Source organism: Lampris incognitus, chromosome 21, assembly GCF_029633865.1.
Source record: "Lampris incognitus isolate fLamInc1 chromosome 21, fLamInc1.hap2, whole genome shotgun sequence".
NCBI lineage: Eukaryota > Metazoa > Chordata > Actinopteri > Lampriformes > Lampridae > Lampris > Lampris incognitus.
Window position 1 is genome coordinate 24376026 of NC_079231.1, and position 144179 is coordinate 24520204.

A 144179-nucleotide genomic window follows, 5' to 3' on the forward strand; every position below is an offset into this window, starting at 1 on the left:
GTAGATGGAGACAGCAGAGAGGGTGTAGATGAAGACAGCAGGAGTTGTTTTCCGGTGTAGATGGAGACGGCAGGAGTTGTTTTCTGGTGTAGATGAAGATGGCAGGAGTTGTTTTCTGGTGTAGATGGAGACGGCAGGAGTTGTTTTCTGGTGTAGATGGAGACGGCAGGAGTTGTTTTCTGGTGTAGATGAAGATGGCAGGAGTTGTTTTCTGGTGTAGATGGAGACGGCAGGAGTTGTTTTTCTGGTGTAGATGGAGACAGCAGAGGGTGTAGATGAAGACGGCAGGAGTTGTTTTCCGGTGTAGATGGAGACAGCAGGAGTTTTCTGGTGTAGATGGAGACAGCAGAGGGTTTAGATGAAGACGGCAGGAGTTGTTTTCTGGTGTAGATGAAGACAGCAGAAGTGGAGACGGCAGGAGTTGTTTTCTGGTGTAGATTGAGACAGCAGAGGGTGTAGATGAAGACAGCAGAAGTTGTTTTCTGGTGTAGGTGAAGACGGCAGAAGTTGTTTTCTGGTGTAGATGGAGACAGCAGAGAGGGTGTAGATGAAGACAGCAGAAGTTGTTTTCTGGTGTAGATGGAGACAGCAGAGGGTGTAGATAAAGACAGCAGAAGTTGTTTTCTGGTGTAGATGGAGACAGCAGAGGGTGTAGATAAAGCACCACAAGGCGACATCACTAACCGCTCGGCTAAAGGGTCAGATCCGTTAGCTAACGGCTAACGTGTCTTATTAGTAGTTTACAGTAGCTAGCCAACATAGCATGCCCGCTGCGGGCGAGCAGACATCAGTTCCCCGACCCGTCCGGCGGCGCTGCACGGCGACGCTGGTGGGATGTTGCGAAATCGTGAGCTGCTCGGACAGAGGAGAGCCTCCGGCGGGATCCATCATGGGCTGTGACTAGTAGCCTGGCCGGGAGCAGGAGAGAAGGCCTGAGGCCTAGTTTATACAACTTAGCCATGACATCCTTACAAGCGGCCCGTTGTTCCAGGACGTCGGGAGAAAAGTCATCATACAGATGGATGTTGTGCCCGCGGTCTTGCGACCACCCCCTGCGCTCACGAGTCTCGCAGATCACGAGCTCCTTTACCCGGAAACGGTGAAAACGGATCACGGCCGCCCTTGGCGCTGGTTTAGCAGTGAGTGAATGGCGAGTGCGGTCCAGTTCGGGTGGTGATTCCAGCAGCTCCGAGCCCAGGACTTCAACCAGCAGGTCGGAGAAAAAGGTCGTTGGACGGTGGCCCTCGGTTGACTCAAGTTGGCCGATAATTCTAATGTGATTTCTGCGGCTGCGACCCTCCAGGTCCGCAGCCTTAGCCCTTAGCTTAGCGTAGTCCTTTTGAATGCGCTGGTTAGTCACCTCGGCGTGGGCTTCGAGAGATAGCAACCTCTGCCCATGCTCCGATACAGTGACCTGGATATTGTCCAGCTTGGTGTCCAGGCTTGCAATGGCCTGTTTGAGCTCTTGAGTTGTGAGGTCGGCCTGGAGATCGCCTAGCATGCTAGCTACGGTAGAGAGAGAGGTCGGCGGGTGCCTCGTGTTTCCTAGCCTCGTTCTGTCTCGCCGCATGTCTCGTGGCCTTACCGGCAGTGGACATGATATGATCAGAAAGTATTTCACTGTGTTCAAAAATCACGAAGTGCGCTTTTTCAGCGATAAAAATGGGCAAATAATAAAAGTATTGCTGAAGGTTGTGGGAGGTTGGGACGACACGTCTAGTCAATCTGAGCGTTCCGCCGGAAGTCCAGGAGTGGTTTTCTGGTGTAGATGAAGATGGCAGGAGTTGTTTTCTGGTGTAGATGAAGACAGCAGGAGTTGTTTTCTGGTGTAGATGAAGACAGCAGGAGTAGTTTTCTGGTGTAGATGAAGACAGCAGAGGGTGTAGATGAAGACAGCAGAGTTGTTTTCTGGTGTAGATGAAGACGGCAGGAGTTGTTTTCTGGTGTAGATGGAGACGGCAGGAGTTGTTTTTCTGGTGTAGATGAAGACGGCAGGAGTTGTTTTCTGGTGTAGATGAAGACGGCAGGAGTTGTTTTCTGGTGTAGATGGAGACGGCAGGAGTTGTTTTTCTGGTGTAGATGGAGACAGCAGAGGGTGTAGATGAAGACAGCAGGAGTTGTTTTCTGGTGTAGATGAAGACAGCAGGAGTTGTTTTCTGGTGTAGATGAAGACAGCAGAGGGTGTAGATGAAGACAGCAGAGTTGTTTTCTGGTGTAGATGAAGACGGCAGGAGTTGTTTTCTGGTGTAGATGGAGACGGCAGGAGTTGTTTTCTGGTGTTGTAGGAGACGGCAGGAGTTGTTTTTCTGGTGTAGATGGAGACAGCAGAGGGTGTAGATTAAGACAGCAGGAGTTGTTTTCTGGTGTAGATGAAGACAGCAGAGGGTGTAGATGAAGACGGCAGGAGTTGTTTTCTGGTGTAGATGAAGACAGCAGAAGTGGAGACGGCAGGAGTTGTTTTCTGGTGTAGATGGAGACAGCAGAGGGTGTAGATGAAGACAGCAGAAGTTGTTTTCTGGTGTAGGTGAAGACGGCAGAAGTTGTTTTCTGGTGTAGATGGAGACAGCAGAGAGGGTGTAGATGAAGACAGCAGGAGTTGTTTTCTGGTGTAGATGGAGACGGCAGGAGTTGTTTTCTGGTGTAGATGAAGATGGCAGGAGTTGTTTTCTGGTGTGGATGGAGACGGCAGGAGTTGTTTTTCTGGTGTAGATGGAGACAGCAGAGGGTGTAGATGAAGACGGCAGGAGTTGTTTTCCGGTGTAGATGGAGACAGCAGGAGTTGTTTTCTGGTGTAGATGGAGACAGCAGAGGGTTTAGATGAAGACGGGAGGAGTTGCTTTCTGGTGTAGATGAAGACAGCAGAAGTGGAGACGGCAGGAGTTGTTTTCTGGTGTAGATGGAGACAGCAGAGGGTGTAGATGAAGACAGCAGAAGTTGTTTTCTGGTGTAGATGGAGACAGCAGAGAGGGTGTAGATGAAGACAGCAGAAGTTGTTTTCTGGTGTAGATGGAGACAGCAGAGGGTGTAGGTGAAGACGGCAGGAGTTGTTTTCTGGTGTAGATGGAGACAGCAGAGGGTGTAGATAAAGACAGCAGAAGTTGTTTTCTGGTGTAGATGGAGACAGCAGAGGGTGTAGATAAAGACAGCAGAAGTTGTTTTCTGGTGTAGATGGAGACAGCAGAGGGTGTAGATAAAGACAGCAGAAGTTGTTTTCTGGTGTAGGTGAAGACGGCAGAAGTTTTTTTCTGGTGTAGATGGAGACAGCAGAGAGGGTGTAGATGAAGACAGCAGGAGTTGTTTTCTGGTGTAGATGGAGACGGCAGGAGTTGTTTTCTGGTGTAGATGAAGATGGCAGGAGTTGTTTTCTGGTGTAGATGGAGACGGCAGGAGTTGTTTTTCTGGTGTAGATGGAGACAGCAGAGGGTGTAGATGAAGACGGCAGGAGTTGTTTTCCGGTGTAGATGGAGACAGCAGGAGTTGTTTTCTGGTGTAGATGGAGACAGCAAAGGGTTTAGATGAAGACGGCAGGAGTTGTTTTCTGGTGTAGATGAAGACAGCAGAAGTGGAGACGGCAGGAGTTGTTTTCTGGTGTAGATGGAGACAGCAGAGGGTGTAGATGAAGACAGCAGAAGTTGTTTTCTGGTGTAGGTGAAGACGGCAGAAGTTGTTTTCTGGTGTAGATGGAGACAGCAAAGAGGGTGTAGATGAAGACAGCAGAAGTTGTTTTCTGGTGTAGATGGAGACAGCAGAGGGTGTAGGTGAAGACGGCAGGAGTTGTTTTCTGGTGTAGATGGAGACAGCAGAGGGTGTAGATAAAGACAGCAGAAGTTGTTTTCTGGTGTAGATGGAGACAGCAGAGGGTGTAGATAAAGACAGCAGAAGTTGTTTTCTGGTGTAGATGGAGACAGCAGAGGGTGTAGATAAAGACAGCAGAAGTTGTTTTCTGGTGTAGATGAAGATGGCAGGAGTTGTTTTGTGGTGTAGATGGAGACAGCAGAGGGTGTAGATGGAGACAGCAGAAGTTGTTTCTGGTGTAGGTGAAGACGGCAGGAGTTGTTTTCTGGTGTAGATGGAGACAGCAGAGAGGGTGTAGATGAAGACAGCAGGAGTTGTTTTCTGGTGTAGATGGAGACGGCAGGAGTTGTTTTCTGGTGTAGATGAAGATGGCAGGAGTTGTTTTCTGGTGTAGATGGAGACGGCAGGAGTTGTTTTCTGGTGTAGATGGAGACGGCAGGAGTTGTTTTCTGGTGTAGATGAAGATGGCAGGAGTTGTTTTCTGGTGTAGATGGAGACGGCAGGAGTTGTTTTTCTGGTGTAGATGGAGACAGCAGAGGGTGTAGATGAAGACGGTAGGAGTTGTTTTCCGGTGTAGATGGAGACAGCAGGAGTTTTCTGGTGTAGATGGAGACAGCAGAGGGTTTAGATGAAGACGGCAGGAGTTGTTTTCTGGTGTAGATGAAGACAGCAGAAGTGGAGACGGCAGGAGTTGTTTTCTGGTGTAGATTGAGACAGCAGAGGGTGTAGATGAAGACAGCAGAAGTTGTTTTCTGGTGTAGGTGAAGACAGCAGAAGTTGTTTTCTGGTGTAGATGGAGACAGCAGAGAGGGTGTAGATGAAGACAGCAGAAGTTGTTTTCTGGTGTAGATGGAGACAGCAGAGGGTGTAGATAAAGACAGCAGAAGTTGTTTTCTGGTGTAGATGGAGACAGCAGAGGGTGTAGATAAAGCACCACAAGGCGACATCACTAACCGCTCGGCTAAAGGGTCAGATCCGTTAGCTAACGGCTAACGTGTCTTATTAGTAGTCTACAGTAGCTAGCCAACATAGCATGCCCGCTGCGGGCGAGCAGACATCAGTTCCCCGACCCGTCCGGCGGCGCTGCACGGCGACGCTGGTGGGATGTTGCGAAATCGTGAGCTGCTCGGACAGAGGAGAGCCTCCGGCGGGATCCATCATGGGCTGTGACTAGTAGCCTGGCCGGGAGCAGGAGAGAAGGCCTGAGGCCTAGTTTATACAACTTAGCCATGACATCCTTACAAGCGGCCCGTTGTTCCAGGACGTCGGGAGAAAAGTCATCATACAGATGGATGTTGTGCCCGCGGTCTTGCGACCACCCCCTGCGCTCACGAGTCTCGCAGATCACGAGCTCCTTTACCCGGAAACGGTGAAAACGGATCACGGCCGCCCTTGGCGCTGGTTTAGCAGTGAGTGAATGGCGAGTGCGGTCCAGTTCGGGTGGTGATTCCAGCAGCTCCGAGCCCAGGACTTCAACCAGCAGGTCGGAGAAAAAGGTCGTTGGACGGTGGCCCTCGGTTGACTCAAGTTGGCCGATAATTCTAATGTGATTTCTGCGGCTGCGACCCTCCAGGTCCGCAGCCTTAGCCCTTAGCTTAGCGTAGTCCTTTTGAATGCGCTGGTTAGTCACCTCGGCGTGGGCTTCGAGAGATAGCAACCTCTGCCCATGCTCCGATACAGTGACCTGGATATTGTCCAGCTTGGTGTCCAGGCTTGCAATGGCCTGTTTGAGCTCTTGAGTTGTGAGGTCGGCCTGGAGATCGCCTAGCATGCTAGCTACGGTAGAGAGAGAGGTCGGCGGGTGCCTCGTGTTTCCTAGCCTCGTTCTGTCTCGCCGCATGTCTCGTGGCCTTACCGGCAGTGGACATGATATGATCAGAAAGTATTTCACTGTGTTCAAAAATCACGAAGTGCGCTTTTTCAGCGATAAAAATGGGCAAATAATAAAAGTATTGCTGAAAGGTTGTGGGAGGTTGGGACGACACGTCTAGTCAATCTGAGCGTTCCGCCGGAAGTCCAGGAGTGGTTTTCTGGTGTAGATGAAGATGGCAGGAGTTGTTTTCTGGTGTAGATGAAGACAGCAGGAGTTGTTTTCTGGTGTAGATGAAGACAGCAGGAGTTGTTTTCTGGTGTAGATGAAGACAGCAGAGGGTGTAGATGAAGACAGCAGAGTTGTTTTCTGGTGTAGATGAAGACGGCAGGAGTTGTTTTCTGGTGTAGATGGAGACGGCAGGAGTTGTTTTTCTGGTGTAGATGAAGACGGCAGGAGTTGTTTTCTGGTGTAGATGAAGACGGCAGGAGTTGTTTTCTGGTGTAGATGGAGACGGCAGGAGTTGTTTTTCTGGTGTAGATGGAGACAGCAGAGGGTGTAGATGAAGACAGCAGGAGTTGTTTTCTGGTGTAGATGGAGACAGCAGGAGTTGTTTTCTGGTGTAGATGAAGACAGCAGAGGGTGTAGATGAAGACAGCAGAGTTGTTTTCTGGTGTAGATGAAGACGGCAGGAGTTGTTTTCTGGTGTAGATGGAGACGGCAGGAGTTGTTTTCCGGTGTAGATGGAGACAGCAGGAGTTTTCTGGTGTAGATGGAGACAGCAGAGGGTTTAGATGAAGACGGCAGGAGTTGTTTTCTGGTGTAGATGAAGACAGCAGAAGTGGAGACGGCAGGAGTTGTTTTCTGGTGTAGATTGAGACAGCAGAGGGTGTAGATGAAGACAGCAGAAGTTGTTTTCTGGTGTAGGTGAAGACAGCAGAAGTTGTTTTCTGGTGTAGATGGAGACAGCAGAGAGGGTGTAGATGAAGACAGCAGAAGTTGTTTTCTGGTGTAGATGGAGACAGCAGAGGGTGTAGATAAAGACAGCAGAAGTTGTTTTCTGGTGTAGATGGAGACAGCAGAGGGTGTAGATAAAGCACCACAAGGCGACATCACTAACCGCTCGGCTAAAGGGTCAGATCCGTTAGCTAACGGCTAACGTGTCTTATTAGTAGTCTACAGTAGCTAGCCAACATAGCATGCCCGCTGCGGGCGAGCAGACATCAGTTCCCCGACCCGTCCGGCGGCGCTGCACGGCGACGCTGGTGGGATGTTGCGAAATCGTGAGCTGCTCGGACAGAGGAGAGCCTCCGGCGGGATCCATCATGGGCTGTGACTAGTAGCCTGGCCGGGAGCAGGAGAGAAGGCCTGAGGCCTAGTTTATACAACTTAGCCATGACATCCTTACAAGCGGCCCGTTGTTCCAGGACGTCGGGAGAAAAGTCATCATACAGATGGATGTTGTGCCCGCGGTCTTGCGACCACCCCCTGCGCTCACGAGTCTCGCAGATCACGAGCTCCTTTACCCGGAAACGGTGAAAACGGATCACGGCCGCCCTTGGCGCTGGTTTAGCAGTGAGTGAATGGCGAGTGCGGTCCAGTTCGGGTGGTGATTCCAGCAGCTCCGAGCCCAGGACTTCAACCAGCAGGTCGGAGAGAAAGGTCGTTGGACGGTGGCCCTCGGTTGACTCAAGTTGGCCGATAATTCTAATGTGATTTCTGCGGCTGCGACCCTCCAGGTCCGCAGCCTTAGCCCTTAGCTTAGCGTAGTCCTTTTGAATGCGCTGGTTAGTCACCTCGGCGTGGGCTTCGAGAGATAGCAACCTCTGCCCATGCTCCGATACAGTGACCTGGATATTGTCCAGCTTGGTGTCCAGGCTTGCAATGGCCTGTTTGAGCTCTTGAGTTGTGAGGTCGGCCTGGAGATCGCCTAGCATGCTAGCTACGGTAGAGAGAGAGGTCGGCGGGTGCCTCGTGTTTCCTAGCCTCGTTCTGTCTCGCCGCATGTCTCGTGGCCTTACCGGCAGTGGACATGATATGATCAGAAAGTATTTCACTGTGTTCAAAAATCACGAAGTGCGCTTTTTCAGCGATAAAAATGGGCAAATAATAAAAGTATTGCTGAAAGGTTGTGGGAGGTTGGGACGACACGTCTAGTCAATCTGAGCGTTCCGCCGGAAGTCCAGGAGTGGTTTTCTGGTGTAGATGAAGATGGCAGGAGTTGTTTTCTGGTGTAGATGAAGACAGCAGGAGTTGTTTTCTGGTGTAGATGAAGACAGCAGGAGTTGTTTTCTGGTGTAGATGAAGACAGCAGAGGGTGTAGATGAAGACAGCAGAGTTGTTTTCTGGTGTAGATGAAGACGGCAGGAGTTGTTTTCTGGTGTAGATGGAGACGGCAGGAGTTGTTTTTCTGGTGTAGATGAAGACGGCAGGAGTTGTTTTCTGGTGTAGATGGAGACGGCAGGAGTTGTTTTTCTGGTGTAGATGAAGACGGCAGGAGTTGTTTTCTGGTGTAGATGAAGACGGCAGGAGTTGTTTTCTGGTGTAGATGGAGACGGCAGGAGTTGTTTTTCTGGTGTAGATGGAGACAGCAGAGGGTGTAGATGAAGACAGCAGGAGTTGTTTTCTGGTGTAGATGGAGACAGCAGGAGTTGTTTTCTGGTGTAGATGAAGACAGCAGAGGGTGTAGATGAAGACAGCAGAGTTGTTTTCTGGTGTAGATGAAGACGGCAGGAGTTGTTTTCTGGTGTAGATGGAGACGGCAGGAGTTGTTTTCCGGTGTAGATGGAGACAGCAGGAGTTTTCTGGTGTAGATGGAGACAGCAGAGGGTTTAGATGAAGACGGCAGGAGTTGTTTTCTGGTGTAGATGAAGACAGCAGAAGTGGAGACGGCAGGAGTTGTTTTCTGGTGTAGATTGAGACAGCAGAGGGTGTAGATGAAGACAGCAGAAGTTGTTTTCTGGTGTAGGTGAAGACAGCAGAAGTTGTTTTCTGGTGTAGATGGAGACAGCAGAGAGGGTGTAGATGAAGACAGCAGAAGTTGTTTTCTGGTGTAGATGGAGACAGCAGAGGGTGTAGATAAAGACAGCAGAAGTTGTTTTCTGGTGTAGATGGAGACAGCAGAGGGTGTAGATAAAGCACCACAAGGCGACATCACTAACCGCTCGGCTAAAGGGTCAGATCCGTTAGCTAACGGCTAACGTGTCTTATTAGTAGTCTACAGTAGCTAGCCAACATAGCATGCCCGCTGCGGGCGAGCAGACATCAGTTCCCCGACCCGTCCGGCGGCGCTGCACGGCGACGCTGGTGGGATGTTGCGAAATCGTGAGCTGCTCGGACAGAGGAGAGCCTCCGGCGGGATCCATCATGGGCTGTGACTAGTAGCCTGGCCGGGAGCAGGAGAGAAGGCCTGAGGCCTAGTTTATACAACTTAGCCATGACATCCTTACAAGCGGCCCGTTGTTCCAGGACGTCGGGAGAAAAGTCATCATACAGATGGATGTTGTGCCCGCGGTCTTGCGACCACCCCCTGCGCTCACGAGTCTCGCAGATCACGAGCTCCTTTACCCGGAAACGGTGAAAACGGATCACGGCCGCCCTTGGCGCTGGTTTAGCAGTGAGTGAATGGCGAGTGCGGTCCAGTTCGGGTGGTGATTCCAGCAGCTCCGAGCCCAGGACTTCAACCAGCAGGTCGGAGAGAAAGGTCGTTGGACGGTGGCCCTCGGTTGACTCAAGTTGGCCGATAATTCTAATGTGATTTCTGCGGCTGCGACCCTCCAGGTCCGCAGCCTTAGCCCTTAGCTTAGCGTAGTCCTTTTGAATGCGCTGGTTAGTCACCTCGGCGTGGGCTTCGAGAGATAGCAACCTCTGCCCATGCTCCGATACAGTGACCTGGATATTGTCCAGCTTGGTGTCCAGGCTTGCAATGGCCTGTTTGAGCTCTTGAGTTGTGAGGTCGGCCTGGAGATCGCCTAGCATGCTAGCTACGGTAGAGAGAGAGGTCGGCGGGTGCCTCGTGTTTCCTAGCCTCGTTCTGTCTCGCCGCATGTCTCGTGGCCTTACCGGCAGTGGACATGATATGATCAGAAAGTATTTCACTGTGTTCAAAAATCACGAAGTGCGCTTTTTCAGCGATAAAAATGGGCAAATAATAAAAGTATTGCTGAAAGGTTGTGGGAGGTTGGGACGACACGTCTAGTCAATCTGAGCGTTCCGCCGGAAGTCCAGGAGTGGTTTTCTGGTGTAGATGAAGATGGCAGGAGTTGTTTTCTGGTGTAGATGAAGACAGCAGGAGTTGTTTTCTGGTGTAGATGAAGACAGCAGGAGTTGTTTTCTGGTGTAGATGAAGACAGCAGAGGGTGTAGATGAAGACAGCAGAGTTGTTTTCTGGTGTAGATGAAGACGGCAGGAGTTGTTTTCTGGTGTAGATGGAGACGGCAGGAGTTGTTTTTCTGGTGTAGATGAAGACGGCAGGAGTTGTTTTCTGGTGTAGATGGAGACGGCAGGAGTTGTTTTTCTGGTGTAGATGGAGACAGCAGAGGGTGTAGATGAAGACAGCAGGAGTTGTTTTCTGGTGTAGATGGAGACAGCAGGAGTTGTTTTCTGGTGTAGATGAAGACAGCAGAGGGTGTAGATGAAGACAGCAGAGTTGTTTTCTGGTGTAGATGAAGACGGCAGGAGTTGTTTTCTGGTGTAGATGGAGACGGCAGGAGTTGTTTTCTGGTGTAGTAGGAGACGGCAGGAGTTGTTTTTCTGGTGTAGATGGAGACAGCAGAGGGTGTAGATTAAGACAGCAGGAGTTGTTTTCTGGTGTAGATGAAGACAGCAGAGGGTGTAGATGAAGACGGCAGGAGTTGTTTTCTGGTGTAGATGAAGACAGCAGAAGTGGAGACGGCAGGAGTTGTTTTCTGGTGTAGATGGAGACAGCAGAGGGTGTAGATGAAGACAGCAGAAGTGGTTTTCTGGTGTAGATGAAGATGGCAGGAGTTGTTTTCTGGTGTAGATGAAGACAGCAGGAGTTGTTTTCTGGTGTAGATGAAGACAGCAGGAGTTGTTTTCTGGTGTAGATGAAGACAGCAGAGGGTGTAGATGAAGACAGCAGAGTTGTTTTCTGGTGTAGATGAAGACGGCAGGAGTTGTTTTCTGGTGTAGATGGAGACGGCAGGAGTTGTTTTTCTGGTGTAGATGGAGACAGCAGAGGGTGTAGATGAAGACAGCAGGAGTTGTTTTCTGGTGTAGATGAAGACGGCAGGAGTTGTTTTCTGGTGTAGATGAAGACAGCAGAAGTGGAGACGGCAGGAGTTGTTTTCTGGTGTAGATGGAGACAGCAGAGGGTGTAGATGAAGACAGCAGAAGTTGTTTTCTGGTGTAGGTGAAGACGGCAGAAGTTGTTTTCTGGTGTAGATGGAGACAGCAGAGAGGGTGTAGATGAAGACAGCAGGAGTTGTTTTCTGGTGTAGATGGAGACAGCAGAGAGGGTGTAGATGAAGACAGCAGGAGTTGTTTTCTGGTGTAGATGGAGACGGCAGGAGTTGTTTTCTGGTGTAGATGAAGATGGCAGGAGTTGTTTTCTGGTGTAGATGGAGACGGCAGGAGTTGTTTTTCTGGTGTAGATGGAGACAGCAGAGGGTGTAGATGAAGACGGCAGGAGTTGTTTTCCGGTGTAGATGGAGACAGCAGGAGTTGTTTTCTGGTGTAGATGGAGACAGCAGAGGGTTTAGATGAAGACGGGAGGAGTTGCTTTCTGGTGTAGATGAAGACAGCAGAAGTGGAGACGGCAGGAGTTGTTTTCTGGTGTAGATGGAGACAGCAGAGGGTTTAGATGAAGACGGGAGGAGTTGCTTTCTGGTGTAGATGAAGACAGCAGAAGTGGAGACGGCAGGAGTTGTTTTCTGGTGTAGATGGAGACAGCAGAGGGTGTAGATGAAGACAGCAGAAGTTGTTTTCTGGTGTAGGTGAAGACGGCAGAAGTTGTTTTCTGGTGTAGATGGAGACAGCAGAGAGGGTGTAGATGAAGACAGCAGAAGTTGTTTTCTGGTGTAGATGGAGACAGCAGAGGGTGTAGGTGAAGACGGCAGGAGTTGTTTTCTGGTGTAGATGGAGACAGCAGAGGGTGTAGATAAAGACAGCAGAAGTTGTTTTCTGGTGTAGATGGAGACAGCAGAGGGTGTAGATAAAGACAGCAGAAGTTGTTTTCTGGTGTAGATGAAGATGGCAGGAGTTGTTTTGTGGTGTAGATGGAGACAGCAGAGGGTGTAGATGAAGACAGCAGAAGTTGTTTTCTGGTGTAGGTGAAGACGGCAGGAGTTGTTTTCTGGTGTAGATGGAGACAGCAGAGAGGGTGTAGATGAAGACAGCAGGAGTTGTTTTCTGGTGTAGATGGAGACGGCAGGAGTTGTTTTCTGGTGTAGATGAAGATGGCAGGAGTTGTTTTCTGGTGTAGATGGAGACGGCAGGAGTTGTTTTCTGGTGTAGATGGAGACGGCAGGAGTTGTTTTTCTGGTGTAGATGGAGACAGCAGAGGGTGTAGATGAAGACGGCAGGAGTTGTGTTCCGGTGTAGATGGAGACAGCAGGAGTTGTTTTCTGGTGTAGATGGAGACAGCAGAGGGTTTAGATGAAGACGGCAGGAGTTGTTTTCTGGTGTAGATGAAGACAGCAGAAGTGGAGACGGCAGGAGTTGTTTTCTGGTGTAGATGGAGACAGCAGAGGGTGTAGATGAAGACAGCAGAAGTTGTTTTCTGGTGTAGGTGAAGACGGCAGAAGTTGTTTTCTGGTGTAGATGGAGACAGCATAGGGTGTAGGTGAAGACGGCAGGAGTTGTTTTCTGGTGTAGATGGAGACAGCAGAGGGTGTAGATGAAGACGGCAGGAGTTGTTTTCTGGTGTAGATGGAGACAGCAGATGGTGTAGATAAAGACAGCAGAAGTTGTTTTCCAGTGTAGGTGAAGATGGCAGGAGTTGTTTTGTGGTGTAGATAAAGACAGCAGAAGTTGTTTTCCGGTGTAGGTGAAGACGGCAGGAGTTGTTTTCTGGTGTAGATGGAGACAGCAGAGAGGGTGTAGATGAAGACAGCAGAGTTGTTTTCTGGTGTAGATGAAGACGGCAGGAGTTGTTTTCTGGTGTCGATGGAGACAGCAGAGGGTGTAGATGAAGACAGCAGGAGTTGTTTTCTGGTGTAGATGAAGACAGCAGGAGTTGTTTTCTGGTGTAGATGAAGACAGCAGAGGGTGTAGATGAAGACAGCAGAGTTGTTTTCTGGTGTAGATGAAGACGGCAGGAGTTGTTTTCTGGTGTAGATGAAGACGGCAGGAGTTGTTTTCTGGTGTAGATGGAGACGGCAGGAGTTGTTTTCTGGTGTAGATGAAGACGGCAGGAGTTGTTTTCTGGTTTAGATGGAGACGGCAGGAGTTGTTTTTCTGGTGTAGATGGAGACAGCAGAGGGTGTAGATGAAGACAGCAGGAGTTGTTTTCTGGTGTAGATGAAGACAGCAGGAGTTGTTTTCTGGTGTAGATGAAGACAGCAGAGGGTGTAGATGAAGACAGCAGAGTTGTTTTCTGGTGTAGATGAAGACGGCAGGAGTTGTTTTCTGGTGTAGATGGAGACGGCAGGAGTTGTTTTCTGGTGTAGATGGAGACGGCAGGAGTTGTTTTCTGGTGTAGTAGGAGACGGCAGGAGTTGTTTTTCTGGTGTAGATGGAGACAGCAGAGGGTGTAGATTAAGACAGCAGGAGTTGTTTTCTGGTGTAGATGAAGACAGCAGAGGGTGTAGATGAAGACGGCAGGAGTTGTTTTCTGGTGTAGATGAAGACAGCAGAGGGTGTAGATGAAGACGGCAGGAGTTGTTTTCTGGTGTAGATGAAGACAGCAGAGGGTGTAGATGAAGACGGCAGGAGTTGTTTTCTGGTGTAGATGAAGACAGCAGAAGTGGAGACGGCAGGAGTTGTTTTCTGGTGTAGATGGAGACAGCAGAGGGTGTAGATGAAGACAGCAGAAGTGGTTTTCTGGTGTAGATGAAGATGGCAGGAGTTGTTTTCTGGTGTAGATGAAGACAGCAGGAGTTGTTTTCTGGTGTAGATGAAGACAGCAGGAGTTGTTTTCTGGTGTAGATGAAGACAGCAGAGGGTGTAGATGAAGACAGCAGAGTTGTTTTCTGGTGTAGATGAAGACGGCAGGAGTTGTTTTCTGGTGTAGATGGAGACGGCAGGAGTTGTTTTTCTGGTGTAGATGAAGACGGCAGGAGTTGTTTTCTGGTGTAGATGAAGACGGCAGGAGTTGTTTTCTGGTGTAGATGGAGACGGCAGGAGTTGTTTTTCTGGTGTAGATGGAGACAGCAGAGGGTGTAGATGAAGACAGCAGGAGTTGTTTTCTGGTGTAGATGAAGACAGCAGGAGTTGTTTTCTGGTGTAGATGAAGACAGCAGAGGGTGTAGATGAAGATAGCAGAGTTGTTTTCTGGTGTAGATGAAGACGGCAGGAGTTGTTTTCTGGTGTAGATGGAGACGGCAGGAGTTGTTTTCTGGTGTAGTAGGAGACGGCAGGAGTTGTTTTTCTGGTGTAGATGGAGACAGCAGAGGGTGTAGATTAAGACAGCAGGAGTTGTTTTCTGGTGTAGATGAAGACAGCAGAGGGTGTAGATGAAGACGGCAGGAGTTGTTTTCTGGTGTAGATGAAGACAGCAGAAGTGGAGACGGCAGGAGTTGTTTTCTGGTGTAGATGGAGACAGCAGAGGGTGTAGATGAAGACAGCAGAAGTTGTTTTCTGGTGTAGGTGAAGACGGCAGAAGTTGTTTTCTGGTGTAGATGGAGACAGCAGAGAGGGTGTAGATGAAGACAGCAGGAGTTGTTTTCTGGTGTAGATGGAGACAGCAGAGAGGGTGTAGATGAAGACAGCAGGAGTTGTTTTCTGGTGTAGATGGAGACGGCAGGAGTTGTTTTCTGGTGTAGATGAAGATGGCAGGAGTTGTTTTCTGGTGTAGATGGAGACGGCAGGAGTTGTTTTTCTGGTGTAGATGGAGACAGCAGAGGGTGTAGATGAAGACGGCAGGAGTTGTTTTCCGGTGTAGATGGAGACAGCAGGAGTTGTTTTCTGGTGTAGATGGAGACAGCAGAGGGTTTAGATGAAGATGGCAGGAGTTGTTTTCTGGTGTAGATGGAGACGGCAGGAGTTGTTTTTCTGGTGTAGATGGAGACAGCAGAGGGTGTAGATGAAGATGGCAGGAGTTGTTTTCTGGTGTAGATGGAGACGGCAGGAGTTGTTTTTCTGGTGTAGATGGAGACAGCAGAGGGTGTAGATGGAGACAGCAGGAGTTGTTTTCTGGTGTAGATGGAGACAGCAGAGGGTTTAGATGAAGACGGGAGGAGTTGCTTTCTGGTGTAGATGAAGACAGCAGAAGTGGAGACGGCAGGAGTTGTTTTCTGGTGTAGATGGAGACAGCAGAGGGTTTAGATCAGCGGTCGGGAACCTATGGCTCGCGAGCCATATATGGCTCTTCCGGTGACGGCATATGGCTCCCAGACAATTTTGAGTTGAAAATTTTTTTTTTTTCAAAAAAATCAGTTTGGAACTGATTTTAAAATACTTGTGATATTTCTTAATAATACTGTGTCATTTTAAAGTAAACAGAAATTAGTTTTGAAGATAAATTTCACGGGTCACCCGTGGGTCGGGTCGGGAACCAATGGCTCGCGAGCATGTCCGGGTCATTGTAAAGGTGAAGAAATCAATTTTATCAGATAGCCAACTAGTTTATCCGCTTCAACCCTTGTAACGGAAAAGATGGCGAAAAGAAAAAAAGACGATGATTACCGTGCATTCCAGGCTGCGTGGACAGAGGAATTTGCATTTGTGGAGAGAGCAGGATCTGCGGTATGTCTAATATGCAATGATAAAATTGCATCGATGAAACGGTCAAATATAAAGCGGCACTTCGATACGCACCATGCTTCATTTGCATCGAAATCTCCAGCGGGGGACAGCAGGAAAAGGGCATGCGAGGAGCTACAGCGGAGAGTGCAGACGAGTCAGCAGCAACTACGTGTGTGGACCAAGCAAGGTGACGGGAATTCCGCTAGCTTTGCGGGGGCTTTGGCAATAGTAAGGAATGGAAAGTCATTCACAGATGGCGAGTATGCCAAAACATTCATGCTTGATGTGGCCAATGAACTGTTTGATGACTTCCCAAATAAAGACAAGATAATCAAACGAATAAAAGACATGCCCCTGTCAGCAAGAACTGTGCACGATCGTAGCATCATGATGGCTAATCAAGTCGAGGAAACACAAATTAAGGACATAAACGCCGGGACATACTTTTCTCTCGCGTTAGATGAGTCAACAGACGTTAGCCATCTATCTCAGTGCAGTATCATTGCCAGGTATGCTGCAGGTAACACACTGCGTGAGGAAAGCTTGGCTGTTTTGCCAATGAAAGGGACAACAAGAGGAGAGGATTTATTCATGTCTTTCATGGAGTTTGCTAAAGAAAAAAAACTACCGATGGATAAACTTATTTCTGTCTGTACTGATGGCGCACCCTGTATGTTGGGGAAGAACAAAGGATTTGTAGCGCTTCTCCGTGAACATGAAAAGAGAGCCATCCTAAGTTTTCATTGCATCCTGCACCAGGAGGCGCTTTGCGCTCAGACGTGTGGCCAGGAGCTTGGCGAGGTGATGTCTCTGGTCATTCGAGTGGTCAACTTTATTGTTGCCCGAGCTTTAAATGATCGCCAGTTTAAAGCTCTGTTAGAAGAAGTTGGGAATCATTATCCCGGTCTGCTTTTACACAGCAACGTGCGTTGGTTGTCAAGGGGGAAGGTGCTCAGCCGTTTTGCAGCTTGCCTGAGTGAAATCCGGACTTTTCTTGAAATGAAAGGCGTCAAGCATCCTGAGCTAGACAACACTGACTGGCTCCTGCAGTTTCACTATCTCGTGGACATAACTGGCCATCTGAACCAGCTCAATGTGAAAATGCAAGGTATTGGAAATACAATCTCATCCCTTCAACAAGCAGTGTTTGCATTTGAAAGCAAGCTGGAAGTCTTTCTCAGGGACATTGAAACAGGTCGTCTTCTGCACTTTGAAAGACTGCAACAATTTAGAGATGCATGCTTAGCAAGTGACTCCACTCAACATCTGGATCTCCAGCAGCTAGCTGGCTTTACGTTCAATCTCCTGCAGTCATTCAAAGCACGTTTTGGAGAATTTCGTGCGCGCACTGGTCTTTTCAAGTTCATCACTCATCCACATGAGTGTGCAGTGGACAAAATCGACCTGACATGCATCCCCGGGGTCTCTATCGGAGACTTTGAGCTGGAAGTTGCTGACCTGAAGGCATCAGACATGTGGATGAGTAAGTTCAAGTCACTTAATGGAGAGTTGGAAAGTCTTGCGCGACAGCGAGCAGAGCTGGCGAGGGAACACAAGTGGACAGAAATTAAAAATCGTCAACCTGAAGACCAGCTGATTCTTAAAACTTGGAACGAGCTTCCTGTGACATACCACACAATGCAGCGTGTGAGTATTGCCGTATTGACCATGTTTGGCTCTACATATGCATGTGAACAGTCTTTCTCGCATATGAGGAACATTAAGACCAACCTACGCTCACGTTTAACTGATGGAAGCCTCAACGCCTGCATGAAGCTCAACCTCACCACGTATGAACCAGACTACAAGGCCATCAGCAAAACCATGCAGCACCAGAAGTCGCATTAAAAGTAAGACATATTTAATTTATTATACGTTAAAAATACTATATGGCTCTCAATGAAATATATTTAGAAATATTTGGCTTTTATGGCTCTCCCAGTCAAAAAGGTTCCCGACCCCTGGTTTAGATGAAGACGGGAGGAGTTGCTTTCTGGTGTAGATGAAGACAGCAGAAGTGGAGACGGCAGGAGTTGTTTTCTGGTGTAGATGGAGACAGCAGAGGGTGTAGATGAAGACAGCAGAAGTTGTTTTCTGGTGTAGGTGAAGACGGCAGAAGTTGTTTTCTGGTGTAGATGGAGACAGCAGAGAGGGTGTAGATGAAGACAGCAGAAGTTGTTTTCTGGTGTAGATGGAGACAGCAGAGGGTGTAGGTGAAGACGGCAGGAGTTGTTTTCTGGTGTAGATGGAGACAGCAGAGGGTGTAGATAAAGACAGCAGAAGTTGTTTTCTGGTGTAGATGGAGACAGCAGAGGGTGTAGATAAAGACAGCAGAAGTTGTTTTCTGGTGTAGATGAAGATGGCAGGAGTTGTTTTGTGGTGTAGATGGAGACAGCAGAGGGTGTAGATGAAGACAGCAGAAGTTGTTTTCTGGTGTAGGTGAAGACGGCAGGAGTTGTTTTCTGGTGTAGATGGAGACAGCAGAGAGGGTGTAGATGAAGACAGCAGGAGTTGTTTTCTGGTGTAGATGGAGACGGCAGGAGTTGTTTTCTGGTGTAGATGAAGATGGCAGGAGTTGTTTTCTGGTGTAGATGGAGACGGCAGGAGTTGTTTTTCTGGTGTAGATGGAGACAGCAGAGGGTGTAGATGAAGACGGCAGGAGTTGTGTTCCGGTGTAGATGGAGACAGCAGGAGTTGTTTTCTGGTGTAGATGGAGACAGCAGAGGGTTTAGATGAAGACGGCAGGAGTTGTTTTCTGGTGTAGATGAAGACGGCAGGAGTGGAGACGGCAGGAGTTGTTTTCTGGTGTAGATGAAGACAGCAGAGGGTGTAGATGAAGACGGCAGGAGTTGTTTTCTGGTGTAGATGAAGACAGCAGAAGTGGAGACGGCAGGAGTTGTTTTCTGGTGTAGATGGAGACAGCAGAGGGTGTAGATGAAGACAGCAGAAGTTGTTTTCTGGTGTAGGTGAAGACGGCAGAAGTTGTTTTCTGGTGTAGATGGAGACAGCATAGGGTGTAGGTGAAGACGGCAGGAGTTGTTTTCTGGTGTAGATGGAGACAGCAGAGGGTGTAGATGAAGACGGCAGGAGTTGTTTTCTGGTGTAGATGGAGACAGCAGATGGTGTAGATAAAGACAGCAGAAGTTGTTTTCCAGTGTAGGTGAAGATGGCAGGAGTTGTTTTGTGGTCTAGATGGAGACAGCAGAGGGTGTAGATAAAGACAGCAGAAGTTGTTTTCCGGTGTAGGTGAAGACGGCAGGAGTTGTTTTCTGGTGTAGATGGAGACAGCAGAGAGGGTGTAGATGAAGACAGCAGAGTTGTTTTCTGGTGTAGATGAAGACGGCAGGAGTTGTTTTCTGGTGTCGATGGAGACAGCAGAGGGTGTAGATGAAGACAGCAGGAGTTGTTTTCTGGTGTAGATGAAGACAGCAGGAGTTGTTTTCTGGTGTAGATGAAGACAGCAGAGGGTGTAGATGAAGACAGCAGAGTTGTTTTCTGGTGTAGATGAAGACGGCAGGAGTTGTTTTCTGGTGTAGATGAAGACGGCAGGAGTTGTTTTCTGGTGTAGATGGAGACGGCAGGAGTTGTTTTCTGGTGTAGATGAAGACGGCAGGAGTTGTTTTCTGGTTTAGATGGAGACGGCAGGAGTTGTTTTTCTGGTGTAGATGGAGACAGCAGAGGGTGTAGATGAAGACAGCAGGAGTTGTTTTCTGGTGTAGATGAAGACAGCAGGAGTTGTTTTCTGGTGTAGATGAAGACAGCAGAGGGTGTAGATGAAGACAGCAGAGTTGTTTTCTGGTGTAGATGAAGACGGCAGGAGTTGTTTTCTGGTGTAGATGGAGACGGCAGGAGTTGTTTTCTGGTGTAGATGGAGACGGCAGGAGTTGTTTTCTGGTGTAGTAGGAGACGGCAGGAGTTGTTTTTCTGGTGTAGATGGAGACAGCAGAGGGTGTAGATTAAGACAGCAGGAGTTGTTTTCTGGTGTAGATGAAGACAGCAGAGGGTGTAGATGAAGACGGCAGGAGTTGTTTTCTGGTGTAGATGAAGACAGCAGAGGGTGTAGATGAAGACGGCAGGAGTTGTTTTCTGGTGTAGATGAAGACAGCAGAAGTGGAGACGGCAGGAGTTGTTTTCTGGTGTAGATGGAGACAGCAGAGGGTGTAGATGAAGACAGCAGAAGTTGTTTTCTGGTGTAGGTGAAGACGGCAGAAGTTGTTTTCTGGTGTAGATGGAGACAGCAGAGAGGGTGTAGATGAAGACAGCAGGAGTTGTTTTTCTGGTGTAGATGAAGACGGCAGGAGTTGTTTTCTGGTGTAGATGAAGACGGCAGGAGTTGTTTTCTGGTGTAGATGGAGACGGCAGGAGTTGTTTTTCTGGTGTAGATGGAGACAGCAGAGGGTGTAGATGAAGACGGCAGGAGTTGTTTTCCGGTGTAGATGGAGACAGCAGGAGTTGTTTTCTGGTGTAGATGGAGACAGCAGAGGGTTTAGATGAAGACGGGAGGAGTTGCTTTCTGGTGTAGATGAAGACAGCAGAAGTGGAGACGGCAGGAGTTGTTTTCTGGTGTAGATGGAGACAGCAGAGGGTGTAGATGAAGACAGCAGAAGTTGTTTTCTGGTGTAGGTGAAGACGGCAGAAGTTGTTTTCTGGTGTAGATGGAGACAGCAGAGAGGGTGTAGATGAAGACAGCAGAAGTTGTTTTCTGGTGTAGATGGAGACAGCAGAGGGTGTAGGTGAAGACGGCAGGAGTTGTTTTCTGGTGTAGATGGAGACAGCAGAGGGTGTAGATAAAGACAGCAGAAGTTGTTTTCTGGTGTAGATGGAGACAGCAGAGGGTGTAGATAAAGACAGCAGAAGTTGTTTTCTGGTGTAGATGAAGATGGCAGGAGTTGTTTTGTGGTGTAGATGAAGACAGCAGAAGTTGCTTTCTGGTGTAGGTGAAGACGGCAGGAGTTGTTTTCTGGTGTAGATGGAGACAGCAGAGAGGGTGTAGATGAAGACAGCAGGAGTTGTTTTCTGGTGTAGATGGAGACGGCAGGAGTTGTTTTCTGGTGTAGATGAAGATGGCAGGAGTTGTTTTCTGGTGTAGATGGAGACGGCAGGAGTTGTTTTCTGGTGTAGATGGAGACGGCAGGAGTTGTTTTTCTGGTGTAGATGGAGACAGCAGAGGGTGTAGATGAAGACGGCAGGAGTTGTGTTCCGGTGTAGATGGAGACAGCAGGAGTTGTTTTCTGGTGTAGATGGAGACAGCAGAGGGTTTAGATGAAGACGGCAGGAGTTGTTTTCTGGTGTAGATGAAGACAGCAGAAGTGGAGACGGCAGGAGTTGTTTTCTGGTGTAGATGGAGACAGCAGAGGGTGTAGATGAAGACAGCAGAAGTTGTTTTCTGGTGTAGGTGAAGACGGCAGAAGTTGTTTTCTGGTGTAGATGGAGACAGCATAGGGTGTAGGTGAAGACGGCAGGAGTTGTTTTCTGGTGTAGATGGAGACAGCAGAGGGTGTAGATGAAGACGGCAGGAGTTGTTTTCTGGTGTAGATGGAGACAGCAGATGGTGTAGATAAAGACAGCAGAAGTTGTTTTCTGGTGTAGATGGAGACAGCAGAGGGTGTAGATAAAGACAGCAGAAGTTGTTTTCTGGTGTAGATGGAGACAGCAGAGGGTGTAGATAAAGACAGCAGAAGTTGTTTTCCAGTGTAGGTGAAGATGGCAGGAGTTGTTTTGTGGTGTAGATGGAGACAGCAGAGGGTGTAGATAAAGACAGCAGAAGTTGTTTTCCGGTGTAGGTGAAGACGGCAGGAGTTGTTTTCTGGTGTAGATGGAGACAGCAGAGAGGGTGTAGATGAAGACAGCAGAGTTGTTTTCTGGTGTAGATGAAGACGGCAGGAGTTGTTTTCTGGTGTCGATGGAGACGGCAGGAGTTGTTTTCTGGTGTAGATGAAGACAGCAGAGTTGTTTTCTGGTGTAGATGAAGACGGCAGGAGTTGTTTTCTGGTGTAGATGGAGACGGCAGGAGTTGTTTTCTGGTGTAGATGGAGACGGCAGGAGTTGTTTTTCTGGTGTAGATGGAGACAGCAGAGGGTGTAGATGAAGACAGCAGGAGTTGTTTTCTGGTGTAGATGAAGACAGCAGGAGTTGTTTTCTGGTTTAGATGGAGACGGCAGGAGTTGTTTTTCTGGTGTAGATGGAGACAGCAGAGGGTGTAGATGAAGACAGCAGGAGTTGTTTTCTGGTGTAGATGAAGACAGCAGGAGTTGTTTTCTGGTGTAGATGAAGACAGCAGAGGGTGTAGATGAAGACAGCAGAGTTGTTTTCTGGTGTAGATGAAGACGGCAGGAGTTGTTTTCTGGTGTAGATGGAGACGGCAGGAGTTGTTTTCTGGTGTAGATGGAGACGGCAGGAGTTGTTTTCTGGTGTAGTAGGAGACGGCAGGAGTTGTTTTTCTGGTGTAGATGGAGACAGCAGAGGGTGTAGATTAAGACAGCAGGAGTTGTTTTCTGGTGTAGATGAAGACAGCAGAGGGTGTAGATGAAGACGGCAGGAGTTGTTTTCTGGTGTAGATGAAGACAGCAGAGGGTGTAGATGAAGACGGCAGGAGTTGTTTTCTGGTGTAGATGAAGACAGCAGAAGTGGAGACGGCAGGAGTTGTTTTCTGGTGTAGATGGAGACAGCAGAGGGTGTAGATGAAGACAGCAGAAGTTGTTTTCTGGTGTAGGTGAAGACGGCAGAAGTTGTTTTCTGGTGTAGATGGAGACAGCAGAGAGGGTGTAGATGAAGACAGCAGGAGTTGTTTTTCTGGTGTAGATGAAGACGGCAGGAGTTGTTTTCTGGTGTAGATGAAGACGGCAGGAGTTGTTTTCTGGTGTAGATGGAGACGGCAGGAGTTGTTTTTCTGGTGTAGATGGAGACAGCAGAGGGTGTAGATGAAGACAGCAGGAGTTGTTTTCTGGTGTAGATGAAGACAGCAGGAGTTGTTTTCTGGTGTAGATGAAGACAGCAGAGGGTGTAGATGAAGACAGCAGGAGTTGTTTTCCGGTGTAGATGGAGACAGCAGAGGGTGTAGATGAAGACAGCAGGAGTTGTTTTCCGGTGTAGATGGAGACGGCAGGAGTTGTTTTCTGGTGTAGATGAAGACAGCAGAGGGTGTAGATGAAGACAGCAGGAGTTGTTTTCTGGTGTAGATGAAGACAGCAGAAGTGGAGACGGCAGGAGTTGTTTTCTGGTGTAGATGGAGACAGCAGAGGGTGTAGATGAAGACAGCAGAAGTTGTTTTCTGGTGTAGGTGAAGACGGCAGAAGTTTTTTTCTGGTGTAGATGGAGACAGCAAAGAGGGTGTAGATGAAGACAGCAGAAGTTGTTTTCTGGTGTAGATGGAGACAGCAGAGGGTGTAGGTGAAGACGGCAGGAGTTGTTTTCTGGTGTAGATGGAGACAGCAGAGGGTGTAGATAAAGACAGCAGAAGTTGTTTTCTGGTGTAGATGGAGACAGCAGAGGGTGTAGATAAAGACAGCAGAAGTTGTTTTCTGGTGTAGATGGAGACAGCAGAGGGTGTAGATAAAGACAGCAGAAGTTGTTTTCTGGTGTAGATGAAGATGGCAGGAGTTGTTTTGTGGTGTAGATGAAGACAGCAGGAGTTGTTTTCTGGTGTAGATGGAGACAGCAGAGAGGGTGTAGATGAAGACAGCAGGAGTTGTTTTCTGGTGTAGATGGAGACAGCAGAGAGGGTGTAGATGAAGACAGCAGGAGTTGTTTTCTGGTGTAGATGGAGACGGCAGGAGTTGTTTTCTGGTGTAGATGAAGATGGCAGGAGTTGTTTTCTGGTGTAGATGGAGACGGCAGGAGTTGTTTTTCTGGTGTAGATGGAGACAGCAGAGGGTGTAGATGAAGACGGCAGGAGTTGTTTTCCGGTGTAGATGGAGACAGCAGGAGTTGTTTTCTGGTGTAGATGGAGACAGCAGAGGGTTTAGATGAAGACGGCAGGAGTTGTTTTCTGGTGTAGATGGAGACAGCAGAGGGTGTAGATGAAGACAGCAGAAGTTGTTTTCTGGTGTAGGTGAAGACAGCAGGAGTTGTTTTCTGGTGTAGATGGAGACAGCAGAGGGTTTAGATGAAGACGGCAGGAGTTGTTTTCTGGTGTAGATGAAGACAGCAGAAGTGGAGACGGCAGGAGTTGTTTTCTGGTGTAGATGGAGACAGCAGAGGGTGTAGATGAAGACAGCAGAAGTTGTTTTCTGGTGTAGGTGAAGACGGCAGAAGTTGTTTTCTGGTGTAGATGGAGACAGCAGAGAGGGTGTAGATGAAGACAGCAGAAGTTGTTTTCTGGTGTAGATGGAGACAGCATAGGGTGTAGGTGAAGACGGCAGGAGTTGTTTTCTGGTGTAGATGGAGACAGCAGAGGGTGTAGATAAAGACAGCAGAAGTTGTTTTCTGGTGTAGATGGAGACAGCAGAGGGTGTAGATAAAGACAGCAGAAGTTGTTTTCTGGTGTAGATGGAGACAGCAGAGGGTGTAGATAAAGACAGCAGAAGTTGTTTTCTGGTGTAGATGAAGATGGCAGGAGTTGTTTTGTGGTGTAGATGGAGACAGCAGAGGGTGTAGATAAAGACAGCAGAAGTTGTTTTCCGGTGTAGGTGAAGACGGCAGGAGTTGTTTTCTGGTGTAGATGGAGACAGCAGAGGGTGTAGATGAAGACAGCAGAAGTTGTTTTCTGGTGTAGGGGAAGATGGCAGAAGTTGTTTTCTGGTGTAGATGAAGACAGCAGAAGTTGTTTTCTGGTGTAGATGGAGACAGCAGAAGGTGTAGATGAAGACAGCAGAAGTTGTTTTCTGGTGTACATGGAGACAGCAGAGGGTGTAGATGAAGACAGCAGAAGTTGTTTTCTGGTGTAGATGGAGACAGCAGAGGGTGTAGATGAAGACAGCAGAAGTTGTTTTCTGGTGTAGATGGAGACAGCAGAGGGTGTAGATGAAGACAGCAGAAGTTGTTTTCTGGTGTAGATGAAGACAGCAGAAGTTGTTTTCTGGTGTAGATGGAGACAGCAGAAGTTGTTTTCTGGTGTAGATGGAGACAGCAGAAGTTGTTTTCTGGTGTAGATGGAGACAGCAGAAGGTGTAGATGAAGACAGCAGAAGTTGTTTTCTGGTGTACATGGAGACAGACGTACTGATAAAAGTGATCGCATTCAGCGTAGCCATTGTGCTTATTTTTCTTAGTGACAGACAGTTGACTTCATGTTCATGAACAAAATAATACATTTTAATTGTTGAGTTGTGACTTTCACGTGTTTTATTGTTACTGTTTGTTGACATGGAATGTAATGTACTAGAGGCCACGCCCGCTGTGGCCACGTGACCACGCCCACCCCCAACGTGGCCAGGGATGGCTATAGCAGACGATAGCCCACCATGATCAAATGGCCACCATATTTGTGATGTGATTATTCCCCAACCTCACCAGCGGCCCCCTGTCTGTCAGGAAGTTTTTAATCCACGGGCAGATGGGGGCTGGTACAGTGAGCTGGGTGAGTTTGGAGTGGAGGATATCTGGGACGATGGTGTTGGAACGCTGAGCTGAAGTCTACAAACAGGACCCTTGCGTATGTCCCTTGGGAGTCGAGGTGTTGGAAGATGTAGTGCAATCACATGTTGACTGTATCGTCCACTGACCTGTTCGCTCGGTAGGCAAACTGTAGGGGGTCGAGCAGGGAGCCTGTGATTTCCTTCCGGTGGGCCAACACCAATCTCTCGAAGGATTTCATATCCACAGACATTAGGGCAATGGGTCTGTAGTCATTTAATCCTGTGATACGGGGGTTTTTGGGGAGTGGGCAGGAGGGGACGTCACACAGCTCCAAGGATCTGTTGACGATCAGTGTGAAAATGGGGGCCAGCTAGTCAGCACAAACTTTAAGACAGGAGGGTGACACACCATCCGGGCCCAGTGCCTTCCTGGTGTTCTGTCTCTGGAAGAGCTGGCACACGTCCTCAACACACATCCTGAGTGTGGGTGGGGGTTCTGTAGGGAGGGGAGAGTGGCTGGAGAGAGAGGCTAGGGGGGTGTGAAAGTTTGCTTTTCAAACCTGCAGTAAAACCTATTTAGGCCTATTTAGGAAGGTGGTCTCCTGTAGTTGGTAGCAGTTGGGTTGAAGTTTCTGTGTTTGTGTGTAGTGCCCTTTTTACCCCCAAACACAGCATTTTGTGTTTCTGCCAACTTTTGTCTCATCTGTCCACAGAGAGTTGTCCCAGAAGCATTGTGGAACATTCTGGTGATCTGGCAAACTTTAGACGTGCTACAATGTTGTTGTCTGTCAAGGATGTGCGATAGGGAGGAATGCTGGTTTGAACAGGGAGTCAAAGAGGTCATCTATGTGAAGAGGGGACCATCCCTGAACCGGGGGGGGGGGTAAGAGTCCATCTGTCGCTATCTTACAATGCTGAGATTACAAACATTCCCCAATCCTGTGCAAACAGTACACATGGCCATTGAAACTGATCATGGGTATTTGCATATGAAACTGATCGCTGGTTTGGGTTGTTATGCCACTGTATTGTTTATAAGGGTGGAGGTACTTGCAGTAACGTGAGACTGAAGAGGTCACTTAGATGAGCGATGGAACGTACCTGTCAATAAACGTTGTGTCCAGATGAACTGATTCAACCTTTCTGGGATTTTCTTGCCTGGATTACTGAGCACGTATAAAGACATGCAATGTTGGGGAGGGGGGGGTGTTGTTTGTTTTTTGGCAGCGCAGTGGTTTTCTCGGTGGTGTTCTCCTATGAACACCAATTGTTGTTCTTTTTTCCTAGCGCAGTGATCAAAGATGTAGCCTGAGGTAATGATCAAGGGTGTAGCAAGTTACACATTGAGGAAATAGATCACAAACAATGTCATATTCTTTTGACTATGTTACAATCTTGGATTTACCAAGAAAGTCTTCATTGGAACGTTGATAATTGCCAAACCACATGTGATAAACACGTTTTTTTTATTTTTTTTTTACTGGGTGTTGTTTCATTTGAAACATGTATGGGAAATGGTGAAGATGTATGTCTATGAGCCAGGAAACCTATGCTTGGAGCCGTGGGCAACCGCAGTGTAGCGCCAGGGACCAGCTCCAGTTCATCATCCCATTACTTTGCTCAGGGGTATAAACCCTAACATGCATGTCTTTTGATAGTGAGAGGTAACCGGAGCAGCTGCGGGAAACCCACGCAGAAACGGGGAGAACATGCACACTACACACAGAAAGCACCGGGGGTTCGAACCCAGGCCCTTCTTGCTGTGAGGCAACAGCACTAACCACTGGGCCGCCGTGGATAAATCATTTGGTACTACTAACCGTTTGTAAACGTGAATAGGCCTTTTTTTTCGCGGATTTAGAAATCAGGTAGTATAAATGGATCATTTCTTTGGAGTCGAGTCTACATTATCCCACCATCCATCAACTTCTTCGACGGATGGTTGGATGAACGCCGCATGGAGATAAACTCTGGGGCTCACGTGTCGCGGTTTCCTGGTCTCGCGAGACTTAGCTGTCTCCTCTCGCGTTTGAATGAAGGTAACCGCCATCTTGCTCGCCGTAGTCACCCTGAGCGCTGGCGTAACTCGCTCAAACACGCTGCAAAGTTTCAACTAATTCCGCCACGGAAAGCTGACGTTATTATCGTCGTATTGTCCGAAAATGGCCAACAGGAATTTGAAACCGGTGAACATGCACAGCCATACGTCCCCTCAACCGGCGAAACGGGGCACCGACTCCCCGGCCACGGACCAGTTAAGACCGGACAAAGAAGGCCCAACACCTCCCCCTCAGCACGCCGCCGCCAGTCCAGCAGAGGGACCCGGGGACAGAGGTGGGCAGAGTTCGCTGGAGATGACGCTGGATCTGAGGAGCTTTCGGAGGCCGGGGGAGAAGACGTTCACCCAGCGTTGCCGCCTCTTCGTCGGGAATCTGCCGACCGATATCTCGGAGGAGGGTTTCAAGAAGCTGTTCGCCAAGTACGGGGAGGCCAGCGAGGTGTTCATCAACCGAGACCGGGGATTCGGCTTCATTCGCCTGGTCAGTTAAGTTCACATGCGTCGGTATCGCTGACATATGGCTTGCACTGCTAACCACGGTGTGGTTTTGTGTTGGTGAGGATCTTTGAAGTTGTGTTTTATTTCTGTTCAGTGTTGGATAACGTCGAGGATAAGTGATGATTACTTTCGCTGCCGAGTCTTCCTATCGGCGTATCCGCCACTCGTTTGCAAAACATGAGCTTGTGGTGCATTTGTACACGTATTCCTCTCTTCGCTTGAGCTACTAGTAGGTTTTCATAAGCCCAAATAGCTGACTTTTCCCAAAATGTTGCCCTTTTGGTAGCTTGTTGTTGTTGTTGTTGTTGATAGGACAGCGAGTAAGCCAAACGCTGGCGTCTAGAGCAGTGTTTCTCAACCGGGGGTCCGCGGACCCCTAGTGGTCCGTGGTGTAATTGCAAGGGGTCCGTGAAAATAAAATATCTTTAAAAAAAAGATCCTATGACATTTATAGAAATAGGATTATTTTACTCAAATGTGACTGAGACCTTTATCTACCTAAACTATAAAGGGTAACAGGACTTTTTTCTCTAATTACATCTGTTTCACAAGTGTAATTTATTGTATTTTAATAAGAGATCTCGCTCCCGTTTGCATTGTTAAAAGTTACTGCATAAGAATTCTGTTTTGTTAACTATATCTAAGTTACAACTGAAAGCTCTTATTTTTGCCCCAAAGAGTGAATAAATGCTATAATGCAATTTAAAATGCAGTTTCTACTGTTTCTATCAAATTGAAACCCCCCTCCCCCAAGATCAGGTGGAGGGGTCCTCAGGGTAGATCAAAAATACGCAGGGGGGTCCAGGACCCCAAAAAGGTTGAGAACCACGGGTCTAGATGGTAACCCCAGACTTGCGAAACTCGCTAACGCGCAACGCGAAGTCGGAGTGGATTAAAAAAATCCCGCGAGAGTTTCACAAACCTGGGGTTACCGTCCAGACACCGCCGTAGCGATGGGAATACCGTCTCCTTCCAGTGGCTGTTTAATGATCCTACACGGCTTCAATACCACCTTCTTAATTAGCAAATTGCCAGCGATTTTTTTTTTGGTTGGTGTGCACTTACGTCACTTCGTCTTACGCTTTTCGGTACCGAAATGATTTGTAATTTAAAGTAATCGGATTCTGGGCTATTCCATACACCCCGCTGTTGGACCTGCAGTTCTGTTCTGGTTGTGAAGGTTGTGAGGAGGCCCTGACGATATGAAATTTGCATTTTGTAAATACGATATCCTTCACAAGTGTTGGGTCAAGTTGTTGAAATTCATCCAAATGCTTTTGCGTTCTTTGTACGTCACCATGTCATTCATTTATCTGCAGCCATAGTGGTGTGTCTGTCTCTTGTTGGACCCTTCCTCTCGTGCCTCTTTTAGTATGCACGTTAGAATGGTGCCTTGCATACCCGATGCACTCTGTGCATAACTGTAGTCTTGTGAACACAAACTGTTAATGCCAGGGGTGCACACACAAAACAAAAGAATTAAAAAAATATATGGAAAAATAATGTTCTTCAAAGTAAAGTGTTGTCAGTCTATAAGAAATTTGCATAACTGTAGTCCACTGACTTCCGGTTTGTACTGCAGCGGTCATACCAGTTTCCTGTTTGTTGGCGCGTGCTATTGACAATGGCGTATGGATACGTTTATTGACAGATATGTTTAATCATTCATGAATGTCAGACCAGTCATTGAACAGCGACATTATTAAGCCCTCCTTCAGGCATGATTTGGCTACGTTGAGCATGGTTATCCAGCAGTGCTGGAAATTCAGAGGTGAACCAGGTCTGTTACCATTCCACACCAAACCCTGCTCTAATGGAAATGGCGTTGGAATGGTTTCTCTCTGTGCTTCGAACCATTCAGCCTTGCTGTGGAAAACCACAATTTGTCACAGAAAGTTGAATCAGTTCATCTGGACACAACGTTTATTGAGAGGAACGTTTCAACACTCATCTAAGTGACCTCTGCAGTCTCAGACTGCAGGTATCCCCACCCTTAGAAACAATACAGTGGCATAACGACCGAAAACGATTGGTTTCATATGCAAACTGCCATGCCCATTAACTAGAGTTATTATTGATCATGTGTACTATGCACAGAGGATTGGGGAATAGTTGCAATCACAGCATTGTAAGATGGTGACAGTACTCTTAGATCCCACCTCGGTTCAGGGATGATTGTTCCCTCTTCACATAGATGACCTCTTTTACCCCTTTTACACCAAAATTAGCGTGTATAAGTGGGTTTTTTAAACGTGGGTAAACCCGCTAAAAATAGGCAATTGACTCCTTTCACAGTTCCAGCAAGTTTGCCTTTTTTTTTAATGTAGCGTCATCTGTGATGTCATGACGTTCGTGATGTCACGAACGCGCCGGAAAACGGAAGTGAACCGTGTGAAAGCAGCATGGAAGCCAGAGAGTCGGTGGCTAACGTTACTTTTTATGGGGAGTTCCGGCAAGATGGCGGAGGGAGCGGACGCGGCATAAACAGCTCACGTAACAAACCCTGAAACTGACAAACTTGGACAAAAAACTCACAGGAAACTTTCTCTGTTTGTGTTCGAATCTGTCGGAGTCGCTCTTAGAACTGAGTAGGTCATTTCGGTCACTTTCTAAAGCACACTCTAAACTAAAAATGGCTAAAGCTAACGCGAAGCTAAAGGCTCTCCAAATGCATGACTACTGCGGTCCAGAGAACATGGAGACAAACACCAAAGGCACAAAAAACACCCTTACACCTCCTGCTGAGCCGCCAGGTCCTCAGGAAAACACCCTTACACCTCCTGCTAAGCAGCCAGGTCCTCAGGAAAAACACCCTTACACCTCCTGCTAAGCTGCCAGGTCCTCAGGAAAAAAACAAAAAGTAAACGAGGCCACAACTGCTGGAGCCCATGCCGAGGATACCTCGAATGCTGCTATCTTAGCTGCCATCGGTACTCTCCCCAACATGATGGAGGATTTCAAGTAGGGATGAACCGAAATGAAAATTCTTGGCCGAAACCGAAAACCAAAAATGAGGAAACCAAGGCTGAAAACCGAAACACCGAAAGAAATGATTGTCAATTATTAGAACCATTGCATTTATGGCTATGACTGTGTACTAACCTCACTAAAATCAAGGCATTGCAATTCAAAGAATAAATCAGTTACAAAAGTATGACAATATTTATTTAGCACTGACATTACAACAATGCACAATATAAATTAAAATTAAAAACAAAATGTTTAACTTGACCCCACTCATGTATACATTGAATAATAATGTACAGGCCTATAACTGACTGGCCTGCTGAAAGATTGTAAAATTAAATATGTTCTCTCATAAAAACACAAAGTGCATTTAAGTCAAGTGCCTTTTACATTTTTCTCTGTAGGAGTACTACAACAAAGTGCATTCAGAACAAGTGCAACTGCTGAAAGATACAACAATATTTTCTCTGTAGGCCTACAACATAACAGTGTATCAAAGCAAAGATTGCCATAGCCTGTAGGCCTTAAACAACAACAAATTCACCAAGAATTGTGGATGTGCAAAGTGGAAAACAAATATTTTAACAATAGACACACGTCCATTCTACTTCTTGAGGTAAAGTGGCAGGTTTTTCTTGATGAAGAGTAGCTTCTCTGCTTTATCACAGTGAAGTCTGTTCCTCTTCTCATCGAGAACATGAACTGCAGCGCTGAACAGTCTCTCGCTGTCAGTGCTTGTGCACAGAGCAGACAAGTACTTGCATGCCATCTTTGCCAGGTCAGGAAAGAGGCCATGGTTATTTCTCCAGTAGGCAAGAGGGTTATCACTTCTGGAGATGGGGACTTCAGACAGATAACCATCCAACTGTTGAGCGGTTGAGCTTGTTGTCAGCCTGATATTTGAGAAAGATAAAGGGCCAGTGCATAAACATTTTTATCAAATAAAATAAAAACTGTCTAGCAGAAAAATAAAATCATCTGACAGTCACATATAGTAAGTCAGAACAGAATAGCCTACCTATTATTTGGGGCACTCTCTTGCAGGATCTCATTGAACATATCAGATAAGGAAGGTGCATGCCCCTCATCTGGTGCAGAGAGACGAGTCCTTTTTTCTGCGCTCTGCTCTCCTCCCGCGCTGTGCGCTGGTCCGTCTCCAAGCGGGTTGTCCGCATCCATCGCAGCCTGGATCATTTCACATGCGCGCTGCTTTAATCCCACATCCAAGTAATGATCCTTATAACGCGGATCAAGTACAGTCGCGATGAAGTGCAGAGGATCCGAATAGATCTCAGTGAAACGTGTGTTGACAGACTCTAAGAGTGTGCTTTTCATTGTTTTCACTCCGTGGTCCGTCTCAACCTCTTTGCTTAGAAGACGCGTTAGTGCCGCAATTAACGGAATAACGTCTGCTACAGATACGTCAGCGGAGCTGATCTCTTTAGTTAACTGCTCAAAGGGGGCAAGAAGAGAGAGAATGTTCTCTATTAAGACCCACTGGTGGGAAGTGAATGTCGCGGGGAGCTCGTGGTCTGCGCTGTATGCAGCCAAGACTCACTTTTGCGCAAAGAGGCTTTCCAGCATGTAAAAAGTGCTGTTCCAGCGTGTACTCACGTCTTGTTGAAACCGTTTTATTGGTGTTCCAAACTGATCTTGCATAGACTGTAAGCGGGAATAGGCCAGCTGAGAATGTTTAAAGTGGCCAACAATTCTTCTGCCTATAGCCAATACGTCTTTTACGCTGCGCTGAGACAACACTCCCTCATTCACAGCCAGATGTAGTGTGTGGGCCATGCACCGTATTCCTTTCAGCTGGCTGTCTTCTATCACTTTTGCCACATTTCTTGCATTGTCACTGACTATGGCATGCACTTTAGATCGGTCGATATGCCAGGTGTCGAACATATTGGCGAATGCAGCAGAAATGGCTGCTGCTGTATGTGACCCTCTAAACTCTTGTGAATGGAGCAGAATCTTTTGCAGCTTGAAATCTGTATCGATCCACTGTGCGGTTAGACTGAGCATACTGGTGAGGCTGACGTCTGAGCTCCATGTCGGTCGTGAAACTGATAGCTGTAATATCTGATGCTATAAGCTCATGGACATGAGTTGCAACAACATTAAACAGCTCAGGTAAACACACGTCTGAGAAATGCCGTCTGCTTGGCATGGCATAACGGGGCTCAATGTGATCAATCAGCCTACGAAATCCCACATCTTCTACGACAGAGAACGGCTGATCATCTAAGGCAATAAACTCCATAATTTTGTTGTGTTATGCCCTTTGCGTTAGCACCATCACTGGAAAACTTTCTTGCCTTTTCAAATAAGTCCGCTACAGACGGAGTGGGCGTGCTCGGATTGACTTTTCTTTTCTGCGCCGCATTCTTCTCATATTCAGAATGGCAATCGGGATGTTTGGATTTCAGGTGATAAATTAAACCCGACGTGGAGAAACTCTTTGCAGACACACCCCCCTCTTGAAATTTCAGCATTGCATGTTTTGCAAATCGCTATCCGTGGGTCTTTCTCCGAGATATTGAAATACGTCCACACCGCAGACATGTTGGCTCTTATCCAGATAACCGTGTGCTGGCTGCGCTTTTTGCTTGCATCATCACAATTCTGTTTTGGCCGTGTTCTTTTGGTCATTTAGGTCTTTCGGCCGAAAACCGAAAATGCACTTTTGGGCCATTTTCGGTCGAAAATTTTCGGTGGCCGAATTTTCGGTGCATCCCTAATTTCAAGACGGAGTTGAAACAAAACACACTGACCATTGCTAACATCACAAAAGCGGTCGAGTTTAACTCGGCCGAAATCAAGGTTAAAAACAGAGTTGGATGAAGAAATAAAACAACTTCGTGTGAAGAACACAGAGGTGGACAAGAGAGCTACAGAGGTGGGAAAGAGAGCTGCTGAACTGGAGCGCTACAAGAGAAGATGGAACTTAAGACTTAGAGGCCTGAAAGAAGAATAGGAGGAGAATACACGACAGCTCGTCGCTGAAATCATCGGGGAGATTGTTCCACACTGGAAGGAGGAGATGGATCTCATCCTGGACTCTGTGCACCGTCTGGGGCCGAACAACAACAGCCGCCCTCATCAGATCATCGTGTCCAGTTCACTGGACGGCTCTACAGGGATGAACTCTGGTGAACCACCAAACATCACCCAGTCTGCAAGAATCTCAACGTCCGCTTCGCAGAAGATCTCACCAAAGAAGACAGGGAGGCACGGCAAGCTGTTTGGCCGAAAGTTGAGCAAGCAAGGAGGGCAGGTCTGAAGACTGTTTTCCGTGGCCCATATGCGTTCATTAACGGACAGAGTCACACCATAGACCTAAACAACCTGGAATGTTGATTCCTAAAACAAGTGAGTTATAAATACACTGCTCAAAAAAATAAAGGGAACACATAAGCAATGCAATGTAGCTCCAAGTCAATCACACTTTTGAGATATCAACCTGTCCAGTTAGGAAGCAACACTGATTTGTGACTCAATTTCACCTGTTGGTAAATTGTCTAATTTCCACCAGGTGGAAATTAGACAATTTGCAAGACAACCCCTATAAAAGGAATGGATTTGCAGGTGGTGGCCACAGACCATTTGCCTGTCCTCATCTTTTCTGGCCGATCTTTGGTTAGTTTTTCATTTTGCTAGTGCCCTCACCACTAGAGGTGGCATGAGGCAGTATCTGCAACCTACAGAAGTTGCTCAGGTAGTGCAGCTCATCCAGGATGGCACATCAATGCATGCTGTGGCAAGAAGATTTGATGTGTCTCCCAGCACAGTGTCCAGAGCATGGAGGAGGTACCAGGAGACAGGCCAGGACACCAGGAGACGTGGAGGGGGCCGCAGGAGGACAACAACCCCGCAGCAGGACCGCTATCTGGTCCTTTGTGCAAGGAGGAACAGGAGGAGCACTGCCGGAGCCCTACAAAACGACCTTCAACAGGCCACTAATGTGCAGGTTTCTGCTCAAACAGTGAGAAACAGAATGCATGAGGATGGTATGAGGGCCCGACGTCCACAATTGGGGCCTGTGCTCACAGCCCAACGCCGTGCAGCCCGATTGACCTTTGCCAGAGAACATCTTGGTTGGCAGATTCGCCATTGGCGCCCTGTGCTCTTCACAGATGAGAGCAGGTTCACACTGAACACATGTGACAGACGTGAGAGAGTCTGGAGACGCTGTGGAGAACGTTCTGCTGCCTGCAACATCCTCCAGCATGACCGGTTTGGCGGTGGGTCAGTGATGGTCTGGGGAGGCATATCCTTGGAGGGCCGCACAGACCTCTACGTGCTAGCCAGAGGTACCATGACTGCCATTAGGTACCGGGATGAGATCCTCAGACCCATTGTCAGACCATATGCTGGTGCAGTGGGCCCTGGGTTCCTGCTCATGCATGACAATGCTCGTCCTCATGTGGCCAGAGTGTGTCAGCAGTTCCTGTATGTCGAGGGCATTGATGCTATGGACTGGCCTGCACGTTCCCCAGACCTGAATCCAATCGAGCACCTCTGGGACATCATGTCTCGTACCATCCGCCAACGCGATGTCGCACCACAGACTGTCCAGGAGTTGACCGATGCCCTGATCCAGGTCTGGGAGGAGATCCCTCAGGAGACCATCCGTCGTCTCATCAGGAGCATGCCCAGGCGTTGTAGGGAGTGCATACAGGCACGTGGAGGCCACACACTCTACTGAGCCTCATTTTGAATCGTCTTGAAGAATTTCCACAGAAGTTGGATCAGCCTATGTTCTCATTTTCCACTTTGATTTCGAGTATGATTCTGAATCCAGACCTTAATGGGCTAATGATTTTGATTTCCATTGATCATTCTTAGGTTATTTTGCTCTAAACACATTCCTCTGTCTAATAAATAAAGATTTTCAGCTGAAATATTTCATTCATCGAGGTCTATATTGTGTTTTTAGGTGTTCCCTTTATTTTTTTGAGCAGTATAGAAAAAATGCTTAGGGTTTTGTTACACAAAGTTCAGTAACTACTAGCAGATAAAACATTTTTCTTGTTCTTTAGCAGTTCAGTTAATTATCTCTGTGTTTTTTGTGTTCTATGTTTAGTCTAAAAAATGATATATCTCTCATTTCTTTTAATGCAAGGGGTCTAAGAGACATGACAAAAAGGAAAAGCTTCTACTTATTCTGTAAAGGGAAAAATGCAAATGTTTTTCTACAAGAAACTCACTCCAAGATTGAGGATACTTTATTTTGGTCTAAACAATAGGGAGATGATGCTTTTTTCAGCCATGGCACTTCAAGATCAGCAGGGGTCGCCATCCTCCTAAAACACTTCAGAGGTCAGGTTATAGCCCACAAGGCAGATGAACATGGCCACTGGTTGATTCTTACCCTAAACATAGATGAATTGAAATTCATCCTGATTAATGTTTATGGCTACAACAATAGCACAGAAAACAGAAGACTATTTGAACAAATAAACTTACAATTAGACAACTTAAAATGATCATACTCAACTGATAATATTATAGTTGGAGGGGATCTGAATTTAGTCCAGGATGATTTCTTTGATAAATATCCTCTTAGACATTCTGCAAGTCACCCTGATTCCATATTTACTAACTTTTGCAATGAACGAAATCTGATTGATGTATGGCGATATTTAAATCCAGGAATATTTAAATACTCATGGTTCAGCCCAAATTCAAATTTAAAATCTAGAATTGACTATTGGTTAATTGCAAGCCACTTGCTGTGCTATGATATCAACTCTGATATCTCGGCTGCTCCACTTACGGATCACAGCATTATTTCTCTACATGTTAAACCTAAAAACAGGAGTACTTATTCTCACAAATATTGGAAATGTAACTCCAGTCTAAATAAAAATTCTGATTACTGTAGAAAAATTAAACTATTAATTCAAGAGATCATAAACTCTGAAGAACTAACAACGCCTGTCAAGAAATGGGAGTTCCTAAAATATAAAATACGCCAACTCACCATCTCATTCAGTAAAAAAATTAAAAAAGATCTTGAAAGAAAAGCACTAGATATAATTAAACAGCTTAATGTTTACTGCAATAAACCTAATCCCACTGAAGACGAGAAACAGAAAATGTTAAACCTTCAACCCAATTTGGATGAAATCTACACTCAGAAAGCAAAAGGAGCCTTTATTAGGTCTAGAGCTAAATGGATAGAGGAGGGTGAAAAAAACTCAGCATATTTCTGTAACCTTGAAAAAAGAAGGCAGGAAAAAAATAACATTAAATCCTTGATAATTGATGATATAGAAACCACAGATGAAAAATTAATCTCCTCGGAAATCCTTAAGTTCTATAGCCAACTTTACAGCTCTAAATTTTCTAATGAGGATTGTCATGCATTCTTAAAGGATATAGCAAGTTATATTCCCAAAATTGAAGATGGTTTTAAACAAACTTGCGATCATCAAATAACAATTGCAGACCTTGATGCCGTTATTAGTCGCTTGTCTCTAAGTAAAGCCCCTGGGTCAGACGGCCTCACAGGTGACTTCTACAGACATTTCTGGGAAGATATTAGAGAACTACTACATCAAGTTTTCATGGAAATATTTGAAACTTGCACACTTCCGCCTACAATGAAACAAGGGATTATCATTTCAATTCCAAAACATGGAAAAGACCCCAGAATTATAGATAATAGAAGGCCCATCACTCTTAGAAACTCAGACTACAAACTCCTATCCTACATTTTCACTACTCGTCTTCAAACAGGGATTTCGAATCTTATTGCAGAAACACAATCAGGTTTTCTAAAAGGAAGATCAATCCACAACAATATAAGGCTGGTAATGGACATTATTAAAGATGATGGGTTTCCCCTCTTTTTAGATTTTTATAAAACGTTTGACTCTGTGGAGCATCCATTTATCATCTTGGTACTTGAACATTTTGGATTTTGAGTTAATTTTAGAAATTTTGTCAGTGGACTGTATCAGAATATTACCAGCTGTGTCATACTACCTGCTGCCACCACCCCCAGTTTTAAGGTTAATGTAGGGATTCCTCAGGGTTGTCCGGTTGCTCCATATTTATTCATACTAGTTACAGAAATGTTAGCAATTTACCTCAAAAATTGTGATGACATTAAACAACTAAATGTACTAGGTACAGATATTATCATCAGCCAACTAGCAGATGGCACGACAATTTTCTTAAAAGATAGACACCAAATTCCAACAACTATTGAAAAAGTTGAAAAATTCTCTAAAGCTTCAGGATTAACACTAAATTTTTTTAAAAAAAAGTGAGCTATTGGCTGTACATGACACCCCACTAAAAGAAATCTGTAATATTCCTATTAAATCAGAAATCGAATACCTGGGAATTTTCCTTTCAAAAGACCAAAAACGAAGTCAGTCTTTGAATGTAGAAAATAAGTTAAAGGAATGTAAATCAAAGCTAAACATTTGGCTCCAAAGAGACCTATCAATTCTTGGCAGAATTTATTTAACTAAGATAGAATGCTTATCAAGGTGTATTTACTCAGCCTATTCTCACGCCATTCCAGAAAAATTAATCAAATCAATCAATCAGATTAATCTAAATTTCATTTGGCGAACAGACAACACTATATAAAGAAAAGCCATGTGGTTAAAGAAGTAAAGGATGGAGGACTAAAAGTTGTTGATTTTGATTGCCTTAATGGAACTTTAAAAATAAATTGGCTAAAATCTTGGATCAAACATAGTAACTCCTTCTGGTACTGTATTCCAAATCACTTATTCAATAAAATTGGAGGATTGAAATTTATACTCAGATCTGACTATAATATTGATAAACTTCCTGTTTCATTATCAGAGTTCCACAAACAGATACTATTGTATTGGAGAATGTTATATGTACATAACTTTTCACCCCACACCACTGTACTTTGGAATAATAGATATATATTGTATCGGAACAAGTCTTTATTCTTTAAAGATTGGTATGAGGAAAATATATGGACAATACTTGATCTAATGGATCCTAGTGGTAATTTATTCAATTATGAACAATTCCAGACAAAACATACTTTCAAGACTTCCAAATCAGACTTTACTAAATTACATAAAGCACTCCCCAAAGAATTTGTATCTCTGATAACAAATATAATGACTCACCAACCTATACAGCCACGATTGGCCCCACTGTCAATTCAAGGGTTTTTAATCTTGGACAAAAAATGTGATAATCATTTTATTAGAAACTGTCTCACTGAAAACTTATTCCCTGAAAGACAAAACAAAAATGACATTTTACACAAATTTGATAAAAATTCAATTATTAAATTGAGAACAATGAATCTAACATTTCCTATCCCCCCCCCCCCAAAAGCGAAGGAAACACACTTCAAAATTATGAATAACATATATCCCTCCAAAGAACTACTTAGATGACGGTTTGGTTTTGACGATAATATATGTTAATTTTGTGAAAATGACATAGAAGCTAGGGACCATGTATTTTTCTCATGTGGTGTGGTACTTGTGTTCTGGCTTGACGTTCACAAATGGATAAAGCAAAGGATTTTGTCCTTTCCAACTTCGATTTCTAGAGACAATATAACATTTGGTATGATTTTGCAAAACAAAAACGATGAACTCTGTTGTAATGCAATCCTCTGCTTAGCCAAATTCTTTATTCATAAAAGTAGATACTTAAAGTCGTCCCCCAAATTTGTTGTTTTTTAAATGAATTTAGATTATACTTGAAATCTTTAAAACTAATGACCGATACAAAAGCTCTACAGATTTATGAGGTGTTAAGACATTTTCCCACTGAATTAGAAGACTGATATCCTTATTAATTCCCCCTTGTATGATGGACTATGTTTTATTATTTTAGTGTATGTCATGTATTTAATTTGTTATTGTTTGTACCCTTATTTTCGTAATACATTACCGTATATTTGTCATATGACATTTAATCTCTATGCACTTCCTGATATACTGTAGTATAGAAATGTTTACATACTGTTGGATATCTCTATCTACTTTTGGATGGAATGTATATTTGCCATGTTTGTTTTGTAATGAACTTTTTTCAAGAATCTGTACACGAACATGAACAATGTTCAATAAACAAACAAACAAAAAAACGTTACTTTTTATGTGTTGTACTTCAGTCTCTCTTTCAAACCATACAAACTCAACGCAGACTGAACGATGTTCGAGCGCTGCTTGAGCAAAGACGGTTGGATTTTCTGGCTGAGATTGCAGAGTCGCGAGGACGTTACCGACGCGATGGTGGCGCACGCGGACAATGGCGCTACGTCATCGCGCAAATTAGCGTGTCCACCCAGGTGTCACGTTTACGTCAGTGCCGATAAATACCTGTGACTACTGCAGAGTCATTTGACCCGGGAGTGAATGCCGATTGTACCCTTTTACACTGACCACCAAAGGCGGGTGTTAGCAGGTTTTTTGGCCGGTGTGAAAGAGGCTTTTGACTCCCTGTTCAAACCAGCGTTCCTCCCTATCAAGGATGTGCACATCCTCACCCCTGAAAGAGTGGCCACCGTCTGTAGATGGGTGGAGTCCTTGCCTGACGTGATTTGCATATGAAACCGATCGTTTGCAGTCATTATGCTACTGTGTTGTTTGTCTAGATGAACTGATTCAACTTCCGTGATTTTCTTAGCTGGATTATTGAGCATGCACAAAGACATCACAATTTGTCTTTTCTTCGTTGACGTCAACCGGAAGTAATTTTAAGAAATGTTACTAAGAACATTTGAGAGCAAATGTGAAATCTGCAGTAAAACTTTGTTGAACTGAGGAAGAGGAGGAAGGGGCCTGGCAGGTCTTCCGTTGGAGGTTGGTGAGTCTTTGCAGGGAGCCCCAGATGGCCTGGCTGTTGTTGGAAAAGGCCCTCTCCAGCCGTCCGCCTCTTGTAGCAAACCTTGTTGAGCTGGCACTGTGCAGAGCAGTATTTCTTTGTCTTCAGACCTGTAGGCATGGGGTTTTGTAGATCTGAGCAGCCTAAGCTCCTTGATGAATGGTGGCTTGTCTGTGTTATACTTCACAATAGTCTTTAGGGGTGCGCATGTCTTCACTGAAGGACATGTACGATGTTACAGTATCAATATCTTCGTCTACACTGCTAAACCAACCCTCAGTAACCTCCCAATCCATGGAGCCTAAACAATCCTTCTGTTTTTCATCATCTTCAGGCCACCACCCACGGGGTGAGAGTCATATGGGTTTAGACAGTTTATGTTTGTACATAGGTACAATCATGATCATGATGTGGTCAGTTTCCAAAAGTAGTTTAAACACGAGTACTTTTTAAGTTTATGTTTTAAACAATTGAGGTTACTGCAATGTTTGTGTTGGGTGTGCTGTGATTTGAATAAAGAAAAACGTGTATCTGCACCTTTATTCCTGTTTACAATCATTTACCTATGTTGAGAAATTACCAGTGTGTATGGGAGCTGACAAAAAAGGTTGTGCTTAAAGTGTGTTATTGCGGTACTAAAAGGCACGTGAAAAAATGTTGGGTGCACCTAAATTATGTGCTGGCAACCAATGTAAAAAGTCAGTCTGGAGCCCTGGTCCAGTGTGTTTTATTTACAGTGTAGAAGAAAAAAATGATAGAAAATTTTTCAAAAATCTGGACAAAGTCTTGCTACATTGCATTCAAGAAGCTGGAAAGATTTTGACCGTAAAGCCTGGATGGGGTGTTTTCATTATTCTACAGAAGAAATTGGGGTCCAGTGGTGAAGGAGGGGTACTGTACTGTCCTGTCTAAATCTTTTCTTTGACCTTCTGTCTCCCAGGAAACGCGAACATTGGCAGAGATCGCCAAAGCCGAGTTAGATGGGACTGTTTTGAAAAATCGACCAATAAGGATCCGCTTTGCTACTCACGGCGCTGCACTCACAGTGCGCAACTTGTCCCCTGTGGTTACCAATGAGCTTCTGGAACAGGTAGAGTAAACAAGAGTTAAGTGTGTGTTTAGAGTACCCCCTCCCCTTTTTGAGAAAAAAAAAGAAGATGTAAGCTACATAAAAGGACCGTGCATGTTGCACACACTGCCTTTTGTGTAGTTTGTTTGACTAGGGCAAGAAATTGTGCTCTCGAGCGTACTAAAGGAAGAGGCATTCACACTAAATATCACATACCCAAACTTTTTCCTTAAAAATCCCACATTAGGGCATCCAGGTGGCAGTCTATTCCATTGCCTACCAACATGGGGATCGCCAGTTCAAATCCCTGTGTTACCTCCGGCTTGGTGGAGTGTCCCTACAGACACAATTGGCCGTGTCTGCGGGTGGGAAGCCAGATGTGGGTATGTGTCCTGGTCGCGGCACTAGTGCCTCTGGTCAGTCGGGATGCCTGTTCAGAGGGGAGGGGGAACTGGGGGGAATAGTGTGATCCTCCCATGCGCTACGTCCCCCTAGTGAAACTCCTCACTGTCAGGTGAAAAGAAGCGGCTGGCAACTCCACACGTATCGGAGGAGGCATGTGGTAGTCTGCGGTCCTCCTGGGATCGGCAGACGGGGTGGAGCAGCAACCGGGATGGCTCGGTAGAGTGGGGTAATTGGCCAAGTACAATTGGGGAGAAAAGGGGGATAAAATATGAAAAAAAAGAAATTCCACATTGGGTGGTTGGTGGGCTCACCATTCTCGTGTACTTGACAGAAATTTTCTCAAAGCGAAATCCATGTTACACGAAGACGTGTTGTGATGACTTGTTATGAAACATAGCTGTTACAGGGAGCAGCTCTGTAATTTGAATCGCACTCTGACCAGTCAGATGTAATTGCAATCAAATGTGATATTGCTATATATCGAATTTGATATAGCAGGAAAGTCCGCAGAAAAGAGTTTTAGTTTGAAAGCCAACGTGGCTAATGTGAGCTATACTGGCTAACTAACGTTAGCTCATGTCCTCGAGTAACACTGGATAGAAACTGTTTAATACATTATTTGCCGTTCTAACTGTGATGTGTCAGTCTAGATAAAGCTAATGTGCAGGGCCTGCCTATCCGGTGTCTACCTGAGCAACCATGTGCCATGAGTGTGTAGGTTTTCATCCAACCGGTTGCATCACGAGGTGATTTCACTGGTTAGTCTGTCCTCTTTGGTTGGAGGTGTGCTAATCAGTTAAACCACCTGGTTTCTGGCTGTACCACAACAGTGGTACAGCCAGACACTCACGGTTGTCCGTGAGTGACTGAGTGCCTCAGAGATTGATGGCAATTCACCATTGGTTGGACGGCCGAGTTGGAGTTTCCCTATTGGCTGTTGCCATTTCAAAATGAATCGGCGCAAACAGTTTTCTACTGCCTCATCAGCTGTTCATGGAACCAATGGCAGCCATACCAAAATGTACCCTGGCTCTGCCAAATGACAGAAGCTAAGCAGGTGTGGGCTGGCTAGTACTCGGATGGGAGACCTCCCAGGAAAAACTTGAGTTGCTGCCGGAAGTGGGTCAGTAAGGGGCAATCTTCCCTTAGGTCCTAATAAAAACAATGAATATCAAATCCCAGTGCAGTGATGGGGACACTGTGCTGTAGGAGATGCCGTCCTTCGGATGAGGTGTTAAACTTAGGTCCTGACTCAATGTGGTCATTAAAGATCCCATGGCACTTATCACAAAGAGTAGGGGGTCCCCCGGTGTCCTGGCAAAATTCTCCATCTTACCACCTAATCAGGGCCCCCCCCCCCCCCCCCCATGTAACTGTCTCAATGGTTCCTCCCTCTCCACCTCAAGCTGATGTGTGGTGAGCGTTCTGATGCAAAATGACTGCCGTGCATCACCCAGGTGGTGCTGCACATTGGTGGTGGTTGAGGTGAGTTACCCCCTGATGAAACTCAGAGTTTCATCACCAGCCAGTCAGACTAGCTTGGTCTAGTCAGAAAGGCACGAACTGATGAAGCCTCTTGGATGAGAGGCGAAACGTCTTCACGGATATATACCAAGTCCAGTTGCACTTGATTCAATTCCTTTGGATAACCATGACCTGGATGAATGAGAACATTCACAGACTTTATTTACTGAGCAGCAGCCATTTCATTCACTACCATGACTGAGTTAATGGGGAGATGAAACTAATAAAATCACAATTGAATGTTCATTCTACTATTGATGAATTTCAGTCGAACTTAGTGAAAGTAAGCCATTCTTTATTTTCTTGGGGTTCACAAACCTCATTATGCCAGGCTACACAGTTTCATGTCTTCGAGATTTCTAGATTTAAGTCACGTTTTTCAGCATTTTACTTAGCTGCTATAATGTAAGACTACTGAGTTCAATAACGTTCATTGACCGTCACTAATTACCTCATTATTAAATTTTATTCTCCAGGCATTTTGTCAGTTTGGGCCGGTGGAGCGCGCTGTTGTTGTGGTGGATGACCGTGGTCGCCCAACAGGAAAAGGCTTTGTGGAGTTTGCTAACAAACCAGCTGCACGCAAAGCACTAGACCGCTGTGCTGAAGGGGCTTTACTGCTTACCACGTAAGAGGCAGGGGTTTATGGGTGTGCTTTCTGGGGGAGGGGTCACATTGTTTGTTTGTTTTGTTTTGTTTTTTATTTTGTATTTATAATCAGCTTGCTCATTGTTGGTTATTGCTGATATCATTTGTGCAAACCTTGGTGCAACTCATGAAGGTTAAGGGTTGAGTGATATAATTTGGCAGCACAGTGGCGCAGTGGTTGGCGCTTGTCACTTCACATCAAGAAGGTCCTGGGTTTGTTTTTTTTTTCTCCAAAACAAAAACGGCCAGTTTTGGGATGTGTCATTTTCAGCACTTGTACAAATGGGGCAAAAAAAATGCTAGTTTTGGAGCGAAGTTTAATTTTAAGCACTTAAAAAACGTTAAATAAAACAAATCAAGGTACTTGAGTACAGTAAAGCATAGTAACATTACACAGATTCGCATCGAATGTCTTTAAGGAGCCTTTTCAGAACTTCTAAAACTTCACAGGAGTAGATAGGTGAAGGTAAGGTGGAGCAGGGCTAACTTTTCTTCAGAGGAGCCGAGAATGTCCATGGAGAAGATGAAGCACGTCGACATGATCAGGACCTGGGCTCTGACCGTGATGGTGCTGATTTTTCTGGAGTACTGAAGGACTTGCCAGCTTGAAAAGTGTTGGATAGCGAATCTCGTTTGTTTTTCACTATGACAGGGGGTTGTCTTTCTCAGGGATGGGATGTTCCCCAAAATACAGCAGTACCTAATTTTTGGCCAATTACCCGACTCTTCCAAGCCGTCCCGATCGCTGCCCTGATCCGGGGAGGGCTGCCGACTACCACATGCCTCCTCCGATACATGTGGAGTCACCAGCCGCTTCTTTTCGACTGAAAGTGAGGAGTTTCGCCAGGGGGATGTAGCATGTGGGAGGATCTCACTGCCCCCCCCCCCAAACAGGCGCCCCAACCGACCAGAGGAGGCGCTAGTGCAGCGACCAGGACACATCCAGCTTCTCACCCACAGATACGGCCAATTGTGTCCGTAGGGATGCCACACCAAGCCGGAGGTAACACGGGGATTCGAACCGGCAACCCCCATGTTGGTAGGCAACGGAATAGACCGCTACGCTATGTCTGGCCAGTGAAGGTAAATTGGAATGGATGAGATTCCTTAAGAGCCTTTTGAAAAATATTGGATGAGATTCCTTATGAGCCTTTTGAAAAATATTGGATGAGATTCTGGGTGAGAGACTATACCTTAGAGAGAGAGAGAGAGAGAGAGAGACTACATTACCCCTCCCCTAAACCTACAGCTTGTTCAAGTCCAATACAGTCAGGGCAATGGCCAGCAAAAAATTGTTCATTTGTTGTTGTCTTTTTTTTTTATGTACTATTTTCTCCAGTTTGTCCCCTTTTTACCCACCCCAATACAGTAGCTATTACAATCCGGATATGTGCTTCCTCCAAGACACACACCACGTTGCTGACTGACAGGCTGGAGGTTGTAGGGGCAGGTTTGGGAGGGGAGAGGGAGCTAGGGAAGGGTTTTGTTTTGTGTGGTCTTACAACAGAATGTTCTAGATAAATAACAAAATAGATAGATAACAATGTTGAAATTAAGAAGTTTGGACTTGAACTTTTTACAACTGAAATTAAATTTTTTGTTATTACAAAGTAAAGTACCGAAAAAAGTTATCGTTGGGTACCGAATTCCAGATACTGGTATTGGTTCAAATATGAACGGTACCCGACCTTGATGCTAAAAGACACATTTATGTTCCAGCATTCTTTGCAACATGCAGAGTTTTGCATTCCTCTTAGTTTATTAGGTTTGTTTGTGTTTTTTATTAAGTTTTTTTTGGGGAGGCCAAGGTCCTTCTTGAACATCCCTTAAGTGCTGCCTGGCAAGGATAGAGTGCAATGGGTGGGGTTGTGCCACTGAGGTCTGTCAGTTCAGCAAACCTAATTTCTTTAACCATATTTGCTTTATTGTCCTGAAGCACGAGTGTCACATGGTTTTTGCTCTTGTTCCAGTCGACAAGCGTACCCAGCAATCTCTGATATGTTCAACAAGCGGACCCAGCTTCCTCTCTGATATGTTCAACAAGTGTACCTAGCAACCTCTCTCTGATATGTTCAACAAGCGTACCCAGCATCCTCTCTGATATGTTCAACGAGTGTACCTAGCAACCTCTCTCTGATATGTTCAACAAGTGTACCCAGCAACCTCTCTTGATATGTTCAACAAGTGTACCTAGCAACCTCTCTCTGATATGTTCAACAAGCGTACCCAGCAACCTCTCTTGATATGTTCAACAAGTGTACCTAGCAACCTCTCTCTGATATGTTCAACAAGCGTACCCAGCAACCTCTCTCTGATATGTTCAACAAGCGTACCCAGCATCCTCTCTAATATGTTCAACAAGCGTACCCAGCAACCTCTCTCTGATATGTTCAACAAGCGTACCCAGCAACCTCTCTCTATGTTCAACAAGCGTACCTAGCATCCTCTCTCTATGTTCAACAAGTGTACCTAGCATCCTCTCTCTATGTTCAACAAGTGTACCTAGCATCCTCTCTCTGATATGTTCAACAAGCGTACCCAGCAACCTCTCTGATATGTTCAACAAGCGTACCCAGCAACCTCTCTCTGATATGTTCAACAAGTGTACCCAGCAACCTCTCTGATATGTTCAACAAGTGTACCCAGCAACCTCTCTGATATGTTCAACAAGTGTACCTAGCATCCTCCCTCTGATATGTTCAACAAGTGTACCCAGCAACCTCTCTGATATGTTCAACAAGTGTACCCAGCAACCTCTCTCTATGTTCAACAAGTGTACCTAGCATCCTCTCTCTGATATGTTCAACAAGCGTACCCAGCAACCTCTCTCTATGTTCAACAAGTGTACCTAGCATCCTCTCTTGATATGTTCAACAAGTGTACCCAGCATCCTCTCTCTGATATGTTCAACAAGCGTACCCAGCAACCTCTCTGATATGTTCAACAAGCGTACCCAGCAACCTCTCTGATATGTTCAACAAGCGTACCCAGCAACCTCTCTGATATGTTCAACAAGCGTACCCAGCAACCTCTCTCTGATATGTTCAACAAGTGTACCCAGCAACCTCTCTGATATGTTCAACAAGTGTACCCAGCAACCTCTCTGATATGTTCAACAAGCGTACCCAGCAACCTCTCTCTGATATGTTCAACAAGTGTACCCAGCAACCTCTCTGATATGTTCAACAAGCGTACCCAGCAACCTCTCTGATATGTTCAACAAGTGTACCCAGCAACCTCTCTGATTGGTTCAACAAGTGTACCCAGCAACCTCTCTGATATGTTCAACAAGTGTACCCAGCAACCTCTCTCTGATATGTTCAACAAGCGTACCCAGCAACCTCTCTGATATGTTCAACAAGTGTACCCAGCAACCTCTCTCTGATATGTTCAACAAGTGTACCTAGCAACCTCTCTCTGATATGTTCAACAAGTGTACCTAGCAACCTCTCTGATATGTTCAACAAGTGTACCTAGCAACCTCTCTCTGATATATTCAACAAGCGTACCCAGCAACCTCTCTCTGATATGTTCAACAAGCGTACCCAGCAACCTCTCTCTGATATGTTCAACAAGCGTACCCAGCATCCTCTCTGATATGTTCAACAAGTGTACCTAGCAACCTCTCTCTGATATGTTCAACAAGCGTACCCAGCATCCTCTCTGATATGTTCAACAAGCGTACCCAGCAACCTCTCTCTATGTTCAACAAGCGTACCCAGCAACCTCTCTCTGATATGTTCAACAAGCGTACCCAGCATCCTCTCTGATATGTTCAACAAGCGTACCCAGCAACCTCTCTCTATGTTCAACAAGCGTACCCAGCATCCTCTCTCTGATATGTTCAACAAGTGTACCCAGCAACCTCTCTGATATGTTCAACAAGCGTACCCAGCAACCTCTCTCTATGTTCAACAAGTGTACCTAGCATCCTCTCTCTATGTTCAACAAGCGTACCCAGCAACCTCTCTGATATGTTCAACAAGCGTACCCAGCAACCTCTCTGATATGTTCAACAAGTGTACCCAGCAACCTCTCTGATTGGTTCAACAAGTGTACCCAGCAACCTCTCTGATATGTTCAACAAGTGTACCCAGCAACCTCTCTCTGATATGTTCAACAAGCGTACCCAGCAACCTCTCTGATATGTTCAACAAGTGTACCCAGCAACCTCTCTCTGATATGTTCAACAAGTGTACCTAGCAACCTCTCTCTGATATGTTCAACAAGTGTACCTAGCAACCTCTCTGATATGTTCAACAAGTGTACCTAGCAACCTCTCTCTGATATATTCAACAAGCGTACCCAGCAACCTCTCTCTGATATGTTCAACAAGCGTACCCAGCAACCTCTCTCTGATATGTTCAACAAGCGTACCCAGCATCCTCTCTGATATGTTCAACAAGTGTACCTAGCAACCTCTCTCTGATATGTTCAACAAGCGTACCCAGCATCCTCTCTGATATGTTCAACAAGCGTACCCAGCAACCTCTCTCTATGTTCAACAAGCGTACCCAGCAACCTCTCTCTGATATGTTCAACAAGCGTACCCAGCATCCTCTCTGATATGTTCAACAAGCGTACCCAGCAACCTCTCTCTATGTTCAACAAGCGTACCCAGCATCCTCTCTCTGATATGTTCAACAAGCGTACCCAGCAACCTCTCTCTGATATGTTCAACAAGTGTACCTAGCATCCTCTCTCTGATATGTTCAACAAGCGTACCCAGCAACCTCTCTCTATGTTCAACAAGTGTACCTAGCAACCTCTCTCTGATATGTTCAACAAGCGTACCCAGCAACCTCTCTGATATGTTCAACAAGCGTACCCAGCAACCTCTCTGATATGTTCAACAAGCGTACCCAGCAACCTCTCTCTATGTTCAACAAGTGTACCCAGCAACCTCTCTGATATGTTCAACAAGCGTACCCAGCAACCTCTCTCTATGTTCAACAAGTGTACCCAGCAACCTCTCTGATATGTTCAACAAGCGTACCCAGCAACCTCTCTCTATGTTCAACAAGTGTACCCAGCAACCTCTCTGATATGTTCAGCAAGCGTACCCAGCATCCTCTCTCTATGTTCAACAAGCGTACCCAGCAACCTCTCTGATATGTTCAGCAAGCATACCCAGCATCCTCTCTCTATGTTCAACAAGCGTACCCAGCAACCTCTCTGATATGTTCAGCAAGCGTACCCAGCAACCTCTCTGATATGTTCAGCAAGCGTACCCAGCATCCTCTCTCTATGTTCAACAAGCGTACCCAGCAACCTCTCTGATATGTTCAGCAAGCGTACCCAGCAACCTCTCTGATATGTTCAGCAAGCGTACCCAGCATCCTCTCTCTATGTTCAACAAGTGTACCCAGCATCCTCTCTGATATGTTCAACAAGCGTACCCAGCAACCTCTCTGATATGTTCAGCAAGCGTACCCAGCATCCTCTCTCTATGTTCAACAAGCGTACCCAGCAACCTCTCTGATATGTTCAACAAGTGTACCCAGCAACCTCTCTGATATGTTCAACAAGTGTACCCAGCAACCTCTCTGATATGTTCAGCAAGCGTACCCAGCAACCTCTCTCTATGTTCAACAAGCGTACCCAGCAACCTCTCTCTGATATGTTCAACAAGCGTACCCAGCATCCTCTCTGATATGTTCAACAAGCGTACCCAGCATCCTCTCTGATATGTTCAACAAGCGTACCCAGCATCCTCTCTGATATATTCAACAAGCGTACCCAGCAACCTCTCTGATATGTTCAGCAAGCGTACCCAGCAACCTCTCTGATATGTTCAACAAGCGTACCCAGCATCCTCTCTCTATGTTCAACAAGTGTACCCAGCAACCTCTCTGATATGTTCAGCAAGCGTACCCAGCAACCTCTCTCTGATATGTTCAACAAGCGTACCCAGCAACCTCTCTCTGATATGTTCAACAAGCGTACCCAGCAACCTCTCTCTGATATGTTCAACAAGCGTACCCAGCATCCTCTCTGATATGTTCAACAAGCGTACCCAGCATCCTCTCTCTATGTTCAACAAGTGTACCCAGCAACCTCTCTCTATGTTCAACAAGCGTACCCAGCAACGACTCTCTGATATGTTCAACAAGCGTACCCAGCATCCTCTCTCTATGTTCAACAAGTGTACCCAGCAACCTCTCTGATATGTTCAACAAGCGTACCCAGCATCCTCTCTGATATGTTCAACAAGCGTACCCAGCAACCTCTCTCTGATATGTTCAACAAGCGTACCCAGCAACCTCTCTCTGATATGTTCAACAAGTGTACCCAGCAACCTCTCTCTATGTTCAACAAGCGTACCCAGCAACCTCTCTCTATGTTCAACAAGTGTACCCAGCAACCTCTCTGATATGTTCAACAAGCGTACCCAGCAACCTCTCTGATATGTTCAACAAGTGTACCCAGCAACCTCTCTCTATGTTCAACAAGCGTACCCAGCAACCTCTCTCTATGTTCAACAAGTGTACCCAGCAACCTCTCTGATATGTTCAACAAGTGTACCCAGCAACGACTCTCTGATATGTTCAACAAGCGTACCCAGCAACCTCTCTCTATGTTCAACAAGCGTACCCAGCAACGACTCTCTGATATGTTCAACAAGCGTACCCAGCATCCTCTCTCTATGTTCAACAAGTGTACCCAGCAACCTCTCTGATATGTTCAACAAGCGTACCCAGCATCCTCTCTCTATGTTCAACAAGTGTACCCAGCAACCTCTCTCTATGTTCAACAAGCGTACCCAGCAACGACTCTCTGATATGTTCAACAAGCGTACCCAGCATCCTCTCTCTATGTTCAACAAGCGTACCCAGCAACCTCTCTGATATGTTCAACAAGCGTACCCAGCATCCTCTCTGATATGTTCAACAAGTGTACCCAGCATCCTCTCTCTGATATGTTCAACAAGCGTACCCAGCAACCTCTCTCTGATATGTTCAACAAGCGTACCCAGCAACCTCTCTGATATGTTCAACAAGCGTACCCAGCATCCTCTCTGATATGTTCAACAAGCGTACCCAGCAACCTCTCTCTGATATGTTCAACAAGCGTACCCAGCAACCTCTCTCTGATATGTTCAACAAGTGTACCCAGCAACCTCTCTCTATGTTCAACAAGCGTACCCAGCAACCTCTCTCTATGTTCAACAAGTGTACCCAGCAACCTCTCTGATATGTTCAACAAGCGTACCCAGCAACCTCTCTGATATGTTCAACAAGTGTACCCAGCAACCTCTCTCTATGTTCAACAAGCGTACCCAGCAACCTCTCTCTATGTTCAACAAGTGTACCCAGCAACGACTCTCTGATATGTTCAACAAGCGTACCCAGCAACCTCTCTCTGATATGTTCAACAAGCGTACCCAGCAACCTCTCTCTGATATGTTCAACAAGTGTACCCAGCAACCTCTCTCTATGTTCAACAAGCGTACCCAGCAACCTCTCTCTATGTTCAACAAGTGTACCCAGCAACCTCTCTGATATGTTCAACAAGCGTACCCAGCAACCTCTCTGATATGTTCAACAAGTGTACCCAGCAACCTCTCTCTATGTTCAACAAGCGTACCCAGCAACCTCTCTCTATGTTCAACAAGTGTACCCAGCATCCTCTCTCTATGTTCAACAAGTGTACCCAGCAACCTCTCTCTGATATGTTCAACAAGCGTACCCAGCAACCTCTCTGATATGTTCAACAAGCGTACCCAGCAACCTCTCTCTGATATGTTCAACAAGTGTACCCAGCAACGACTCTCTGATATGTTCAACAAGCGTACCCAGCAACCTCTCTCTATGTTCAACAAGCGTACCCAGCAACGACTCTCTGATATGTTCAACAAGCGTACCCAGCATCCTCTCTCTATGTTCAACAAGTGTACCCAGCAACCTCTCTGATATGTTCAACAAGCGTACCCAGCATCCTCTCTGATATGTTCAACAAGCGTACCCAGCATCCTCTCTGATATGTTCAACAAGCGTACCCAGCAACCTCTCTCTGATATGTTCAACAAGCGTACCCAGCAACCTCTCTCTGATATGTTCAACAAGCGTACCCAGCAACCTCTCTCTGATATGTTCAACAAGTGTACCCAGCAACCTCTCTCTATGTTCAACAAGCGTACCCAGCAACCTCTCTCTATGTTCAACAAGCGTACCCAGCAACCTCTCTCTATGTTCAACAAGTGTACCCAGCAACCTCTCTGATATGTTCAACAAGCGTACCCAGCAACCTCTCTGATATGTTCAACAAGTGTACCCAGCAACCTCTCTCTATGTTCAACAAGCGTACCCAGCAACCTCTCTCTATGTTCAACAAGTGTACCCAGCATCCTCTCTCTATGTTCAACAAGTGTACCCAGCAACCTCTCTCTGATATGTTCAACAAGCGTACCCAGCAACCTCTCTGATATGTTCAACAAGCGTACCCAGCAACCTCTCTCTGATATGTTCAACAAGCGTACCCAGCAACCTCTCTGATATGTTCAACAAGTGTACCCAGCATCCTCTCTGATATGTTCAACAAGCGTACCCAGCATCCTCTCTGATATGTTCAACAAGTGTACCCAGCAACCTCTCTCTATGTTCAACAAGTGTACCCAGCATCCTCCCTGATATGTTTAACAAGCGTACCCAGCAACCTCTCTCTATGTTCAACAAGCGTACCCAGCAACCTCTCTGATATGTTCAACAAGCGTACCCAGCAACCTCTCTCTGATATGTTCAACAAGCGTACCCAGCAACCTCTCTGATATGTTCAACAAGTGTACCCAGCATCCTCTCTGATATGTTCAACAAGCGTACCCAGCATCCTCTCTGATATGTTCAACAAGTGTACCCAGCAACCTCTCTCTATGTTCAACAAGTGTACCCAGCATCCTCCCTGATATGTTTAACAAGCGTACCCAGCATCCTCTCTCTATGTTCAACAAGCGTACCCAGCAACCTCTCTCTATGTTCAACAAGTGTACCCAGCATTCTCTGATATGTTCATGACTTTAAAACGAATGCATCGCCTTTGTGTTGAAAAACACCTGCTCTCTCATTCATCTAGCATCAGGAACAATTTGTTGTCATTTCTAGGGTTGTGTATCGGTGAGAATGTGGCGATACGATACGTATCACAATACAGGGTTACGAGTCGATATATGGCGATGTACTGCGATACTGTAAGAAAGGCGATGTGTTGCCATTTCATAGGCCTGTGTTCTTTGTGCTTATGCTTCTTCCTTTTTCCGTTTACATTGTTCTGGAAGAGTCAGATGGCTGAAGATAGAGTACAACACTGTTATCTAGCGGTTGTGGGGTTACACGCAACACATGTTTGTCACAAACCTTTACATGTAAACAATAAAACATCGATACAGTGGTTTTGAGAATCGATACAGTGTCACTAAAGATAATGGCACGATACTCCAGTGTATTGATATTTTCTTGCATTGCACCCCTAGTCATTTCTATCATGTGCTTGCTACACAAAAGAAATGACATTTCACTTCACCCAGCCCACAGCAGTGCAACACAAAAGATAAGAACACATCCAAAATTCCCAAAAACGACACCACCAAAAACCTACAAAAACACAGAGATCAAAGGGAGGGGGGGGATTGTGGAAGTGGCATACAAGACTGATAAGGGACTCAGTTGTCCCAGACCAGCATTCGGTGGTGAAAGAGGGGATTCTCTGATTAGATCAGGCCCTTTATCTTATCTATTACCTCTCTGTGGATATTTTCACCATTTGAGCCATGATGCTTCCCGCTTTTCAGTGTGGATATTGGTTCAGTTACAGCCATGAGCCCTTTAAGCATCAGGCACAACTGTAAAAAAACTGGCTGTCAGCAACTGTCATCTCTGAATTAGGCCGTTGTGTTGTCTCAGAAACACTTTCTGTATCGCTGAGATGTTAGATTTGTAGTATTTCGTATCGCTGCTTGTCCCACATGGACAGTTATGTTACTTGTGCTGCACACCACCTTCCCTGCTGATGGCTGGGTGAAGTTGTCCCAAATTATGCTTTTAGGTTTTCTGTACTGCTGTCTGCAGTGAAAGAGGGTTTTAGCAAATAGTTACATGAAATATGGAAATGTCGACAAGTACAGCCTGATGTATGTACTATGTATACTTTAGTCCTAACTGCTGGGGAATTACATAACAAAGTGCATATCACAAGTGAAGAATAACGATAGTATTATTTTAAGTCTACATTTAAAAGAGGTGTTTTGGTCTGGTTTGTAGTTCTGTCCTAGTGTGCGCTTGAGCATTTTTCAATCCATATTGCATGTTTTTTTGGGGGGGGGGGTTCTCCCCGCTTTTCTCCCCAGTTGTACTTGGCCAATTACCTCACTCTTCCGGGCCGTCCCGGTCACTGCTCCACCCCCTCTGCCGATCTGGGGAGGGCTGCAGACTACCACATACCTCCTCCGATACATGTGGAGTTGCCAGCCACTTCTTTTCACCTGACAGTGAGGAGTTTCACCAGGGGGACGTAGCGCATGGGAGGATCACGCTATTCCCCCCAGTCCCCTCCCCCTGAACAGGCGCCCTGACCGACCAGAGGAGGCGCTAGTGCAGCGACCAGGACACATACCCACATCCGGCTTCCCGCCCGCAGACACGGCCAGTTGTGTCTCTAGGGACACCCAACCAAGCCGGAGGTAACACGGGGATTCGAACCGGCGATCCCCCTGTTGGTAGGCAACGGAATAGACCGCCACGCTACCCGGACACCCCATACTGCATGTTTTAATCCGTGCCATTTTAATTTCCTTTTTTTGTCATTTTAATTTCATTTTCAAAAAATTATGCTGAGCTTGAATTTATCTGTAGACCTGAAGAAGTTATAATTTTTACAAATAACATTTATAATTCAACAATTTTTTTTTTCATGTGTGAAAGCGAAGGTGCATATGGGGTGCTCAGCCTACAGGAAATCGCTGTACAAAGTGATCACCGAATCAGTGAGCATGCGACAGCAAAATAAAGATGAGTTGTGTCCTACTGTCAGAATAGATTTCGTTGGTGCCATGCTGTTAAAAGTGAAGGAATTTAATAACTTTTGAGTAACGTATTTTTGAATAAAATTGTCTTGCAATCGCCTGTCCATTACTGAAGTGATAATGATGTAAATTAGGTGTTTGAATGATCTCACACATGTTCACATGACCGGTGGGAGTGACCCAAATAGGTTTTTATTTATTTATTTATTTGCATGCATGTCACAGATCTGGTTTAAAAAAAAAGATCTGAATGAATAAAAAATATCTTATATTTTTAAACCAAATTTGGGCCGCTTTAACAATCCTATCTATAGGGTACCCGCAGACCCCAGAGGTGTACTTTTTGTCATATCTCATAGGTGCTTTATTATACCATTCCGATTTTCATGACTTCTGTCAATCAATTTGTTCCTAATGACATTATATAATTGTTTTCTGTTTTAATTAATTCACTTTAGAAATACTAATGTATTGGGGTCCTGTTGGACTCCAGTCAGAGACACCCAGTTCCACCTATTGGGTTTCTTTTTTTTTTGGTCCCCCTCCAGTGTGCAGGAGCATTGGTCACTGATGACCACAGGAGCTGTGGTCACCAGCGGCCCACTTAAATAACAGAGGACACGGCACTTCACTGTTTCAACGTTTTATTATTCAGACAACACCCCGTTCAGTGTGTCTAGTAACCTTTTGCTTGCAGTTTCAAAAAGTGGGTTATAAGAGAGTCTATAAATCGAAAGATTGAACGGAAATCTAAAGGCCGTTGTCAGGTTTTTCTAACCTCAATTTCCACCTTAGCTTCAATAGATGTTTTTTTATATTGATATTTTCATGCTGTGTAAAAGTTTTATGTAGCTGTTTCTAATCATGCCTTATTTGGTTTTATCACAGGGTTAGTATTTTCTATGTTAATATGCTTATCAATAAGCTGCTTTTGAATAAATTAATTGCTACAATTTCAGTTATTGAAATTTAATCATAGCTTTTCACTAATATAGTACTGCTACTACTACTATTACTACTACTACTACTACTTTGGGCTGCTTCCGTTAGGAGTCACCACAGCAGATCATCCATTTTCACTAATATAGTAATTATCTGTATTAATAATGAAAAACTAATACATGTTTGAGACTGACTATGCTCTTTCTGTTGCTCTCTCTGCAGTACCCCTCGTCCAGCTATTGTGGAGCCCACAGAGCAGCTAGATGAAGAAGATGGACTTCCAGAGAAACTTTTGTCAAAAACTCCACAGTACCACAAGTATGTAGTGTGTCAAAGGATGGGAATTCTAAAAATTATCTTAAAAATAGATTTAAAAAACGTTTAGCTTGTGTCGTTTCCAGAAACAATTTCCATCAAGCTTTCAGTTAAAATTTTGTTTGTGGAGGTCACAACATTTTTGTTTCTCCACTTAAGATGGAGAAACATCCTCAGTATAACATGCATGTAAAGCGACAGGAGACACACATAGATGTCTTATTGTTGACGCCATTTAGTCTCTGCTGCCCAGTGCAGCCAGAGATTCTGGTGTGGAACAAACCACAGTGAGTTGTATTCTCATTCAGATTCAAATGCCTTCATTTCAAACATGCAAAATAAAAGTGATCAAAATAAAACTAGAAGAATTCAACAAAAATTCTCAATATTCAACAAAAATCAAAATCCAAAAATTTACATGTTTGAAAAGGAGCAGGAGGAGGTTACTAGTTGTAATTTCCTGCCCCCTCTCTAATGCTCAATTAATAAACCAAAATACTGAACTTATTTTTAACGCATCATTCTCGATATCTATCTCACAACAACACAATGAAAAAATAATAAAAGCAATAAAAATAAAAAAAAGTAGAACAAAGAAAACAATAACAATTATTGCCAAGAAACAACAATAACAGCATCCAGCATGGGTGTCGCGGTCATGAGAGGGGCAAAACCTCCTCCTCATCCCTGTACCTCTTTAAAATATTTGTTTTGTGCCTCTTTTTGAATTGATTTAAACTTGTGCTTTCCTTGAGTTCTTCGTCTAGACCATTCCACAAACTTACCCCATAATTTGAAATACGCATACTTTTGTGAGTGGTACAAACAAAAATCAAATGAAATCTGATGTACATTATGAAAATGTGGTTTCACCTTGTACATTTTCATTGTCAATCAAATTAAAACATTTGTTTTGCAATATTTATTCTGAGTGGAGACATTTTCAAACATGCACTCTGTTTTTTAAATATAGAGAACATAAGAATTAGTTGAGCATTATTTTGTATATTTCATTTTTATATATATATGTATATTTATACATATATATATATATAAGACAGATAGGGAAAAAAACTTTAATTCATAACAGTACAAGGCCGATGAGTGCGTGACACATGAAACAGGCTTGCACTGCTATGAATTAAAGTTTTCTTCCTACATCTATCTAAATATTCCGCTCCTCATTTGTTGAGCACTTTTATCAACACCACTGATGGTTTTCGAAAAAAAAAAAACAACAACAACCACTATATAAATATATAATAGATAATTAGCTGAGGGTTAAAACCTACATTCCTAAGAAACATATTTTGAAACTTTTATATCACTGCTGTATTTCAGACAATAGCTCATCCACAAATACACAAATCATGCTTTTATAGTGCTTATTTTCATGTTGACTGTCAAGTATGACCTAACTGGGAATAAAAGTTAAGGCGCATAACCATTTCATGTCTTCACCAGACTAGCCAAATGCAGAAGAAGGCAACTGTCAGGAACAAGCAAAGAGGTTATGGCCAGCAGACATGGCAGACAAAATATGAATACGTTACTACAATATCTTGCGCACTTTTAATACATTTACCAAGAGTGCCTACTTTATTTTTTAAGGAAAAACAAGTTTTCCAAGATTTTAGTTTCAACGTATACATTCCTAGACTGAAAAAAAAAAAAAACAACTTCCAGTGAGGAAAAAAAATTACCTTTATATTGATTTTAAAGAAAAAAAATAGTAATGTATTTTTTTGAAAAGGGTTTTTCATTTCAGGAATAATCCACTCTCATGTTTGTTAAAGGAATTTGAAGCATAATCCACAACAATGAACCACCCAGTGCCTCTGTGGGGTTGATCGGAGTTAATTATCCCACTTGTACCAATTACCAAAGAATTAGAATAAAAGCATTCACTTATTTTTGTTGAATGTTTTGTACTCAGAATTAAAAGGTTCTGAAGCTAAAATTTTGAGTGTTCACTGGGTGTGCTACTAATTCAGCATGCTGTGGTTATGTATGAATTTAGAACAGTTTTAAACACATTTCCTCCAGCCAATCAGAAACCAGTATTCTCTGCGACCATGGTATAATTGGGGCTAGTTAATACCTGAAGAGATACGGAGTGAATAATTCTGACAATGGAACATTTCTTTATGCTAGAGAGAGAGAGCAAACACCACGCTTCGCTCAACCGGGGACCTTTGAGTTTGAATACTCATCTCGCTGGAAGGCTTTGGATGAAATGGAGAAGCAGCAGAGAGAGCAGGTTGACAGGAACATCAGAGAGGCCAGGGAGAAACTGGAAGCTGAGATGGAGGCGGCCAAACATGAACACCAACTCATGTTAATGAGACAAGGTAAAGCAAATGCACAGAGCAAAAATTTCAAGAACAATTTTTTCTTTTTGCCCCCATTTTTCATGAGCTGAGGTCTCTTTCTAAAAAGGGCAGCATGCGTCCGGGTAGTGTAGTGGTCTATTCAGTTGCCTACCAACACGGGTATTGCCAGTTCGAATCCCCTTGTTACCTCTGGCTTGGTCAGGTGTCCCTACAGACACAATTGGCCATGTCTGCGGGTGGGAAGCCGGATGTGGGTATGTGTCCTGGTTGCTGCACTAGCGCCTCCTCTGGTCGGTCAGGGCGCCTGTTCAGGGAGGAGGGGGAACTGGGGGGAATAGGTTGTTTGCATATGACGTCACAAACTACAGATGGAGGGCAGGAAGTGATTTTCTACATAGGAAACATTATCACAAACTTTTGGAATACCCATGTTTGGCGCCATTAACTGAGAAACCACAAGGAGTTTTTATTGAGTAGCAAAAGTTGTTGTTCATGAGGGGGGAAGAAATGCAAGAAATTGACCGAAAACACCTGAAAAAATGGCTTGCGAACTGTCGTCTACGATCGGGGGGAGCGGAGTCGGATAACGCGCGTGTGCAGTGACCACTTCGTCAGAACAATCACTCTTCATAACATAAGGATCATGAAAAACATAACTTACTTTCTGTTTATACCTTTCTCTCATAATATTGTCTAAACTAGCACAGTTCGGGCTAAACTCGCTCCATCTTGTCCGTTCTGCTTTTCACTTCCTGCCCTCCATCTGAATCTCGCGCGTCATCAGAAGCACGTGACTGCAAACAAGCTATAGCGTGACTTCCCAAGCTGTACATCCCCCTGGTGAAACTCCTCACTGTCAGGTGGAAAGAAGCGGCTGGCGACTCCACATGTACTGGAGGAGGCATGTGGTAGTTTGCAGCCCTCCCTGGATCGGCAGAGGGGGTGGGGCAGCGGTCAGGATGGCTCGGAAGAGTGGGGAAATTGTCCGGATACAATATGGGAGAAAAACGGGGGGGGGGGCGCACAGTGGCCCAGTGGTTAGCACTGTTGCCTCACAGCAAGAAGGTCTAAGATTGAACCCCAGGCCATCCCAGGTCCTTTCTGTGTGGAGTTTGCATGTTCTCCCTGTGTCTATGTTGGTTTCCTCTGGATGCTCCGATTTCCTCCCATTATCAAAGACATGCATGTTAAGTTAATACTTGGACCAAGGCAGTGGAAAGAAGAACTGGAGTTGGTCCCCAGGCGCTGCAGTTGCTCACTGCTCCTATACTATAGGATGGGTTAAATGCAGAGAACAAATTCATTGTAAGAATAAAATGACAAAATAAAGTGGCTTTCTTTCTTTCTAAATGATCCCAGATTTTTTCTATGCGCTCCATGAGCTTGCTTCTCAGATTGTGCACACAAATGTGTATATATTTCATCATATTTCATCTGTTGCCAATATCATACCAATCTGACAGGTGTGACATAAACATGCTAATTAACCAGCATGGTCATTACCATGATCATCATCATGATCATGATGATTAGCATGATCATTACACAGGTGTTGCTTATGATGGGGAGAATAAAGGCACCCTAAAATGTGCCGTTTTTGCTGCACAACATCATGCCAGAGATGCCATAAATGTTGAGAGATTGTGCAATTGGCGTGCTGATTGCAGGAAAGTCCACTAGATGTGTTAGCACAATATTGAATATCTGTTTTTCTACCATACGCCGCCTCCAGAGTCGTATCAAAGGTTTTGACAGTACGGCCAACCGGCCTCACAACTGTAGACCACATGTGACCACACCAGCCCAGGGCTGCTACATCCGCCCAAGGATCCTCCCCTGATTGAGGCTAGGCCTCCTCATTTTGCGTATTTCCAGGCCATCTGGAAGTTTGGTATAGCTGATTTTTATGAGTTAGGTCTTAAGTGCCATCCTGTTACTTTTAGTAATTTTATTTCCTTTGATGTTTTAAGGTTCTCAATCACCGGTGCTTGCTGCTTACTCTGCATCTTAATTTATAGGACCCCTAAATCAGTTTTATTACATTACAGTCATTTAGCCAACGCTTTTATCCAAAGCGACTTACAATAAGTGCATCATTTAACGTAGGAAATCAGAAGAACTACTAGTCATCAGAGGTCATAAGTGCATCTTCTCTCTAAACAAGCATCTAAGAGCAAAACCAGTGCTAAAGTAAAAGCGCAAGAAAGAGATTTTATTTCTGAGTTTTATCCATTGTCATGCCTAGCTATGACAGGGTGCTGGTTCTTGGTGATTTTAATATTCATGTATGTTGTAGGGATTGCATGACGAAAGATTTTTTAAAGTCGGATGTCATGTGATGAAAGTCGAGTCGACCTTGACTAATTGCTGATGATGTCATGAATAAAACCACTGGAGACGGGACTGCTTTGCAACAAGTGACAATCTGCATTAGCAAAACGTAACGCATGTACTGACAACAGACAGCTCATACACATCATTTACACAGAACAGAAACAAGTAGAAACAACAACAGGTTGCAACTCAGCTGCATCAATCTATGCAACAATAATTTAGTATATGTGCTACAATTCCCATTTAAGTGCGAAAAAGAAAAATTGAAATTTCAGGTAAAACACTAGAGGGAGAAAACAAAACTCAAGGCAAGATCTAGCCTGTCACTGTCATAGTCCTGCTCAGTGAGTTTTTGCTTTTCGATCCTGGCTGTCGTCTAGTCGCCTGGCCAGATGCACTTCAAAAGCAGCTCAACCATCAGCATACAAAATGCTGTCTGAGAAGTCTTGTCGTTGAAGACACGCAGGTCCAGGATTGGTCTCACTACCTCCAGATTTCTTGGGTGTGCACTCCTGGCTCGGGAAGTGTGCATCAAGGAATGGCGGCGACAGCCAAATCAAAGTGAAATGAAAGTGTATTAGCTTTAGAAGAAGCTAACAGACTGCTGTAGCTTCATTATCTTTTCCAGACACCAATGGACCCTTCTGGCTGAGGCTAGCTGTATAGCCTTGTTAGCCGCCAATGAGTTAGCAATATAGCAGCTAAAATCACAAATGGCACTGATAAGCCACAATAGCGGCGTTCGATTCTTGTGAATGAGGAGTAGAGGCTGGGAAAGAGCAGGCAACGGCCACCGCTTGCCCCAGTTTGCTTCACCTAGGGAGGAAGGGGACATGTCCCCTCCGGCCCAAGTGGAGTGCCTCTAATGCTAACTGTAGTAGCATCTTAGACGAGCAAAACGCGGTTAGCCACATTAGCATCCCAGGTAACTAATGGTGCCAACATGCCGGAATTAACCGCATTAGCTTCTTGTGAATTTGGAAAAGACGCCAGGGAAGAGCGAGCATCGTCTACCCCCTGCCCCTTATTTGCCTCACCTGGGGAGGAAGGGGAGACATCTCCTCTGGCCCATGTGGTGTGCTTCTGAAGGCCATAGTGCTAACATCTGAAACAACCTGAGTATGCTTGTGTAGTTCTTGAGATGCTCTTTTTGGGGGGGGGGTGTACGGGTAGGGTGGGATGATGCCTTTTATAACGGTATAGGTCTTGGGACACACAAGATGTGTTCGAGGCCTACCACTAGGCTGAGCATGGAGGTGTTGATGAAGTCGTCCAGGGTAGCAGAGGAGGGTGGAGCTGGTGGAAGCAAGAGTTCCCATCCTCTCAGTGGCTGAGGTGATCGGGCTGATTCTTACAGCACTTAGTATTCCTAGGCGGTCTCCCATCCAAGTACTAAACAGGCCCGAACCTGCTTAGCTTCGGAGATCGGGCATCCTCAGGGTGGTATGGCCGTAAGCCGACAGATCGTCAAGATGTCGTCCTCCTCATTATCCTCATCCCATAGTTGGGAGCAGGTCACTGCCTCTCGGCACGCTGGCACCTGGCCGGTGTGGGAGAGGTGGACAGACTCCCCAACCTTTCCTGGCTCTTGCGTTCCTCCTGGGGGAGGGCAGGGCAGGTCTTGAAAGCTTTGCGGTTCTGCCAGCCAAGGCAAACAAAGTAGGACTTGTGGCCAAGCAGGGGCAACATAGTAGCAGTAAAAAATGGAAGAATTCTTCATAATATTGCATCACCAGAGGGGGACAAAAAACTTGCAGACAAGATCCACAGCTCAGGTGTCTAAGTGAAAAAGGGAAACGGTCCACGGTGGTGTAGCGGTCTAAGCATCGGCTTTATATCAATGCAGTTGCCCACTGGGGACTGGGGTTCGCGCCCCGGTCTCGTCAGATCCGACTATGGCCGGACTCGATGAAGCAGCAATCATTGGCAACGCTGTCTTCAGGAGGGGGGCGGAGTTGGCTTGTGTTCATCACGTGAATGCGTCTGTGTGTGTCGGAAAAAACAGTGGTTCGGCCTGGAGTCGCCGTGTCACGAAAGTGGTGAGGTGGTCTCCTTCAAGACTGCCGGCCAGAGAGATGCAGTTGGTGAAGGCATGCAGTACGAGGGTGGGTGTTTGAATTAAAATAGGGATCGATTGGCCAATAAATTGGGAGAAATCAGAAATAAATTTATAAAAAAAAAAAAGGGAAACGAGCTGTGTAGATGCAGGGGCTTTATAGCGGTTGGGTGCTATGTGGCTCCATACCACCCAATTGGGTGGTGAGTACAAAGCTGTTTCTCATGTGCTGAGGCGGAGCCTCAATGGGGTAAACCAGTAGTGAAGCCCATTACAGGGTGGAGCATGTACGACATAAAAGTGTAGAACTCTTTGTGCTTTGCCCTCTGTTCTCCTTCCATTCCCCTGTTTATCTTCTCAATTGCTTTTTCTAGATCTGATGAGACGCCAGGAGGAGTTGAGAAGATTGGAGGAGCTTCGCAACCAGGAGTTGCAGAAACGCAAGCAGATAGAAATGAGGTGTGTTTTTTGTTCAGTTCTTGGTTTAAAACCTGTGACAGAATGACTAAATGTCATTGGAGTTAGCCCACTTTGGACGTAAACTCACAAAGTCTCCCTAAAATCTTGCTGTGAAGCTATAGACAATTGTGTTTTGAGCAGAATCCAGTTATCAACAGCTTGTGCAACAGCAACAACCAGTCTTACCCTATTTCAAATTTGTCATTTTAAGAGGCGTGTAATTAAAAAAAGAAATTCTCTTGGAGCACACAGTATTGACCTTATAATGTAGTCCATGCAGAGCTGTAAAATAACTGCTTGTAGAGATCACGTTTAGAATATTTTCCAAAACACTTGGTATGCCAGCTCTACAATGACAACACTGGAATCACGGGAATCAATTAAAGCTACAATCTGAAAGATTAACATGCAAGCAAAGGTTTGCATTAATACTTTCGACCACTTCCTCATCCAAGACACCAGTGAGACACCAAATCTTGAACTCTTTTATTAAGTTATAATTGATCAACTCCTCTGGGGAAATTAGTCTTCTACATTTGACCTGTCCTAAGTAATTTAGAGCAGAGGGCAACTACAGTGCAGCACCTGTGGACAAATTCCCGAGCTCTGAGGCCAGTGCTTTTGTAAAGTACAATGGCGGGAGTTTCTCATTCCTAATACTGTGAGGAAACTGGAGCATCCAGAGGAAACCGATGCAAACATGGGAAGAACATAGAAGCCCCACACTAGAGCTGTCAAACATGGGAAGAACATAAAACTCCGCACTAGAGCTGTCAAACGTGGGAAGAATATAAAGCTCTGCACTAGGGCTGTCAAACATGGGAAGAACATAAAGCTCTGCACTAGAGCTGTCAAACATGGGAAGAACATAAAACTCTGTACTAGAGCTGTCAAACATGGGAAGAACATAAAACTCTGTACTAGAGCTGTCAAACATGGGAAGAACATAAAACTCTGCACTAGAGCTGTCAAACGTGGGAAGAACATAAAGCTCTGCACTAGAGCTGTCAAACATGGGAAGAACATAAAACTCTGTACTAGAGCTGTCAAACATGGGAAGAACATAAAACTCTGCACTAGAGCTGTCAAACATGGGAAGAACATAAAACTCCACACTAGAGCTGTCAATGAATATTCCAAATTCCAATATATAACCAAATTTTAAAAATAAAAGACAGTCAAGTGTGAAAATTAATATTTGTTTGTGGGAAAACAGCAGCATTATAGCAGCTCTGCCTCGCGAATTCTCACGAGGGCCTTGGCCGCTGCACTGAATATGCTGCACGACAGACAGGAGTCACACAACATCTCTCTCATTGGTTGGAAACAAAATTGAAAATGAAATGCAAGCTGAAACGAATGAATAGTTCAACAACAGCCATGTGGTAAATATGGCAGAGTTCACAACCCAACTCAGCCGCAGGGATTGATTTTCTCTCCAAACAATCTGAAGCATCGTCAAGAATGGAAGTAGCCTGCTTTTCCAGGTCCCCCCCCCCCTTTCTCCCTAATTGTATCTGGCGAATTACCCCACTCTTCCGAGCTGTCCTGGTCACTGCTCCACCCCCTCTGCCGATCCGGGGAGGGCTGCAGACTACCACATGCCTCCTCCCATACATGTGGAGTCGCCAGCCGCTTCTTTTCACCTGACAGTGAGGAGTTTCACCAGGGGGACGTAGCGCGTGGGAGGATCACGCTGTCCCCCCAGTCCCCCCCCCCCCGAACAAGCGTCCCTGACCGACCAGAGGAGGCGCTAGTGTGGCAACCAGGACACACACCCACATCCGGCTTCCCACCCGCAGACACGGCCAACCGTGTCTGTAGGGACCCCCAACCAAGCCGGAGGTAACACGGGGATTTGAACCAGTGATCTCCATGTTGGTAGGCAATGGAATAGACTGCCACGCTACCCGGACGATGCTTTTCCATTTTTAATAGTATTGTAAATTATCCCTCAGGGTAAAACTTCTTTGTCACATTTCTTGGAATTTTGTACCTTAATTTTATTTAAACAAAACCATTACGAAAGTGTAGGAGGCTGCTGTACTGACTGAATGGCTACTGTACTGACTGAGTACATATTGAATAGTGAATACAGAAGCTTCTTGCACTGCTGGTGCCCAGTGGTTTATTATTTCCAGTTTCATGTAAAGGAAAATGTAATTGTTGTTCCATGTTTTATCACAGCACAGTTGCTCAGAGCGTCGAATGTCTGTTTTACTTTCATTTACTTCAAACATTGAGTACAAGCAGCCTGTATTTGGGACAAGAGTTGGCACCTTTAATCCCTTTCGCACAAAACTCTTGCCCAGCAAAGATGGAAAAATGCAATCAAATTGTTTATTTAAACCAGTATGAATACCTAATCTACAAAAATTAGGCTATCGAGTTAACGAATTATTCATCTTGCCTCGGAGGGACAGTGTGTTCTCATTTCTCACTCTAGCACCAACCATGATGCAGAGAGAGAGAGAGAGGTCTGTGGTCTTTAAATGAAGTGTTACAGTACAGGACATTATTGTATTTGTTTATTGTGTATGTAATGTGTAAGTATGTAGATCTTTTAAGACATGTTTACGTTGACTAAATATTTCTATACAAGTACTTATGTCTCTCGTTGTATTGGTTTGCCCTCTTACGGACATAATGGACAAAAATATATTTGAATGGGTTCGAACATACGTGTTTTTTTAGAAGGAATAATTGAACGTCATTTTTGGCCAGTTTTGACAGCCCTACTCCACACAGAAATGACCCGGACTGGAACTTAAACACAGAACTACTTTCTGTTGAGGTGACAGTGCAAACCACTGCTTCACTGTGCTGCCATAGTGGCTCATCTTAATGGCTCCTGTCAAGTAACCATGGAGGCTTGTCCCAGGAAAATGATTTAGGATGGGTTTTTTTTCCATTTCTGTCATAGCAGCCACATGCAGAGCAGTACAACAGGTAACAGCAAAGCAAGACACAAAGCTGTGGCTAACAGGCAGGTATGGCTCGTTGAAGACTCCACAGCACCAGCAGCTAAAACCCATGTTGAACCATGTCTTTTCTCTGGTGATGGGGAAGATGCTGACATAGCACTGGAAACATTTCATTTCAAAGGGACCTCTGAGATTGAGTGGTCAAACACCAGTGCAGTAACTAGTATCACCACACGCAAACCTATAACCTCCCGAGGATGTTTAGAAAACCTGTAGTTATTAATCACACCTTTAGGTGTCGTGCACACTCCAGACTTGCTTTTCGGTCTTTTACTCATTTTCCTTTTCTGTCTGTAGGCATGAGGAGGAGAGGAGGAGGAGAGAGGAGGAGATGAGACACAGAGAACAGGAAGACATACGACGCCAGCAGGATAACTTCAAACCAAACTATGCGGATGGTGTGAGTACTGCTGGCATACACACATTCTACTCTCCTACTGTTAAAAAATAAGTTAAATTTAGATTGGGATGGGGGGAATAGTAATTTGCCCACACTCGCCTTGCATCACTTTTTCCATAATATTTACATATTTCTATTTAAAGTAAGCAAGGGGTAGGCTTGCAATAACTTGCTCCCAGGAATGCCTTTTTTTTTTTAAAGTGGCTCCATCGATCTAATGCACACGATACAACCGAATTTACATTCAAAATGTCAGTTTATTTACTGAGATTTACTGGGAATTTGTCCTCAGCAAGTAAGTGCAGATTGGGCTCAAAAACACACAAAATTCAGTCTATTGCACATACAATGTACTACTGTGTCTCCTGTTTGTCATTGTACTGCATACAGTTGATGTTTTAGTATTCTCCTAATACACAATTGATCACCAATTTAATTTTTACCTTTTGTAGTGTTTGAGAAGTTGGTAGTCAAATCAGTATGGTTTTTAGCTGCATGGAATGTTGGAAACACTTACATCCGTGCCTCAGCTGTATTTTCCGAAGGAAATGCTTATGGGGAAGAGGGATATTGAATTCCAGTCAGCACTGCGGGGATTACATTAAGAAAAATTCTTAGTACGTCATCTGTGATCACAGTAAATCAGAGTAAAGAGGAATGGTTTGCGGTTTCCCTGGCTTACTACATCATTTGCAAAATAAGTTTTTTTTTTATTTGTTGTTTAGGAATTTCTGCCAAATCGAGTAATTTAATAAAAAATAATAAATTAAAAAAACAAAAACTCATGGAAAAAAATTAAACATAGGGGTGGGAAATTTTTTTATTCTAAGATGCAATACAATTTCCGTCGATGCAAAAATTCCATGATCCAATTCTGATAAATCTGTTTTCACCTCTAAAGACTTCCCAGAATAGTCCTTATTATGGGCATATGACTCAATCAGTCTATTAAATTGCCAAACGTTTTTATCTTAGATACATTTGGCCTTAGTATGATGACGGTTTAAATTTTAGATTTAAGAGCTAGTAAACCAATTGGAAACTTGAGTAGATGGTGCCAACAATTACAGGTGTGCCGTGTTTACTGTCAAATTCAGTCTCCAGTTCGGGAAAATGGACAGATCCCAACTAGCATCCTTCTCTTGGAAAATCCACTGCATAGGCACATTTTGGATTTTAAAAAGTAGCACCAGCTCAACTCCATGCAAGTAGCATTACCCACCAAACATTGCCCTCCCCCTGTTAGTTGAACTACAACTCATAAAGCCACTCTATTCTCGGCAGCTACCTCCGCTGGTTCTCCAGCTTAGTACACATAGCTCTGCTGAAAAAATTATAACTGACAGAAATACAGTGCCTTGCAAAAGTATTCGCCCCCCTTGACAGTCATCCCTAATTAATGGATTATAAAAGATACCCATCTGTTCCTGAACAATATTATTTTGTGAACCCATAAGCTCTAACAGCATGTTCCCACAGCCATAAATTATGCTTTCCTGCCTTTTTTTTTAAAATAAATTAAAAACTAAAGTAATAGTGCTTGCATAAGTATTCAACCCCCACATATCAATACTTTGTAGAGTACCCAAGTGCAACTGGACTTGGTATATATCCGTGAAGACGTTTCGCCTCTCATTCAAGAGGCTTCCTCAGTTCGTGCCTTTCTGACTAGACCAAGCTAGTCTGACTGGCTGGTGATGAGACTCAGAATTTATCCTCTTGGAGTCGTTGTCAGAGCTATAGATGTCTATGGCTCTTTGTGTCCCGATGTTTACCAGTTTCCATCGCTAACAGAGCCATTGATATGAGTGGCTCTTTTGTGTACCGATGTTTGGCCACGCCCGACGTTATCGGAGCTATTGATATGCGTGGCTCTCCTGTGCTCCGATGTCCAGACGCACCCGTCGCCATTGGAGCTATTGATTTGCATTTGTTTAGCAGCGACGGTCGTTGTAAACCTACACACACAGACCAATATCTACTTTTCGACTCACACCCACCCTCTGGAACACAAACTGAGTGTCATCAGAACTTCGCAACACAGAGCTGACAATGTGCACAGCAGCACTCAGGCCCAACAAGAAGAACACAAACACCTGAGGGGAGCTTTAAAAACCTGCGACTACCCCAGTTGGACCTTTGTGAAAACTGCAACACGTTCCAGAAAGACCAACCAGGCGAGCGACGAGGAGAAAAGGAACAGAAGGAATAGCACAGTCATCCCGTATGTTTCTGGGGTCTCCGAGAAACTCAGGAGAATTTTCAACAAACACCGCATCCCGGTATACTTCAAACCCAGCAACACACTCCGACAAAAACTGGTTCATCCCAAAGACTGTGTACCACACACCCAAAAAAGCAATCTGGTGTATGCTGTACAATGCAATGAGGATTGCAGTGACCTCTACATAGGAGAAACCAAACAACCATTACACAAACGGATGGCCCAACACAGAAGGCCAAACTCCTCAGGACAAGACTCAGCAGTCTATTTACACCTAAAGGAGAAGACACACTCCTTTGAGGACAACAACATACACATTTTGGACAGAGAAGATAGATGGTTTGAAAGAGGGGTGAAGGAAGCCATCTATGCGAAACTGGGAAAACCATCCCTCTGCGACACCACCTATCTCCCACTTACAATGCTGTCCTTTCATCTCTACTCAGGAGACTCAAGAAGCTTAGCCTCCAAGAACAACAGTCGGTCACTAACGGCTCCAACCACTCTCATGACCACTGAATAATGAAGTCGAAACTAACACCCCCAACGACCGTCGCTGCTAAACAAATGCAAATCAATAGCTCCGATGGCAACGGGTGCGTCTGGACATCGGAGCACAGGAGAGCCACGCATACCAATAGCTCCGATAATGACGGGCGCGGCCAAACATCGGTACACAAAAGAGCCACTCGTATCTATGGCTCTGTTAGCGACGGGTGTTGGTAAACATCGGGACAAAAAGAGCCAAGGACATCTATAGCTCTGACAACGACTCCCAAGAGGATAAATTCTGAGTCTCGTCACCAGCCAGTCAGACTAGCTTGGTCTAGTTAGAAAGGTACGAACTGAGGAAACCTCTTGGATGAGAGGCGAAACGTCTTCACGGATATATACCAAGTCCAGTTGCACTTGATTCAACTCCTTTGGATAACCATGACCTGGATGAATGAGAACATTCACAGACACTTTGTAGAGTACCCTTTTGCTGCAATAAAAAGTCAAGTCAATTTTATTTGTATAGCCCAATATCACAAATTTGCCTCAGGGGGCTTTACAGCAACACAACATCCTGTATGTACAAGCTTTGCACATTCTTCTGGAGTAATTTTTGCCAATTCCTCTTGGCAGAATTTGTACAGGTCTTGCAGATTGGTGGGATGGTGCCTCTGGACTGCAATTTTCAGTCTGTGCCACAGATTTTCAATGGGGTTGAGGTCTGCACTTCGACTTGGCCACTCCAAAACGTTCACCTTTTTGTTGCTGAGCCATGCCATTGTTACTTTAGCCTTGTGCTTAGGATCATTGTCCTGCTGGAAGGTGAACCTTCTCCCAAGCTTCAGTTTTATGGCAGATTGCAACAGGTTTACTTCTAATAATTTCCATCCATTTTTCCCTCAACCCAGTGTCTGCAGATGAAAAGCAACCCCATAGCATTATGCTGCTGCCGCCATGCTTCACTGTAGGGAGGGTGTTTTTTAGGGTATAAGCAGTGTTAGGTTTGCGCCACACCTAATGCTTTTGTTTTGGTGAAGAAGCTCAACTTTCATCTCATCTGACCACAAAACCTTTACCCACATCCTAACTGGGTCGCTCTCATTTACTACTACTGTTACCGTTAGGGGTCGCCACAGCAGATCATCCATTTCCATCTGGATCTCTCTCATGCTTGGTAGCAAACTCCAAGTGTGCTTTTAGATGAATAGTTTTGAGCAACGGCTTCTTTCTTGCCACCCTCCCATACAGGCCAGATTTATGGAGAGCCGTGATATGGTCGACTCATGCACACTTACTCCAGTTTCAGCCACTGACCTCTGGAGCTCCTTCGAAGTGACTGCAGGATCATCTGTGGGTTTCCTCACCAGCCCACGTCTTGCTCGGACACTGAGCTTTGAGGGCTGGCCCGTCCTACAAAGCGTCTGGGTGGTGTGATACAGCTTCCACTTCCTGACAATGGATCCAACAGTGTTCTGTGGGACATCCAAACACGTGGATATTGTTTTGTGTCCCTTCCCACCTTCTGCATCTTAATCACTTTGTCTCTTACTTCAGTATTCTGCTCCTTTGTCTTCATGTTCTGATGGAGTTCACACCCGGCTAATGAACTTTACACAGAGTGCTTTTTATACCCATAAACCAGACCCTTACTTTAATATCTTAGACACACTAATTATGTCCAGTTGCGTTAACCTGGGTTTGTTTGAGGAATAATTTGTCATTTGGAGCTTTCAGAGCACAAGGGGTTGAATACTTATGCAAGCAGTATATTTTAGTTTTTAATTTATTAACAAGTCAGTGAAACATAACTTATGTTGGTTTTGGGAACATGCTGTTAGAGCTTATGGCTTCACAACAATAATATTGTTCAGGAACAGATGTGTGAGTATCTTTTATAATCCAGAAATTAGTGATGACTGTCAAGGGGGTTGAATACTTTAACAAGGCACTGTATAACTTCAAAAAAGATCACTGATTCAAGCTGTTGATGCTGCCTCTTCTGAGTTCAATTCCCATCCCGCCACAAAAACTGAAAAACTGCTCAAAAAGACCTCGACTGTTTGACATGTGCAAAGCCCAAAAGGACAGCTAAAGAATATATCTAAGCAAGCAATTATTTCTCTAATGCTGCACTCATACCAGCGGAGACGCTGTCTCTGTGTGTCGCTATGTCGCTGTCGCTTGCAGCCAGCTTGTGGACGTTGCCAACGTAGTTTTGAGGAAGTGAGCTACAAATGTTTTGACAGAAACACAGGCGGCCCGACTGACCAGAGGAGGCGCGAGTGCAGTGATCAGGATACATACCCACATCCAGCTTCCCATCCACAGACACGGCCAGTTGTGTCTGTAGGGATGCCCGACCAAGCCAGAGGTAACACGGGGGATTCGAACCGGCGATCCCTGTGTTGGTAGGCAACAGAATAGACCACTATGCTATCCGGACAAGAGGAGCGCATCTGCCCTCTGATTGGCCCTCGCTCAACTCTGTCGCTGCTCATTTGCATAAAGTTGAACATTGTGCAACTCCCCCCCACCCCCCTTTTTTTCCCTCCCCAATTGTACTTGGCCAATTACCCTATTTTCCAAGCTGTCCCAGTTGCTGCTCTACCCTCTTTGCCGATCCGGGGAGGGCTGCAGACTACCACATGCCTCCTCTGATACAAGTGGAGTTGCCAGCCGCTTCTTTTCACCTGACAGTGAGGAGTTTCGCCAGGGGGATGTAGTGCGGGGGAAGACTTTTTTTGTCGCCAAGTCGCAGAGATTTTGTTGCCAGGCGACTCGCCGCACCGTGTCACTCAGTGTAGCCCAGAGACCATTGTAAATGAATGTCTTTCGACCACTTTGTCTCTTGTTGTCGCTGCCGGTGTGAGTGCAGCATCAAAGATGATGCTTTGTTGTCTAGAATATCCAAAATGTTTTTTGTGGGGCTAGTGGCAGGGCCCAGATCTAACATGAATTGGATGATGAATATATAATAGTCACTGTAGCTCAAGTTCAACTTTATTTGGGCAGCACGGTGGCCCAGAGCACTGTCGCCTCAGAGCAAAAAGGTCCTGGGTGCGAACGCTAGGGTTGTCCAACCTTGGGGGTCATCCCAGGTCATCATCTGAGGAGTTTGCATGTTCTCCCAGTGTTTGCGGTGGGTTTTCTCCAGTTTCCCCCACCATCAAAAGAAACATGCATGTTAGGGTTAATACTCCTGTCTCTTACCCTGAGCAAGGCAATAGGAAAAGAACTGGAGTTGGTACCTGGGTGCAGCATGAAGGTGGCAGCCCACTGCTCCTTGCTACACAGATCACAACTAGGATGGGTTAATTTGCAGTAACTGAATTTCCCCCGAGGGATTAATAAAGGAAAATTGATTAATTAATTAATTGTTGTTGTCATGTGTGTTTGAATACAATGAAATTCTTATGCTCTGGCTCTCAAAAAATATTATATATGAAATAATAAACACGATTAAACGATTATAATCGAATTGAAGCACCTAATTGGATCATGAGGTACCTCCTTCCCTTCCAGGCAGTGCCGTCTTTTTCTTTAATTATCAGTGTGATAATACCGCCACTCTAAATGTTTTTATTTTGGCTAGCTGCATCATTTCTCGAACCCCTTTGTCCCCTCTGTTCCTCTCCTGTTTTCACAAATGGACTATTTCCATTGAACTGCAATATTCACGACAAAATTCTGTTATTCAGTCAGAGGAGACACATCACTCTTCCATATCTGAACATTTTTACTATGCTTCAGTTTAATTGGAAGTGTATAATTTGCACAGATGGTGTGAGTTACATTGCAAAAACTTGACCTATCTACAACATTACACTCCTTTGTTACATCATTTTACACAACTTTTGACATTTATTATCTGGTATTGAAATAGTATTTACTTTATCCTGACATTTAACTTAATTCAGCTTCTTCATTGAGGTTTCTCGTAATGGGCTACTGTGATATATGGTGACTTACTGCATGTTTATCAGTAGATACATGATGTATCCTTCATGACTGTAACACATTGTTTCATGTCTTTGCTTTCTTATAAATATATATATGGTTAACTGATAGATGACTGTAAATGGTTCAGCTGCGTTCATTAATGGATTAGCATTAATTAGTTGTTAGTAGAGATGCTGAAGTAGCTGACCAACAAGAGGACACAAGTCAGACCACACTTCAATGAACTCAAACTCCAAAATGATTGAGGTTTGATTGGAATTGCACAGATTAAGTGGCAGTCTTGAAAGAATAATATCATCATTTGAAAAATAGAAATTTGAGGGAATTATTAGTGTGCCAAATATGTCTCCTTTACTGTTAGCTTAGCTCATAACTGCCACATACAGCCATCTGTCAAGAGTCTCAGCTGCCATCACAGGCGGCTGCTGTGTGGACTCCAGAAGTCCAGTTTATAGTCTAAATGTATGTCCCCCTCAAAACATGTTGTAATACCTGCTGAGTTACTGCTCACACTGGTGTGATTATACCAGTTTAATACCAGCTTAATACCAGTATGTTGACCTGCTGGTAGTAAAATAGGACTTGAGACAGGCTTACGATTCCCAGCGCTCTCTCTCTCTCTCTCTCTCTCTCTCTCTCTCTCTCTCTCTCTCTCTCTCTCTCTCTCTCTCTCTCTCTCTCTCTCCCTCTCTTACACTCTCTCACCTACCACCTACTCTCTCTCTTCTACTCTCTTTCTCCTACTCTCTCTCGCTCCTACCCTGTCTCTACTCTCTATCTCCTACTGTCTCTACTCTCTCTCTGTTCTACACTCTCCTACTCTCTCTTGCTCCTACTCTCTCTCCTTCTCTGTCGCCTAGTGTCTCTACTCTCGCTCTCTTCTGCTCTCTCTCCTACTCTCTCGACTCACTCTCTCTTGCTCTTACTCTCTCTCCCTCTCATACTCTCTCGCTCCTGCTCTCTCCTACTCTCTCTCCTACTCGCTCTACTCTGTCTCCTACTCTCTCTCTCTCCCTCTCCTACTGTCTCCTACTCGCTCTTGCTCTCTCGCTCCTACTCTGTCCTACTCTCTCTCTCCCTCTCCTCTCCCTCTTCTTCTCTCTCCGTCCTTCTCTCTCTTACTCTCTCTCCCTCTCCTACTCTCTCGCTCCTGCTCTCTCCTACTCGTTCTACTCTGTCTCCTACTCTCTCTCTCTCCCTCTCCTACTGTCTCCTACTCGCTCTTGCTCTCTCGCTCCTACTCTGTCCTACTCTCCCTCTCCCTCTCCTCTCTCTCTCCTACTCTCTCCGTCCTTCTCTCTCTTACTCTCTCTCCCTCTCCTACTCTCTCCGTCCTTCTCTCTCTTACTCTCTCTCTCTCTCCTACTCTCTCCGTCCTTCTCTCTCTTACTCTCTCCCTGTCTCTCTTGCTCTGTGTGTGTGTGTGTGTGTGTGTGTGTGTTCACCTTTACATACATGTATAAATGCGTATAAAATATGTGTTTATGTGATGTTCTTTCAGCTCTGCTCAGTCCCTCAGTTTTTATATCCAGGCTGTTTGTTTCCTGGGTAAAAAACTCCAGATAGACCTGAGAATGGAACAACATATTTTAATTACTTTCTTGAAAACCGTTTACTTTTATCACAAATGAATAATGGAAAAGACATGACTGGAGAGAGTTGGATTGACCTTGATAGTTTTTTGATAAGTCATGTGATGTGACAAGTCATTAAGCTTGCAAAGACAACTTGGCAAGACTCCATATTGCGCTTACCCAATAATGTCTGCAAAACTAACCTTTCTGAGTATTTCATCGATGCACCACCACTCTCCATTCCACCACTCTCCTCTGCTGGAGGACTGGTAAGAACCAGCTAGCCATGGGCCATTTAAAGGTAGATTTTGTAATGGTCTGAAACAGCAATCTCTAAGCTGACTTAAGATGATTTAAAACGTATTTTGTTGTTTGGTCGGCCGCACAGGTGAAGCTCCCGCACAACAGCACCGCCCACCTCAACAACTCTCTTAGTGCACCTCCTGTCACACTATGAAAATGCCAATTTCCAGAGTTAGACATCTCCATGTTGGACAATGATGGGGAAGAAAGTCATGGTTTCACCTACTTGCACAGTAAAACTCCTGCACGTGCAGCATTGTGCATCCTCTTTTGATTTTGACATGTCTCCATTTCTGCTGCTGCTACTACTACTACTACTTTTGGCTACTCCTGTTAGGGGGCGCCACAGCAGATCATCCGTTTCCATCTCCTCCTGTCCTCTCCATATTCCTCTGTCACACCAGCCACCTGCATGTCCACCCTCACCACATCCATAAACCTCCTCTTTGGCCTTCCTCTTCCCTGGCAGCTCCATATTCAGCATCCTTCTCCCAATATACCCAGCATCTCTCCTCCACACATGTCCAAACCATCTCAGTCTTGTCTGTCTTGCTTTGTCTCCAAACCAGCCTGAGCTGTCCCTCTAATATACTCTTTCCTACTCCTGTCCTTCCTCATCATTCCCAGTGAAAATCTTTACCAATCCATCTTCATCTCTGCCACCTCCAGCTCCACCTCCTGTCTTTTCATCAGTGCCACTGTCTCCAAACCATATAACATAGCTGGTCTCACCACCATCTTGTAAACCTTCCCTTTAACTCTTGCTGGTACCCTTCTGTCACAAATCACTCCTGACACTCTTCTCCACCCACTCCACCCTGCCTGCACTCTCTTCTTCACCGCTCTTCTGCACTCCCCGTTACTTTGGACAGTTGACCCCAAGTATTTAAACTCTTCCACCTTCGTCACCTCCACTCCTTTATTTATTTATAATATTTCAATTTCAGGAGAGCGTATCTGATACAATGGCAGAAGCAGTCCCAAGCTTGTGTGCGTTCCTTAGTCTGTCATTGTGAAGTGTCATTACACACTCACAACCCACGCTCCTGTCCCCACTCAACCCACACACACTCACAACCCACTCCCCTGTCCCCACTCAACCCACACACACTCACAACCCACTCAACCCACACACACTCACAACCACTCTCCTGTCCCCACTCAACCCACACACACTCACAACCACTCTCCTGTCCCCACTCAACCCACACACACTCACAACCCACTCCCCTGTCCTCACTCAACTCACACACACTCACAACCACTCTCCTGTCCCCACTCAACCCACACACACTCACAACCACTCTCCTGTCCCCACTCAACCCACACACACTCACAACCACTCTCCTGTCCCCACTCAACCCACACACACTCACAACCACTCTCCTGTCCCCACTCAACCCACACACACTCACAACCACTCTCCTGTCCCCACTCAACCCACACACACTCACAACCCACTCCCCTGTCCCCACTCAACCCACACACACTCACAACCACTCTCCTGTCCTCACTCAACCCACACACACTCACAACCACTCTCCTGTCCCCACTCAACCCACACACACTCACAACCCACTCAACCCACACACACTCACAACCACTCTCCTGTCCCCACTCAACCCACACACACTCACAACCACTCTCCTGTCCCCACTCAACCCACACACACTCACAACCACTCTCCTGTCCCCACTCAACCCACACAGAACTCACAACCACTCTCCTGTCCCCACTCAACCCACACACACTCACAACCCACTCCCCTGTCCCCACTCAACCCACACACACTCACAACCACTCTCCTGTCCTCACTCAACCCACACACACTCACAACCACTCTCCTGTCCCCACTCAACCCACACACACTCACAACCCACTCAACCCACACACACTCACAACCACTCTCCTGTCCCCACTCAACCCACACACACTCACAACCACTCTCCTGTCCCCACTCAACCCACACACACTCACAACCACTCTCCTGTCCCCACTCAACCCACACACACTCACAACCCACTCCCCTGTCCTCACTCAACCCACACACACTCACAACCACTCTCCTGTCCCCACTCAACCCACACACACTCACAACCACTCTCCTGTCCCCACTCAACCCACACACACTCACAACCACTCTCCTGTCCCCACTCAACCCACACACACTCACAACCCACTCCCCTGTCCCCACTCAACCCACACACACTCACAACCACTCTCCTGTCCTCACTCAACCCACACACACTCACAACCACTCTCCTGTCCCCACTCAACCCACACACACTCACAACCCACTCCCCTGTCCCCACTCAACCCACACACACTCACAACCACTCTCCTGTCCCCACTCAACTCACACACACTCACAACCCACTCAACCCACACACACTCACAACCACTCCCCTGTCCCCACTCAACCCACACACACTTAAAACTACTTCCCTGTCCCCACTCAACCTACACACATGTACAACCCATCCCCCTGTCCCCACTCAACCTACACACACACTCACAACCCACCTCCCTATCCCCACGCAACCCACACCCACTCCCCTGTCCCCACTCAACCCACACATACTCACAACCCACTCCCCTGTCCCCACTCAACCCACACATACTCACAACCACTCCCCTGTCCCCACTCAGCTCACACACACTCACAACCACTCCCCTGTCCCCACTCAGCTCACACACACTCACAACCACTCCCCTGTCCCCACTCAACCCACACACACTCACAACCACTCCCCTGTCCCCACTCAACCCACACATACTCACAACCACTCCCCTGTCCCCACTCAGCTCACACACACTCACAACCCACTCCCCTGTCCCCACTCAACCCACACATACTCACAACCACTCTCCTGTCCCCACTCAGCTCACACATACTCACAACCACTCCCCTGTCCCCACTCAACCCACACATACTCACAACCACTCTCCTGTCCCCACTCAACCCACACACACTCACAACCCACTCCCCTGTCCCCACTCAACTCACACATACTCACAACCACTCTCCTGTCCCCACTCAACTCACACACACTCACAACCCACTCCCCTGTCCCCACTCAGCTCACACACACTCACAACCCACTCCCCTGTCCCCACTCAGCTCACACACACTCACAACCACTCCCCTGTCCCCACTCAACCCACACATACTCACAACCACTCTCCTGTCCCCACTCAACCCACACACACTCACAACCACTCCCCTGTCCCCACTCAACCCACACATACTCACAACCACTCCCCTGTCCCCACTCAACCCACACACACTCACAACCCACTCCCCTGTCCCCACTCAACTCACACATACTCACAACCACTCTCCTGTCCCCACTCAGCTCACACACACTCACAACCCACTCCCCTGTCCCCACTCAACTCACACACACTCACAACCACTCCCCTGTCCCCACTCAACCCACACACACTCACAACCCACTCCCCTGTCCCCACTCAACCCACACATACTCACAACCACTCTCCTGTCCCCACTCAACCCACACATACTCACAACCCACTCCCCTGTCCCCACTCAACCCACACATACTCACAACCCACTCCCCTGTCCCCACTCAACCCACACATACTCACAACCCACTCCCCTGTCCCCACTCAACCCACACATACTCACAACCACTCTCCTGTCCCCACTCAACCCACACATACTCACAACCACTCTCCTGTCCCCACTCAGCTCACACATACTCACAACCACTCTCCTGTCCCCACTCAACCCACACACACTCACAACCACTCTCCTGTCCCCACTCAACCCACACACACTCACAACCCACTCCCCTGTCCCCACTCAACCCACACACACTCACAACCACTCTCCTGTCCCCACTCAACCCACACATACTCACAACCACTCCCCTGTCCCCACTCAACCCACACATACTCACAACCACTCTCCTGTTCCCACTCAACTCACACACACTCACAACCACTCCCCTGTCCCCACTCAACCCACACATACTCACAACCACTCTCCTGTCCCCACTCAGCTCACACACACTCACAACCACTCCCCTGTCCCCACTCAACTCACACACACTCACAACCACTCCCCTGTCCCCACTCAACTCACACACACTCACAACCACTCTCCTGTTCCCACTCAACTTACACACAGTCAGGGCCAGACACCAGACTAAAATGCAAAATGTAGGCATAGTGCAATGACCAAAAGGCTGCTGTCTGACGCCATTGCAGATTCTAGCTTCAAGTGTTTGATTTTTGGTGTCTAATTTTGAAAACTGTTACACATGTAGGGCTACTAAACATTTTATAGCACTAGAACAGTGGCTAGTGCCCACAATTCTCCAGTTGTGTGTGTGTGTGTATGATTTTTTTTATTATTGTGACTGCTGACTGAATAATTTTCCATGGAAAAGGTAATGGATCAGACCAAATAGGTAATAATCTTGGTATTGGTGCGGAATCTTTTTCTTTTTTTTTTTACAATATCTCTCTAAGTATCTTAGCAAATTAAAGTATATACAAGAAAATATCCCATCCCCATTTTAATCATATTTTCTTGCTGAAATGTATTCTCAAAGCTGCTGTAACAAGCATATCCTCTAATCCATGTCAGTAGCTAGGTCTGTTCCAGCTGTCCACACACATGGTGACCCTTTAAATTCCAGGCCATTCATTACAAAGAAATAACTGAGTAAAGCATACACACATATAAGTATGTATGTGTGTGTGTGTATATATATATATATATATATATATCCAGTGATTCAAGTAATTCTTTACTTTAAAGAATTTACTTTAAAGAATTTAATTTACTTTAAAGAATTTACTTTAAAACATTACTTGAATCACTGGATTATTTTGCTCCTTGTTTATTGAGCACTTTCCCTACCGCTGAGTTTCATTTAATCAAGTCATATATATATATATATATATATATATATATATGTGTGTGTGTGTGTGTGTGTGTGTGTGTGTGTGTGTAAAATGAAGTATTATATATATAATGTATATATTTTATATATATTTATAGATGTTATATATATATTATAGAAAATTTAGATGTAATATGAGCAAAGCTTAAAACAGAGCAGGATAAGTGGTTTCTATAATGGAATAGAACTGCGGAACGCAAAAGTAAAATAGATGTCACTGAAGACGACAAGAGGTAATTACTGAGTAAAATTGGGGCTTTGTCACGTTGTACCAAATAAGTGTTTTGAATCATTTGTGTCACAGGGAAGTAAATAGCTGTTATACTTGAATATTAAGTGTCATATTAGCCAGCAGGACATCAATACTTGCCTAATAATAGATTTTAACAGCTAATTCTCTGCGACTTGCAGGCGTTGACTTGTATGGTGCAGTGTAATTTGTGAGCATTTGATATAGGTTATATTTTACAGTACATCATAGCGACATGGAAGCAAACTGGAGATACACAAAAGCCCCTATTTTACTCTTCTTTTTTTTTCATTCAGTAGTTACCAGTCATTAAAGTTAAGTGACATCTATTTTTGCGTATCACTTGGTTTTTTCCTGCGTAATGAATCACCTGTCATTTACCCACCACACTCCCAAGACCTGTTGGTGTGCAGGCCTCCATGATGTAACACATCCACTGTTGTTCATATGAATTTCTCATGGTTTCTTTTCACCTTCCCAACAGGGCTCAAGTGCCAAGTTTACTTCCTTTGTTTTTTTTTAAGCTGTTGTGTTTATGAGAATCTGCAGACCATGTGTGCAAAAACAATCTGCTTTCATTTCACATAAAATTCACGTTTTTTTAATTACATAAAGTTTGAATTTAATGTAATTCAAAACATTACATAATATTCAAGAGAAAAGAAACAAGCAATAACAAATCGGAGTAGGTTTATAGATTTTTTTCAGTTATGAATTTCTTTTCAGTGTGTTTGGATGATGAGACTACTTACAAAAATATCAGTTGTGTGTAGTGTTTTAATTAATATGCACACAGCTCCTGCTAATCAATACACTGCCATAAATGCATCATGAAACTGTTATGAATCCGTGACTTGAGTTTTCTTAGGATAACCCTGTATCATGATTTTACCAGGTTTTACTTTTTAGGCTATAATGATTTTACGAACGTTGTTAACAGAAATGTCTTTTTGTGTGTGTGTGTGTGTGTGTGTGTGTGTGTGTGTGTGTGTGTGTGTGTGTGTGTGTGTGTGTGTGTGTGTGTGTGTTAGTCTCGTGAGCCAAATCAGTCTTGGAATTTGTCCTCCTGTTAGCAGAACTGTAAATAATGGAGTTCATAGGTTGTCAGGGATATATATCATTGAGTCACATAACCCGGACACAGTGCACAACACGTTATCATTCATTGGATGAGGACTTTAAAGTCTCTCCATATTAAGATGCATTACTTTGTGTTTGCCACCATTGCCTACAATTTTGCTGTGTTGCTATTCAAATAAGTGGCCACCTTAGATCAGTCAAGAAATGCTAATTTTTTATTTTTTATTTTTGTTAAATAAAGTTAAATACGTTTTTAATACATTTGAAATAAATGTTAATAAACATTTTGATAAATTTGAATGACGTTAAATAAGTTTTGTTAAATAATAACAATTTTGTTAAATGAAATGAAAAACATTTTTTGTTGAATAAATTAAAGTCTTTGTTTTGTTTTGTCTTTTTTTTTTTTTTTTTTTGCTTGCCTATAGAATAACCTAATACAGGTTATTCTACAGGCAAGCCTTAAAAAGAGTTCTCAGTGATATGGAGGCCAAACTTTGTCAAAGGAAATGCCAGTGTCATCACTTATTGAGACTGGTCCAATTTATTCACTGTCGGGAAAAGAGGCATGTCAAAGTAGTAACATACAAAGTTAAAACGTAATTCCAAGTGCATATTGTGTGTGCATATATACACAGTTGTATAGTTGAAATGTAGTCTCACAACTGTTTCTCCAGAAGCTCAAAGAAAGTCAGCAATGACTGTTTACTTTAGCAAATTAATGTCAGCCACTTGTTCAGGCTATTTGCCCAGCGAATAGACCCCTATACATTGTAAGGTGATACTATTTGTTGTAGTAATGCAGTAAGTTACGCATTCAGAGCAAATTAAGGAGATTTAACACTAGAACGACCCGGATTTCACTGCTACCTAAAACGACCATGGACGGTTAAAATGACGGCCAGTTTTTAAACTCTATATTCTGTCAAGATACAGTGCATCCGGAAAGTATTCACACCCCTTGACTTTCCCCTCATTTTGTTTTGTTAAAGCCTTATTCCAAAATGGATTAAATTCCTTTTTTTTCTCGTCAATCTACATACAATACCCCAAAAGGACAAAGTGAAAAAGGTTTTGTAGAAATTTTTGCAAATGTATTAAAAATAAGAAACTGAAATATTGCATGTACATAAGTATTCACACCCTTTACTCAGTACTTGGTTGAGGCACCCTTGGCAGCAATTACAGCCTCAAGTCTCCTTGGGTATGAAGCTACAAGCTTGGCACACCTATATTTGGGGTATTTCTCCCATTCTTCTCTGCAGATCCTCTCAAGCTCTGTAAGGTTAGATGGGGAGCGTCGCTGCACGGCTATTTTCAGGTCTTTCCAGAGATGTTCAATGGGGTTCAAGTCCGGGCTCTGGCTGGGGCACTCAAGGACATTCACAGACTTGTCTCGAAGCCACTCCTTCATTGTTTTGGCTGTGTGCTTAGGGTCGTTGTCGTGTTGAAAGGTAAACCTTCGCCCCAGTCTGAGGTCCTGAGCGCTCTGGAGCAGGTTTTCATCAAGGATCTCTCTGTACTTTGCTCCATTCATCTTTCCCTCGATCCTGACTAGTCTCCCAGTTCCTGCCGCTGAAGAACATACCCACAGCATGATGCTGCCACCACCATGCTTCACTGTAGGGACGGTATTAGCAAAGTGATGAGAGGTGCCTGGTGTCCTCCAGACGTGATGTTTGGCATTCAGGCCAAAGAGTTCAATCTTGGTTTCATCAGACCAGAGAATCTTGTTTCTCATGGTCTGAGAGTCCTTTAGGTGCTTTCTGGTAAACTCCAAGCGGGCTGTCATGTGCCTTTTACTGAGCAGAGGCTTCCGTCTGGCCACTCTACCATAAAGGCCTGATTGGTGGAATGCTGCAGAGATGGTTGTCCTTCTGGAAGGTTCTCCCATCTCCACAGAGGAACGCTGGAGCTCTGTCAGAGTGACCATTGGGTTCTTGGTCACCTCCCTGACCAAGGCCCTTCTCCCCCGATTGCTCCGTTTGGCTGGGCGGCCAGTGCTAGGAAGAGTCCTGGTGGATCCAAACTTCTTCCATTTATGAATGATGGAGACCACTGTGCTCTTCGGGACCTTCAAAGCTGTAGAAAGTTTTTGTACCCTTCCCCAGATCTGTGCCTCGATACAATCCTGTCTCGGAGGTCCACAGACAATTCCTTTGACTTCATGGCTTGGTTTCTGCTCTGACATGCACTGTCAACAGTGGGACCTTATATAGACAGGTGTGTGCCTTTCCAAATCATGTCTAATCCATTGAATTTACTACAAGCGGACTCCAATCAAGATGTAGAAACATCTCAAGGATGATCAGTGGAAACAGGATGAACCTGAGCTCAATTTTGAGTGTCACAGTAAAGGGTGTGAATACTTATGTACATCCAATATTTCAGTTTTTTATTTTTAATAAATTTGCAAAAATTTCTACAAAACCTTTTTCACTTTGTCATTATGGGGTATTGTGTGTAGATTGATGAGATAAAAAAGGAATTTAATCCATTTTGGAATAAAGCTGTAACATAACAAAATGATGGGAAAGTGAAGGGGTGTGAATACTTTCTGGATGCACTGTAAATACCCAGTTGAGATATTAATGCATTACATATGTTAGTATGTCGTAAAGAAACGACTGACACCAAAATTAACATTTTACCAACTTCAATGCAATCTTTAAACAATTTAAACTTCAGAGAGACATGGTCGAACTTGAATAACAAAATTGAAAAAGTGAAAATATTACCTGAAAAACAAAACGGAAAACACATATTGCTAATCTAACAAACATAATAAGGCCTATAAAACATGAAATGTAATAAAAGTAATGAAATTAAATATTAAAACAGTCCCAAACAACGACCGGAAGTTAAAAACTACTAGAACGACTGTGGGCAGTCATTTGACCACCACGGTTTTTAAACTCTATATTCTGTCAAGATAAATACCCGATTGAGATATTAATGCGTTACATATGGTAGTATGTCTGTTATGAAACTGACACCAAAATTAAAATTTTAACAACTTTAATACTATTTCTCAAACAATTTAAAATGGCTGCTGTCCAATGCCTGTAAATACTGCAATGCCTCGGTGGTAGTCATGGTGCGTCTGTAACAGCGTCTGTAACCAGACATGTTGAAATGATCAAAAATAAAATTTAGACTGTTTCTCTGCACTGGAAAACGCTAGTGTTTCTAGGACACAGCAATGATGCGACCAACACACACAATACTGACATGACATGCACGATCACGTGCAAATTACGGCTCATGGTTGTTTTAGGTAGATCTTATATTTTATTTTTTTGTGTGCAATTGATCTAAAACTCGTTTTAATGCAAATATATGCAATTTTAGGACCATTCAGGGAGCGGCAGCTCTATATACCCCCCCCCCTAAAGTTATTAAACTTTGAAAATCCAAAATGGTCAAAATGACTGGCTTGGTTGTTCTGGTGTTAAATAGACATTTGGCTGAAGTTGGGATTCAAACAATAATTCAGCTTTATATTCTAGCTTGATTTAAAGATTGGACATGGTTAAACCTGTTTTGTATTAAACCAAGTGTCAAAGCTTGACCGCAGCTGGGGTTCTCCGGCATACAGACATGGACAGCTATGGTAAGTGAAGGCTCAAGAGCCCATCGGTTTAAAAAAAAAACCAAAGTTAAAAACTCCAGATAAAACGTTTATTTAAAACACTCAGATGTCTGGAGAGTCCAGTTAAGAGCTGTATGGGTTTGTGTCTTTGCCCTCTCTCTCTCTCAGTGCTCCTTTGTTTGGTGTGTGGACACTATTTAATTTACCATGAGTTAATTAGACTAATTCAGGGTACCTGATCCACTGCCCACTACAGCACAGACCACAACCTGTTTCAGTTGTTAGTCAAGTCAAGACCTTTTAAGGTATCCCTGTGATAAAGCAGGTAAGGTAAATCCAGTTTAAAAAAAAAGTTGATTAATTGTTACACAGGTAATCAAATCAACCTGCTAATTGAATTCATTATCACAGTTGCCTGAACATATGCAAAATTTGTTGACTTTGTAGCCTAATTGTGAAGAGCTAGGATATCATACGAAAACAGAAAAACACTTAAATTCAAACATAAGTTCGTCAAATCAACATGGGGGTCTGTAGGACATTTGAATATGTCTAAGGTTGCAGTGACCAAAGCCTGCCATGGGTCCTGGCCCTGACAACATGATTAACTCCAAAGGCCTGTTTTATTTATGTCTGCATAAGAGGTGCAATATGATCATGATTACCGTTATACTACTGTAGTCTATCTCATGCTGGCAGGTTGTTATTCCATTAGATTTTTGATGTTCAGTGCTGCAGTAAATTTTGAAATGTCATACCTTTTAACCTGCACATATCTTGCTTACTTGCTTTTTTTTACTTTCTTTACCTTCTTCCTGTCTCCTTCCTTCCTTCTTTCATTCCTTCCTTCCTTCCTTCTTTTAGGGACCTTCTAACATCTTAGCAGGACACCCTTTGCCCTGCTAAAATGTTAGCCAGATGATCTTAAAGCTGCCTTTATTGGCATTGTTCTAAGGAAGTCACGCCTTCTGGTTGACAAGGAGTTATAAGTGAGCCATATCGATGCTAGCCTTGCAAGTCATCAAAGCATCCCTGACAGTACAGCGTTGCTAATACATTGCATCATAGGTTTTAAAGCTGCTACAAGGAGTTTTTCCACTGATTTTTAATTTTGATGTTTCTGTATGACTGACAAACAAATGACACCATCAGTGAAAGATCCAACATTTTTATAGAACAATGCCGAAAGCTTGTCTCTAACATGGATTCCCCAGGAAATCTTGATAAAACCATTTACTGCACACAAATGACATACATCGCCACAATTAGAGATGCATTACATCACCACCGTGAATCTTGAAGACAGCTCTTTTTCTAAAACACCATCACATTTCACTCTTCAAAACAAATGCACAGCAGAAACTACCATGGGGTGAATGGACATCTTTGCAACAAGAGGCGATGACTATGTGAAATGAAATTGCTCTTCTGCAAAAAGGCACAGCTTCCATCCACACGGGTGCAAAAAATCAACAAATATCCCAAACTTTTTGTAGCAGCTTGTAATTGCTTTGCAGTAGTTTATGACTGAGGTGAGTTAAATAATTGTGTGGGGGAGGGGAATGTATTAAATGATTGGTATGAGTTGGTGTGAAAGTGATGTTTACATACTGTATAAAATAACATGATGTTTACCTTTCAGCAGGTAAGTACGCTTAAAGCAAGCACAACAGTTACTGTATTGGAAGGAGTAAAGCATTGATGTTCTTTACTAACTCATTGAGCATCACAGTAGCATATTCATTTGATATCATTACACGTATAACACCGATTAGAATGTGTATCTTTTTAATTATATTTGATAAGTAAGGGATAAAGTTTAATATTGAGATCAAATGATTTGTCATAGCTTTAGAAATGATTCATTCATGCACAAAAGCACACTTTCGGGGTTGCATTTAACAATAACATTTGTTTCAACACTTGAGAATCTTTTTTTTTTTCTACATCAAAGTTTTCCTCCAACATGAATTTAGGTGAACGTAGATTGCTTTTGGTTATTATCCCATGTTGGACGTTGTAGACCAAGACTTTCCGATGACTCCCCTTCCACCTTGAATTATCTACAATAATTCTACAATCATTTAACTCTTGGAATTGCATAAAATGTTGTTTAGGAAGTTGCCACACAAGACAAATGTTTTCTTCATGTATTGCTCTCAGTTGATGTGAATTATAATTTCCTACTCAATCAGGCAGACAGTAGTAATGTAACACTATGCGGTCTCTCCTTCAAAGCATATGGCTGATCAGAATATCATAGCCTTTAGATGAACTTTGTTACTATTTTATTTAAGGAAATTGGGGTCCACCATAACAAAATAATTAAATCTTTTGTAAAAAAGGTTATTGCGTCAAAGAATAGTGCACCTACAACTACTTTTGGCTGCTCCCGTTAGGGGTTGCCACAGCAGATCATCCGTTTCCTTCTCTTCATCTTCCTCTGTCACACCAGCCACCTGAATGTCCCCTCTCACCACATCCATAAACCTCTTCAGCCTTCCTCTTTTCCTCTTGCCTGGCAGTTTCATCTTCGGCATCCTTTTCGCAATATACCCGGCATCTCTCCTCCATACTTGTCCAAACCATCTCAATCTTGCCTCTGTTGCTTTGTCTCCAAACCATTCAACCTGAACTGTCCCGCTAATATACTCATTCCTAATCCCGTCCTTCTTCATCACTCCCAACAAAAATCTTAGCATCTTCAACTCTGCCACGTCCAGCTCCTCCTCCTGTCTTTTCGTCAGTCCCACCATCTCCAAACCATATAGCATAGCTGATCTCACGACCATCTTGTAAACCTTTCCTTTAACTCTTGCTGGTATCCTTCTGTCGCAAACCACTCCTGACACTCTTCTCCACTCACTCCACCCTGCCTGCACTCTCTTCTTCAGCGCTCTTCCGCACTCCCCATTACTTTGAACAGTTGACCCGAGTATTTAAACTTATCCATTTTCGTCACCTCTACTTCTTATATAAATTTACTTCTGATTTTTCCCTTTTTTCTCCCAATTTAGTGGGCAATCGATCCCTATTTTAATTCAAACACCCACCCTCGTACTGCATGCGTTCGCCAACTGCATCTCTCCGGCCGGCAGTCTCGAAGGAGACCGCCTCCCCACTTTCGTAACAAGGCGACTCCAAGCCGAACCACTGTTTATTCCAACACACAGAGACGCATTCACGTGACAAACACAAGCCGACTCCGCCCCCCTCCCGAAGACAGCGTTGCCAATGATTGCTGCTTCGAGTCCGGCCATAGTCGGATCTGACGAGACCGGGGCCCAAACCCCGGTCCCCAGTGGGCAACTGTGTCGACACAAAGCCGATGCTTATACCGCTACACCACCGCGGACCCTCTCGTCACCTCTACTTCTTGTGTCCTCACCATTCCACTGTCCTTCCTCTCATTTACGCATATGTATTCTGTCTTGCTCCTACTGACTTTTATTCCTCTTCTCTCCAGTGCATACCTCTACCTCTCCAGGCTCTCCTCAACCTGCACCCTACTCTCGCTGCAGATCACAGTGTCATCCGCAAACATCGTAGCCCACAGAGACTGCTGCCTGATCTTGTCCATCACCATTGCAAACAAGAAAGGGCTGATCGTTGATGTAATCCCACCTCCATCTTGAACCCATCTATCATTCCTGCTGCACACCTCACCACTGTCACACTGCCCTCATACATATCCTGCACCACTCCTACATACTTCTCTGCCACTCCCGACTTCCTCATACTATACCACACCTCCTCTCTCAGCACCCTGTCATATACGTTCTCTAAATCCACAAAGACACAATATAACTCCTTCTGACCTTCTCTATACTTCGCCATCATCATTCTCAAAGCAAATATCACATCTGTGGTGCTCTTTCGTGGCATGAAACCATACTGCTGCTCGCTAATCATCACCTCTCCTCTTAACCCAGCTTCTGTTACTCTTTCCCATATCTTCATGCTGTGGCTGATCAACTTTGTACCGCTGTAGTACAGCTCTGCACATCACCCTTATTCTTGAAAATCGGTACCAGTACACTTCTTCTCCACTCCTCAGACATCCTCTCACTTTCCAAGATTGTGTTTCTAAGCTCTCTATCCTTCATCACCCTAACCTGCTACACATCCTTCCCAGCTCAGTCATTCTGTCTAGCCAGTCGGTACAAGTCCTTTTATTCCTCCTTAGTGTCCAACCACTCATACAACTCACCATATGCCTTTTCCTTTGCCTTTGCCACCTCTTGCTTTGCTTTACACCTCATTTTCTTGTACTCCTGACTACTTTCTTCATCTCTCTGACTATCCCACTTCGTCTTTGACAACCTCTTTCTGTGTATACTTTGCTTAAATTCATCATTCTACCACCAAGTCTCCTCGTCTTCCTTCCTCTCCAGATGACACACCAAGTACCTCCCTAGCTGTCTCCCTCACTATTTCTGCAGTAGTTGCCCTGCCATCCAGCAACTCTTCACTACCACCCAGTGCCTGTCTTAACTCCTCCTGGAACTCCACAGAACAGTCTTCCTTCTTCAACTTCTACCAGTTGATCCTTGGCTCTGCCTTCTCTCGCTTCCTCTTCTTGATCTCCAAAGTCATCCTACAGACCACCATGTGGTGCTTCCAAACTATGTTCTCCTGTCACCATCTTGCAGTCTCCAATCCCTTTCAGATCACGCCTCCTACATAAAATATAGTCCACTTGTGTCTACTTTCCTCCACTCTTATACGTCACCCATTGTTCCTCTCTCTTCTGAAATACATATTCACCACAGCCATTTCTATCCTTTTTGCAAAATCCACTACCATCTGTCCAGCCACATTCCTCTCCTTGACACCATACCTACCTGTTACCTCCTCATCACCTCTGTTCCCTTCACCATCATGTCCATTGAAGTCCGTTCCAGTCACCACTCTATCCTCCTTGGGTAAACTCTCCACCACCTCATCCAGCTCTCTCCAGAATTCTTCTTTCTCTTCTATCTCACACCCAACTTGTGGGGCATATGCGCTGGTAACATTCATCATCACCCCTTCAATTTCCAGCTTCATACACATCACTCTGTCTGACACTGTCTTCACCTCCAACATACTCTTGATATACTGTTTCTTCAGAATGACCCCTACCCAATTTCTCCTCCTATTCGCACCATGGTGGAAGAGTTTGAATCCACCTCTGATGCTCCTGACCTTATTCCCCTTCCACCTGGTCTGTTGCGCACACAGTATATCGACCTTTCTTCTTTCCATCATATCAGCCAGCTCTCTCCCTTTACCAGTCATAGTGCCAACATTCAAAGTTCCGACTCACCTCCGCACTCCTAACCTTCCTCCTCTCTCGTTGCCTCTGGAAATTCCTTCCCTTTCTCCTTTATCTTCACCTAACAGTAGCATAGTTTCCACCGGCACCCTGCTGGCCAACAGTACCAGTGGTGGTTGTTGGAAACCCGGGGCTCGACTGATCCAGTATGGAAATCTTGATTTATGATCCGCATATTTGATTTGGCAAAGGTTTTATGCCAGATGCCCTTCCTGATTCAACGCCTCTCATTTATCCGGGCTTGGGGCCGGCACTAAGAATGCACTTGCTTGTGCATCCTCAGTGGCTGGGTTAGCAAAGACTAGTGCAAAACATTTCTTAATCATCTGAGTAAAGTTCTTATGAAAGTATCTTGAATGTATGTGAATGTGGATTTTTGAATCAAAATTTCAGTGGTGTGACTTCAATGCTATGTCCACTTTGTGAAGTGGTAATACAATAATGTTTATTCTCAGTGAATATTTTCATTATTATCATTTAAGTTATATTATCTTCAGTTATTAATTTTTTTCAGGTTCATTTTGAGTTTTTTTTTTTTTTTTAGTTTTTTATGCTAAGATCTCTCACAATCTAGATACAATAGTGGAATGATAATGTTAAGTTTAAAACAAGCCTGTGGTCTTTTTTATACTTAATTTTTTGAGTAATGAATATATTTGGTAGGTTTACAGATTGATTAAAATGGCAGTCCTATTGATTGTCATTTTTGTTTAACTTACTAATATGTTGATACTGGTAACTGCATTGGTGTTTGACTGTTTCAAATCCCAGAGGTTCTTTTCACGATGGTTGAACGTCCAATGTTTTGTCTCTGGCTTCCACACCACCGAATACAACAAATGTGGTTGAGCCCGAGTTTTTGCTGGTAATGTTGTTGCAACTGTTGGAAATGGTCCTCTGTTAACTTTGTCTACATAATTGCTTGGTATCAATAACAACTTTACAAGTTCTTTACACTCTGCTACCTCCCTGAAACTTCCGCATTTTGCTGTTGTGACGGAGATGTAAAACCCAATGCTCTGAGAGATTTTTCAGGGGAAGTCCTACCTGATAGTAACCATTAAAAAGAGCAACTATAAAAGCATGCATGATGGCTTAATGCTAACATTTGTTGCATGTAAACCTTGAGGATAGCAGCATTAAACTTGGTTTCCACAAGTTTCTACTATGAGGGATTTCTTCATTCTTGAGCGAGGCCTAATCCATGTTGGTGGGGGAATATGTGCAAAGTTATCAAGTTGTCCTTTGGTGTGCCTTAATCAGTGTGTTTACATGCAGGTTAAAAATTCGATTGGATTAAGGCAGTAATTTGAATACTACAAATGCCATGTAAACACCTTGATCAAATGATCTTAACCAAATGAAGGTCTAAATCCACACAAGCACAATGTGATTAACAGAGCTAGACTTTGCATCAATCATTTACTTTCTGTTTTGTGTTCACCTTAACTGGATCACTTTGGGAGAATTAGTTGTGCGCATGCACCAAAAGCTGGTACTGCCATCTGACTCAGAAACAATAGACAACAGGCAACGTGGCAGTAAACAAAGATTAAATAAAACAGGGAAACCATGCATAACTCTGATACAAATATTTGTTATTGATGTTTTTGCAAACTTAGCTGGAAAACATTTTGCCATCTTTGGGATATTCTTGAGGATAAAATAGGTGTGCATCTCCCTTTTCTTGATCTTTGGGCACTGATCCTGTTGGCACATATCTCACCAATGCAGGTGTGCGTTGGCGCCTTTTTTTTTGAGTGACAGTAAATAGCCATATTTCTGGATCGAGACTGAAACAACATTTATGCTCTATAAAATAAAGAAGCTTAGTAACCTGAATTTATTATATATTATATATATTTATTATGTATATATATTCAGGGACGTATTCCAAAAAGTCTCGGAACACAGTGTTGGATGCAGGGGATGGAACAAAACATAACTTCCGTTTTCCAACAAGTCTAGTAAACTTGAAATATTGAAGAGATTGCATGACTGCAAACACATGTAGACACCTTAATCGGTTTATTGACTTTATGTAAATGTCGAATGTGTTACTAAGGGCGTTTTCAAGCCCATACTTTGTTTGCTTTGGAGTTTATCTGTTATCTTTTTGTAGTTGTCCATCGGTTCTGTTTTGCTTTAACCAGAATTTGTAAGCAAAAGTCATGCAAGCAAACTGGTCCCTCATTGGCTGGAATGTTTGCGCAAGAATTTAACTGTCTCCAAGATAAACACGAGAAGTCTAGCGGTGATTTACATTTGGCAGATTCAAGGCATAAAATGAAGTATCAGAAGCAGCTGTGTAGCTGTTTCCTGTGATCCCATGCTATATGCTAGAGTTTCTTTTGCAGTCAATCTCAGTGTGAATCAAGGTAGCATCTCAAACATTGCTGTACAGCTCAAATTATTTGAAGGAAATGTGTCGTTCATAGAATCATCCACAGCAGATCTGACACTCTAAAGTGTTATACTCTGCCAATAGGGACTGGGTAGCATTGCATTCTCACTGCAAAGGAACCCCTCTATAAAGTTTATTTGGAAGCACACCAAGACTATCTTCTGTTGGTGGTCTCAATCCAAGACTATCTTCTGTTGGTAGTCTCAATCCAATAATATCTTCTGTTGGTGGTCTTGATCCAAGACTATCTTCTGTTGGTGGTCTCGATCCAAGACTATCTTCTGTTGGTGGTCTTGATCCAGTTGATTTGGTCAGTACCGAAGTGGGATTGTTGTGTCCACATATGCTGAAAGAACCTAACTTGGGAAGGAAAAGCTACAAGCTTCCAAATAAACGCTCCCAACTAGGTACGAAGTCGTTTTGATTAAAGGTTCAGTCCAGAAGTAGATGATAAACATTAAGTCTCTTCAGGATCTTTGTGAGATACAGCCTACACATATTGATAAAATGTTTTTATGGTAATTTTGGTTGGATTTATGCTTGCTGCGATAATATACAAGCATAGTTCAGCCTGTTACTGATTTGATAAAACTTTTTTTGTATTTTGTTCTGAGATCAGGGATGGCAATTTCATCTACTTACTCAGTCACTAAGAATTTTGGAGAGCAGTCATGCTGTTGATAAATAGTGCTCTTTAATCAGGACTTCCAGGAAGGCCATATAAAATGGTATCGTAGTTGGTGACATCTAGTCAGTCTTGTTATGATTCTCCCCAAACTTAATTCCATCCTTGATTAAATTTCATTCATAATATTCAAGAGCCATGCATAATAGAAAATACACCTAAGTACTGTATTTGAGTTGATATATACCCTGTAGTGTTTGTTTGTGTTTGAGTGTTTAATGATTGTAGCCTGATTCCCGTAGAACTGCTCTTAAGGGTTTCCTTCTGAAGGTTTTTCTTCGCTTCTTCCAGAGAGAACAGGAAATGAGAATGGGTGAGCTGGGCCCTCGTGGAGACATTAATATGGGAGGTAGGGGCATGACTGTGTCAGGACTGGTTACTGGTAAAATAAGATTAGATTCAACCTTGTTTAAATGTCCGTTTTCATATATGTATATATATATATATTTTACATCTCAAGTGGCACTGTTTCAGCAAATGCAATTATTGGGATGATATATATGATGTCTTTGTCATTGTATTTTAATGTTTCTGAGATTCAATTGAGTCGCTTTGAAATTAGAGCAAACTAAACTAAAAATAGAAATATAAAACACTGTGCAAAAATTCATTCCTTACTAACAACAAACAGTAGAGTACATTATTTGCATTTTATTTGGTATATATTGTGGGGTGTGGCATCATAGTCAGTTGAATATCTGGCCCCTAAGCTCTCATCCTATGTCTGGAGGTCTGAAGTAAGTGCATTGAGCTTCATAGAAGTGAATTCTGAAAATATTCAACCCCTTTGACATTTCCTACAATTTGATGTTGCAGCTCGAGCTAAAAATGTATTTATTTCTTTTTTTACGCAAATATATGATTTTTACTCCATACAAACGTGTCTTAACATTTTTAGAAAATTTCAGGTATTTATTTTAAATGTAAACAGAAATATACTCTAAACAATAGTATTCATTCTTGGGATGCACAATATTGGATTTTTGCCGATATCCAATGTTTTACGGCTCATTTGGGCCGATTGCCAATACTGATATAAGCATTTTTTTGCCCACCTAACTACAGAGAACGTCAAGTTTATCCTGTAGTGGACTGAACTGAAGCTGTTGTACCGACCACAAAAGTTGCATGCCCCCGCATGGGCATCGCACTGCCGATCTCTGTTTTTACGTGGCTGTTCTGTTTTGTTTTTTGTTTTTTTCCCCTCTACGCGTGGGTACACGGCCCTCCATCAGATGAGTACAGCTGTTTAAACATTAAAATAAATACCATAGGCAACGTGATACAGCAATGCAACTGTGTGGGGTTTTTTTTCATTGCATATTAAAATACTAAATCAATCAAATCAATGTGCATCCATGCTCCTGTAGTTAAAACGATGTAGTTAATTGATTCAGTACCAGTTAAAGCATTTGCCACTTAACGTTTCCAAAGTAGCCTACTTGATATCTCAGAAACCTCCTCAGAAAACACAGCTGGCATGCAACCCAGACGCAGGTGGTGTAGCAGGTAAAAAGACCCATTCTGCCCTGCCTACATGATGCGCCGCGTCCGTGGCTGGTCAATGGTTCACGTAGTGTGCGTAATTAAAGCATCACCTTATCAACCTGTCACATTGGTATTTCGGGCCGATGCTGATATTTCATTTTAAAGCCTTTATCGGCTGATAATGATGACGTGTGGATATCATCGTGCATCCCTAATTCAGACTTTTGGATCAATGCTTTGTAGATGCACTTCTGATAGCCGTTACAGTTTTAAGTCTTCTTGAGTATGTTTATTAGTTTTGCACATCTGGCGTTGGCATTATTTGTCCATTTTTTTCTCACATATTTTCTTTTGCTCTGTCAAGCTTGAATGAATTAATGTCTGTTAATTGCAGTCTTCAAGTAATTCCATAGATTCTCAGTGGGATTCAGTTCTGGGCTTCAGCTGTCACACAGTGACTGATTTTCTTTTCGTGAAGCAGTTCCAGTGTTGTTCTAGCTGTATGTTTGGGGTCATTGTCTTGTTGAGATGTAATATTCCTCCTCAACCCCATGGTGTGTTGCACCTTGAAAGAGATTGCTTTCAATTTGTCCATACCTAGCTCCATTCCCTGCCACTGTAAAGCGTCCCCAAAGAATGATGCTGTAACCACTATGATTCAAAGTGGGGATGGTGGTAGATTGGTGATGAGCTCTCCCCAGTTTCAATCCTCCTCTATAATCCCATTCGAATTTCATTCCTTATTATTTTTAATATTTGAATTATAAGGACCGGATGGCTATAAGAACCATCTGGTTCTTGTATAACCAAAGTGAGAGCTGTGTCCGCATTCTCGGCACAAAGTCAAACATGTTTTCGGTGGGTGTCAGATTCCGCCAAGGTTGTCCCTTGTCTCCGATTCTGTTTGCGATATTCATGGACAGGATCTCAAGGCACAGCCAAGGTGAGGAGTGTGTCCATTTTGGGGACCTCAGAATTGCCTCTCTGCTCTTCGTAGATGATGTGGTTTTGTTGGCTTCATCAGAACGCAACCTCCAGTGCGCAACTGGGGTGTTGTGCAGCGGAGTGTGAAATGGCCGGGGTGAGAGTCAGCACCTCCAAGTCTGAGGCCATGGTTTTCTACTGGAAAATGGTGGATTGCTCCCTCCAGGTTGGGGATGAGTTGTTGCCTCAAGTGAAGGAGTTGAAGTATCTCGGGGTCTTGTTCACAAGTGAGGGTAGGATGGAGCGGGGGATTGACGGGGATTGGTGCTGCATCAGCAGTAATGCGGACGTTGTACCGGACCGTTGTGGTGAAGAGGGAGCTGAACCGGAAGGCAAGCTTTCAATTCACCAGTCAATCTTCGTTCCAACCCTCACCTATGGTCATGAGCTTTGGGTAGTGACCAAAAGGGTGAGATCGCGGATACTTGTCTTTACATCAGCTTTGTTCTTTTACTCTGAACCAAACAAGCAGAGGAAGCAGAGGTGGCGCAATGTGTAACACAACATCGTTGGCTGTCTCATCCAGCTGGCTCTCCCATTTTTTGAAAAAAAAATTTACACAGATGTCGATTTGGCTTTGTGACTACCTCAACTGCCAGCTTAATGCCGAAACAACAATTACCCCCCATTCCCTGTTTGTACCTTTTAAACAGAATGGCAAGGTGGCTTAATGGCGTAACAGTCCCACTTTGAAAAGGCTGTTTAAAAAGCCTCCAAGACATTTCATATTTTGAGTGTCCCAGACGAGGGGTTGAATACTTGAATACTTGGGCGGCACAGTGACCCGGTGGTTAATGCTGTCGCCCCATGGCAAAAAGGTCCTGGGTTCTGCGGGGTTGTCCAACCTTGGGGGTCATCCCAGGTCGTCCTCTGTGTGGAGTTTGCATGTTCTCCGGGTGCTCCGGTTTCCCCCACCATCAAAAAAGACATGCATGTTAGGGTTAATACTCCTGTCTGTGCCCCTGAGCAAGGCAATGGGAAAAGAAGTGGAGTTGGTCCACTGCTCCTAGCTACACAGATCACAGCTAGGATGGGTTAATTAGCCGTAACTGAGTTTTCCCCAAGGGGATTAATAAAGGAAACTTAACTTAATTAACCAACTCGAGGAATTGCAGTGTTTCCTTTCAAGTTTATCGTTCGGAAATCCAGTTGGGAATGATGGTGTATAATGTTAACATAACTGAAAAAAATAAAACTCAGAATGATCAATTTTTTTCAGCTGCAACACTGAAATGTCAAGGGGCTTGAACACTTTCCACCTTTAGCTCCAATGTATTTTACAGGCCGTTGATGAATGAAAGGGTTCACATGTAGTTAAAAATAAATCACATATAGATTTTCTTTGTGGTTGCAGGGTGAGGGGCTAGGGGCCAAAACTAGGCAGGGACACCATAAAGCCATAACTAAGACCGAATGAGAAAATAACGATGGTTCTTTACTACATAATATGATAACCCAGGACTGCACATCAACTGTATCAACTAAATTCATTATGTTTCTGCTTTGTGGAAGTAAGCTGCGAAACTGTAAACACAATACAAATCGACAATCGGACAGATTGTGCGTTGGTGTGGGAGCGCGTGTGATTTGGGTTGGTCCTAGAAATACATTTTACCTTGGTGGTTTTATCTGTTCTGGTTAATACTCATTATGTTGCTATTACCACATCTTTGAATGCATTATTGTGTATTTCTAATGATCTTCATAAATTTAATCCCATTGCTTAGTTATAGTATTACCTATACCAATGCCATAGTTACTTCCTCATATATGTCTGTCACAGTTGCTGTTGAATTGGGGTACAATGTGTCAGTAGTAAATGTGGTATGATGTTTGGCTTAAACCCTGGATAGGGGCGTCTAGGTAGCATAGCGGTCTATTCCGTTGCCTACAAACATGGGGCTCTCCGTTTCGAATCCCTGTGTTGCCTCCGGCTTGGTGGGGCGTCCCTACAGACACAATTGGCTGTGTCTGCGGGTGGGAAGCCGGATGTGGGTATGTGTCCTGGTCGCTGCACTAGCGCCTCCTCTGGTCGGTCAGGGACGCCTGTTCAGGGGGGACGGTGAACTGGGGGGAATAGCGTGATCCTCCCACGCGCTACATCCCCCCTGGTGAAACTCTTCACTGTCAGGTGAAAAGAAGCGGCTGGCGACTCCACGTGTATGGGAGGAGCCATGTGGTAGTCTGCAGCCCTCCCCGGATCAGCAGAGGGGGTGGAGCAGCGACCTGGACGGCTCAGAAGAGTGGGGTAATTGGCCAAATACAATTGGGGGGAGGCGGGAAAATTCCAAAAAAAGAAAACTGATTATCGAGGTGGGCCAATATTCCTTTGCAGATTTTGGGAGCCCAAGTGGGCCTTTGGACAATGCAACAGAGATTTATTTGTTTGTATGTGTATTTATACATATTTATCTTTAACGGCCAGTGTTTCCCAACCCAGTCCACAAGCCCCCCCCCCCAAATTTCACAGTAACCCTATGTAGGTGGACCTACTTGTACTTACTGTTCTTCAACAGCATTCAGCCAATCAGCAGTGGATTATATCAGATATGACTCACCTGGCATAATCAAGTGTGTGTGACTGGTGGAGTAAATACAAGCAGGCCTACCTGCCTATGTAGGGTTACAGAGAAACTTGCAGCATGGGGGATGCTTGAGGACTGGGCAGGAAAATACCGATTTTGGGCTACTTAGATTTTAATGATCGTCTTGCCATTGTGGCTGCGTTCAGATGATTAGCAGTGAATCCTTTCGCTCAACATTTTACAATGATTGTGTTAACAACTTGTCTCTTAATGAATGCTAATGTGTCTGTAAATGAATGTATGTGGCAAACTACGCGTTCCGGCGCCATTTCACATAGGCTCAAAAATCAGATCCCTGTTAAAGGGGTTGCATTTCAAAATGAGGAAGATGTTTGCTCTTTGGCTGGAGTTGACATGTCAGACACTGCAGAAGGCCATTGTAAGTGCAATGGGACCTTGTGATTCTCATTCTGGCAGATGTCTTGCTGTCTGTCTACTACCAACCTCCTAAATGGGAACTCGCACTAGTATGCCAGCTAATATTAACCTATGTGGCTAACCCTGAGCCAGCCTGGTAAATTAGCTAACCAATGGTAATTGCATGTGTCTTTTGAAACGAGTGCTTTTTCAGCATTGATCACCATTGTTAACCTCCAGACATACAAAACACAGTGTAATATATTATGGCTGGGTCATTGTCTTCCAAAGTGTTTCTTATTTATGTAAGCGCCACAGATGACTAGACTCATTAGCCCTTGGCTGACGGGTCGGACCCTTTAATGTAGCGAATTCAGGGGGCAGCCGGGATTTCACCGCAGCTGGGAATCTAACGCTAATAGCCCACACTATGGGCGACTGCGCTAACCACTCAACTGAAGGGTCCAACCCGTTAGCCAGGGGCTAGCGAGTCTGCACATCTGTGGTCGCTACGTTTACTGATGCTGTCGGGATTTTTGGACCCATCACTGATACGTTGTGATACATTGTTAGAGTTCATGATAAACGGGTCACAGTTGTAGCTGTCGAGATGAGTTTTATTTATATAAGGTTAATTTTCAGCCTGACTGGCATTGGCCTTCTTAAGAGCATCGTGGGTCAGAATGCCAGTGTTCATAAAATGCTAGATATGGGCACATCACCAGTTGGCCTGTTACTCCTGGTACGGCATTGATTCAGTCGTAATCTTAGTTTTATTGTAGGAGCACTTGGTTTACACGTAGCTATTGTGTTTAAAAAACTAAAATGCGGGAACCTACGTCTTAGTGACATTTTACTCACAGCTAGTTTTTACCGAACATTTTCCTTAAAACTGTTCAAGACAGCTGAACTCTGCATGTCCATGCTGTGATTTAACTCTTATCTTGTGAGCTGTGGATACCCCACATTCCGTTAGTTCAGTCTGTTACTGCATGTAACACAACGTTGTTGGGTTTTGTTAATGTCATTTTTCCCCAGGTTTTTCCCCCCATTTCGGTGTTTGCACGAAAGACGTTTTACTGGTTATGAGCTCAAGTACTTATATTGCAGATATTTGTTTCGCCGCCCCAGTTTAAAGGAGCGTTTTGTGAAATTCAGATTCCTTTCAGTAATAATAATAATAATAATAATAATAGCATATTACCTGCCTTCAAATCAGAACTGGTTTCTTAGCTATATAAAACTTTGGGGGGGCTCTGTGAGATGGGATAAAATTATAACATGGTCCTTGTTACTGTTTATTTCTAGTAATTCTTAGCGGCTCTATGGTAAACGTGATGTGCAGCCCTGGGCTAAACCATAAAAAGATCCAAAACCTGCCGGTTTTTCCTCATATCTTCTTTCTCTTGTCAGAGAACAGTTGAAAGTGTTGTCTTCACTCTGTCTCCAGATGTTTTCTGTTTCGTCAGTATCTTTATAGCGCTACTTCCTTGCCACGGCATTAACTTTGGTTTTTGGTCATCAGATGATCACATGCACTCTGAACAACTTGGCTGGTTCTGCTGCTTCAACGTTGGCTTCAGAGACCTAATCTTTCCAACAGTTGTGAAATTCACCACATATAAGATGCTTTGTAGTTGAAGCAAAGCTTTTTTTACTTAAAATATATGCTGTTGGGACGTCCGGGTGGCGTGCCGCTCCGTTCCGCTGCCTACCAACACGGGGATCGCTGGTTCGAATCCCCGTTCGAATCCCCTTGTTACCTCCAGCTTGGTCGGGCGTCCCTACAGACACAATTGGCCGTGTCTGCAGGCAGGAAGCCGGATGTGGGTATGTGTCCTGGTTGCTGCACTAGCGCCTCCTCTGGTCAGTCAGGGTGCCTGTTCGGGGGGGAGGGGGAACTGGAGGGAATAGCGTGATCCTCCCATGTGCTACGTTCCCCTGGTGAAACTCCTCACTGTCAGGTGAAAAGAAGCGGCTGGTGACTCCACGTGTATGGGAGGAGGCATGTGGTAGTCTGCAGCCCTCCCCGGATCAGCAGAGGGGGTGGAGCAGAGACCAGGACGGCTCGGCAGAGCGGGGTAATTGGCCAAGTACAACTGGGGAGGGGGGGTATGCTGTTGTATTCATCAATTATCTGACAATATTTCAACTTTCTGTGACTGAAAGCTAGCGTTAGCAAGCAGGTGCCATGGTTTTCAGAACACAACTATGCAGGCTGGAATACACTAGGTTCATTTGACCCATCCTGAGTGACCGAACCATCCTCCATTGTTTTGCATTTAGATGGGTATAACCCTGCCTCTGCTGGGGCCAGTGTTAACCAGGGTCCCCCTCAAATGATGGGCATGGGCATGAGTGGAAGGGGTGCAGCCATGGGCCCTGAGGGAACTCCAAATGTGGCCGCAACAATGATGCCAGAGAATGGAGCCATGGTAATGTATGCGCAGCGATGTGCTGCGTTCAGTCTCCCTTTCCTCATCTCTGGATTGTCGCCATCAAAATAGCTTTGTTTATGTAATTTTCTATTTGTTTTATAAAGTTGACCAAGAAAATTATCTCAGACAATTAAGTTTCATGTTGAAAATATTAGTCGAAAGACTGCTGTAAATTAAACTCGGAGTCAAAAATCATATTAACCAGCCTAAATTCATAACACTGCAGATCATCCTGTATTGCAGAAAAACTATAATATCAACACTAGTCTAGAAAAGTCTGCTACATCCTGGGTCCAAACTAATAGACTCCTTCCTGTCTCCCTCCCCGGATCTGCTCCGTCGGCCTCACTTCATTTTCGCATGGATAACAACACTTGGATTGCAACCAAACTCTTGATGGCTGAACCCTGAAAAAACCTTCGTCTGAATATCCCATGACCACTGACTCAAACATCCCCCAATCTGTGTCTTTCCTGTGTCTGACTGTCTCACCTCTTTTACCTCTTGGTTTATCTAAAACACAACAACACGTGTCTTTGTGCTGCTCCTGCCATGCTGCAGCATACTGACCGGTACCCGCAGGGCGGGCGAATGGGGGCCCGTCCGGGAATGGATTCCCCTCAGCAGCAGCAGCAGCAGCAGCAGCAGCAGCAGCAGCAGCAGCAGCAGCAGCAGTCAGGCCCTCCAGTCGCGGGGGTCTCAGCATTTGGCAGGGGGAATCCAATGGGGGCAAACTTTGATGGGCCAAACAGCAAGCGTCGCAGATACTAACTCTATCGCAGTACTCTACTGTATCTTGTTTATGTTCTTTGTTCTTTTGTTTTTGTTTGTTTTTTGGGGGGGGGGTGTTTCTGTTTTTTTTACAACATTGCTTCTCCCACCCACTATTTCCAGCATTTATATGTTGTCCCAGTTGCTGGTTGAATCACTGCTAACCAGCCAGTGTCCATTAATCAGAATCATGGAGTATTAGTTTGTGTATCTCCTTCCTAAGTTGAAAAGACAAAGTCAGTTGTTTTCTTTAAGACTTCCTTCCATTCAGCTACACAACCAGTGCTTTTTATTTATCTACACTGCTTTGTGATGCTACACAAGTTTTCAGGGTGTATGTTTTGTGCATATGTGTTTGCTGAGCAATGTCCCTCCTGTGCTTGTGTGTGCTAAATAGTGAGTGTTGAAACGTGTTGTGCAGTGCGTTGTGCTGCACGCTGTGCAGCGTGTTCGCAGCAGGTTGTGCTGCTGTTCAGCAGGTTGTGCTGCTGTTGAGCAGGTTGTGCAGCATGTTGTGCAGCAGGTTGTGCCGCTGTGCAGTGTTGTGCAGCGTGCAGTGCAGCGTGTTGTGCAGTGTAGCGTGTTGTGCAGCACACTGTGGCTTGTTGTGCAGCACGCTGCGCAGCATGCAGCGCAGCGTGTTGCGCAGCATGCAGCGCAGCGTGTGGTGTAGCATGCAGTGCAGCATGTTGTGCAGCATCCAGCGCAGCATCCAGCGCAGCATGCAGCGCAGCGTGTTGTGTAGCATGCAGTGCAGTGTGTTGTGCAGCATTTTGTGCAGCATGTTGTGCAGCATCCAGCGCAGCATCCAGCGCAGCATCCAGCGCAGCGTGCAGCGCAGCATGCAGCGCAGCGTGTTGTGCAGCGTGTTGTGCAGCGTGTTGTGCAGCATGCCCAGCGAGGCCTCTGTGATTACACACTTCAGCTGCTGTCATGTGCTCACACATGCTGGATTTGACCTGTTAGCAGAGCAACCCGTTCAAAGACTTCACTCCACTCTTTTTAAAAAATGTTAAAGAGGTACCAACGTTACAAACTGTAAACAAACATACGATTTATAATATACAGGAAGACTTGCTCTCACTGTTATATAGTAGTTCAGTGTGCTAAAACTAGAAGTTGTCCTGCGATGCCTGTGTGCTGTTCAGACCTTGAAAAACAGATGAAAGTTTCTTTGTCGTAGTCTTCGGTAGTGTGTAGATGAGTTGTAGTCAACTTTCTGTATGACGACGTAGCACAGAAAACCTGTTTCTTATGTTATTTGAATGCTTACGAAATGCAAATGCTTCCTGTATTTGACGGTTACTTACGAGAAATAAAGTACACAAACAGTGGAAGTTGTTTCATCATTTGATGTGTACAGTACTGACCGTTGTGCATAACCCCCTCTCAGACTCTCATGTGGTGGAGGTGTGTGTGTGTGTGTGTGTGTGTGTACTGCTGTTAAACATGGACAACTGACGTGTGGTGTGGTCAGTAGTCACTCTGAACACCTGCAGTCAGCAGTACTAATGTAGGACTGTGTGTGTGTGTGTGTGAGAGAGAAATCCCCCAGTGATGCTGGAGTTGATCTATTTTTAGGTAGGACCAAAGGTATTTTATTATTTCTATTTTTATTACTTTTTATTGTATTTATATATATAATTATATTGATATATTTTATATATTAAGATAATTATGTATAAATTATATAAATACGTTTATTATTAGTGTTAGGTATTTTATGTTTATTTTTTGTTATTTTAATTTTGTATTATATATATATTAATATAATTACATATAAATGTATTTTTTATTAGCATTATGTATTTTATATTTTTACTTTATGGTTTTTTATTATATTTATATTATACAATTAGTTATATATATATATTATAGATTTATATATATTAATATAATATAAATATATATGTTATTAGCATTAGGTATTTTAGTTTTAGGCAGGACTGTTAGAAGGTACTCGTTGCCTTGACTGATGGTGGTAATGTATGAGAGTATACAGGTCTTTTCTATTTGCAAGCAGTGTATGGTAACGTCTAAGAGTGCATGCACAGTTAAACACCAGAGCTTATGGCATCTGTACAGATGTTTGCGAGAGGTGGGTCTGTTCATCTCTGCTTTACTGCTACATCTACATATCAGTGGAGCTGAGAGGGTTCTGCAAGATAGTTTTACTGCAGGTAAATGATCTATATTTCATCACCTCTTTCTGCCGTGTCACACACACATACGTGGGTGTGTATGTAGATATTTTGTAGATATATTTTGTCCTGCCAAATGTTTATATTGGGTTTGAGCCAAATCATGGATGTTGCATTGTTTAATGTCACATCACATGTCAGTGTGTAATGTCACATCACATGTCAGTGTGGAAGTCACATCACATGTCAGTGTGTAATGTCACATCACATGTCAGTGTGTAATGTCACATCACATGTCAGTATGTAAATTTCACATCACATGTCAGTGTGAAAGTCACATCACATGTCAGTGTGTAAATGTCACATCACATGTCAGTATGTAAATGTCACACCACATGTCAGTGTGGAAGTCACATGACATGTCAGTGTGTAATGTCACATGACATGTCAGTGTGTAATGTCACATCACATGTCAGTGTGTAATGTCACATCACATGTCAGTGTGTAAATGTCACATCACATGTCAGTGTGGAAGTCACGTCACATGTCAGTGTGTAATGTCACATCACATGTCAGTGTGGAAGTCACATCACATGTCAGTGTGTAATGTCACATCACATGTCAGTGTGGAAGTCACGTCACATGTCAGTGTGTAATGTCACATCACATGTCAGTGTGGAAGTCACATCACATGTCAGTATGTAAATTTCACATGACATGTCAGTATGTAATGTCACATCACATGTCAGTGTGTAATGTCACATGACATGTCAGTGTGGAAGTCACATCACATGTCAGTGTGGAAGTCACATCACATGTCAGTATGTAAATTTCACATGACATGTCAGTATGTAATGTCACATCACATGTCAGTATGTAATGTCACATCACATGTCAGTGTGTAATGTCACATGACATGTCAGTGTGGAAGTCACATCACATGTCAGTGTGGAAGTCACGTCACATGTCAGTGTGTAAATGTCACATCACATGTCAGTGTGTAATGTCACATCACATGTCAGTGTGGAAGTCACATCACATGTCAGTATGTAAATGTCACATCACATGTCAGTGTGGAAGTCACATCACATGTCATTATGTAATGTCACATCACATGTCAGTGTGGAAGTCACATCACATGTCAGTATGTAAATGTCACATCACATGTCAGTGTGGAAGTCACATCACATGTCAGTGTGGAAGTCACATCACATGTCATGTAATGTCACATCACATGTCAATATGTAAATGTCACATCACATGTCATTATGTAATGTCACATCACATGTCATTATGTAATGTCACATCACATGTCATTATGTAATGTCACATCACATGTCATTATGTAATGTCACATCACATGTCAGTATGTAAATGTCACATCACATGTCAGTGTGGAAGTCATCACATGTCAGTGTGGAAGTCACATCACATGTCAGTATGTAATGTCACATCACATGTCAGTGTGGAAGTCATCACATGTCTGTGTAATGCCACATCACATGTCAGTGTGTAATGTCACATCACATGTCAGTGTGTAATGTCACATCACGTCGGTGTGTTATGTCACAACACATGTCAGTGTGTAATGTCACATCGTATGTTATTGTGTAAGTCACATCACATGTCAGTGTGTAATGTCACATCACGTCGGTGTGTAATGTCACAACACATGTCAGTGTGCAGTTTCATCCATGACTGAAAGGATTGTGTGTCATTTGGATAGTTGTTGGTCACAATTTATTTCATAACCTTATGAGCAGTATCACATAAGTAACTGAATGACTTGTGTGTGTGTGTGTTTGTGCATGTTTTGTGTGTGTGCGTGTGTGTGCATGTTTTGTGTGTGTGCGTGCATGTTTTGTGTGCGTGTATGCGTGCATGTTTTGTGTGTGCGTGCATGTTTTGTGTGTGTTTGTGCGTGTGTGCGTGCATGTTGTGTGTGCGTGCATGTTTTGTGTGTGTTTGTGCGTGTGTGCGTGCATGTTGTGTGTGCGTGCATGTTTTGTGTGTGTGCGTGCGCGTGCATGTTTTGTGTGTGTGCGTGCATGTTTTGTGTGTGTGTGTGCATGTTTTGTGTGTGTGTTTGTGCAGTACAGGGCAGCAGAATAGAGGGTGTGTAAAAGAGCTGTGACGGCAGCAGGTTGGTGTGTATATGAAGAGGAGGTAAATGTAGAGGTAACACATTACAGTAAGGCTACATTAGTTAACGCAGTAATGAAGCAATAACAGTTCATAAGCATTAAGTGGCATGATGTCAGCATTTGTTAAGGGTGTACAGATTAGATAAGGCACCAACATTAATTAGTAAATTATGAACACCATTAGTAAATGATTATTAGACACATCAGTTAACTGTTAATTGTTCGTTATTACTTATTACTTCATGAACTATAATGTTATGTAGCCTTATTGTAACGTGTTACCAGTCTGAATGTGTGTTGACCAAGACTCTGCTTGACAAAAATAAATGCTGAAGGCAAACCAGGGAGAGGTCGTGATGCCAAACTACAACAAAACCCCTCGCTGCTCGGCAAGTCAGACCTGCCTCTCGGCTTCCTGCAGGCGTGGTGCTGTACTGTACACTCGCCACTAGGTGGTGGTACCCCAAGTTGTTGCTGGGTGAAGTGTGGAGTAGACAGACTGGTGTGTACTGTGGTGGGTGGAAAACATCGATGTCCATTGATGTAGTGCAGCTGTGGTCCATGCCGACAACATCTGGCTGACGAGCTCCAGCAGTGCAGCGCGGGCATGAGAGACTACACACATGCACTCTTTCAAATAAAACGTTTTGTGGTGGTATTTTTACATCAAACCACGGATCGTGCAGTAATACCAAGCACAAAACAAGTGTTTCTGCACTTTGTTGCCGGAGTTGACCCACCATGATCTTAGTCTTCTACTGCGGCCGTTCCACCTCCATCTCCACACGATGGATGTGCAGTACGGCCAGGTGTCGTTGTGTAGTGTGTACCCCGTTAACTGTGATTATTTATAATAGTTGTGTTTGAGCAAAGACAAGTGTGGCTGTTTCATTCCAAAGAAATATGGCCTACAGAGATCATTCATCTCCCCTGGAACTTGATGCACTGACCTCCTTTTTCCCACTTCACCAACATAACAAGTTCATCACCTTTATGAAGCAGAGTTATTTATTCAGGATCATTAAGTTTCTGGTGTACTGACGTGTTCACACACACCCTGCAGGCAATGCTTTTGTAGATAAATACAGTTATTATCATGATTGTTATTGTAGGCCATTTACAGCTGTGAGTCCTCATGGGTATTGTCCACATGAGGCTTCCTTAGTGTGATTTTAGATGTTTGGTCCATTCCTCCATGCTTAATTTGTTCCAGTTCTGCCTAATTAGAAAGCATCAGCAGACAACGACGTCCCGGTCACACATTGACCACGTTGAATTCTAAGTCTGGACTTCGGCTGGGGCAGTCCAGGAAGTCAACCTTGTCTTTAAACCGTTCCTTTTTGCAGTTCATTGTTTAAGATTTAAGTTTCTTTATTAAACCCCTTGGGGAAATTCAGTTACTGCCAATCAACCCATCCTAGCTGTGGTCTGTGTAGCTAGGAGCAGTGGGCTGCCGCCTTCATGCTGCACCTGGGGACCAACTCCACTTCTTTTCCCATTGCCTTGCTCAGGGGCACAGACAGGAGTATAAACATGCACGTTTCTTTTGATGGTGGGGGAAACCGGAGCACCCGGAGAAAACCTACCGCGGACTCGGGGAGAACATGCAAAGTCTACACAGAGGATGACCTGGGATGACCACCAAGGTTGGACAACCCCAGGGTTCGAACCGAGGACCTTCTTACTGTGAGGCGGCAGTGCTAATCACTGGGCCATTGGGGCGCCCAAACTTTGCCTTCGTCTGAACACAAACTTTTTTTTCCCTGCAAGGTGTCAAATGTGTCTTCTGGCAAACCCCATGTGTGACTTTGGTTGCCTTTCTTAGCGGTGGCTTCTTTCTAGTCACTCTCGGGGGGCAGGTCTGTAAAATTCTTAAGAGATCGTTGATCTCTAGACAGTTTCTCCTATTTTAGCCAATAAACTTGCTTCCATGTGAGCTCGTAGCTGGTGTCTTGGTCAGTTCTCTGCCAGGTGCACATTTTATCTGAGTGAGGGAGGGGTTTTGCCGGACAGTCTGGTCTTCGTAGTGTCAGGATCAGGACATATTTCCATGTTGTTACAAGACTTTACAGTGCTCTTAGGAAGGTTCGTAGCTTTGCCAACCTTTCTTTTATTCCAGCATTTTGCAGCCTAACTTTATCTTGAAGTTCCTCGTCCAGGTCATTGGTCCCTGTGACAGTAGGATTTATCTGATTCACTGGTTTGACCTCACAGTCAATATGTATTGTACAATACACAACACATGATGGACTCACACTCAACACAAGTGATCTTATTCACATGTATTATGATCTTTAAAGCATGTTTGGATACACTGAACAGTTTAAGTTGTTAACAAAAAAGAAGGGCTTGAATAATTAACGGTTAAGTAATTTTCAGGTTTTATTTTTAAATATAATTCCAATCTTCGCTCCAGTCTTCTTTCCAACCCTCACCTATGATCATGAGCTTTGGGTGGTGACCAAAAGGGTGAGATCGCGAATACAAGCCACTGAAATGAGTTTCCTCCGTAGGGTGTCTGGGCTTAGACTTGGAGGTAGGGTGAGGAGCTCGGACATCCGGAGGGAGGGTGGAGAAGAGCCGCTGCTCCTTCGTGTCGAAGGGACTGGTTGAGGTGGTTTGGGCATCTATGAAGGGTTACGTGGTATTCAGTCTGAATAGAATGTGAGACTGGCTCCGAGAAGACCATCACACACTTACTAGTTTGTGTGCGACTGCTTCTCTAAAAACTTCCAGCAGGGGGCGCCCCGGTGGCTCACCTGGTAGAGCGTACCGCATAAGGCTGAGTCCATACTGCAGAGGCCTGGGTTCGAATCTGGCCCGGGCCCTTTGCTGCATGTCATGCCCTCTCTCTCCCCTGCCTGTCCTGTCCTGTCCCTGTCTCAACTATCGCTATCTAATAAAGGTGGAAAATACCAAAACAAATAATCTAAAAAAAAATAAAAACTTCCAGCAGTTATTCCAAGACACTCTGATTTCAGACGTGGGTGGGTTCAAAAACATAACTGTTCTTGTTAACTACACTTGTGTTGTAAACTGAGTTTGATTTGTGTGTTCATGTAACTAGCAAGTCTTATTTTGGAAACACCAGCTTGCCAGAATCAAGATGTAGTCTGGATGTAGTGAAGATGTAGTCTGGATGTAGTCAGGATGTAATCAGGATGTAGTGAAGATGTAGTCAGGATGTAGTCAGGATGTAGTGAAGATGTAGTCTGGATGTAGTCAGGATATAATCAGGATGTAGTCAGGATATAATCAGGATGTAGTCAGGATGTAGTGAAGATGTAGTCAGGATGACTAGACCGTTTCCACTGTGACGGTGCAGCCTCTGGCGCTAGCTAGTGTTTGCTGTCATTACATGCTGGCCTGAGTCTACACCAGTAGTGTGACGTAAGCTTTGTGGCAGTGATGCATCATCTGCCAACTTTCAGTCTACACCAGCAGCAGCACACACCTGTTGCTCCATCTGCTGTGGGTATATGCTTCTCTGGTTCTTGGCCTCTCTTGTTTTTCTACAGTTTATGATTTTCTTGGGGTGTTGAATTTTAAAAAATAAATAATTAAATAATCCTTGTCTTCCTTAATCAGTGATGTTCAGATCAAAACGTGGTTAAAAACCTGCAGCTCGTTTACAGGAGGACTAGGGCAGTGTAGTGATGCTGATCAGTCTGGTCTCATATCTGACAAGCACATCGCCAGGCTGGGCGGCACGGTGGCGCAGTGGTTAGTGTGGTCACCTCACAGCAAGAAGGTCCTGGGTTCGAGCCCCGGGGTAGTCCAACCTTGGGGGTGGTCCCGGGTCGTCCTCTGTGTGGAGTTTGCATGTTCTCCCCGTGTGTGCGTGGGTTTCCTCCGGGGGCTCCGGTTTCCTCCCACAGTCCAAAGACATTGAGGTCAGGTGAATTGGCCGTACCAAATTGTCCATAGGTAGGTGTGTGTATGTGGGCCCTGTGATGGACTGGCGGCCTGTCCAGGGTGTCTTCCCGCCTGCCGCCCAGTGACTACTGGGATAGGCTCCAGCATCCCATGACCCTGATTGGGATAAATGGCTTGGATAATGGATGGATGGATGGACACCACTGGGCTATGAAAGCATATATTTTTCACTGAGGAGAAAAGGGGAGAAAAAATCCAAAATAAAGAACGAAAGAAAAGAAACATGCATGTTAGGGTTGGTATTCCTGTCTGTGCCCCTGAGCAAGGCAGTAGGAAGATAACTGGAGTTGGTCCCCAGGCACTTCACGGCGGCTGCCCACAGTTAAATGCAGGGAGGAATTTCCTCACAGGATCAATAAAGCACATGAAGATTAAAAAAATCATTTATTTCTTCTTCTTATAGTATTGCAGTGTAGAATTTACTCAAAAAGAACATAGCCTTTCACCTGACACCTTTCACCTGACCACTTCCTGATGTTACACCTGACCACTTCCTGATGTTACACCTGACCACTTCCTGATGTTATACCTGATCACTTCCTGATGTTACACCTGACCACTTCCTGATGTTACACCTGACCACTTCCTGATGTTACACCTGACCACTTCCTGATGTTACACCTGACCACTTCCTGATGTTATACCTGATCACTTCCTGATGTTACACCTGACCACTTCCTGATGTTACACCTGACCACTTCCTGATGTTACACCTGACCACTTCCTGATGTTATACCTGATCACTTCCTGATGTTACACCTGACCACTTCCTGATGTTACACCTGACCACTTCCTGATGTTACACCTGACCACTTCCTGATGTTGCACCTGACCACTTCCTGATGTTACACCTGACCACTTCCTGATGTTACACCTGACCACTTCCTGATGTTACACCTGACCACTTCCTGATGTTACACCTGACCACTTCCTGATGCTGCAGGTCTCACTGTTAGTTTGTGTTCTGCCTAGGCTGCTTCTGGGACCTGCTTTGAAATTGTGTTTGTCTTTCTTCACATAGGTTCCTGTCACACACTGCCTGCAGAGATGCAACAAGCCAGTAGGTGAAGCCTAAAGCATGCCCGCACAATCTGGGTGTTCTGGCTATACACCAGGAAGAAGACCGGGAGAAGGCCGTTTGACTCCAGTCAGAGGTGGGGTCGCTGCGTTATTCATCCCCTTTAAGGCAGCAGTTTACCACAGTGTATAGGACGTAGCTCAGGCGCACCACCTGTGATGTATGAACAGTCATGAAGGTTGATGATGCCCCGCGTCAGCTCAATTCATGTCCACGCATCAGAAGTCAATACCAGATGTCTGGTAACAGGCCATTGCCCCCCCCTCCTTTTTCTCCCCAGTTGTACCTGTCCAGTTACCCCACTCTTCTGAGCTGTCCAGGTCGCTGCTGCACATCCTCTGCTGATCCGGGGAGGGCTGCAGACTACCACATGCCTCCTCCGGTACATGTGGAGTCGCCAGCTTGCTTCTTTTCACCTGACAGTGAGGAGGAGGATCACGCTGTCCCCCCAGTTACCCCCGAACAGGCGCCCCGACCAACCAGAGGAGGTGCTAGTGCCAGGACACATACCAACATCCGGCTTCCCACCTGCAGACACAGCCAATTGTGTCTGTAGGGACGCCCAACCAAGCCGGAGGTAACACGGGGATTTGAACCGGCGATCCTCGTGTTGGTAGGCAACGGAATAGACCGCCACGCCACCTGGTTGCCCGACAGGCCATTGTTTGATGATGCTTTTCTCATCTATCCACAGACAACTCAACTGGCATCAGTTTAGTGAGGAATACCACTATTCCCATTATCTGCTGGACTTGACACTGGGCTGTGCACGTTTGTACCTCAGATTCAAGCTTCCTCAGGCAGCTGTTGGACAACTGTTGCATCCCCATATGTTCTTAAACACACACTTCCATCCCTCCATCCGTTATCCAAACCTCTTATCCTGCTCTCAGGGTCGCGGGGATGCTAGAGCCTATCCCAGCAGGCATTGGGCGGCAGGTGGGGAGACACCCTGGACAGGCTGACAGGCCATCACAGGACCCACACACACACACATTCACACCTAGGGACAATTCAGTACGGCCAATTCACCTGACCTACATGTCTTTGGACTGTGGGAGGAAACCGGAGCCCCCGGAGGAAACCCACGCAGACACAGGGAGAACATGCAAGCTCCACACAGAGGACGACCCCCAAGGTTGGCCTACCCCGGGACTTGAACCCAGGACCTCCTTGTTATGAGGCGACCACGTTAACCGCTGCACCACCATGCCGGCCTCACACTGTCATCAGTAAAAGTTTCCTTTATTTCCACTCCAACACGACGCCCTTTTCTGCATCTGCAGGTAAGTGATCAACTTTCTTTTGAATATTTCCTTGTTCAACCCTCGTTTGATTGTTTAATAAAAACAACTTTAAATCCTGTTATTGACGTCTCTAATTTCCACCGACCCCATGTCGTCACTTGATAATGACGATGACCCCTGGGTAACAGCTGCAAAGCAGATGACTTATTGTCATCTAGCAATAACAGATGGAGCATGCAATAAAAACGTGCATTGTGTAAGTGTGTGTGTTTGTTTTCATTCCTATCGAGGTGAATAATGGTCCTAAACATCATCCAAAGGTCACTTGAGGGTAAAGGGGCAGAAGCAGATACAGGACGATGCTGATTTGTTTTCATGTTAGATTGTCACATCCTGTCTTTCTGCTTCCTCTCTGCATCCTTTGTGCCTCCGTGTGCTGTAAACTGAAAGACCGGGTTGATATCCGCAGGCATAACAGAATAAGATCACACAACAACCTGACAAAACGTGTTGCTTTGGTTGGTCGAGAGTTTACAGGGTTTACATTTGGATTCAGAACCTTTTGCCCCAAACTGAGAAGTGTCTAGAGTCTAGAACACAGCCATACCAACATGTACCCTGGCTCTGCTGGGTGACGGAAGCTAAGCAGGTGTGGGCTTGGCTAGGTCGTGGATGAAAGACCTCCCGGTAAAATGAGTTGCTGCTGGATTTGGTGTTGGTGGGCCAGTAGGGGGCAGTCTTCCCTCTTGTCCTCATAAAAAGGCCAATGTCCCAGAGCAGTGATGGGGACACAGTGGTGTAGGAGATGCCGTCCTTCTGATCAGATGTTAAAACCGAGGTCCTGACTCACTGCGGTCATTGAAGATCCCATGGCACTTATCACAAAGAGTAGGGGTCCCCCGGTGTCCTGGTGAATTTGCCAACCTGGCTGTCTCCATCTGGCCACCTAATCACCCCCCCCCCCCAGTATGACTGGCTCAATGATTCCTTCCTCTCCACCTCAAGCTGATGTGTGGTGAGTGTTCTGGTGCAAAATGGCTGCCGTGTATCATCCAGGTGGTGCTGCACACTGGTGGTGGTTGAGGTGAGTCCCCCTTTTCTGGGAAGTGCTCTGGGTGTCTAGATAAAGCCCTATATCAATGTAATGATTATTATTATGAGTGCGTTTCTAAAGGCAAACCATGGCCATTTGCAGACACAAATGTACCGATTGTCCATTTATCAAAGAAAGAATAATGGTGACACATTTCTGGCAGTTTAATGAGAGTTGTGTCGAGATACATATAATACTGCTTTCGTATACTTCATATATGACGACGTAAGTGATCTGTATCGAAACACCTGTTCCAGAACCCACTGTGCCTGTGGCCAAAACACTTTTTGTGCCTCGGGTTTTGAAAAGCTCCTGAAGATGTAACAATATTTGTAAGATTGTCATCTGAGCCAGTAAATAAGTTTTTCCCCCCTCCCCAATACACCCTATGCATAACCGTAATCCGCTGACTTCCGGTTTCTGCTGCAGTGGTCATACCAGTTTCCTGTTTGTTGGCGCGCGCCATTGGCAATGGCATTTTTTTCGCGCTGCTTGCGAGCTTCACCGTGGATAAATATCAACGACATGCGCAGAAGTGTCAACAAACTTTCACCCGCACCTACCAGCAAACGGGTGTGGTACATCTTGCAGGCATCGCAAAAAATACGCCATTAGTGGACTACAGTTCTGCACAGAGCCGTACCCGGCCAGTTACCCCACTCATCCGAGCCGTCCTGGTCGCTGCTCCTCTGCCGATCCGGGGAGGGCTGCAGACTACCACATGCCTCCTCCGATACATATTGTAACGTACACGAATAAGTAAGACACGTTGGCCCTTGGCTAACGGGTCGGACCCTTTAGTCGAGCGGTTAGCGATGTCTCCTGCGGTGCAGGAAATACGGGTTCGCGTCCCGGCTGCGGCAGTTCCTGTGGTTGCGTCCCGAATTCGCTGCAAGATGGAGTCGCCAGCCGCTTCTTTTCACCTGACAGGGAGGAGTTTCACCAGTGGGACGTAGTGCTGGGAGGATCACGCTATTCCCCCCAGTCCCCCTCCCCGAACAGGCACCCTGACCGACCAGAGGAGGTGCTAGTGCAGCTACCAGGACACACCCACATCCGGATAAGGATACTAATAGCACAGTGTTATTACTACAGGGTCCATCTCAAAGATTCTTAATTGACAGGGATTGAACAGGTTGTCCCATATCTCCTCTGTTGTTTTTTTTATCACTGCAGTGGAAATGCTCTCCATTCTTGTGAACAATTCAGACTTTGGAAAATTGACAGTCTTAGGCAAACAGCTGACGATCAGCCAACTGGCAGATGATACAACCATATTCCGGAGGGTCCGCGGTGGTGTAGCGGGCTAAGCATCGGCTGTGTGTCGATGCAGTTGCCCACTGGGGGCCGGGGTTCGCGCCCCGGTCTCGTCAGATCCGAGGGGGGCGGAATCGGCTTGTGTTCGTAACATGAATGCGTCTCTGTGTGTGTCGGAAAAAGCAGCGGTTCAGCCTGGATTCACCTTGTCACGGAAGGGGCGAGGCGACTCCTTCGAGACTGCATCTGTCGGCCGGAGACATGCAGTTGGCGAACGCACATAACAATATTCCTGAAAAATGGTAATCAAATTCCAAAAATTCTCAACACAACCGATTTTTTTCTCTAAGGCATCTGGTTTAAGATTAAACCAAAAAAATGTGAATTATTTCCAATTCATAACTCTCCTCTGACAACAATTCATAATATCCCTGTTAAATGAACTTTTAAATGCTTAAGTATGCACATTACGAAGGACAACACACTGGATAATCTCAACATTTGGAATAATCTAGAGAAATGTGCATCTTGTCTGAATTCGTGGTCTCAGGGACATCTCTGTTAGAGTATCATCGGCATAACAGTGGTATAACATGTCTTGAAGGACTAAACAAGAGACCCAGAGGAAGCATGTATAAAGAGAAGAGGATTGGCCCAAGAACAGACCCCTGGGGGACTCCACACAGTAGGGGAGCTGACGAGGATAAAAGATTGTTAATAGAAGCATAAACATATATATTTGTCAGATAAGAGCGAAACCAATTTAACGCTGGACCAGAAATGCCAACCGAGTTTTCCAACCTATCAAGTAAGATGGCATGATCGATGGTATCAAATGCAGCAGTTAAATCTAGGAGAATGAGAATAGGGTATTCACCTTTATCAGCATGCATAAGAATGTCATTGGACACTTAGTAATGCAGTCTCAGTACTATACTTGTGGCGAAAGCCGGATTGAAATTTATCAAAAATGTTATGACCCTCAGTCAGCTGCAGGATTTGGTCTGCAACAATTTTTTCAAGGATTTTGGATAAGAAAGAAAGTTTGGAAATAGGTCTATAATTCTCTACCCTTGCTGAATCAAGGGAGGGGTTTTTGAGGAGGAGCTGAACACAGGCAGTTTTAAGGTAGTCAGGTACAGACCCGGATGTGAGTGAGTCGATGATGATAGAAAGCAGGCAGGGACCTAAGCCATGGAGGATGGATTTTAAAGATTTTGTTGGAACTATATCACAGGGACTGGAGGAGGGACGCATGAAGTTTACAGTATTAACAGGAACTGAAGAGATACGGGAGCAAATTCCGACATTAAAATCGGACGGATGAAAGGGGCGGGGGTGGGGGGTGGAACAGTGGGGGTAAAATTGGACCTTAGACCCTCGATCTTGTCAACAAAGAAAGACAAGAAATGTTCACAGTCATTAGCAGAACAGGCAGAAATGGTAGGCAGAGAGGGATTCACAAGCTGACTGATAGTACTAAACAGAAACCTGGGGTTATGTTTCTTACTCTCCATCAAGTCAGAGAAGTAAGCCGCTCTCGAATCTTTAATAGTTTGATTCAAATCAGATAATTACTCCTTCATGTGGAGTTGATGAACTTCAAGAGCAAATGTTTTCCATCTGCGTTCGGCCTTCCTATATTCCCTTCTTTTTTGACGGATGTTTTCATTGATCCAAGGAGTAGTGTTAGTAACTGGGACAGCTGGAAGGATATGGAGCTGAAAAATCAAGGGCAGATGTACACAAATTATTAAACCAACTAACTTGGTCATTAATGTTGGCGAAGAATGGAGGGCAGCAGGCCAGACTGGAAAAATATCTAGAAAACATGGCTGCTGACTGCTTATTAAAGATGCAAGAATTAATTATACATTTCTGTGGTAGTGTAGTAGGTAGTAAAGAGGCATCAAATATAATACATGTATGGTCAGAGACAAAAATCGATCTTATTTACACAGGGAATTAAGAGACATGTTCAGGGTGAAGACTAAATCAAGGCTGTGCCCACGGTTCTGTGTGGGGCCAGTGACATGCTGCACAAGGTTAAAGGATTTAGCAATGTTTAAAAATCGATGACAAATGAGTTAACAGGATTATCAATATGGGTGTTAAAATCACCAACTACAATGGCCCTATCAAATGTAAGAACAAGAGAGGACAGTAGCTCAGATAATTCCTTAAGAAAACCTGGAGATGGATTGGAGGTCGATAAATAATTATACAGCAAACGGGGCTGTCACACACAATTTTAAAAGTGAAGACTTCAAAGCTGTTAAAAGAACCTGAAGTAAAAGGAACACAAGTGTAAAGGTTCTTAAAGGCAGCTACTATACCCCCACCACGACCCGTTAACCTGGGTGCGTTCAGAAAATTATAGCTGGGTGGGCAGAAATCCACTAGAGGGCAGCACTCCCCAGGTTTAAGCCAGGTCTCAGTAAGAAATAGAAAGTCAAGGTTGAGGAATAATTAAATCATTGAGAATGAAAGACTTGTTTGACATGGACTGGACATTTAAAAGAGCAAAAACCATTGGGACAAGGGGCTTAGTGGGTCTGGAATCACTACGGCAGACTGGCCTGACACACACAGTGCAGAGGGTGGTGGGTAGCAAATCGGGTCCTGGTCCTAACCGGAATCCTGTGAGAGCCGTGGGATGAGAGAGGACTCAGCTTTAGAAGAGCTGGGTTCCACAGGGCAGCAGTGATCATGACCTGGAGACATCTCGTCCTGTGTGACAAAGGTATTTATATATATATACCTGTGGGACTGTGAGGGTGGAAATAGTCATCCATGAATACCGGACCGCACAGCGAAATGGAAAATGGCCGCTAACATGCGGCTGCCCAGCCTGTTGGGGTGGATACCGTCTCTAGTAGAGAAGGAAAAGTGTCCCAGAACAAATCGACCTTGTCAGCGAAGGCCGGATTGTGAGTTCTGCAGGCGGACTGCAGCCGAGTGTGGAGGCTGAGGATTCTGCTGATGCGCCCTACTCCACGGGCCACTGTGGGCCCTACTCCACGGGCCACTGCGGGCCCTACTCCACGGGCCCGTGGAGTAGGGCCCGCAGTGGCACTACTACTACTACTACTACTACTACTACTACTACTACTACTAGATGGATTATGCAACACAGGAACATCTTCTACACACAAAAATTTCCCTGCCCTTTTCTCCCCAACTGTACCCGGCCAATTACCCCACCCCCTGCTCCACCCCCTCTGCTGATCCAGGGAGGGCTGCAGACTACCACATGCCTCCCCCGATACATGTGGAGTCACCAGCCGCTTCGTTTCACCTGACAGTGAGGAGGACGTAGCGCGTGGGAGGATCACGCTATCCCCCCCCGAACAGGCGCCCCGACCGACCAGAGGAGGCGCTAGTGCAGCCACCAGGACACATACCCACATCCGGCTTCCCACCCGCAGGCACGGCCAATTGTGTCTGTAGGGATGCCCGACCAAGCCGGAGGCAACACGGGGATTCGAACCGGCGATCCCTGTGTTGGTAGGCAACGGAATAGACCGCTACACCACCCGGAAGACCCGAAGTTTATCCAATGACGTCATCTCTCCTTGTGTTGAACGCTTTGTACAATCTGCATATTTCAGTTACTCCGGATACAGTTTGGTAGTATTGCACAACTTTCCGCGTGTTGCCGTTCATTAGCAGCGCATAGACAAGAATGACGTCATCGGAACATGAATGTAAGCGATAGGCAAGTTATGTCTTGTCTATAGGGGGCATCACTGCACATCCTGGCTAGTTTAGAATAGAAGAGACTTGATTCGTCCTCCTACACTTGTTTGGTCACAGTGAGTGTGTCTCTGCATGTGACCATGCTGCTGTACAGGAGCAGTGGGCACCTGCAGCACCCGGGGACCAACTCCACCTCTTCTTCACACTGCCTTGCTCAGGGGCACAGGCAGGAGAATGAACCCTAACACGCATGTCTTTTTGATGGTGGGAGGAAGCCCACGCAGACACGGGGAGAACTTGCAAACTCCATACAGAAAGCACCTGGGACGGCCTGGGGTTCGAACCCACGACCTTCTTGCTGTGAGGCAACAGTGCCGTTATGTGTAAATGAGCCACTGCAACAACGGAAAAACGCCAATGATTGCTGACATAATTGTAAGAATGGCACATTCTTTTTTTAAAAATTTAAAATAGAGTTATTTGTTATTATTTGAGGAGGCCTGTGGTAGTCTGCAGCCCTCCCCGGGTCGGCAGAGGGGGTGGAGCAGAGACCGGGACGGCTCGGGAGAGTGGGGGCTGGATACAACTGGGAAGAAAAAGGGAGACCTGATGCAGTACTACATGCAGACTACAAGAGCTTTGCTAGTGGCCTTGTTAGTCATTAGTGAAATTAAATGTGTAACACGAAAGGCACCAAGATCATTATTTTGCCATTTTCATACTTATAAAGTTGTCCGAGTGCTTAGTCACACTAAGGTACAAGTTGCACCGAGCTCTTCCTCACGGTGGTGACGGACGGCGGGCGGCCCACTCCTCTTCGTCTGCAGGCAACTCTCAGATGGAAAAGGCCGGGCGGGGTAAGGAAACCAAACAGGGAACTTAAATAAGCTGTTCACTCTTTGAATTTCACATTTTCCTTTTTTTGTGGAATTACTCTTCGTTGTACTGCAACCAAAGCCTTGACACAAAGCAGTGTACATCAATGTCAACGGTATACAAGTACATATACATTGGCAGCAGCCTCACCCAGCACCGTCCATGCAGGGTCTTTGTCCCCGTCTGCGTCTAAGCTTGTCTTGGTTTGATGGCTGGGAGAGCTGGTGCTGGATCAGCTGGAAGAACTGGTGCTGGATCAGCTGGGAGAACTGGTGCTGGATCAGCTGGGAGAACTTGGTCTGTGCGTCCTGTGGGCCCGGGGACCGCGGCCCTGCCCGGAGCTGTAAACCTGAGGGCGGTCTGACAGGACGTGGAAGCGGGGCAGGCTAAGCTAACTGCTAGCCCATGCAGACCGGCAGTTCTGACGGTCATCCTGGCCAGTGTTCAAGTGTTCCTGATTCCTCATGGTGCATAAACTCTATATTGACACCCGTCCTCCATGTCGTGGGTGGATGCAGAGAAGAAAATGGTGCTTTTGCCCTGCCCGGGGCTATTCATTATCCAAGTCATTGAAGGCGAGATAGAAGTGGTCCACTTTTAACGAGTTAACTGTGAACAAATTGGTAATCATTCGCTCTGTTTCTGTTTCTGTCTCTCCCTCTCTCTCTCTCTCTCTCTCTCTCCCTCCCTCTCCCTCCCTCTCTCTCTCTCTCTCTCTCCCTCTCTCTCCATCACCGTCTGACTTGTTCTCAATCACTTTTTGTCCTGGTTCTTCTTTAGCCCAGTTTTTGGCCCACTTCTGTTTCTATAAGTGCAATCAATTTGGGGGCAACAGCGTTTTCCACTTGTTATTTTGTCTTTTTTTCCCTCCCTTTGTCATCTACTTAGTAGTCCGGGTTTCATTCCCTCACAGTCTGTTGGGAGATACGTGCAGGAGTCTGTGCGTCACCACAACTTACAAGATAACTTTACAGCCTCGGCCGCAAATTCCTCCCCCTGCTCCCTGCTCAGTCTGTGGCCTGTTGTCTAATGACCAACGGCCTGTTGTCTAATGACCAACGGCCTGTTGACGATCTGTGAAACGGTCTGTCCTTCTTCCACACAGAGGCTGGCTGCACACCAATCTGAGGGTCCACGGCTGGTCCACGGCCTGCAGCTGCTCAGGTGTCAGACAGGAGGGGGGGGGGGGGTTTGAAGACCTTTCTGACATCTGAGTCTCAGCTACAGGAACTCTGCGAGCTACAAACCCTTCATCCATGAAGTCCTCCTGTCGTGGCGAGCTTGGCAGAACAAAGTGCTCCAGTTTCTGTCAAAGGGAGACAGACGTGTGCCTTCACTTTCAGACTCACACTTTCTTAAGTACAACGACCGGCATCTCACTCCTACTTAAAACGACCATGGGCGGTCAAAATGACGGCCGGTTTTAAAACTCTTTATTGTGCCAAGATAAACACCCAGTTGAGTTGTTAATACATTACATATGTTAGTGTGTCTGTTACGAAGCTAACTGACACCAAAATCAACATTTATCAACTTTAATACTATTTGTCAACAGTTTAAAATGGCCGCTGTCCAACGCCTGTAAACCCTGCAGCGCCTCGGTGGTAGTCACGGTGCGTCTGTACCCAGACATGTTGGGCATCACACATCAAGTGTAGACTATTTCTCTCCACTAGAGGGCGCTAGTGTGTTTCTAGGACACAGCAACGAACTTCACGAAGGAAATGACGCCACCAACACGTCATAAACACTGACATGACGCACACGATGACGCGCAAATTACGAGCGGTCATTTTGACGGCTCATGGTCGTTTTCTGTAGATCTTATCATAACGTTTTAGTGCAACTGATCTGAAACTCATTTCAACGCAAATATATGCAGCTTCAGGAGCATCCAGGGATCGGCAGGTCTGTGTTATGTTTTGTTTTTTAACAAAGTTATTAAACTTTGAAAACCCCAAACGGCCATAATGGCCGTCTTGGTGGTTCTGTTAAGAGATGAAGCAAAACATTCCCAAGCTGAAAGTCACTTAATTAAGTTTGGGTTATAAGAGATGATTGATGGCCGTGGATGCGTATTGGAGGATAATTACCGGTTCATGGGGTTTTAATCACTTCTCTATAATAATGGCTTTCTCTCACAGCAGCGTTCATTTGAAAATGATCAGTGATTTTTCTTGCTCTCCAAAACGTCTTCTTCATCCCCATGTTGCCCCCGCCCCCCCCCCCCCCCACAACCCGTAACGCAACGCTTCCAGATGGCCTGCAGGCTGCGCGTCTTGACGCGCGGAGCAAGAGGCGTCGGGAGGAGCGACTGGTGAGAGACAATAAGACGTGCGGGCTGCTGTGCTCCACTCGCGGCTCGCCGTGGGAGACCCGCATCGTCGGTCTCGGACTGTTGGGCTCGCCGTGGGAGACCCGCATCGTCGGTCTCGGACTGTTGGGAGTTTTTAGTTATTCGCGTCCTTTCAGATTTTGCGCGCGGTCAAGCCACAGACGAGCGCCGTGCTTAGACCTTAATCTGCTTTTGCCGGCTGGAAAGTTCGCCACTTATCTGGGGCGAATGCGTAGCGGACGTGGCTTTATTTTCTCCTCCTGCACGCACCGGCAGGGGAGTTGAGGTTCCCGCCGTGCGCCACCGTCACCAGGAGGCTGGATGGAGAAGATGTCGCCACAGCAGAAGCACGACGGCCTCAGCCGGAGCCGCGCGTCGCTCACGGGGGACACGAGGAGCATCGGACCGGCAGAAAGCAAAAGGGTATCAATATCTCCTTCTCTCTGCCTCTCCCTCCCTCTCTCTTTCTTTCTGTCTATCTATCTATCTATCTATCTATCTATCTATCTATCTATCTATCTATCTATCTATCTATCTATCTATCTATCTATCTATCTATCTATCTATCTATCTATCTATCTATCTATCTATCTTTCTATCTACCTATATATCCATCTATCTATCTATCTATCTTTCTATCTATCTATCTATCTATCTATCTATCTATCTATCTATCTATCTATCTATCTATCTATCTATCTATCTATCTATCTATCTATCTATCTATCTATCTATCTATCTATCTATCTATCTATCTATTTATCTATCTCTCTATCTCTCTATCTATCCATGCGCAGTGTGTTGGATGGCTTATCTCCTGCGCCGTGCGTAAAGGGATTTGCAGACGCTAAAACGCCGCTTCAACACCTTTCAGGAATGCAGGCGTGTCAAGTACACCTGCTGGACAGGTGTACTTGACATCCTCCATAAGTACTTGAAGCACTTTCACCTCCTCCACAAGTGAAAACAAAGAATGGTTTTGGATCGTTAAAGGGTTTGGCTGAATCCATGTGAAGGGGGTGTTGGATGTGACACAGCCTGGTCCTCACGTGTTCTCACGGGCATTTTAGAGCTGGTCATTTTTTTATTTTTTTAAATTGATGTGTGCGATTAAATCCTAATAGCGCGAGTAGATAAAGTTCTATACGTGGAGATTTCAGAAGTAATGCAACTCATAGGACCATGATTATGATGATGATGATTTATTTCCAACATGTAAATAAGCAGGATATAACATACAGATAATCCATTGCCAATAATCTTAAATGATCAACAAATCCACACATCAAACTCAGTGAACAGATCTCAATATACATCAGTTTATTTGTTACATGTTACATCATATACATCAGATTATTTGTTACATGTTGCATCATATACATCAGATTATTTGTTACATGTTGCGTCATATACATCAGTTTATTTGTTACATGTTGCGTCATATACATCAGATTATTTGTTACATGTTGCGTCATATACATCAGTTTATTTGTTACATGTTGCGTCATATACATCAGATTATTTGTTACATGTTGCGTCATATACATCAGTTTATTTGTTACATGTTGCGTCATATACATCAGATTATTTGTTACATGTTGCATCATATACATCAGATTATTTGTTACATGTTGCATCATATACATCAGTTTATTTGTTAAGTGTTGCGTCATATACATCAGATTATTTGTTACATGTTGCGTCATATACATCAGATTATTTGTTACATGTTGCATCATATACATCAGATTATTTGTTACATGTTACGTCATATACATCAGATTATCTGTTACATGTTGCATCATATACATCAGATTATTTGTTACATGTTGCGTCATATACATCAGTTTATTTGTTAAGTGTTGCATCATATACATCAGATTATTTGTTACATGTTGCGTCATATACATCAGATTATTTGTTACATGTTGCGTCATATACATCAGATTATTTGTTACATGTTGCGTCATATACATCAGATTATTTGTTACATGTTGCGTCATATACATCAGTTTATTTGTTACATGTTGCATCATATACATCAGTTTATTTGTTAAATGTTGCGTCATATACATCATATTATCTGTTACATGTTGCATCATATACATCAGATTATTTGTTACATGTTGCATCATATACATCAGTTTATTTGTTACATGTTGCGTCATATACATCAGTTTATTTGTTACGTTACGTCATATACATCATATTATCTGTTACATGTTGCATCATATACATCAGATTATTTGTTACATGTTGCATCATATACATCAGATTATTTGTTACGTTACATCATATACATCATATTATCTGTTACATGTTGCATCATATACATCAGATTATTTGTTACATGTTGCATCATATACATCAGTTTATTTGTTAAGTGTTGCATCATATACATCAGATTATTTGTTACATGTTGCATCATATACATCAGTTTATTTGTTACATGTTGCGTCATATACATCAGTTTATTTGTTACGTTACGTCATATACATCAGATTATCTGTTACATGTTGCATCATATACATCAGATTATTTGTTACATGTTGCGTCATATACATCAGTTTATTTGTTACATGTTGCGTCATATACATCATATTATCTGTTACATGTTGCATCATATACATCAGATTGTTACATGTTGCATCATATACATCAGTTTATTTGTTAAGTGTTGCGTCATATACATCAGATTATTTGTTACATGTTGCTTCATATACATCAGTTTATTTGTTGCATGTTACGTCATATACATCAGATTATTTGTTACATGTTACGTCATATACATCAGTTTATTTGTTACATGTTGCGTCATATACATCAGATTATTTGTTACATGTTGCATCATATACATCAGTTTATTTGTTACATGTTGTGTCATATACATCAGTTTATTTGTTACATGTTACGTCATGTACATCAGATTATCTGTTACATGTTGCATCATATACATCAGATTATTTGTTACATGTTGCATCATATACATCAGTTTATTTGTTACATGTTGTGTCATATACATCAGTTTATTTGTTACATGTTGCGTCATATACATCAGATTATTTGTTACATGTTGCATCATATACATCAGATTATCTGTTACATGTTGCATCATATAATAATAATATAATAATGATTATGCATTTTATTTGTGGGCGCCTTTCAAAACACTCAAGGACGCCTTACAGAACACAGTAAAAAAAACAAAAAAAACAAGCAGCACTGTATCAGACAGTGTTAAATCAAAACAAAGCAGGTAGACAATAAAAAGTTAACACAACAGATAAATATAAAATCAACATCTGCACAAAACTCAGTGAAGCGTGGATCAGACTGAATATGCCCGTTTGAAAGGTACGTTTTGAAATGGGATGTGAAGGTTGAAAGAGAGTCAATGTTGTGAATTTCTTGTGGGAGAGAGTTTCATAGGCGGGGGGCAGAACGACTGACCATGGACCATGGGACCAGAACGACTGACCATGGACCATGGGGCCTTCTAGACCATGGGGTCTAGAAGGCTCTAGACCCCATGGTAGTCCAGTGGGCCGATGGTGTAGAGAGTTGGAGAGCAGAAGAGGATCTGGGAGTGCGGGAGGGCATGCGGATATGAAGGAGTTCAGAAAGATATGAAGGAGCTAAGTTATTAAGGGCCTTAAAGGTGAGGAGAAGGAAGTCAATATGGTATATAACAGGAAGCCAATGGAGTTGCTGAAGAACAGGAGTGATATGATCTATGGAAGGAGATCTCGTAATGATACGGGCAGCTGAATTCTGGACCAAATGAAGCTTATGAAGACACTTGAGGGGAAGACCAAAGAGGACATAATTAAAGTAGTCAATACGGGCTGTAACCAGGGTGTGAGTGAGTATTGCTGTGCTTTTAGGTGTAAGTGATGGGCGAAGACGATTAATATTGCATAGGTGGAAGTATGCAGACCGAGTAACATTGTTGATGTGGGCTTCAAAAGATAATGTGCTGTCCAGGATGACACCCAGACTCAACCTGAGGCGATGGGGGAACTATAGAATTGTCAATAGTAAGAGAAAAACTATCAGTTTTGACCAAAGTAGATTTAGTGCCAACTAAAAGGACCTCAGTTTTATCACTATTAAGTTTGAGGTATGAAAACCAGGATTTAATTTCTAGTAAGCAGTCAGAAAGGGAAGTGGTCAGAAGAGTGGAGGTAGGTTTGGTGGATAGGTAAAGCTAGGTGTCATCCGCATAGCAGTGAAATTGAATGCCAAATTTCTGAAAATGTGGCCAAGAGGTAGTAGGTAAATAATAAATAGGAGGGGTCCCAATACAGAGCCCTGGGGAACACCGGTAATAACAGGAAAGGACTGAGATCTCAAATTTTTAAGTTGGACAAACTGAGTGCGGCCAGAGAGATATGATCTAAACCAGTCAAGGGGGGTGCCAGTTATTCCAATGGAAGCTAATCTTTCTAGGAGGATGTTATGTGAGATGGTGTCGAAGGCTGCACTCAGCTCAAGGAGGACAAGTATGGTTAAGAGCCAGAGTAAATTTCCATCAACAGATCATTAGTGATTTTCACCCAGGCTGTCTCCGTACTGTGAATGGAGCGAAAACCAGACTGGAATTGTTCAAACAGATGGTTGTTAGTCAAGTGAGCGTGTACCTGAGATGCGACTGTTCTTTCAAGTGTTTTAGAAAGAAATGGTAAATTTGAGATTGGGCGAAAATTATTCAAATTGTTGGGGTCTGCACCAGGTTTCTTGAGTATTGGAGTTATTGCAGCTGTTTTGAGAGATGAGGGAACAAGACCAGAGGTAATGGAGGAATGTATGATATCGGTTATTAAAGCGATAGAGAAGGAAGACAGGCTTTTACTAAATAAGTAGGAAGGGGGTCTAACTGACTGCTAGATGATTTGGATTTGAGAATAAGACCAGATATTTCTGCAACAGTTGGGAGTTTAATATATATACATCAGATTATCTTTTACGTGTTGCATCACATGCATCAGATTATCTGTTACATGTTGCATCATATACATCAGATTATCTGTTACATGTTGCATCATATACATCAGATTATCTGTTACATGTTGCATCATATACATCAGATTATCTGTTACATGTTGCATCATATACATCAGATTATCCGTTACATGTTGCATCATATACATCAGATTATCTGTTACATGTTGCATCATATACATCAGATTATCCATTACATGTTGCATCATATACATCAGATTATCTGTTACATGTTGCATCATATACATCAGATTATTTGTTACATGTTGGAAAAGCAGTAGGAGGAAGTATACACTTATGTTTTCCTACCCCTTCTCCCCTTCTCCACTACTCTTAAGTTAATTCAGCTACTATACGTTGCCACTGTACTGTATAGTTCACATTCAATGCAAGTTGTGCACAATACACACCCAACCACTGTGAACAATAAGAGAAAAAAATAGAAATAAAAACACACCCTGATGTCACGTAGCAAGAATAAACACATCTCAATGCTGCGTACAACCCACATACCCACCCGGTGTCATAGAAAGAAAAATAGGAATGTTTGGAGATTAGTAAAAGTTAGACAGTTAACACAACTCTTCATCGTCCCTAAATCTCTTGATAATCAGACCTGTGTACTACTTCTTGTACTGTGTAGTGTTTGCATTGTGTTTGAGTTCCATGCTCACACTGTTCCACAGTTTTACCCCACAGATTGAAATGCCCATACTCTTCAAAGTTGCACCAACACATCATTTATTGAAGTTTAATTTTTCTCTCAGATTATATTCCCCTCCTCTATCTGAGAGAATTGTGTATATTACTGGGTAGTAGATGTATATTACTGGGTAGTAGATGTATATTACTGGGTAGTAGATGTATATTACTGGGTAGTAGGTTGTTTCTTGCTGTGAACATCTTTTGTTCTGTGTTAAATTCTACTACATCCCTGAACGTCAAGGCACGTGACTTTAAAAACAGCTTGTTGGAGTGTTCACGATACCCTACATTATTAACTGTCCTTATATCCTACATTATTAACTGTCTTTATATCCTACCTTATTAATTGTCTTTATATCCTACCTTATTAACTGTCCTTATATCCTGCATTATTAACTGTCCTTATATCCTACATTATTAACTGTCCTTATATCCTACATTATTAACTGTCCTTATATCCTACATTATTAACTGTCCTTGTACCCTACATTATTAACTGTCCTTATACCCTACATTATCAACTGTCCTTGTACCCTACATTATTAACTGTCCTTATACCCTACATTATTAACTGTCCTTATATCCTACATTATTAACTGTCCTTATATCCTACATTATTAACTGTCCTTGTACCCTACATTATTAACTGTCCTTGTACCCTACATTATTAACTGTCCTTATACCCTACATTATTAACTGTCCTTATATCCTACATTATTAACTGTCCTTATATCCTACATTATTAACTGTCCTTATATCCTACATGATTAACTGTCCTTGTACCCTACATTATTAACTGTCCTTATATCCTACATTATTAACTGTCCTTATATCCTACATTATTAACTGTCCTTGTACCCTACATTATTAACTGTCCTTGTACCTTACATTATTAACTGTCCTTATATCCTACATTATTAACTGTCCTTATATCCTACATTATTAACTGTCTTTATATCCTACCTTATTAACTGTCTTTATATCCTACCTTATTAACTGTCCTTATATCCTGCATTATTAACTGTCCTTATATCCTACATTATTAACTGTCCTTATATCCTACATTATTAACTGTCCTTGTACCCTACATTATTAACTGTCCTTGTACCCTACATTATTAACTGTCCTTGTACCCTACATTATTAACTGTCCTTATACCCTACATTATTAACTGTCCTTATATCCTACATTATTAACTGTCCTTGTACCCTACATTATTAACTGTCCTTGTACCCTACATTATTAACTGTCCTTGTACCCTACATTATTAACTGTCCTTATACCCTACATTATTAACTGTCCTTATATCCTACATTATTAACTGTCCTTATATCCTACATTATTAACTGTCCTTGTACCCTACATTATTAACTGTCCTTATATCCTACATTATTAACTGTCCTTGTACCCTACATTATTAACTGTCCTTGTACCGTACATTATTAACTGTCCTTATATCCTACATTATTAACTGTCCTTATATCCTACATTATTAACTGTCTTTATATCCTACCTTATTAACTGTCTTTATATCCTACCTTATTAACTGTCCTTATATCCTGCATTATTAACTGTCCTTATATCCTACATTATTAACTGTCCTTATATCCTACATTATTAACTGTCCTTATATCCTACATTATTAACTGTCCTTGTACCCTACATTATTAACTGTCCTTATATCCTACATTATTAACTGTCCTTATATCCTACATTATTAACTGTCCTTGTACCCTACATTATTAACTGTCCTTATATCCTACATTATTAACTGTCCTTATATCCTACATTATTAACTGTCCTTATATCCTACATTATTAACTGTCCTTGTACCCTACATTATTAACTGTCCTTGTACCCTACATTATTAACTGTCCTTATATCCTACATTATTAACTGTCCTTGTACCCTACATTATTAACTGTCCTTATACCCTACATTATTAACTGTCCTTATATCCTCCATTATTAACTGTCCTTGTACCCTACACTATTAACTGTCCTTATACCCTACATTATTAACTGTCCTTATAGCCTACATTATTAACTGTCCTTATATCCTACATTATTAGCTGTCCTTATATCCTACATTATTAACTGTCCTTGTATCCTACATCATTAACTGTCCTTATACCCTACATTATTAACTGTCTTTATATCCTACGTTAATAACCGACCCCTGGGGTACATCACAAGTAATATCTCTACATGATGATTTATGTTCACCTGTCATTACAAACTGCTGCCTGTTATTTGAATAACTTCTTAGCCAACACTGCACCACCCCTCTGATACCACACCTTCACCACCCCTCTGATACCACACCTTCACCACCCCTCTGCTACCACACCTTCACCACCCCTCTGATACCACACGTTCACCACCCCTCTGATACCACACCTTCACCACCCCTCTGATACCACACCTTCACCACTCCTCTGATACCACACCTTCACCACCTCTCTGATACCACACCTTCACCACCCCTCTGATACCACACCTTCCCAATTTGTCTATTAATCTGTTGTGGTCAGTAGTGTCCAAAGCATGTGTTAGATCTATAAATATTCCCACAGTAAACTTGTTTTGGTCTATGCAATTAATTATTTCTTCAACTAATGCAATGAGCACCAGAGATGTGGGTGTGCCTGGTCGATACCCGTACTGTCTATCGGTCAGCACATTGTGCTGCTCAGTGAATTTGTTTAGTCCAGCAGCAACTAGTTTTCCCAGTGTTATGGAGAATTGTGACAGCAATGTAATTGGTCTGTAGTTAGTAAATAGGTGTCTATCTGCGGTTTTATATAGGGGTATAGCTTTTATATAGGGGTAAAACTTTTATATACAGGTATAACTTTTATATAGGGGTATAGCTTTTATATAGGGGTAAAACTTTAATATAGGGGTATAACTTTTATATAGAGGTATAACTTTTATATAGGGGTAAAACTTTTATATAGGGGTAAAACTTTAATATAGGGTATAACTTTTATATACGGGTATAACTTTGATATAGAGGTATAACTTTTATGTAGGGGTAAAACTTTTATATAGGGGTATAACTCTTATATAGAGGTATAGCTTTTATTTAGGGGTATAACTTTTATATAGAGGTATAACTTTTATATAGGGGTAAAACTTTAATATAGGGTATAACTTTTATATACAGGTATAACTTTTATATAGAGGTATAACTTTTATGTAGGGGTAAAACTTTTATATAGGGGTATAACTCTTATATAGAGGTATAGCTTTTATTTAGGGGTATAACTTTTATATAGAGGTATAACATTTATATAGGGGTAAAACTTTTATATAGGGGTAAAACTTTTATATAAGGGTAAAACTTTTATATAGGGGTAAAACTTTTATATAGGGTATAAATTTTATATAGGGGTATAACTCTTATATAAGGGTAAACTTTTATATAGGGTAGAACTTTCATATAGGGGTATAACTTTTATATAGGGTATAACTTTTATATAGGGGTAAAACTTGTATATAGGGGTAAAACTTGTATATAGGGTATAACTTTTATATACAGGTATAACTTTTATATAGGTTATAACTTTTATACAGGGTTATAACTTTTATATAGGGGAAAAACTTTTATATAGAGGTATAACTTTTATGTAGGGGTAAAACTTTTATATAGAGGTATAACTTTTATATAGGGGTAAAACTTTTATATAGGGGTAAAACTTTTATATAAGGGTAAAACTTTTATATAGGGGTAAAAATTTTATATAGGGTATAAATTTTATATAGGTGTATAACTCTTATATAGGGGTAAACTTTTATATAGGGTAGAACTTTTATATAGGGGTATAACTCTTATACAGGGGTATAACCTTTATATAGGGGTATAACCTTTATATAGGGGTACAACCTTTATATAGGGGTATAATTTTTATATAGGGGTATAACCTTTATATAGGGGTATAACTTTTATACAGGGTATAACTTTCACTATTGTCATGTTGGAACTTTACCAGACTGAAAGGACACGTCAGACATGCGGGACAGTGGTTTAGCAACACATGTGTTTCCTTTCCTTTCTTTTTTTGTGGATTTTTACACCTTTTTCTCCCCAGTTGTACCCGTCCAATTACCCCACTCCCGGTATGTCTCCCGGTCGCTGCTCCACCCCCTCTGCTGATCCGGGGAGGGCTGCAGACTACCACGTCTCCTCCCATACATGTGGAGTTGCCAGCCGCTTCTTTTCACCTGACAGTGAGGAGTTTCACCAGGGAGACGTAGCGCGTGGGAGGATCATGGTATTCCTACCCAGTCCCCCCCTCCCTGGACAGGCGTCCCGACCGACCAGAGGAGGCGCTAGTGCACAGGAGACATACCCACATACGGATCCCACCCGCAGATACGGCCAATTGTGTCGGTAGGGACGCCCGACCAAGCCGGGGGTAACTCGGGGATTCGAACCTGCGATCCCCGTGTTGGTAGGCAACAGAATAGACCGCCACGCCCCCCGGACGCCCCAGAGCTTATTTTTCATGTCAAGCGTTACTTGATACACACAGTGTGTGTTGGTTTAAAGCGGTTGTGATCTTTGCCTCCTTGCTTCAACAACAACACTTCATCTGGTTGAACTTGTCTGTAGCTGAAGATCTAATTTGTCAGTTGTACATCATTACCAAGTTCATTCATCCTGTCATTTCTGGTTTTTGGATTCTTTGAGAGTCTTTTAAGTTTTGGCGGGAAAAAATCTCCAGAAATGAATGACGCGAAGTTTGGAGGCTATTAAATACGGTACACTAGATCTTATGAACTTCCTCGTCTAGTGAAGTGAATGCTTGGGTACGAAGTCTCCATAGAAAGGGGGGCGCTATGACCTGTGCTATGGCCAGATCTCAACAACTAATAGTTCATCATATGGTCACTTCCTTAGTGCGCATGCGCCATGATAGTTTACGTCTTCATTCACATATGAAAACAGAAGGTGCGGAGTCTCTCAGGCTGCGGTTGAGCGTTGGAACCATGTGCAATATAAGAGAGGCCTCCGAGGCCTACAGCCATGACAGGCCTACCTAAATCCTCTAATTACACCATCTTTTTCATGTGCATCAAACTGTGGCGCACGTGCTTCCTTCACGCGTAAGGCCTCGGTTTCCCCCCTGCAGAGTCCGGCTGCACGGCGTGAAGAAGGCCTACGCACGCCTATCACGTCTCACAACCAGCTCACACGTCTTCACGGCAGCACCGTCTGTTTTCTGCAGCCGCCTCCCGTTCCCTCTGCTTCAACCTGCAGCGGCGGGACATCTTTACTCCAGAGGTTCACCCTACGTCATTCAAATGGACTTATTTCTGTTGAGTCTGTTGACCTCGGAGCACCGAGGAGCAGGGGCGGATCTACAGGGTGGCAAGGGGTGGCAGCTGCCACCTCTGGGACACAGTCTTGCCACCCCATTTATAAATCAGATAATATGTTTTTAAAGTATATTTTATGTACATGCATGGTGAAGGTCAATGAGACCCCCGCACCAAACTCGTCTCAAACAGAAGTCGCCGATTTAGAATCCCCCTCCCCCTCACAGGCGCGGATCTACAGGGTGGCAAGGGGTGGCAGCTGCCACCTCTGGGACACAGTCTTGCCACCCCTTTGCCACCCCAGGAAAAAATCTCTAGATCCACTACTGCCGAGGAGTATAGCAAATATATATACATATATATACATATATACATACACACACACACACACACATATATATATATATATATATATATATATATATATATATATATATATATATGTGTGTGTGTGTGTGTGTGTGTGTGTGTGTGTATAACTTTGTTAAAAGAAACACCGAACAGTAGGGGACGTGCTCAACAAACAAGGAGCAGAATAACCCATGCAGTGAGTCCAGTAAATAGTTTACGAGACGGTACAAGCCTGTTTCCTGCCATAAGCATGATCAGCATCAGTAAAGCGACTCGGGACAGAACGCACCATTTGCTGCCGCGTCATGCACATCACGTGTGCAACATCCAATGGGGAAGGAAGAGGTGCGACATTCAAAATTTCAAAAACACGTGATCGCTAACGGTCCAAATTTTTTGGGGGGGGGTAGTATTTGTCTATTGTCATGATTTATTTATAATTACAAAATAGGTCCTTTTATCTATGTCTGCAACTGCTGGCCAATTCATTCCTGTTATTCAATGTGGACATGTCTGGTTTGCAAATGATAAAATATTTTTCAGTTATATATACTATGTACGTATGTATATGTATGTAGTTATATATGTATATAATAATAATAATAGTAATAATAATAAATTAAACTTATGTAGCGCTTTTCTAACACTCAAAGTGGCTTTACAATAAACGGGATGAAACAAGACAACAGATAAACACAACACAGACATACAGGGTTGGATGGGAAGGGGGAGGGAGAAGACATGCAGGGGTGGATGGGAAGGGGGAGGGAGAAGACATACAGGGGTGGATGGGAAGGGGGAGGGAGAAGACATACAGGGGTGGATGGGGAGGGGGAGGGAGAAGACATACAGGGGTGGATGGGAAGGGGGAGGGAGAAGACATGCAGGGGTGGATGGGGAGGGGGAGGGAGAAGACATACAGGGGTGGATGGGAAGGGGGAGGGAGAAGACATGCAGGGGTGGATGGGAAGGGGGAGGGAGAAGACATACAGGGGTGGATGGGAAGGGGGAGGGAGAAGACATACAGGGGTGGATGGGAAGGGGGGGGAGAAGACATGCAGGGGTGGATGGGAAGGGGGGGAGAAGACATACAGGGGTGGATGGGAAGGGGGGGGAGAAGACATACAGGGGTGGATGGGAAGGGGGGGGGGAGAAGACATGCAGGGGTGGATGGGAAGGGGGGGAGAAGACATACAGGGGTGGATGGGAAGGGGGAGGGAGAAGACATGCAGGGGTGGATGGGAAGGGGGGAGAAGACATACAGGGTTGGATGGGAGGGGGGAGCGAGAAGACATACAGGGTTGGATGGGAAGGGGGAGGGAGAAGACATGCAGGGGTGGATGGGAAGGGGGAGGGAGAAGACATGCAGGGGTGGATGGGAAGGGGGGCTACGAGAGGGAGAAGCGGCAGCCACACACGACGCCAGCAGTACTCTCCCACTTGGCCAGATACAAAAGGGCAAGAAAAACAAACATCAAAACAAAAATCACAGATGAGGTCTGAATGTGGGCAGCCCGCAGCAGTGTCCGGTGCGCTTGGGGAGGGAGTTGGGGAGGGAGTTGGGGAGGGAGTTGAGGGAGGGAGTTGGGGAGGGAGTTGGGGAGGGAGTTGAGGGAGGGAGTTGGGGAGGGAGTTGAGGGAGGGGGCAGGTCGAGCGCTCAGTCCCCAGCCTGCCCCAGACCAGGGATGGACGAGAGAACGGGGGGGGGGGGCGGGCACGAGAAGGCAATGGAGAAAAGGTGTGTCTTGAGACGGGATTGGAAGAGTGGGAGGGATTTCGAGTCTCTAATGATTTGGGGGAGTGAGTTACAGAGCCTGGGAGCTGCTCTGGAGAAGGCTTGGTCACCAAAGCTGCGGAGGTTGGACCTGGGGGTAGAGAGAAGGGAGGCTGAGGTGGATCTGAGGGACTGAGAGGGTTGGTAGGGGGAGAGGAGGTCGGCGAGGTATGGGGGAGCCAGTTCGTGAAGGGCTTTATAAGTAAGAACCAGGAGTTTGTAATTGATCCGGTGGGAGATGGGTAACCAGTTGAGGTCTTTCAGGACTGGGGTGATGTGGTGCCAGGATTTGGTGAAAGTTAAAAGTCGGACAGATGCGTTCTGGACCAGTTGGAGTCTCTTGATAGAGCTAGCACTGATGCCATAGAAGAGTGAGTTGCAGTAATCAAGGCGGGAGGGGATGAAGACATGGATCAGTATCTCAGCAGCAGGACGTGTGAGATCTTATTTTCGCAATGTTGCGAACGTGGTAGAAGGAGGATTTGACCATTTGGCAGATATGTGGCTCAAGAGAGAGGGTGGGATAAAGGATCACACCAAGCTTGCGTGCCTGGGAGGAAGGGGAGAGAGTAGTGCCATCCATGGTGACTGCGAGGTTGTTGATTTGGCTGACAGTGGACTTGGAGCCAATGAAGAGGAGTTCAGTGTTGAGTTTTGGGAGGTTTTGCTGCATCCAGACTTTAACTGCAGACGGACAGGAGTCGATGTGAGAGAGGGGTGGATTGTGAGGGGATTTGGTGCTGAGGTATATCTGGGCATCATCAGCATAACAGTGGAAGCCCAGGTTGAAATGGTGGAGAATCTGACCAAGAGGGAGGATGTAGATGATAAAAAGGAGTGGGGCGAGTACAGAACCTTGGGGAACACCTTGTGTGACTGTGGATGGAACAGAGGAGTGGTTGTGAAGTGAGATGAAGTGTGACCTGTTGGAGAGGTAGGACTGGAGCCAGCTCAGTACGGTGCCTTCGGTACCGACATCTTTAAATCGGTTGAGCAGGATGTTGTGGCTCACAGTATCGAAGGCACTCAGGTCGAGGAGGATGAGGATGTTAAGGGCTCCAGTATCAGTAGAGGTGAGGAGGTCATTGTGTTATATATATCCGTCCATTTTCCGAACTGCTTATCCTGCTCTCAGGGTCGTGGGGATGCTGGAGCCTATCCCAGCGGTCATTTGGCGGCAGGCGGGGAGACACCCTGGACAGGCCGCAGACTATCACACAGGGCCGACATACACACACAAACACACACATTCCAGACCGGTCGCCTCCTCTTTACGTGTGTATGGACACGCTTCTGCAAGTCACTTATACGTGTTCATTGACACGTATCTCACAGATGCCGCTAGGGGCGCCCTGTAGCCTAATAGGTCTGTCATGACCAGACCAGTATCCGATGCTGCCTAGCTACCTTCTCCCCTGTCACCACCTTGCAGTCTCCAATCCCTTTCAGATCGCGCCTCCTACATAAGATATAGTCCACCTGTGTGCATTTTCCTCCACTCTTGACTTGTACGTCACCCTGTGTTCCTCCCTCTTCTTGAAATATGTATTCACCACAGCCATTTCCATCCTTTTCACAAAATCCACCACCATCTGTCCTTCCACATTTCTCTCCTTGACACCATACCTACCCATCACCTCCTCATCACCTCTGTTCCCTTCACCAACATGCCCATTGAAGTCCGCTCCAATCACCACTCTCCTCCTTGGGTACCCTCTCCACCACTTCATCCAACTCACTCCAGTATTCTTCTCTCTCTTCCATCTCACAGCCAACTTGCGGGCCCGCGGGGCATAGGCGCTGATAACCTCCACCATCACCCCTTCCATTTCCAGCTTCTTTCTTACTTATGGAAATCTGATTTATGATCCACATATTTGATTTGGCAAAGTGTGTGTGTGTGTGTGTGCGTGTGTGTGTTTGTGTGTTAATTTGATTCCTGGATTAATAAATATTCCTAATAGAATCAAAATTCTTTCTTAGCTTTAACAATGACCAAGACGTCCTTTCCTCTGTGCGAATTCCTCTGCGAATTCCTTGACAATGTTTGTTAAATCCATTCTTGGTTTTGCCAGATAGTCCCTGCCAGTCATTTATCTCTACAGCCCACAGCTACAGTCCACAGCTGGTGGGTGCGACGGACACCACCTATCCACGGCTCACAATCAGCGGCTGGTGCAAAAAAAAAATTGGGGGGGGGGGCGCAGTTTACCTTGGTGCAGCACACCTGACCGCTGCTTTAGTGTCCACACAGTCACAGAGTTATTAATAAGGACCATGTAGCCTATAGATTTGATCAGGGGTCGTAGACGGTGGATGATTGACAGTCGAGACGAGGCGTGGTGGTGGGTGTGAACATGATTGATAGCCACGAGAATCGTCCAATCAAATTAGATCAAAAACATTAAAACAATACCAATTCACTGCCAATAAAAGTGGGCGTGTCTGGGGCGGCACAGAACTGCGCCCCCTGGAAAATCTGAAGAAACCAATCAGACAGCAGCCTCAGGTCACCTGCTCGCCACAAGTTTGAGGCATCGTAAGGTATGGTTTGGCCGGCGCCCCTCACCCAGGAAGTATATGTATTCAGGCAGGACGTCTATGTATTCAGACAGGAAGTATATGTATTCAGACAGGAAGTCTATGTATTCAGACAGGAAGTATATGTATTCAGACAGGAAGTCTATGTATTCAGACAGGAAGTATATGTATTCAGACAGGAAGTATATGTATTCAGACAGGAAGTCTGTATTCAGACAGGAAGTATATGTATTCAGACAGAAATCAACCAAACACCATGTGGAACTAATAGTTAATGCTGCTGACAGGCGCTCACAGACTAACAACACTTTTATTTCATCATTATTTGCATTATACAACTAAATTATATTTAACATGTTTAGTAGATTGTCATCTCTTGATATTTGAAGGGGCGGCGCCCCAGCGCCCTCTACTGGCCAGCCGCCACTGGACACGACACACAGTCCATCGTTGGAGAATAGCATCGCCATTTACGCGGGACCTTACAACCAGACTTGGGTCGTTTGCAGTAATATTCACCTGAGAAGCACCTGCCGTTTTCATCCCTGGAAAAGGGTCCCTCAGGTTTGCATGTACTCAAATCTGGACCTCTTCACCGTGGGATCTGTTAAATCCACCAGGACATTAGCTCTGTCTGAGGGATGCTGTTCATCGTGTGGTTTTGTTCCCTGCTCTTGGTGACCATCATCAGGCTCAGCCTCCATGGCTACCTGCTGATCAGGAGGGCTGCAGCTAGTAGCGTTAGCCTCCATGTTGCTAACAACAGATGCACCTGGGTTTACCTTCATCTGCACTGGCACCCCCCCCCCCCATAAACACACACACACACACACACATTTGTAATCGCTTTCACAGCCGTAAATATTGAAGATATTTTTGGTAGTTTTGCTTGATTTTCCCCCCCGTTTCTCATTTGGCCGTTTTTGCGCTTCACTGGAGTATTTCCTTATTTTGAATTGCTGCTGCAGAATTGCATTTCCATGGCCAGTGTTTCACCTGATGTCCACACGAGGTTAGAGCTCAGATCACTGGGGCGACTGTGATTGGATGACGCAGGCTGCCATCTTTTTAAAATGTATTCATTTTTTGGGGGGGGGGGTTCCCAATGTTGCATAATATTAGTTATAGATGTTACTATAATATTAGTTACAGATTAGTTGTAGATGACCCGTCCAACAGTAGCATCTCCACAGCCTCGTCACGTTTCTGTCCTTTTTCTTGTTTGAGTAGGAACATGTTTGCCGCTGCACCAGTGGTCCTCCTACCCATCATGTGTGTACATCCATGCTCCTACCCATGAGCCTACCCATGATCCTACCCTACCCATCATGTATTATACATCCATGATCCTACCCATGATCGCACCCTACCCATCCTGTATTATACTTCCGTGATCCTACTCATCATGTATTATACATCCATGATCCTACCCATGATCCTACCCATGATCCTACTCTACCCATCATGTATTATACATCCATGATCCTACCCATGATCGCACCCTACCCATCCTGTATTATACTTCCGTGATCCTACTCATCATGTATTATACATCCATGATCCTACCCATGATCCCACCCATGATCCCACCCTACCCATCCTGTATTATACTTCCGTGATCCTACCCATCATGTATTATACAGCCATGATCCTACCCATGATCCTACCTTACCCATCATGTATTATACATCCATGATCCCACCCATGATCCCACCCTACCCATCCTGTATTATACTTCCGTGATCCTACCCATCATGTATTATACAGCCATGATCCTACCCATGATCCTACCTTACCCATCCTGTATTATACTTCCGTGATCCTACCCATCATGTATTATACAGCCATGATCCTACCCATGATCCTACCCACGATCCTACCCTACCTATTTAAGGTGAGAAGAAGCTCTCAGTTTTTCTCAGTGTGATCGGGCCAACAACTTATGGCGCGTAGCGCAGCTTAATCGCCCCAAGATGAATCGGGAAAGACAACTTGCGGTCGACAGACTGTGGAAATACTGCAAGGCCGTTTCTGGCTGCTGGAAGATACCGCTTTCACAAAACACGTCAGTTGGCGGGGGGAGACAATAGCCCAGTATATTGCGGATCTGAAGAAGCGGTCAGAGGACTGTGGGTCTGGGGTTTAACTGCAGGATGCACCGAGGGACAGGTTGGTCTGCGGCCTCGACAGCGAGTGCATCCAGAAGGGACTACTAATACCTAGTTTAGACTGGCAGCCCAAATCGGATTTTGGCAAATCCAGATTGGAATCTGATTTATAAATCAGATTTGAGCCACATTCGGAGGTGGTTTCATATCTGATTCAAATCGGATTTCTAAAGATGTGTCTCAGTCTGGACGCTCTAGCCACTCAAATCGGATTTCAAACTGTCCATTACGTCACTCGCACGCGACACAACACAACACAACACAACACAACACAACATAACATAACATAATATAACATAACACAACAACAACATACATTAACGTCAGATTCTGAGCGCGGAAGTTCAAACCCACATGCAACGAGAAGCAAGACAACCTAAAAAATGGAGAACAACAGTCCCTGGACAGATGCAGAAAACCCCAACAGAATAGAAAGTTTATTTCGCCATACCAGTGCAAGTACAGGTACATTGGGATTCTTGTCATCGCTTCTCCTTACAGTGTCTTATCCGGTCTAATCAACTCCTTATTTCAGTTCCTAGGTTCACAACTAAACAGTTCATGTTTATGTGACTATGACCGTAATATAGGCGGTGCTAATATTAATATTCAAGTAATATTCCAGCCCGGTATCACGCCAAAGCGTGTAATATACACACTGGTCCAGCGTGTCAGTGTCACGGTTTGCCTCGCTCATGCGTGAAAAGTACACGCATGAATGAAGGTGCAGTGCCAGCAGGGGGCGATGATTAACTCAATGCCAGCAACTCCCCGCTGAGGAAAAGAAGCATACAGCATTTTCCAAAATCCATCGCCTAACCCTAACCCAACCATAACCCTAACCCAACCCTAACCCTAACCCAACCCTAACCCTAACCCAACCCCAACCCTAACAAGAACCCTAACCCTAACCCAACCCTAACAAGAACCCTAACCCTAACCCAACCCTAACCTTAACCTTAACCCTAACCCTAACCTGCCTTCACCTCTTAATCATCGCCCCCTGCTGGCACTGCACCTTCATACACGTGTGTACTTTTCACGCCTGAGCGAGGCAAACCGTGACACTGACACGCTGGACCAGTGGGTGTATTACACGCTTTGGCGTGATACCGGGTTGAATATTCACCTTGTTTTAAAGCCACGAATGATGCTTTGCAGGTGATCGCCCACTGGAAGCCTGAAGTACCCGTTTCTCAGTGCAGACAAAGCGGTACAAACTTCATGCACAATCACGCACACAGTCGCTTTTCCCATCCCAAAGAGATGTGCAACGGTTCGGTATACTGATCCGGAGCACTGCGCGTCCGCGCTCACCCCTGCCCACCCCCACACGCCACCACCTGGTGACTCCATGGTGGTCGCCGCGGCAACCCCCGGTCGGCGACAGGAGCCCGGCCTGTGCTTTTACCATGCAAAGTTCGGGGCCACGGCGAAAAAGTGCACCTCCCCGTGCGATTTCAGCTCGTCGGGAAACGCCAAGGCCGGCGCTCACTAGTGGCCATGGGCGTCGGCGTGGAGGACAACAGGCTACTCTTCCTGCGAGACTCCATCTCGGGGCGGCGTTTCCTATGCGACACTGGGGCGCAGAGGAGTGTCGTACCTGCATGGAGTGTGGACGCCCTGTCGGGCGCTCACGGCCCTCCCATGGAAGCTGCTAACGGCAGCTCTATCCGTACGTACGGCACGAGGCACATTGACATGTGTTTTAACGGACAGCGGTTCAGCTGGGATTTTGTCACCGCCGACGTGGCATCTCCCCTCCTCGGTGCAGATTTCCTTTGTGCTCATGGGCTGCTGGTGGACGTCAGGAGTCGGCGCCTGATTGACGCCGTCACCTTCGCTTCACACGCGTCTACACTCAGCGATACAGGCTCCGTCAGGCTGTCCAGCATGCTCTCCAACGAGGACGTGTTTCTCCATCTTCTCTCCGAGTTCCCTGACCTCACTCAGCCCACATTCTCGTCATCTACGACCAAATGCACGCCCGAGCTCGGCGCCTCGACCCGGCCAAGCTCTCTGTCGCCAAGGCGGAGTTTGAGAACATGGAGCGCCTCGGCATCATCCGCCGCTCCAGCAGCCCGTGGGCTTCACCCTTCCACATAGCGCCTAAGCCTGGCGGTGGGTGGCGTCCATGTGGTGACTACCGTCGGCTCAATGACGCAACAACACCGGACCGCTACCCGGTCCCTCCCCCCGGCCCTGCCCCCCTCCCCCGGCGAGCCTCCCCCTGCTTCCCCGGCCCCTCCCTTTCCCCGGTCCAGCTGTGAGGACTCTGCTGCTTTGCCTGCGGTTAACCAGCCCCCAGCTCCTGTCCAGCGGAGCCGTTGGGGCAGAGAGATCCGCCCCCCTTGCCACACGGACTTTTCCTATTAAGGCGAATTCTGGGGGGACGTGTGTAGTGGTTATGGGGCTACATAATTCCCCTTATTGAGCTGGTAGGAACGTTGGTTTACAGCTGCTGTTTCCTCGGTTCGAGTTTAGAGTGACACACTTCCGCTGCGCGGGTTTTTGTTGTTGATGTAATGGTGAAGGAATAAATGGTGCACGTTGTGTAGCCGAAAGAGAAAGTTGTCACGACTTCTGACTGAGCTCCTCTACAATGTCATGAATAAAAGCAAAATGTCTTGAGCCAAATGCATTTTTGGCACATGGAAACCTGTATTTCTGTAATGGCGGGAAAAAAACGAATTCTTTCTCAGTTCTGAGGCCTGTTGACCCCAAACTAATGTGCTGTTCAGCAAAAGTAATGGGTCAGATCAGTACTCAGTACCAGCCATTAAAGATTCGTACTTGGAATCAGTCTCAGCAGTGAAAAGGTAACATTGGTGAATCCCTGATTTTCTTCCAAGGTGTTTCACTCTACAAGGACATTAAACTTTGTACTTTTTAATAATTCTCAACAGCTCTGTGTCAGTCACACCAACCACCCTTTCGTTTCTCACCTCTGCCTCTAGCGGGTGAAGTCAGTGAGCCATCGTCGACAGTCAGCCCCCTCGCTGGTCATCACCAAGGCTCTCAGCAGGTCAAAGACTGTTTCCAGGTAAGGTGGAGTCAGTTGGACTGTCCCAAACCAAGCAGCACCCAGCAGTTGAGCCTTGCAAAGCCAGCCCACACATTTTACTTCACTCATTTTGTCATGGCAAGGCCCAATAGGCACTTATCTACGTTTGGGGTGTAGTCAGTGGGCGTAGACCAAAATTACTTTGCAAGTGATTGGATCAGTGATTACTTGGATGGATGGATGGATGGATGGATTGATAGATTGGATGGATGGATGGATGGATGGATATTCAGATAGTTGCTCAGCAAGACAGTAGTCTAGAAACTATTCTCGCATCCCAGAATTGTCTGACAGAGGCAGCCCCAATCTATGTGAATGCAGTGTTGACCCCCGTGGCATCGCTCATCATTATTCCAACATGCCCCATCAATTGTTGCTGGATAGCAAAAATATGCTCATCACTGCCTCTACCCCCAAATATATACCCAAATATATACCCAAAAGACAGACACATCACAGGTACAGTGCTTACAATCTCCAGTCATTCACTAAGTCCACTAAGACAGATAATCCCTCTCCACCCAGTGAGAGGATCAGCAATGTATTTATAGGCCTGGCTTTGGCCATGTGGACTAGGCAAGCAAATAACCTCATTAAAGCTCTCCTGGAGGGATCCACTATTTACTGCTGCGCTAGAAGCACTGCTATTTATACCCAGGTGAAAGCTACGATCCCTTATCACTTACTGTTTGGTATCAGTCCATCCATCCAAGTAATCACTGAGACTAATCAATATTAGTCTCAGTGTACGGGATGCAGGGTGCACTCCTATCCACGCAGCCCTGCATGTGCTGAGCAGAACAACCCAACACAGGAGGTCCTGACCACCGGTCCTGAGAAAGAGATCCCCTGAGTCTGCTGCCATTCACACCACAACACCGGTGTCAAAGGCTCACAAATGAGTGGTGTAATCCTCACAACATCCTCTTATAAATTAGAAATCTTTGAACCCGTGAGTCCGCTGCATTACCGGCCCGCCGCCGTTCTCATGAACCTGCAGCAGACTTACTGCTGGTGGATGGCAGAACAACATGGAGAATTTATGGACTTGGACGCAGTATTTGCATCTGTACAGTGGGGAGTGTGTGAACCATGGGCCCCGCCAGTACACATAGCGTACTTGGGAAGCAGTTGAATGTTGACTCCTTGTACCTGAGGAGTGAT

At 44.7% G+C, this 144179-nt stretch overlaps 2 protein-coding genes across 4 annotated transcripts in view; both read left to right on the top strand.

The window, feature by feature from the left end:
* The first annotated feature begins 27043 nt into the window (after nucleotides 1-27043).
* pspc1 (paraspeckle component 1) lies at nucleotides 27044-111964 on the top strand. 3 transcript variants are annotated; one of them, XM_056301278.1, is made up of 10 exons: nucleotides 27044-27523; nucleotides 41297-41446; nucleotides 43831-43982; nucleotides 56181-56276; nucleotides 58428-58624; nucleotides 63371-63455; nucleotides 66737-66839; nucleotides 93949-94006; nucleotides 101358-101506; nucleotides 102071-102300. In XM_056301278.1, exons 1-10 carry the CDS (start codon nucleotides 27146-27148, stop codon nucleotides 102278-102280), a joined length of 1578 nt encoding a protein of 525 aa, XP_056157253.1. In that variant the 5' UTR covers nucleotides 27044-27145; the 3' UTR covers nucleotides 102281-102300. The 3 variants fall into 3 exon arrangements, with proteins under 3 accessions (XP_056157253.1, XP_056157254.1, XP_056157255.1); XM_056301279.1 differs by lacking the exon at nucleotides 93949-94006 and having other exon boundaries at nucleotides 66737-66837; XM_056301280.1 differs by lacking the exons at nucleotides 93949-94006; nucleotides 101358-101506; nucleotides 102071-102300 and adding an exon at nucleotides 111523-111964.
* A 10452-nt stretch (nucleotides 111965-122416) lies between these two features.
* The window catches only part of LOC130131442 (rho GTPase-activating protein 20-like), a 72818-nt gene continuing 51055 nt past the window's right edge, over nucleotides 122417-144179 (top strand). Inside the window, exons 1-2 of the mRNA XM_056301119.1 lie at nucleotides 122417-122509; nucleotides 142909-142994. Coding sequence (XP_056157094.1) covers nucleotides 122417-122509; nucleotides 142909-142994 — 179 coding nt within the window. The remainder of the gene's footprint in view (nucleotides 122510-142908; nucleotides 142995-144179) is intronic.

Bases quoted from the DNA above. Each gene is read 5' to 3' on its own strand.
- pspc1 (XM_056301278.1), top strand. From the start codon at position 27,146: ATGGCCAACAGGAATTTGAAACCGGTGAACATGCACAGCCATACGTCC. The intron at 27,524-41,296 runs GTCAGTTAAGTT...TCTGTCTCCCAG, and splicing joins GATTCGGCTTCATTCGCCTG to GAAACGCGAACATTGGCAGA. The intron at 63,456-66,736 runs GTGTGTTTTTTG...TTCTGTCTGTAG, and splicing joins CGCAAGCAGATAGAAATGAG to GCATGAGGAGGAGAGGAGGA.